General features: G+C 33.0%; 12 protein-coding genes across 22 annotated transcripts; 5 read left to right on the top strand and 7 right to left on the bottom strand.

The window, feature by feature from the left end:
- Positions 1-6,780: 6,780 nt before the first annotated feature.
- On the bottom strand, positions 6,781-9,527 carry LOC100260796 (low-temperature-induced 65 kDa protein). 7 transcript variants are annotated; one of them, XM_002268131.4, is made up of 5 exons: positions 9,376-9,527; positions 9,093-9,275; positions 8,171-8,608; positions 7,224-8,075; positions 6,781-7,115 (listed from the first exon to the last, which is right to left on the bottom strand). In XM_002268131.4, the coding sequence occupies exons 1-5, from the start codon at positions 9,449-9,451 to the stop codon at positions 7,036-7,038; spliced, it is 1,629 nt and encodes a 542-aa protein (XP_002268167.1). In that variant the 5' UTR covers positions 9,452-9,527; the 3' UTR covers positions 6,781-7,035. The 7 variants fall into 7 exon arrangements, with proteins under 7 accessions (XP_002268167.1, XP_010662765.1, XP_059589725.1 ...); XM_010664463.3 differs by having other exon boundaries at positions 6,781-7,112; XM_059733742.1 differs by having other exon boundaries at positions 8,171-8,551.
- Positions 9,528-10,771: 1,244 nt separating this feature from the next.
- LOC104882205 (protein SHORTAGE IN CHIASMATA 1) lies at positions 10,772-25,838 on the top strand. The gene is made up of 13 exons (XM_010664468.3): positions 10,772-11,185; positions 12,371-12,457; positions 12,567-12,638; positions 13,502-15,519; positions 15,913-16,120; positions 17,340-17,825; positions 18,521-20,197; positions 20,279-20,434; positions 20,514-20,591; positions 24,531-24,775; positions 24,860-25,106; positions 25,202-25,411; positions 25,494-25,838. The coding sequence occupies exons 1-8, from the start codon at positions 10,853-10,855 to the stop codon at positions 20,366-20,368; spliced, it is 4,971 nt and encodes a 1,656-aa protein (XP_010662770.1). The 5' UTR covers positions 10,772-10,852; the 3' UTR covers positions 20,369-20,434; positions 20,514-20,591; positions 24,531-24,775; positions 24,860-25,106; positions 25,202-25,411; positions 25,494-25,838.
- On the bottom strand, positions 21,260-27,359 carry LOC100248827 (uncharacterized). 3 transcript variants are annotated; one of them, XM_010664467.3, is made up of 9 exons: positions 26,241-26,438; positions 25,797-25,999; positions 25,394-25,594; positions 25,185-25,307; positions 25,032-25,069; positions 24,823-24,928; positions 22,504-24,720; positions 21,909-22,054; positions 21,260-21,796 (listed from the first exon to the last, which is right to left on the bottom strand). In XM_010664467.3, the coding sequence occupies exons 2-9, from the start codon at positions 25,872-25,874 to the stop codon at positions 21,550-21,552; spliced, it is 3,156 nt and encodes a 1,051-aa protein (XP_010662769.1). In that variant the 5' UTR covers positions 25,875-25,999; positions 26,241-26,438; the 3' UTR covers positions 21,260-21,549. The 3 variants fall into 3 exon arrangements, with proteins under 3 accessions (XP_010662769.1, XP_010662768.1, XP_010662767.1); XM_010664466.3 differs by lacking the exon at positions 26,241-26,438 and adding an exon at positions 26,095-26,234; XM_010664465.3 differs by having other exon boundaries at positions 25,797-27,359.
- A 4,051-nt stretch (positions 27,360-31,410) lies between these two features.
- Positions 31,411-34,566, top strand: LOC100255839 (transmembrane ascorbate ferrireductase 1). The gene is made up of 4 exons (XM_002267816.4): positions 31,411-31,843; positions 33,630-33,678; positions 33,762-33,961; positions 34,041-34,566. The coding sequence occupies exons 1-4, from the start codon at positions 31,700-31,702 to the stop codon at positions 34,338-34,340; spliced, it is 693 nt and encodes a 230-aa protein (XP_002267852.1). The 5' UTR covers positions 31,411-31,699; the 3' UTR covers positions 34,341-34,566.
- Positions 34,567-44,953: 10,387 nt separating this feature from the next.
- On the top strand, positions 44,954-49,596 carry LOC100260907 (remorin-like). Its single transcript, XM_002267573.5, has 5 exons — positions 44,954-45,245; positions 46,677-46,730; positions 46,841-46,928; positions 48,415-48,496; positions 49,128-49,596. Exons 1-5 carry the CDS (start codon positions 45,074-45,076, stop codon positions 49,320-49,322), a joined length of 591 nt encoding a protein of 196 aa, XP_002267609.1. The 5' UTR covers positions 44,954-45,073; the 3' UTR covers positions 49,323-49,596.
- Positions 49,597-49,843: 247 nt separating this feature from the next.
- Positions 49,844-52,579, bottom strand: LOC100253919 (transcription factor MYB17). The gene is made up of 3 exons (XM_002267950.4): positions 51,889-52,579; positions 50,929-51,058; positions 49,844-50,642 (listed from the first exon to the last, which is right to left on the bottom strand). The coding sequence occupies exons 1-3, from the start codon at positions 52,019-52,021 to the stop codon at positions 50,015-50,017; spliced, it is 891 nt and encodes a 296-aa protein (XP_002267986.1). The 5' UTR covers positions 52,022-52,579; the 3' UTR covers positions 49,844-50,014.
- A 7,492-nt stretch (positions 52,580-60,071) lies between these two features.
- LOC100264227 (25.3 kDa vesicle transport protein SEC22-1) lies at positions 60,072-61,670 on the top strand. Of its 2 annotated transcripts, XM_002267861.4 has the most exons (5): positions 60,072-60,413; positions 60,545-60,705; positions 60,893-61,036; positions 61,135-61,202; positions 61,292-61,670. In XM_002267861.4, the coding sequence occupies exons 1-5, from the start codon at positions 60,217-60,219 to the stop codon at positions 61,400-61,402; spliced, it is 681 nt and encodes a 226-aa protein (XP_002267897.1). In that variant the 5' UTR covers positions 60,072-60,216; the 3' UTR covers positions 61,403-61,670. The 2 variants fall into 2 exon arrangements, with proteins under 2 accessions (XP_002267897.1, XP_010662773.1); XM_010664471.3 differs by lacking the exon at positions 61,135-61,202.
- A 320-nt stretch (positions 61,671-61,990) lies between these two features.
- LOC100241951 (transcription factor LAF1) lies at positions 61,991-63,818 on the bottom strand. The gene is made up of 3 exons (XM_002267817.4): positions 63,546-63,818; positions 62,984-63,113; positions 61,991-62,631 (listed from the first exon to the last, which is right to left on the bottom strand). The coding sequence occupies exons 1-3, from the start codon at positions 63,685-63,687 to the stop codon at positions 62,007-62,009; spliced, it is 897 nt and encodes a 298-aa protein (XP_002267853.1). The 5' UTR covers positions 63,688-63,818; the 3' UTR covers positions 61,991-62,006.
- A 9,124-nt stretch (positions 63,819-72,942) lies between these two features.
- On the top strand, positions 72,943-75,034 carry LOC100247084 (pentatricopeptide repeat-containing protein At3g29230). The gene has a single exon (XM_010664472.3). It carries the CDS (start codon positions 73,046-73,048, stop codon positions 74,729-74,731), a length of 1,686 nt encoding a protein of 561 aa, XP_010662774.1. The 5' UTR covers positions 72,943-73,045; the 3' UTR covers positions 74,732-75,034.
- A 639-nt stretch (positions 75,035-75,673) lies between these two features.
- LOC100266110 (pre-mRNA cleavage factor Im 25 kDa subunit 2) lies at positions 75,674-88,715 on the bottom strand. Of its 2 annotated transcripts, none has more exons than XM_002267221.4 (7): positions 88,334-88,715; positions 87,282-87,327; positions 77,599-77,692; positions 77,387-77,460; positions 76,962-77,048; positions 76,728-76,838; positions 75,674-76,145 (listed from the first exon to the last, which is right to left on the bottom strand). In XM_002267221.4, the coding sequence occupies exons 1-7, from the start codon at positions 88,450-88,452 to the stop codon at positions 76,074-76,076; spliced, it is 603 nt and encodes a 200-aa protein (XP_002267257.1). In that variant the 5' UTR covers positions 88,453-88,715; the 3' UTR covers positions 75,674-76,073. The 2 variants fall into 2 exon arrangements, with proteins under 2 accessions (XP_002267257.1, XP_010662775.1); XM_010664473.3 differs by having other exon boundaries at positions 88,021-88,618.
- A 6,674-nt stretch (positions 88,716-95,389) lies between these two features.
- LOC100257557 (WD repeat-containing protein RUP2) lies at positions 95,390-96,832 on the bottom strand. The gene has a single exon (XM_002267673.5). The coding sequence runs from the start codon at positions 96,692-96,694 to the stop codon at positions 95,543-95,545; it is 1,152 nt and encodes a 383-aa protein (XP_002267709.1). The 5' UTR covers positions 96,695-96,832; the 3' UTR covers positions 95,390-95,542.
- Positions 96,833-101,345: 4,513 nt separating this feature from the next.
- On the bottom strand, positions 101,346-102,782 carry LOC100262691 (WD repeat-containing protein RUP2). The gene has a single exon (XM_002267627.4). The coding sequence runs from the start codon at positions 102,695-102,697 to the stop codon at positions 101,549-101,551; it is 1,149 nt and encodes a 382-aa protein (XP_002267663.1). The 5' UTR covers positions 102,698-102,782; the 3' UTR covers positions 101,346-101,548.
- Between the last annotated feature and the right edge of the window lie 14,570 nt (positions 102,783-117,352).

Raw genomic sequence — 117,352 nt, 5'->3', positions numbered from 1 at the left:
GTTATAAAAAAATATACGCAATCCCTATAACCAAAAGTTATGGGGAAAATTATAAAATTACAAATACATGACCAAAAGTTTTGTATATGGTCCCTAATTATTTATTTTTAATTATACGATATAACTAAAAGTTATACCGAACAATATTATAATCAGAAGCTTTAAAGTAAATAAATAAATAAATGTTCATAGCTTGAAGCTATGTACAAATCTACATAATGAAAGTTCATAACTCGAAGCTATGCACAAATCTACCTAATGAATCGTTCATAACCTAAAGATATGTACAAATTATATATAAACAGTTCATAACCTGAAACTATGTACAAATTTAAACATTTTCTTTTTCTGACAAAATAATCATGGTCTGAAGCTATGAAATATATTAACTTTTAATTTCTTTTAATTACATTGTGTAACTAGAAGTTATACATAAATAGTTCATAGTCTGAAGCTATGTACAAATTTAAATATTTTCTTGTTCTGACAAAATAATCATGGCCTGAAACTATGAAAGATATTAACTTTTAATTTCTTTTAATTATATTGTGTAACTAGAAGTTATACATAAATAGTTCATAGCCTGAAGCTATATACAAATTTGAATATTTTCTTGTTTTGAAAAAATAATCATAACTCAAAGTTATGAAAAATATTGGCTTATAATTATCATTTCGTACTCATTTATTTTTCACAATAGGAATTATGGAAAACAATTTTTATTAACAATTGTTTTATAACCAGAAGTTATTCAAAACAAAATTGTCAATGAATCTTGGACCTATGATCAAAGAAGGAAATCAAGCATCCCTGCAGGATCGAGCAAAAACACTAATTTTCCTTCGTCATCATCTCCATGAAGGTTTAACATAAATGAGCTTTTGATGAGAAATCACCAGTCTCGTCCAATTAGATCTGAATCATTCCTTGAAGTGAATGTAATATTGTCTCAAACTCGTGGATGATGACGAGGACGTGGTCGTGGAAGAAATCCTTGATACCATGATTTTTATAGTAATAATTCACCAAATTCTCATAAAAGGAAAGCCTCATTGCACCACCAAAAGTGGAATAATACTGAGGTAAAACAAGAAAATGGGAAGTGTTTACAAGATAAACCTCCTAAGAACCATGAGAATAAGTGTTATAGATGTGGTATGGAGGGGCATTGGTCTCATACCTGTTGTACGCCCAAACATGTGGTCGACCTTTACCAAGCATCAATAAAAGGAAATGAAGTTGAAATGAACTTCATTGATAGTGATGGCCAAGTAGAACTAACCCATTTAGATTTTTTAGATTTCTTTGAGAATCCTAATGGGAAAATTGACCATTTAATTGGTGATGAAAATGTTTGTTATGATTAAACGTTATGTTTTTATTCAGTTCTTTGCAAATAGGTTTATTTTGTTATCATATTTGAACACATTGTTTATTGTTCATCTTTTATAGTTTATTTCATATTTTATTATTTATCATTTAAATTCTTTTCTTTATTTATACTTGAAGATACATGGATCTCTCTTATACCTTGATCCATCACTACAGTTAGTTTGATTATTGAAATACTTCCTAGTTATTTCATGTATAAATTGCTCCACACTTACAAAATCAAATGTGTGAGATACTTACGAAATATATAACTTTAAATTATCTTTTCATATTTGTTTTATTGTGTTATATATGCTCTCATTGCTTTTACACAACTTATTAAGTTAAGTTATCATCGATGACTAATATTTTTCCATTGATTTTAACTTTTTCTCTATGATAATATTTATTCAACTCTATAAAGATGAAGTCTTTGTGACAATGTCTTATGACTTGTTACTTTGATGAAACTCTTGTCTCATTAATTGCACAACATTGATGACAAACAATGTTTATACTATTGTTAGGAATTTGAGGCTAATCCAACTTATGGTAATCACCCTAGAGGAAGGGTGAATTGGGTGATGGTCTCTTTTTCACAAATTTAAACTATGCAAAAATAAGAGACAATTATATGCAAGTATATAATAAACAAAATAAAGACAATTGCATATAATTTGAAAGAGTTAGGGAAAATAGAGTGCAAACACGAGAGTTTATAGTAGTTCGGCACTTCCTTGCCTACGTCCACTCTCCCCAACCTCCTAACCGAGTGAGGGTTCCACTATCTTGAAGCTTCAACCAAGCTTCCAATCTCTTTACAATTGGATTATGGTTCCAATTCACCCTCTTGGACTTTTGGCTCTAAGAACCCTTTACACTTCTTCAAGAGATATCCCTTTCTTGAACAACCTCTCAAGTGATACCCCTCACTTGAGAAAATTCCTCACAAAGATATATAAATAATAATCTCTCAAAATCCTAGTAATAGAACTTTAGGTTTAAAGATACAAAAAAAAACTAGGATTGAATGGTGCACTAAAGATATGCAAGTTTTGGAATAATTGTGCACTAAAAAAATACTCTTCTAAGGCTCAAATATAATCAAGAAAGATTTGGGAAGGTTTTTCTTGTGAAACAATGAAGTTTGGAGTCTTTTTATAGAAGAAAAAAGTCGTACTAGCCGTTGGGAATTCGACCAGTCGAGCTAGGGGTCGATCGGTTGACTAGCCGTTAGGAAAAGTGACCGTTGGGCCTCAATCGGACCTCAACAGGACCTTAATCGGACATCAACCGGTTGAGGTTCAACCTTGACCGGGAAGAGAAGGCCACTAGGAGAGAGAGAAATTTTTTGGCCTCCCTCAATTGCTCCTCGACCGGACGAGCACAACCGATCGACCGGTTGAACCGGTTAAACCGGTTAAACCATTTTTTTTTGCTCAACACTCAACCTTTTTCAACTTAAAACCTTTTAACACAAGTTTGAAAATCATTTAACACAAGGTTTTAGTTGAAAACATGAAATCATCCAATTCTTAAGATATTTAAAACAATATTACTCTTGGATGATTTTGGTGCATAAATAAAGAATGAAATGCATGAAAGTCCTAGTGCACCAGCAACCTTACAAAGAGATCTTAAGAAGCTTTGGTCTTAAAAAACTCTTCTCTTTGAGGTGGTCTTCTTCTTCATGATTTCTCCTTGGTTTGATTTATCTTTGGATTGCCACTTTGGAAGTCGTCTTGCCTAATCACACTTGAAATATGATCATTAGTTCTAAACTTTGTTTTTTATCATTAAAATCAAGATTAACCAAACCTTGGTTTCACAACTATATAAGGTGATAAAAAACTAATTAAAAGCTCCAGAAGAGCTTAGACTATGTCACTAGTAGTATTTGATTCTATGTGAATGACACTTTATATGATGATAGATCTAAAAGAATCTCGCAAGACCAACTTGGTTCCTCGGAGTAAAAGGTCAAATGAATGTATATTACAAAACCAGAAGTTTTTAATTAGTGACTAGTCTACCTATACACTTAAAAAGTAGAATGACGTGTTGTGCAGATTATCATTTTAATGAGACAATTTTCTCGCTGTTAAGGAGAGAAAAGCCATTTCCAAAAGAACGACGTGAAATTATTTGGAATGCATTGACTTTGACTCATCTTGATCCTCATACAAATCAATGTGAACTAGAAGTTCAAAGGATTATTCATTTGCAAAATCTTGCAAATCAATTACAAAATGCATTCATTGATACAAAGAAAGTGACAAAGTCATATATCCCGACTGCAAATACTCCAGCACGGATTGATGTCCCTGTAGGGCATTTAACAAATTAATCTAAGATACACCTAAAGCGTGGTAGACCTGTCGGCTCAAAGGATGTAACTCCCCGGAAGAGGAGAACCCAAGAAAAACTTAGCACTCTAAAAGATGTCATAAAAAATATCTGATCAGTTTAAAATTGATAAATCTATGGCCTTAGAAGAGGCACAAATAATATAAGAAGCCCCTGAAGAGGCACATATATTGAACAAGAAGCTCTTGAAGAGGCACATATTGAATGAGAAGCCCTTGAAGAGGCACAGGTACCTAAAAATTGTGATATCTTAGTAAGTTATGTATACATGAGAGAAAAATGGGATTAAAATAATATTATTTTCACTTTCCAAGTGGCTTCCATAAGAAATTATGAAGATCTTGAACCACGAAATGTGGAAGAATGCTGACATAGAAATGATTGACCAAAAATGGAAAGAAGTTATACAGACAAAGTTAAACTCATTAACAAAATGAGAAGTTTTTGGACCTGTAGTCCAAACACCTGAAGATGTAAAGTCTATTGGGTACAAATGGGTATTTGTACAAAAATGCAATGAGAATAATGAGATCATAAGATATAAAGTGTGATTAGTAACACAAGGTTTCTCGTAGAAACCTGGTATTGACTATGAGGAAACATTTTCTCCCGTCATGGACGCAATCAGATATAATTTCTTAATTAGTTTGGCAGTCTTAGAAGGACTAGATATGCGTCTCATGAATGTTATTACAATATATTTATATGGATTTATGGATAATGATATATATATATATATATATATGAAAATCTCTGAAGGATTTAAATTGTCTGAAACAAATTGTACAAAGCCTCGTAGCATGTACTCAATCAAGTTACAAGCAATCTCGACACATGTGGTATAATTGCCTTAGTGAATACCTGCTAAAAGAAGGGTATATGAATAATCTTATATGCCCATGCATCTTCATTAAGAAATCAGAAATCGGATTTGCAATTATTGCAGTGTATGTTGATGACTTAAAAGAACTCTTGAAGAGCTCACAAGAACAACAAATTACTTGAAAAATGAATTTGAGATGAAAGATCTTGGAAAAACAAAATTTTGTTTCAGTTTGTGATCGAGTGTTTTCCAAATGGAGTTTTAGTACATCAATCAACATATATTAAGAAAGTTTTGAAGCGTTTTTATATGGATAAAACGCATCTTTTAAGTTTTCCAATGGTTATTTGATCACTTGATGTGAAAAATGACTCATTTCGTCCTTGCGAAAAAAGATGAAGAATTACTTGGTCCTAAAGTACCATATCTTAGTTCTATTGGTACACTTATATATCTTGCCAATTGTATACGTCCAAACATTGTTTTTTTTGTTAATTTATTAGCAAGATATAGTTACACTCCAACTCGAAGACATTGGTATGGTATCAAACATATATTGCGTTATCTTTGCGGAACTACTAGTATGAGTCTATTTTACTCAAGAGAATCAAAACAACAATTGTTTGGATATGCAGATGCAGAATATCTTTCAAATCCATATAAAGGTAAGTCACAAACATGATATGTGTTTAATTACAATGGTACTGCTATCTTATAGAGATCTATCAAACAAACAATTGTGGCTACATCATCAAATCATTCAGAAATACTAGCAACTCATGAAGCAAGTCGTGAATGTATACGACTAAGGTCAATGATCCAACATATTCAAGAAACATGTGGACTACCTTCCATCAGAGGCAATGCAACCAAGTTACTTGAAGATAATGTTGCTTGTATTGCACAAATTAAAGGAGGATTCATAAAAGGTAACAGAACTAAGCATATCTCCCTTAAATTCTTCTATACTCATGAGCTTCAAAAGAATTGTGAGATCGATGTTCAACAGATTCAATCATGCAATAATTTAACACATCTATTAACAAAGGCGTTACCTTTGACCACATTGAAAAAGTTAAGGTATGACTTTGTGATACGAAGATTGAGAGATCTATCATTTGAAATGTTGAAGAAATCATAATCATGTTTACATGAGTGGGAGAATGATAATATGGATATACTACACTCTTTTTTCCTTCGTCTAGGTTTTGTCCCAATGGGTTTTACTGACAAGGTTTTTAACGAGGTATTTATAATAATCCAAAAGAATATTGTACTTTTTTTCCTTCACTAAGGTTTTTCCCATAGGGTTTTTCCTAGTAAGGTTTTAATAAGACATATTCTTATGATCATCCAAGGGGGAGTGTTATAAAATATGAGATTATGTACCACTATGGTAACTTGTAGATGATCATCCATAAATATCTTGTGTAACTCCCTATAAAAGGGAGAAACCCCTAATGAATTTTAAGTGAGTTTTTTTTTTGTGCATTCTACTCTCTTTCTATATTCTAATTTCTCTTTCTTGTTTTCTTCTCATTTCACTTTATAATTTTACAACACCTTTTAATAATTTAGAATATTTTATTTTTGACAATTTATAAATACAAACTATGGTTGACTTTATAAAATAATATTAATGGTCTCATCTTTACCAAAAAAAAAATTAAAAATTCTTAATAGCTTTTAAAAAAAAACACATGTTAAAGTCACTATTTACAATCGACTTCAAAAAATCAAATTATTTAGGAAGTGTTATCCAAAAATGATTTTCAAAAATGTTTTATAATATAAACAAAAATTTGTTTGTAAATAAAAATCAATTTTTTTATATTTTTAAACATATTTTAAAAATAGTTTTTATATATAATACTTTATTTTTAATCAATTCTAACAAAATATAAAAATAATAAAAAAACAATTAAAAATATTATCTACAAATCCCCTATCCTACCTACCCCATTTATAGGTATAAATGAATAATAAATTAATTTAATTTCCTTTTTTTGACCTTTTTTTAATGCATATAATTTGAAAGACTTATTTATTACAAAAAAATTATAATATTTCTTTATTTTTAAATTATATTTATCTTGAAATTAATTATTCCCATTCACTTTAATTTTAAATTTTTTTAGGACAACATAAAAATAGGTTTAAACAATGTATAGGATTACGATTTGAAAGCCTTCAAAACCTTTCATAACATTCTTTTAAGCTTATTGAAGGGGCACACTAAACATCCCTTTTGACTTGATTAATAATTACACATACTGTAGTGACAAACCCACAAATTACTCGTCCTCATTACATCTTCTCCTCGTAAAACTCAGATTTTCATGACAGACTACATATTACATCATCCACATGAAGAGTCTACTTATACACATGAATAGTGTCTATTCACTTATTTACCATGAAAAAACAGAGCACACAACATGGACGCTAACACAAGTACTTCATTTCCAATGCGCCTAAGTTCTTTTATCCTTCGCAACGTCATTTCCTTGCCTTTCTCCCCCATTGCCAGAAGTGGAAAAACCTTCATTGCCTGCTAAAACTCCCAAAGAAAGAAGGGAAAAAAAGTCACATCTGCAAGCTGAAAAACTCCCAAAAAAATAATTAAAAAAAAAAAGGAGTAAATAGTGGCATAATCCATTACCAATGGGCTGTGGGCGTGTCTGTGAGTCTCCTCCTTTCCCAAGCCATGAACTAACTGCCCCTCTAAGCTTATCCACCACACCAGACCCAGAGTTCACATTGCTCGAAGAATCAAATTTCACGTCTCCAGAATCAGAGGCTTCCCCTGAAGGCTTATTTTCGGTGCCCAGCCTCCTCGCCACCTCCTCCGACTCTGTCACCTTCCCCATTGGCTTAGACTTAGTCTCAAGCTCAGGCTCTTGCTTCCTCTTCTGCAACGCATCCGAAATAACCTCAGAAAGGGCCCTGTCTTCATCGCTGGGCTTCAACTTCTCAGCCAAATAGGCCTTCATTGAGACTACATTATCTGGTGCTCTGCAGCCCTCCGGTTCAGAACCCTTGTCATGCTCTTTAGGCCCTTCTCTTTCCGAACCAGTGCCTTGCACCTTGGACTTCACTGCACTTCCTGCTTCTGCCACCTTCCCATACACAGGCGAAAGCGTTTCAGTCAATGTGTTTGCAATTTTCTTACCATATTCAGTTACGGAGGAAGTTTTTTTAGCAGTTTGGTCGCCTCCTTCATGCGTTTCCTCTCCTTTGTCGGTCCCTCCATATCCAAGCTTTGAAGCTACAGTGTTCTTTGCAGATATTGCTGCAGTTGAGATCTTTTCGGTGTATGTTTTCTCGTTGGATGGCTTCTCAGCATTGTTGGTATCCTGGGGATCTTCTGTGGTTTTGGTCTCGGCGGGAAGTGGCTCTGGAGAGAACTGGTCATGGCTTCCTGTCCTAGTAGCAAACGGTTGTTCTGGCTTATCCTGTACACTTATTTTGTCAAAAGAACTAATAATGGGAGCGATTACCACTTCTTCACCACCTGTTGATATCGTAATTAAAAAAAAAAAAAATCTCAGAACAAATTGGACGTTTTCTAAAAAGAAACTCCTAGATTCCTAGACACGATGTTCTTACCATCACCAGTTGGATCAGCGACCTTGGTCTGATAGTTGGGAGGATCAACTGCTTCTGGCCTATCCTTCGGCGCGTGAGGATTCTCCTCTAAACCCATTGATGCTCCTAAATTGACTCTAGATTTCTCCGGGTTTCCCTCTTTCGGATGCTCATCAAGCCTTGTAGTTGAATATGGCTCAACAGAAAAGGTTTGGGGTGTGTTATCCGGGGCATAAGGGTGATCCTCCATTGCCGTTGGCCTTCCCAGATTGTCCCCATACTGCCTTGAAGTGTCCTCTTTCCCAGGAGTCTGGCTTGGAAATGGAGTAGTTGTCGCGTCTTTTGGAACAAGAGGGTCCTCTTTCATGGCTGTTGTTCTTTCCAAAGTTGGCCCACTTTGCCCTGCATACAATTCTTCCATTGGGATGGTTCTGCTTTTAATAACAGTTGACTCATATTCTGCATGGATTCGCAGAAAATTCATCAAAAAATTTTCATGTTTGATTGTAATATGAAAAATATAAAAAAAATTAAATATAATTGAAACTAGTTAAAAACTTATATATATTTAAATTATTTAATTTTTGTATTGATGAATCAAAAAAATAAAATGAGTTTGATTTTTTCTTTATATTTTTTTTCCTTTCATTTTCCTTCAAATTTTATAAACCAAACAGCCTTGGTACCATCGACTGTGTAAGAAACTAAAAGGCCTATACCCCTTAACTTATCCCAAAATCATTAGAAAATAGAAAAATAAGAAATTTATTTTACTTGCATGTATCCCATCCATGCTTCCATTCTTGAGATAGGAAACAGGAAAACAACCCAATTTCTTACCATTTGACTTTTTTTCTTTTTATAAATTTTGTAGTGCGTACAAATATAGAAGAAAAATGAAAAACAAAATCAACATCGTAGACTGTTTGGTAAGGAAACATACTCTGTCCACCCTGTTCTTCCGCCATTTCTTCATCCTCATCATCCTCTTCATCAAACTCCTGACCATGTTCATCGTGATGCTGGCCATGGCCATGCTTTGTAATGGTGTCCTTTATCTTCTTGGCCTTGTCCTTCACCTTCTTCAGAACCGACTTCTTCTCATGGTGATCCTCACCTTCCGTCGCTGAGACAGAGAAACTCATATTAGAACAAACTGAGAAAAAGCAAACAATACCATTACTTGCGGTTTCCAACACTACCCTTACAGAAACAGAGTCTCTCACCAGAATGTAGCCCAACGCTGTGGGGGTCTTCCTCGTAATGATGGCCATGAGGATGTCCTGTTTGGGGATAATCCATGGAGGTTTCAGTTTTCACACTAAAAAGAGTGCCTTGTGTTGTGCTTTGCGTTTTGAATGCAGAAAACGGAGAATGTTGACAGGACAAGATAGGGTTGAGAAGGTATATAGGGATAGGGCATGCTTGCATGGGTGTGCCACATCCTCATGCGGTGGCGAGCGCAGAGACGGACACGTATGCGTGCAGGGACACGTATATGGTCGATGACGCCTTGTGTTGTGGCTGATGTCCACGTGGCATGATAGTCGTGGCTGAGCGGTTTTGTAATGAGGCGAAGTGGAGGGGATACGTGTTAACTGCAGTTTGGAAATTTTTTGAACCACTGCGAGGGAACGAACATACACGTGGCATAACCAGCGGTTTTCGCGGAAATCGCTTGAGCCCGATTCAGACAGCGCGGTGACTCTGGTCTGCCATGGTTGACATATATGACAGGCAAGCAATACTCGATGATAATAACACATATATACTATGGGATAAATAAAACAATATGATATATCACTAGATACTAAATATTAAATGATAAATATCACTATGAGAATGATTAAGTCCCATTATAAGCCACAAGATAAGTAAAGAGTATGAGATGAATATGTTCTGAGCCAAACAATCCCCATTGTAAGTCTTTGGACGGTTGGGCCTTTGTAGGATGAGTATAAATAGAATCATATAAAGAAGATGAATTTATTTTTACTAACAATTTATTAATTATTAATTAACTTTTTGTTGAAATTTTAGAAAGTTTGTTTGTTTGTTTGTTTTTTTAATTTATTGTTTATTTCTTAAACTTTTTATTGAATAGAAAAAAAAAATCAAAATATTTAATTTTTTTAATAGTAAAAATAATCTATTCAATTTTTCTTTATTTTTAAATATTTAATAAAATTAAAATATTTAAAAATAAATAATTTAATATATAATACTATTAAGTAGTATTTAATTTTAAATTTAATTTATAATTAAGAAAAAAAAAAACAAACACCTCCTATATTTGAACATGTTTTTAACAAACATTTCTAACATAAAAAAAAAAACATGATCAATAAATTTTGAAAATAATTTTTAAATAATAATTTTTTTTAAAAAAAAAAAAAAAAAAGCGCAAACGTGACAGAAAATCACTGGCAGATGGGGTCCAGATATCATATGGGTGCTGTACTGTCATTGCCATGAGTCCCATGTACCGCTCGCATAGAAGATAGAATCATAGCAATCAGGGTCAAGAGGAGTCAGTCAGGTCGTAGAAAAATATCACTGTATTTGCTTTTCGTCTCCAGAAATTCAAAAAAACCGTGGGACCCTACAACCCCCGCGCACTCTAGCCCATGCGACTCCCTCCGGGTCCTATAAATAGAAACCAATCCAAATCCACCTACTCATTTCCTCCACTGAATACATGCCATGCGAACTCGATTCCTCACCACCAACTATTTCACTCCCTCTGCTTCATCATCATCATCGTCATCCAGAGCCCCAGAAACCCTAACTTTCCTCCACCTCCCAGTTCCGCATCCTCCTCCTCCCACTCTCTGCAACTTTGAAGACATCCTCTGCTCATCCTTCCACTCCGTCCTCTCCTTCTCTCTCGCAATCGACAGGTTGCCGATCGACGCTGCTCTTTCTAGACTTTTTTCGGATGTTCTTCCTCAGATTATTGAGGGCGGAGTCGCAGGTTTCACTTATGATGAGCGGAGGAGTTTCATGGCCGGAGGTGCTGAGATTCGGTCTTTGGAGGTACAATAAAAGGAGTGAGACTCCGTTCAGGTGCTGAGAAACGGAGGAGAGGAAAAGAAACTGAAATATTTTAAATAATATGTGAATTTTATGTTTTATGTCATCGAATAATGTTCTGAAAGTATTATTTTGCCTCTTGCGTTTTAATTAGTTTTCGTCAAATCTGTTAATGCTTACTCTGAGATTTTGGTCAATACTGAAATCAAATGCGACAATGGTGCTCCTTGTGTTTTCTTTGAAAAATGTAGAAAAAGAAGAGAAACAAAAAAAATTGAAACTCGATGGGTTTGATCAAATACAGGTTTCAGTTGCTTCTTTCCTTTTCTTTTTAATCATCCTTCTAAATCTTTAGTTAATTGTGTCTTCATGTTTGACAACATGACTAATTGTATCTTGATATTCAACAACATGACTAAATATGTATCAAAAATTTACTGAAGTATTTGAAATGACAATTTCTCTAGCATTTGGTTTGATATGTTGAAAGATTCTTTAGATAAGAAATGGAGTTTCACTTCTAGAAGCATTGGAATTCAAATTTCTGAGGCAACTATATTTCCTGTTTAGTGCTATATAGTTGTGAACCGGATTTCCATTTTGCTTTTGTTCTTAGACGTAATTTTTTTTTCCTTACGAAATTTCAGTTGATTATGCTAAGATTTGAAAATGGCAAAAAATTATCGATAGGAATTTACAGTTGTGAAAGCATTGGATACAATGCTCAAAGATAAGACTGGAAGGAGCGTTGTTTTCTTTTCCTTCTTTTCTCAGCAATCAAATAGGGGACTACTGATCCCATCTACGTTTCTCTTTCTTCCTGATTCCTGGAAGTCTCTCCTTGAGTATGTATTTGCTAACATTAGCTAAAAGTTTACTGCAATAGGAAATTTCTTGCTAGTGCTTGATCTGATTCTTCAAGGATTGAAGTTCTGCTGGAAAGGGAATTTTTAGATGAAGGATTCTGAACAGCTCTGATTTTGCTCATTGGATTTTCTTTTGCTGTTTTTTGCAATTTCTAGAAAGAAGCTGAGGCCTCTGATGAGGAAAGGGAGGTGGAGAGTCACAGAAAGTTGGGATCCAAAATCCTGGAGATTGAATTTCCAGGAGTGGAATACCTACATTAAATGATAGATTTTTTTCTTTGTTTTATTCTTCATCTTTACAGACCATTCAATGTCATTGCAGGAGGGAAATAAAATCACCATTGATCATGGGGATGAAAACAAGTTTCAAATAGTACAATTTGACACACCAGAGCTAGATATGTTGTTGGTAAAGTTCTTGTTATATTTAAACAAGGATGTGCACACAAACTTCTTCTGTATATTTTTTGAAAAACATGTGCTCTGTGTTATATCTTGTTTGTTATTTCATTGTGCAGGAAAATGCTTGGTTATTTGAAAATGAGGAGATGCAAATTCCCCTTGAAGTTCCAGACATTGAAAATAATCTGGTCAAAATCTAAAAACCCTTTATATTATATAAATTATATGTTACTAAAAGATATATTTAAATCCATTTTTTTTTCAACTGACACATAGCAACAAGAATTTTATTTTCTAATTTTTTTTTTGCTTTGAGAATGGGGGTTAGTCTCAGTTTTAATTTTAGTGTTCCAAAAAGTTGAATTTAGCTGGAAAATAGAACCACATTTAGCAGTTGAGGGAAGCACTTTTGTGGCAGACCCCACTTATAGGCTTTGTGTTTGTTTGTCTGTGCATTTATTGCAATCTGGCTTTAAATTGTCTTCAAAAAGTTGGTAATGAGTTTTTCATAGGACCTTCATGAATCAGAACCATTGAGAAACTCTACTTGTATCCTTCAAGGTAAAATTTTCAGTTATCATTGTGCCATTTATTGCCTTTACATTTTAAATATGGTATGAGAACCAAAGATAAAAAATACCTTCTTATATTTAACAAATCACAGCCAAAACTTCAATTCCTATTATTAGTATTATTATTGTTATTTTGGTTTTGTCCCCCATGATGGCCTTTTTTTGTAAGTATACTACTTGCACAGAAGGCTGGAGATAACTGGATGGATGACAAGAAAATAAAAAATGGGTAATATTTTTATAAGAACTATTGTTCAAGTACTTTCAGGAGTTGCTTTCTTAGCTTTTTTTTTTTTTTTTTTTCCCTTTAAAAAAATGTGTAATTGGATTGTTGTTGCTAGATCCCATGGTCCATTTGTCATATTTTAAAACAATACAGTTCTTACAGGTCTTTTAGTTGCCCTTTTCCTTGTATCCTTATGATCTTAAAAGTTATAAGCTTTTATTGGTTTTATAACAAGCATAGGTCTTTCTTTCAGGATATGCTCAAACCAGGGCTTAAAATGCAATATCCTCATGTAGTTCTAGAATCAGTTTATTCAGTTTATTCAGTTGAAGATATTACTGTGAATTACCCTATGGATCAAAAGACTTATATGTTGGAAGATGCCAGTTCTATTCAGGAGCAAATTCACTGTTGTCATAGCACATTTCCTCTTTTAGAAGTGGATGAGACAAATTTGGGAATTTCAACAACTCTTTCGGTGGATGATGAACTTCTTTTACATTTTGAAAACATTAAATCCCATTGTTGGACTCAAAAAGAAGACGTGATGGTTGATGGCAAGGAGCTTTTGGGTTCTATGGAAATTATGCTAGAATATTTTTCAGGTCATTGTTCATCAAAGCAGTGCCTCAAATATGAGTTGACTAGCCAAAATTTGTTCCTAGAAATGGATATTTTTATGAGCACTTTGGAGAATTCACATTTTGAAGGGAACTCAGAATTTCTTCCCAGGATATCAGATAACTTTTCTTTCTCATCACTAAGCCCAATTCATTTTCAGGAATTCCAGATCCTTGATACGGATTCATCTCAGTTTTTGGAAGTTTTTTCCATGTTACAAACAGACGATGAACCAGGAGCATGTGGACAGTTGTTCATGGAGCATATGAATGTAAAGAATTTTCATGAATTGATTGTTAGTCATGAGCTAGCTCTTGTTGATGACACATTCAAGGCACTTCCTGTACCTGGTTTCACTGATCATGAAAAGATAATGTCAGTCCATGCCATTGTTGAGGAAATACTAGCAGAGCTAAAGTCACAGCCTTTATTGGCATCTGATGGGATATATTTGGATTGGCATCTTTTGGAGGAAGATAAATGCAACTCTGTTATATATTCCACTTATCGGAAGATGTTTGAGGGGATAGATAGTTACAGTATTGATTCAGATCTGAAAACTGTTGATTGTGGGATGCTTGTATTTGATTTTGTCTTCTCAGGTGACACCTCAAATATGGAAGATATAGAAGAAAGCAAGGAATCACTCAACATGCTCTCTGGTGGAAACTCAATGCTTAATGGGCATCTCATTGGAGGCACTTCAAGTAAGTTGTTGGATATTGGACGTCGAAAAGCCGGGGATGAAGAACTATCTTCTCACACTACTGCAGAGAAAGTTTCATCATTATTCAAATCTTTGTATCAGTTCAGTGATCTTGAGTTTTTCTTAAATCCTCAGAAAGCTCCTGGTAGAGCAAATATTGAACCTGCCATCAAGGACATTGATAACAAGGCTGCAATTCCCATGGTTTCATCCAGTGACCAAATTGCAGTATGTGCTTCCACTGAAGTACAATTTCAGAAGTGGGATATTAGGCTTTACCAGGTTAAGTTGTCTGACAATATTGTGGCCATCATTAGTATCTTGCAAAAGAACTATCTAACCATATTGGAGAATAATACAGAGCTGAAAAAGATGCTTGATTTATTTCTAGATGCAGACAGTTATCAATTGCTCAGGCTTCCAAAAGAGAGGTTGATGGACTGCATTAAGAAACTATGTTCACAGCGAAGCCCTTTGGCTCATGGAGATGAAAGCATAATGACATTGGTCACATTGTATGCAATTAAGCAGATGGCTTGGTACTTGTGTTTCTATGGCATCCACACAACTCATCTATATTTAGACAAGTTATATCAAAACCTGGAGTATTTGAAATGTAGATTAAGCTTGCTTCAGTCATTGATTGAAGATGCACATGAGAAGGCTGACAAAGAACTAACTAGATCACACCCCTCACTATCTGTCATCCAGGGAATTTTGCAGTCGAATGCTGCTACAGGAAATTTGAAAGTATTGATTGTGGCTGAGCAAGTTTTCTGGTTGTCTTTGAAGAAGTTGTTGACTTCCATGAGAATATCATTCAATGAGCTACAAAATTTTCACATGCATAATAAGAATCATCCAGATGCCTGTGAGAGTAATGAATTCACAGATGGTAAAATAGATGATCTGTTGCATTCAGATTGCTTAATAGCAAGCCAAGAGTAAGTTCTGGTCTCATATGGTATGCTTTCTCTTGGAATTCTACCAGCAGGAAACGCATATTATCTGCCTAATGCAATTTCTACTCTTTTTCTCTTGACCAAGAAATGCCAATCACAAAACCAAAACCTACATGTACAATTCAAACTCTGTGAAATTACCTGCCAAAACTGGATACAAAATCCTTTTCATAGTGATCATGGATTTAACAGGACACTCAATGACATTCAGTGAGATATAGGGTTTCTTTAGTCTAGAATATCAATTTCTTATATCATTATTCATCAGTTTTACTATCATCACCAAACTGTCCATGGTTGCTTCAGGGGAACATTTTAGGTTCTAGTCATTATAAACCATAAACAAAAATTTCTAACTATTCCTTTATCCTGAAGGCACATATCTGCATCATTTCCATTTAACAAATTCGGCATCATCTTGGAGTATGGAGGTTCTCATGTCTCATCTAGAATATCCACTATTTCGCCAAAGTTAGCTGGTTTGCCTTGTCTTTACCATTTAAAGATGGATCTGGAGGACTTCAGTATTCCCAAAGCACTTTGTGAGGGGTTTGATATGCCTCAGAATGTTGGAAATACAATGGTCAGTTACAGTCTCTTTCCTAAATGTTTAAGTGCAACTGTTCCTGATAGATTACATGCTTGCCTTAGTCGATTGGTTTTAAATTATTAGTAGTTCATCTTTATTCATAATCTTGATGCACAAAATTGGGTGTAATTGTCATCATAACAGACAGATATATAATGCTTTTCTAGTTGAACCCAGATAGATATCCTGGCATCAGCAGCATGTTTCATTTATTTCCTGGTGATAATCATTTTTTCCAAAATTTGGTGGGTTTAATAGGCCTGTCTGTGTGCACCTATCTGTTAAAAAATGGTGAATCCAAAAAAAGAGTTTATTAATGTTCGACAAATTAAATAAAATGAAGAAAATACTAAGTAAACCAGGGAAAGTTTATCGCACTTGGAATTCATTGGTTTTAATGACATGCCTATTGCCTCACATGTGTGCTACCTTGGTAAGGGGAAAAATTAATCAAGTATACACTGATGTAGAATATGTTTGCAAGTACAATGCTTATGCCTTTTCCTATGGCTTAATTTTGATGTGGGAGGGAGTTGTCAGATCATCACTATTCAGTCCTCTCTCCTAATATCCTCCCTTTTCACTGAAGCTACAAATCAAGTTGCCCTTGTAATAATTGTTTTTCTTTTATGTAGCATTACAAAACTATTGTTTAAAACATAGGATTGGAATTTTATTGCAAGTAGAAAACCCTTGCAATTGAATAATAGCATTTAATAACAGTTTATAAGAGATTGAAGAGGGGAAAACTTTCCTTCAGGTATGCCACGTTGGAGGTGGAAGGTCACTGTTTAAGAAACAAGTTGTGTCTTGTGAGCTTCTTACTTCTTACAAGAGAAGCTGAAGAAACTTGCTTCAGGCAGTTTTGTTGCGAGGGGGAAGTGCGACTCTTCCAATAACAAGTTGATGTTTCTCAAGTTTCTTGCTCCTAACAAGAGAAGAAGTTAGCTTGAGACAAGGACTGGCATGACATTTAAATCTAATGGTTTTGTTGAGTATACAAAAAATTACAGATTTATTCTGTTAGGTTCCTAGTGGTTGAAACTATTCTGTAAGCTTGATTTTCTATCTCTTCATTCATGATGGTTCATGGTTGTAAATTAGCTGTCTATATTTATTTCATAGCTTGTCGCTGTTCATTTTTGTTTCCTTATCAGTTTGCAAGCATATTATAGAATCCCTAACTATCATGCTGGCATTTATGATATTCTAGGAAGGTATGATCCAATCCATTGGGGCCCTGCATGGACATATCAATGACCAGAAATCTAAGAATAAAGTAGAAGATCTTGTAGCTGTAAATGAAGTAGATGCTTGTTGTATGCCTCTGCCTGTTTCTCGTGAGCAATCTATTATGGAATTTCTGCATAGTCAGCCAAGCATGCCATCTTTTCCTGGCACAGTCATTGTTGTGAACACTCAAAATTTTGACAAGGAAATGTTGATATCCAGGAGAAGCACTTACCAAAGAATTCTTGCAATGGAGAAAGAAGGAACACAAGTTGTGGAACGTGATTCAAGTCTGCCTGTAGATGTTATAATTAGTGCTGATATTTGCTTAGTGTGGTATGATTGCAGCAACATTGGGAAGAAAACTACTACTCTAGATGAAGCTTCTTCATGCTTGCCTTTGTGTGTTGAGGATATTGCAACAAATGTATTGACATTGCTGAGTTTTACTTTCAGCGGCTGCATTCTGGTAAATGCATGACCTATGCCACCAAAAATGTACTGCTTTACTTTGTGTCTCAAGCAATTATATAGAGAGAACAATGCAATCTTAGAAAAGAAAAAAATCCAAATTCCTTGCATTAGTTATGAGGTTCTTGTGATGCTTTGAATCAACAAGCTCTCAGCTGTGGCAAAAGAATCCTTGCATTTAATCTTGTTGATATGCTGGGGCAAAATATATGTTACCACTGTTAAAATTTTTCGTAATTAGTCAAATATGAATCACAATGCTAAATCTACTGTCTTCTTTATGTATAAGACTACTTCTAGTAATTGATCCAGGACAGTTTTTGGGCACAAACTGAAAATGGTTCAAGAAGTGGGACCTCATGGTTCTAAGTTGCATGCAAAAGGCATTGGCTCTTACTGGCCTTTACTGGTCATGTTTTTCTTTCGTGCAGTCTTCTTGAGTTATAACAGGTTCATTTGGATTTTAAAGTTTGTTAGGATTGACAGTATAGTTGACTATGGGAGAAGAATCCAACTTATACTGAAATCAGTTTTGATTAATTTCATCTGTTTCTGAATACTTGATGATTTGTCAGGTCTTGATAGGAAAGAATTTCTGATTTTGGTGGAAGTATTTAATTTTTTTGCTAGCTTGCAGGAGAGCGGAGACTTATTTTTGAATTTGGTGAGTGATTTTTTTTTTTTCATAATCAGGTTTTTGAGGGAGAAATCAACTTCCTTGCTGCCATAATGGAATCATCAGATGGACTCTATGCTGCTGCGGCCAGTCTGGGAATTGATCTACAGCTCTTCTGTTCCTATTCATCTGAATTGACTGATGAAATCATATTGAGCTCTGTCGGATATGCCACTGAGTTAACTAGATGCCTATATACTAAAATGCCTGAATCAGAAACCCTTGCAGAGTCATTTCTTACTAAATTCCCTTCAATTAATCCTCTCACAGCTCATGCAATACTGTCTTCTGGTGGCATGCTTGTTGAGTTCCTAGAATGGTCACATGAGCGTCGGATCCAAGCAATCCAGAAATATCGTGTTCCTGATGAAAGTGTTACTTTATTAAGTGCTCTATGCAGATATGGAGAGAGGGAGGATTCTAAATCTGGAATTACAGAGTGCTCATCTTCAGTATCTTCCGCTCCTGACTCGGAAAATTTTCACTATAAGATAGAGTCCGAAAGAAAGAAACTGAAGTGCATTGGGAGTCCTTCCAAAAATGATATACACAGGGATGGCTTCTTGAACTTTGAGTCACTAAACCAATTTACAAATTTCACAGATTTTGGTTTAAATACTTCTCAGGTTTCCAAGCAGTATGGAGATTCTTGGATGTCAAATGGTCCAGAGATGTTAGATGGCATAAAACATTCCAGTTCATCTTTGAACAATAAATGGTTTGGCCCAAAACAGGGATTAGAAATGGCTACAATGAAGAATCCTTCCACATTATTCAAGCCGAATGATTCTCAGGTGTTAAAAGGTAGTGAGATGCTATATGAGGTTAAAAAGCCTGGCTTATCCTTGAATGATAAACTGTTGGGTGAAAGACGAGGATCAGATGCAGCTACAAGGGACTGGCATAACAATAATAACCCAGAGGATCTTCACAATGACTTTAAGGGTGAAGTTATTGACCTCAATGATAGTTTCTTAATTGGTGAGGACTTTTCTTCTATTGCTAAGTCTTCAAGGTTTTCACCTTTGGTTCTTGAGCTGGAAGAAGATCCTGCAGCAGGAAAATCAAAAACTTCGAGAAGATTGTCATTTAGCAACAGCAGTCATCCTACATTTCCTACAGCTGCTGAGATAAACTCTAATTCTGATATCTGGACTACTCTTAAAGATCAAAAGCAAAGTTTGGGGAAAGGGATTGTTGAATTTGAAGATACAGAGTTTGGCAAGGGTGACCTGCCTATGAAACACCAAAAACAACTCTTAGAGGGTTCAATGCATAGATCTGCAAAAGATTTCTGTGGGCCATCATTCCAAGAGAAGGACACACATTATAGTGGAACACCACTCTCTAATGCTCTTAATTCAGTTCATCTGCAACAGGGATCACCCTGGACCATAGAATTTCTTAATAGAGTCAGGGAGAAAAGCAAATTGCGTCAGCAGTCCCTTCCTTGTGATAGATCTGGCCCTTGTTTTGAGTACTCTGATAACATATCAAAAGTTTCAAAGAGAAAAAGTCCATCTATTCTTGAATTTTACAAGTACCAAGGGGGCAGCAGCCGCAGCACATCCAAGAAAGTATCAGAACAAAAGGGGCAGAAGAGGCCTTTTCAACCATCTCGCTCATACAAGAAAGGAAATGCTTCAGCCTCCTCATGTCCGACATGGACTCCCATTGATAAGAGAGCCAGACAGGTGTGTGTTAATTAAATTCCCATTTAGTCTTATATGACAATTCTTTTTATACTTGAATTCTTAACACTTAGTCAACTGCAGACTCTATCTTTTGCAACAAATGGAAGTGGAAGACAAACTAAGCTGGTCTGGGGTGATGGAAATGCTCAGTGTCTGAACAAGAGATTTTGAGATCAAAAAAGGGCATGAAGTATTGGTGGAACACATAGAGTTCAGGATCATTGAATGAAGTCACAGGTGGGTTCTAAAGTTTTATACATGAATGGGATCTGATTAAGTGTTGAAAATTGAATTAACTTGGGCTTACTTTATGCAGCTGAGAGAGACATTTGGTAGAGACATGGATTTTATGCAACCTTTATCTCAAGCTTGAATATTTACTTGGGTTTTGTTGGTAAGTTCCAATAGATATGTATCCTATGTTTGGATCCCTAATGCTCTACTTGGACAAAAATATTGTTTGTGGCCAAGCTGCTAACACCTATAAATGGAAGTAATCAAGCTTGAGTTTAATATCTTGATTGGACATTATATTGCACACTCTCTGTTTGCGTGTATGTACATGTGTGTTATGATGTGGTGAAGGTTTACCTTAGTTTTGAGATCCATTCATTGAGAAAGTGTCAAAGATTTAAGGACCAAAAGCTGAGATTTTCATTTGGCATTGATATTATCAGAACTTTATACTGTATCTGTATTTACATTTTTGTTTTAAAGGCAAAACAGATTTCTGAAATCAGATAATCTTTTTGATATCCAACCTACACAATGTTGCCCATGGGCTATGGTTGATGAAGAGATGTAAACATCATTAAGAATGCCCTATAGAGTAAGAAACCATTTTGGAGCTGATTCTCAGTTGAAGGCTTTTGTAAATTTTGAAAGTTTTTCACTTGTGTTTTCAATCCATTTCAAGATTTGGTTTTTCAGCATTTTAAACAATTTGTTACTTGTGCATTTTGACAAAATTCCAAATCTAGTGTTTTGCTTATTTTTTTCAGAGTCTAAAGTTGATATTAAAAGCCAAAACATAAAAACAAGAAAGAAAATACAAGGCTTGCATGAATGGAACACAATATCTTGATAATAAGCATAATACATTTTTCATGTTAAGCTTCATTGGCTTGAGAAACTTGGATCCACTATCTATGGAAGCACATTCAACTTGATTAATTATTTTGCTGCCTCCTAAAGGGGAGATGAAAAACAAAATCACAATGAAAGAATTGATATTATGTACATGCTATATTTTTTTTGGACCAAATCCAATTATTAGGTTACACATGGATCTGCTGCCATGCAAATCCATCTGCTTCACATATGTGTGTTGCTGTTCTTGGCCTGGAGCATTTTTAGCTTTTCTTACCATTCTTGAGGTTCCGTACAGTCATCACAAGCTGTTGCCTTTCACCTTCAACTTCTGCAAATTTGAGACTTATCTCTGAATATCTCTCTCGCATTTCTTTAAGCTCCCCTTCCATGGATTTGTTCCTTTCCTTAAGCAATGCCACTTCAGCTAACAATTCAGTGAGATTGCTCTCATCATTGGTATGGAAAATGGAGACGGTCATCTCTTTCTCTGAGTAAGTTTCTACATTTCTGTGAAAACACAATGAAACAAATAAGTCTAGAGGTGTGGATTAAAATCAAATTTTTGTGAAGGTACAATCAAATGATATAAAGTAGGAACTTGTAATTCATGTAACCTTACCTTTGAACTGATGTTGTGCCCATTTCATTTTGGACTGACAGGCATACCATTGATTTCATCCCGGGATTTAACAAATCTCCCCCTGTATTTTCTCCTTCTTCATGCTGACTAGCAAGCGCTGTAACATTCCCAGCTTCTCTGGCCTCCTGTGACTCAAACACAAAAAATTAGAGAAATTTTTGTTTGCTATTGGAGTCTGGACAGGATTGAAAGGAAATCTTAGAAATGGTTAAATGAAGATCCAGATTGCACCATTTGACCTTAAACTTTAGGGAGTTCTCTTTAGGGTTTAACGTAACAATGACCTATTAGTTATGATAAATTTTTGTGAGTTATACAAATATCCTTATGCTCATCCAAGTATGAAAAGAGGCGTTTTAATCTTGATTTCGACCTTAAAAATATTAAGGTTAGTAGGCTGATGATATATTTAGAGATAATTTCTTTCTATTGATAAATCTGTTAATACATATTGAAAGATTGTTCATAGTTCATCTGTGTGGAGGAATCAAAATAATAGTTTTATCAAGTGCCTGAGAGGCTGGTATATCTATATTAGTTGATGCAAGATGAATATTATCAGTAAGTTACTAACCTTTTGAAATTGTTCTTCACAAATTGTTGTCCTATGATTGAGTTGTTCCATTGTGGTGGCAGTCGCTTGTGTTCCATCTGATAATGTAGCTTGTCCATTGTTATCCTTGCCTGTATTCTCTGTAACAGCAACAACCTCTTCTTTCTTCTCTAGGTCACCCTTCAATTGAAATACTTGTTGCATGAGGTTTTCCTTCTCTAGCACTTCTTGAAACAAGAGGTTTTTCAACTCACTGTACTGAGGTTTAAGGTTGTCTAGTTCTGATTGCAAGCTCCCAATCAATGTCTCATTGTCATCCTTCATACAAGTCATTGTATGTAAATCCTCCTGTACTTTCTCTGCTTCCTTCATCACCGAAGCAAATTTTCTTTCCAATTCTGCTTTTTCTTCATTCTGTCTTTTTATCAGTCTTTCTGTTTCACCAATTGCTGTCTTCATTTGTTCCATCTCATCTCTAAACTTTTCTTTCTCTTCCACCTGTTCTGAGAGGGTTTTCTTCTCACTTGTGATCCTTTCTATCTCAGCTCTGAGCATTTGGATCTCTGCAAAGGAAGCCTCATGTTTTTCTCCCTCCTGTTTTTCTGCATATTCAAGTTGCTTGGGCTTCTTGTCAAGATCCAATGTCATCTTCTCTATTTGTTTTGTTTTCAAATCTACTTCGTTTGACAGCTCTTGCAGTTTTACATCATACTGATCTTTAATTAATCCAATCTCCTCATTGGCTTTCTGGAGCATCTCTTCCAGAATTCTTTTCTGCACACGCAAATCATTAGCTTCTGTCACTGCTTTCATGGCCACCTTCTCATTCTCATCAAACTTAGATGTCATTTCCACAGAAATCCTTCTAAATTCCTCTTGAAGCCTCTCAGCTGATTGAGCATTATTCCACCTTGTCTTTCTCAAGGTCTCCTCTGCTCGGATAGCCCTCTGTTCCTGTTCAATTTTGGCACGTGTCATGGCTTCCAAATCATCTTCAAAACCCTGTGCCTGCTTCTCCAATTCTTTCTCCAAGCTCTTAACCTGCATCTGAAGTTCATTAACAGCATTGGAAGATTCTGAGAGTTTTTGTGCCTGCTTCTTGATTTCTTTCTCTAGTCTCTCCACCTGGGATTCAAGTTCTTTAATGGTAGCCAATGAAGCTGAGAGTTCATTTTGTATCTTCATTAGTTCTTGCTTCTGGTATTGCTCCAAAGTTGAGATATTTTGCTTTTCCTGTTTTAGAACTTCATTGTCCAATGCAAGCTGTGCCATATGCATCTCTAGCTCTTCCCTATCTTTCCTGTGCACCTCTATTTCACCGTGCAGGTCTGTCATCTTTTTCTGTAAGACGCCAACTTCCTTGGCATCGATTTGCTCCTCAACCAGCTCCTCCAGTGCCTCTTGGTCTTCATTCTTGTTCATTTTCAGTTTGGAAATTTTTGCCTCAACATCATCACTTTTCTCTCTGTTTTCTATATCACCGAAAAGCTGAAATATTTCCTTATTCCTTGGTTCCAACATTTCCTCAAGGTCTCTCACAGCAATAATCAACTCAGAGTTTGAGTCTTGTGTCTTCTGCAGTTGTAACCGAAGATTCCTATTTAAATCCTTTTCATAGTCCAGCTCTTTCCTCATTTCTTCCAGAAGGACCCTTGAAGCTTCCCTCTCAAATGTTAACCTGTCTGAGAGTTCTTCATCATTGATACATTTCTTCATGGATTTGAGTTGTTCACATTCTTCTTTAAGTGCATCTCTCTCCTCTTTTAGACCAACATTTTTTCTTGTTAGATCTTGTCCCCTTTTACACTCCTTCGCAATCTGTTTCCGAAGAGACTGCAATTCCAGTTCTGATAATTCTGCTTGCCTCAACAAGTTAAAATTTTCACTTTTGAGTTTTTCAGTAGTACTGTCCGAATCCTCTTTGAAACCTCCTGGAAAGTTGTCTTCTGCACTGTTTGTCGAGTCGATCATGCTGCCATCTGAAGCAGAACCAACAGAAAAATCTGTATTTGATCTCCAATGCATACGATCTTTTCTTGTGGTGGCAGCAATTGTTCCCTCTTGAGGCCTGGAGCTCTGTCTGAGTGGTGATAGAAGGCTGTTTGGATTCCGATGAGTAGTAGCATTCTTCAATCCAAGATCTTGTGCTGTTGGAGTTAATGTAGCATAAGAGCCACAATTTACTCTGAAGTTTTTGTTTTCACCATTCTGAGACGTGATTCTATCAAGGTCCTCATCCTGTGGTGCAATCAAGAATCAGTTCGATGATTGCTTCGTAGGAAAACCAAAACAGGTAAATAGAACTATGGCCGCTTAAGTTTCTAAAATTTGAAACCTTACTTCAGTTAAATTATATTCGTTTCTGTCTGTTTTGCAGTTGACAATTTGGCTCTGGGATCTCCTATGTCGGGATTTAGTTGCTTGACTTCCTTTTTCTTCAACACCTCTGCAGTGCTCTCGCAAAAAAAACACAGGCAAGTTCACATTATTTTGTTATAGAAAGGGAAAAAAGTGAATAGATGGAACCAAACGTCAATGCTAATACTCACCTTTGATTAGCAACTCCTTGCATATTCTGGATTGTGACCTGACTCAATAGTTTCATATACGAAGAATCTCATCAGGTGATTGTGTTGAAATTAATTAATTTTTGAAATTGAAAAATGAGATATTTATTTTCAAGGTATTGAGAGAGAACTGACATGTAAAATTGCACCAGAGTTAAGAGTCTGAAGGGGCAGAGACACAGTCAGCGGTTCAGTAGCCTCTTCATAGTCTGCAAAGTTAATTGAAGCTTCTCCCAGAATACCTGTTTTGGATGATCCCTGCCAGAGGATAAAATTTGGAAACAGCTCAACAGAAATCCAATCAAAAAATGAAGAACAGAGTGAGAAGTTGGGATAATTCTTACAGTTGAAACAATGAAACGGTAAATTTTCTCATGGATTATCCCTGTTTTCTTCTCCTTGATTAACTTCACCGTTTCATAGATTGGATTTTCCCATGTACAGGTTCCTTCCCTGACTGCAGCTTTCTCCAACCTCACAGTTGGCTTCCCAACATCCTCTGGAATCAAAGATATCATCAAGAGATTTCCTCGTGACTCTGGCACCTGAAAATGATGCAAGGTATTCAGGTATAAAACCAGGTGAGTTTGTCTCCATAGATCTTGAATTACTCACTAACATTGTCTACTTTTTCATGAGAATTTCTTAGTGCAATTGTTTGCTGGTTTAAGCTGAACTAGAACAAACCCATTACAAATATAGAAGGAAAAGTGATAATTTGCTTATACTTTATGAAAACACTACTACCTGTGTAGCCTGAAACTGCAATTTGAATACAGCTTTGATCTTGATCTTTTCGCTTCTCCATCTCGCTGACTTAAACATCTCTGCTGCTCAACTTGAACCTTTTCTGTTGTCACAAAATCTGCATCTTAAGTCCCAATCACCTCACTGGAACCTTGGCAAATAATGCCGGAAATTTGGATTTGCTCAATGACAGATTTAGTGTTCTAACAGTTGGAATAAAAACAAAAAACAAAAAAATTTAGTTTCTTCACAACTGTGATGCAGAATAATCCAAAGGCAAGGAAAAGTTCTGTTAAACCTCACTGCTAGGTGTAGAGAAGAAGATGTTGGAGTTTCAATGAGAAGTGATGATGTCTAACTTTAGGTGAAAAAATAAATCGATGAACCATATGCGGCAAGAAAAAAATAAAGAAGCTTCAGTACTAGTTTAATAGAAATCTGTACATTAGGAGGCAAGTACTGCCGAGCTTTAAATTATGCAAGAGACCTCAGTACCCAACATAAATGTAATCTTTACTTCATCGCCCAAAACAGTGCTTTTGTTTTTAGGTCAAAATCCTTGGGTCCTGTGACATGTCCCTCCTTTTCCCTGGAAAGAACGAATTCATCATTGCCTCTTATCCATACTACATAAGTTCATCATGTAGAGAAGTAAGATTAGGTAGTGTGCTTGCACATTATGTATGGAGTATACTTCGGTCTTAAGAGCATAGTTTACAAGATATGCTAACTAATCATTCATTGATAAAGAAACATGCCAGCGGAGATGGAAAAAGGATATGAAAAGTAGTATTGTAAAGGCTGGGTTTTGGTTGGTTGCATTTAATTCATTGGTGTCAGCTGAGTGGGATAGTGGGCCAAGGGGCATGTAACTTCCACAAATTTTCCTAGCTAATTACAGCTTCATCGTGTCCCTTCTGGCAGTGCAATATACACATGGGTATTACTTTCTGTCCATGATTGGGATGCCTTTCTGGCAATCAAAGCACCCAGCAAAAGTGCTCTGTAAATGAGCCCCCTTTCTCCATCCTTTTAACAACCTTGTTCTTTTCTTTTCAATGCCCTCAAAACTTAGCTGATTTCCATATCCCTTGTTTTTTTCTTCTTGGAAAAATGAGGAAGAAGATATATTTTGTGCCATTTAGAATCCTACTTACATTATTAGGTTTCTTTGGGAGTAATTCTAGTTAAAACCATTTTCTTTGAACGCACTTTTGTTAGTAGCATTTTCATTAGAATTGCTTTAAAGAGAATCATTTTATAACGAAATACTTTTGTATGTTCAAAAGTATTTCTAATTTTTCTAAAATCACTCATACACATTACTTCTGTTCGAAGTTGCAATTTCCGAATTACAAGCAACATTTTATAGCAAGTATAAAAATATAGCTCCAAACCATTACTATCACAACTATTGTAACTAATTTTAAGCTGCATTTTCATATTATGAAAAAAATAGAGGGAAAAAAAAAAAAGACAGAAGAGTGATTCCCACGTGACATGGCCCTCTAGAAATCCAACATGGAAAAAAAAGGTCTCAATTCTTATAATAATTTTTCAATTGCATACAAATGCTTATTTATTTGTTACTTATAGCAACTTGGAAGAAGGCTCTCCACTTGATTTTTTGCTCACCAAAGTCCTCAGGGAATCATTTAAAATTATATGACATTGGTTAAAAATGGTGGTTCAAGAAATTGGATTCCAACCACATTTCACAAGCTTGTTAGGTGTCTTCCTTCAAATATACATGTTAATCACGTGCCCTTGTCAGTCGCCACATTGGTGTTCACGTGACTCTATAATGTTTTTCTATCTTTAGGTTCAAAACTAAAAGTCTATAACGACCTCACACTTCTCAGAATTGCAGAGCCTTTGGTTGACTTAAAACTTTTCATCACCTCCCTAGCCCCGAAATCTTTTCATCACCTCACTTGACCCGAAATTTATGGGTGTTTGTTTTTTTGATTGGTTACATAAAACTAAAATATTTGGTTTTTATTATTTAGTTAAAAATAATCTATCGAACATAATTAAAGTGAATATATTAATAATAAGTTTATTTTAATTATATTATATAATATTAATAAATTATTTTTAGTTGAATATAAAAAATCAAATATTTTATTTTTTTTCTATTCAATCAGAAAATAAACACTACCTAACTAATTTGATATTCATGAATGATTTTTAAATTCATTTCTTTTTTATTCTCCATTTTTAAGTATATGATCCCTTTTTCAGAATAAAAAATGGTTGTGAAAATTTTTTTTTCAAAAGAATATTTGGTGGACTCTCGCATTATTTATTCTACAAGTCTGTCTTTATTTTTAAAATTTTTTTAATTATAAAAACAGTACTGAACCTTCCTCTCATTTGTTGCAATTAATCATATGATCTTTGAGATCTGGCTCCAATATCTCTGTAATTAATTCATTATGATCTTCTGCCTCCTTCCAGGCTACTGATGGAGAAATTTTGGACCCACTGCACGGAAATGGGCCATTCATGGACCCTGAATTTGGCCCATTACATTCAGTGTCCCACCTACTGTTGGACGCTTTAATTTGGGACCACAACACAAGCGGCCCATCATCGTTTGCGGCCTGGGTACAAAAGTGAGTGGTTCTGCAATCTCCACATTTACAAGTATCCGGGGTTAAGGCTCATTTGGATAGCTTTTGTTTTTCCTTCACCTATGCCCAAACTCATCATTTTCAAAATAAGCAAAATTTGATTTTTTTTAATTTTCTTAAACTTGAAACAATTTTGCATATAAGCCCAAAAAAACACCTCTGTAGAAAACAATATTTTCCTAATTTTTAATAAAATTATTCAAATTGGTTTTTATTAAAAATAAAAAGAAATTTTGAAAAACAGATCCAAACAGAGCATAAATTTCCTTATCAAATAAAGGTTTAAATTTAGAGTAGGTTGAGTAACAACTATCATCATAAAGAAGACGTACAAAATTCCTCTATGGATACAAAAATAATAATTAATAAGAATGAAAAGCTTTAATTCATCCTCGATTATTTTTTAGAATTTTTGTTCTCATTATTAATTAAATACTTCGGAATTAATTATCATATGCACACATTATTCGTTTTAAGTTTTTTAATATTTATATTTTTTTAAAAACACGTTGGCATATTTTAGAAATACAATTGATTTCATCATCAATATTTTTGAGATTTTTTTCTCTCCTTATCAATTAAATACTTTAGAATCAATTATCATATCCATATATTATTTACCATGCATTCTTTAATATTTTTGTTTTTTAAAACATGTTAACATATTTTTGAAATACAGACTTTTTGCTATTTATTTTTAATTGAAGTGGGATAATACATATTTACATTTAGATGGTGTTTGTTTTTTAGATTTAGTTTTTTTTATTCAATTAAAAATAATCTTTTAATATTAATCGATATAATTAAATTAAATTTATTGATAATAAATTCACTTTAATTATGTTGGTTAATATCAATAATCGATAAAAATTAAAAATGTTAATTTTTTTTATTCAACCAAAAAATCAAATGGAAAAAGGGGGAAACTTATGGTAGAGACATAATTGGAATCTGAGAGACTTACGAGATGGAGCCCCCACCTCAAGTTCATATACTCTGATGGGATTCTTTCTACGATAATCTCCCAACCCCTAAACAACCCCTCCAATTCTGAAAGAAAAGAGAAAGCAGCATTCGAACAATGGTGATAGTCATTATGATATGACTTACAATACTTAAAATTATTATATAAATTTAATAATTCTCAAGATAATAATAAAAAGTAATTTATATAATATTGAAAAATGAGATGAAAGAGACAAAAAGACCTAATGACACAAGATGGGGAAAAATAGGCAATGGAAAGAAACTTATTTGATAAGCTAACAAAGGAAAGCTGATGTTCATCCAACTTTCTATTTGAATGAATCCTAAATCATCTTAGTTTGTTTCCTTCAATAAAAAATTGAAAATTCTAAAAACCCATCTCCAATTAATTCCCTGTATGAGTTTCCTTCTCTTCCAAATCCATTATTTGTAACATAAAGTTGAGAAAACGAAACATAGGATCACATTTAATGTTTTCCTTTTCTATTTTCGCCAACTTTTCCATCTATTCCTAGGTGATGATTGGACCGACCTTTCAATTTCCTAAACATCTCCTTTTTGTTTGACTTTAAATAGAAGAATTCATCAATTTTTAATAGGAAATATTATCTCATTTTAGAAAATGCTTATCCATTAATAATTCACGAATTTTCATGTTTGGGTTTTTTGAGAGACGCTTAAAAGTTCAATTTTCCCAATGTTACTAAACCGATAAATCTTTTTTATGTTTAATTCCTAGAAAATACTAAGAAAAAAAATATATAAAGAAAAATAATTTTTTTATATTTGATTGTTTTATAAAAAATATCAAAGAAAATTAAATATAATTAAAATTAATTAAAAACTTATATATTTTTAAATTATTTAATCTTTATATTGATGAGTTAAAATAAATAAAATGAGTTTGAAGTAATAAAAAAAAATAATTTATCAATTTTTAATTTTTTTTTATTTTTCTTATATTTTTTCTTTGTATTTTTTTTATTATATTTTCCTTCAAATTTTATGAGAACTAATTTAAAGTTAATATAGAATATATATATTTTTTTCATGAATTTTAATAGGAATATATTTTCATATCATTTTTCTTTCCTTTATTCACTAAAAATATTTGAAAACTTTGATTATATTTAAAAAAGATGTATTTTAAAAATAAATAAATATTCTAATTTTGTATAATTTATTTAATTGAAACATACCTTTTTTTCTTATTATTTACACGTGTTAAAATAAAAATTAAAAAAAAACTAAATTATGCTACTTTTATTTTAACTATGGATTCAGTCGAGACAAAATAAGATGATACCCGAGTGAATTTTAGTCCACAGACTCCATAATTTTAAGTTGAAATTTCAACCTCCGGTCAAAAGGTAACATCGAGCTGTGAGAGGGAATGCACGACCCGTCAGTGATTCTAACTTTCTAAGATCAACAACGTGGTATCACACGTGACATCACCCATAACTCTACACCCCCCATTCAATTTCTCTTCATCAACCTCGGAAACGACGTCGTATTATTACCTACTTCGCTCAGTTTTTGCTTCTGATTGAGTCCGAAAATTGCCTGTAAAAATTAATTTTTAAATATAAACCGTTTGGTGTCAGGAAAAGATATGAAAAAAATAATTTTTTCTATTTAATTTAGTACAAAATATAAAAAATCAAATATAATTAAGATTAATTAAAAATTCATATACTTTAAAATTATTCAACTTTTATAATAAAAAACATAAATTTAAAGAAATGTATAGTAATAATAATTTATTAATTCTAAAACTATTTTTTAATTTTTAAAATTTTTTATTTTTTTGTTCTATTTTTTATTTTTTGTATTTTTAAAAAAATTTCAAAAACACATCGGAGAATAAGTGACATGGAAAATAAGATACACATGGAAATTTGGATTTCAACTTATTAATATTATTACTATGTTTAACTTTTAAGTCACCAATTATATTATTTAATTCCTCGTGACTGAATTAAATTAAAGGGAAGCGTAAATTAGGTAGAGGAAGACACGCGAAGCGGGTAGTACCACGTGGCTAAGAAAACCCACCATATCAATCGGCGCCACGTGGCGCAGACCCAGTTGAGATCGGTATCTCAGATCAACGGTCCAGATGGCAAAGAATGGCAAGTCAGGTTAGAAACGCATAAAATATAAATCCAAACCAAAAATCTTGATTTCATTCTCATTAGATCCTCTATCTCCCTCTCCCCCTGCTTCCTACCTTCCTTCCAAAGCTTTCGACAGAAACGATAGGAAAAAAAGAGAGAGATGGCCATCGGAGGAAAGGCAGTGCCCTTAAGCTTTGTGGCACATGCCCTAGCGGTTGCAGGAGCGGTTATGGTGCTGGTCTGGTGCATCTACTTCCTGGGCGGCCTCGCCTGGGAAGCCACCAACAAGGCTCTCATCTTCAACGTAAGACCCTCCTTCCTTCTCTTCCCAATATTCTTACCATATTTGATTTAGGTTTTTCAATGGTTTTCCTGTGCTCTCATGGCTGCTAGCTAGGGCTTTGCTAATATCCTCCGCCTTATAACCTATTTACATCGATTCTTTCGTCCCTTTTTTTCCCTTTCCTTTTCAAAAGCCCCTTCGAGTTGGTCTTTGTAACTTTCTTTATTCCTTTTTGTTTTCACTTTATTTGACGGTGAGGTTGGCACTCATAGCCATTACCAAATAGTAGTTCTAGGAAGGCTATAATCCCAAGTGGGTGGGGTTAAAAACTGATGGATGTTGCCTGGCTTGATCCTTCCGATGCTCCGCCACTAGTCTTTCCACGTCTACCACCACACGTCTCCCACCACCTACCCTTCTCTTTTCCAGACAAATAAATAAAAGAAAAAAAAGTCTTTTTCTTTCTAGGGTTTTGAAAAATTGCCTTGTCTTTTTCGAAATATCATGACCTTTTTCCCTATCCTTTGATATTTGAGGTTACTTAGAAATTAGTCTTAGGAGAATGATTATTGATATTCATCACATGCACCGGTAACATGGCACTTGTAACATGATGTTATGTCCGTACGAGAGAAATTTTAGAATATTGATTTATTTAATTATAATTTTCAAATATTTACTTGAATAATTTATTTTTAAATATTTAAAAAATTTTTTTTAACACTTAAAAAATAGACTAAAAATGTTTTTCTCTTCTAGTTGTAATGTAGGAAATTTTTTTTCTTAATTTAAAAAGAAATGTAGGAAAAATTAGTCAAACTATCTTATCTTATCGTACAAAGGGAGCAAGGAAAATTGTTAGGAAAAAAGCAGGGTGTAGGAAGGACATGTAAGCTTATCTATTTTGGAGTCATCCGAGTTGAATATGTGGTGTGAAATGAGAGGGAGGAGACGTATATTATTGTCTTGATCATTTTTGTTTTCGTCCTCATAAAAATGCCTTTTCCCTTTCATGTCCAAGTTGCTTTTGTCCTTTTATTCGTTTCCATTTGCTTAAAATATTTCACTCTCCATGCATCTAAAATCTTAATCTACTCTTTAGTGAAAATGTCTACAATAAATTCCTATTATTTGAAACAAATTTAAAATATTTTCAAGTGTTTTGAAAAACAATTATAAACATCAAAAATTAAATTATTTATAAAATCTCTTATGCTAAAATCATATTTGGTTGATCGATCGGGTATAAGAAAAAGAATAACATATCATGTTTTATTTATGCTCAATCAAATGTGGGATATGATAATATTAGAATATTTTTAAAATATGTATTTTTTATTTAATGAAATATGATAACATTCATAACTCTGAGGGATAGTTCAGTTGGTTTGGCTTTGAATTTGCTCTTCAATAGTCACCAATTTGAGTCCCTTTAAGGCCATTGGGAGGTTTATCCGATCGTGTGCGTCGGTTATCAAAAAAAAAAAAATGATAACATTCATATTTTATTGTATTCTACCTTGTGCCAAAAACATGGCCTACAAGATTTGGAGTTTTTCAAGTTTATCTATCACCCCCTTTAAAGGGGAGGGCTGGCTACAACCCTTTCGTTTGGGCCAGCTGATCTTATTGGGCTCTTATACCCAAATACATGATTGAGGTCTTATCGTGGTGGGCTTTAATATGCCAAATTGGGCCTTCAATTAGGTTGGATTGGGGTGGATCAAGCCCATTGCATGACAACATTCAAATTCTTTGCTCCCAGGCTATTATGAAAATCTAATTTTTTTTTTTTTTTCTCACACAGCTTCATCCAGTTCTGATGCTAATTGGCTTAGTTATCATAGGAGGCCAAGGTAATCAAACTATATATAATTTCATCAATAAACTGCAAAATCACTACAAAATCTGAACTCAGTTTTTCTTTTTCAAACTGAAGCTATCATGAGTTATAAATCCCTTCCATTGAGAAAAGAGGTGAAGAAGGTCATACATCTCGTCCTCCATGCCATCGCATTGATCCTCGGAATCATCGGTATCTATGCTGCCTTCAAAAACCATAACGAGAGTGGTATCGCCAATCTATACAGCCTCCACTCCTGGCTTGGAATCGTCCTTATCTCACTCTATGGCATTCAGGTACAGCCCCTACCCTACATCACTTCACTTGGTAGCTGATTGTCATCGAGTCTAAGCATTTTTGGTATGTAATTTGCAGTGGATATACGGGTTTTTAGTATTCTTCTACCCAGGAGGCACGCTTGGTCTGAGAAGTGCGTCGTTGCCATGGCACGTACTGTTTGGGCTACTGGTGTATGTGCTGGTAGTTGGTAACGCTGAGCTAGGGTTTTTAGAGAAGCTGACGTTCCTTGAGAGTTCGGGTCTGGCTAAGTATGGGGCAGAGGCCTTGCTGGTGAACTTCACTGCTATTGTTACAATATTGTATGGCGTTTTTGTAGTGATGACTGCTCTTTCTCAGCCGCCGCCGGAAGAGGACTACGGTTACTCGGCTATATAGGGTAGCTGGTGGTCGGAGAAAGTATGATGTACTGGTCTCTATGATTTGTATTTGACAATTTGTAACGTGGGAGTAAGATTTGTGTATGTGATTATTTTTAATGGTAGCAAAAAATGTAGTGATTGGCAGCCCGCTTGGGGAAAACAGACTATGTTTGGTATGAAAGCGACTAAGGGCATGTTTGGAATATTGGACTAGAATGAAAATGAGTATCATTTTCTCATTATTCTAGGTGGATTGTTTTTTTAAAAAATGGTAATAGCACTACTAATAGGACTTAAAAATTGTTGAAATGGAAATGTTTTTTGATTTTTCGCACTAAAAACATTCTCTAAGTCGGTCCATCAAGGCAATTGAGCTGGAAGTGGTGCCTGGGCTTCGTCTTGTCAGTTTGATTGGGCTGACTTTAGATGGGTTTCACCCCGCTTTCCAACTTGACTTAGGTAATATTGGGCTTGGATTGTGGGCCCGTTAACTCTGTCCTGGCTGAAACCATAAGGCCCAATTTGGTTTGTGGGCTCAGGTTCGGATGAGCCTGGCACGGAGTGTTGGTGGGCGGCATAGCTGCGTTGTGAACAAAAAAGCAAGCGCAATGCTAACGGCCCACTAAGATAGTTCAAAAACAAAATGCTCTTAAAGAATACATTAATCGATTGTAATATATATGAGGCCCAAACAACATCCATTTAATACATATCTAAGCTAATAACTTGAGCGTGTTGATTGGATGAGGGAAGTTGGTGAGGTTGGCCACCTTCTACGGTTCCACCCCAAGGTGTATTTAAAGACACAAAATAGCTAGGGTGGGGACCCTCCATGTGTTAGTCTAGGTGTCACTTCCAACCAAGCACTGTTCGGATTCTTTTATCCGGACCAGGACCAATTCATTTGGTCACAGATTGGAAGGGGCCCTTCCCCTACGTAGACAGACAACAAGTAAGATTGGACTCCTCAAACGGACGGAGCCATCCAATTAGCCTTCAAGGCCCACTGCTTTACGTAATCATTCACATCTGGCGTGGGAATGATTGATTAGACCTTAATTAACCCTCATGTCCATGTCAATTAATTACCGCACACAACCCCACACCTCAAGCAAATTGAAGGGATGGGCAATTGCACGGTTAAACATCATAACACATCTTCTGACGACACCTACCAACCGCTTAAAGCTATAATGATTGCCCTGTCACCTGCAAGATAGTCATCATTATAAAGAAGGTCAAAATACTTAATTAGCACTATAATGGCTTTCTCATGAGCACTATAAAAACCCTTTTCAAGTACAAACAAGGCACGCATGCATAAGCTTACTCATTCTCTCATTGAAAAAGTCTAAACTATCTTTGCATAACTTAAGCTTCAGAGATGTGTGCCCGGAATACATGTTCAGACATCTTTGTGTAAGGAAGAAACTCACCCAATCTCCTCATTGCTGGGATGGAGTTCTAAGAGGCACAACATAGGAAGGAAGGTTGTCTATACCCTTTTAATTTAGACGAACCTGACTCTAGTTGACCTTGCATCAACAGCTAGAGCAGAAGAGCAGAAAAGCAAACCATACATGTAAATAAAGACTCCCTATTAGCTAGTATGGCTCCTTTGGGTCAAGAACTCAATTTTCTAGAAAAATGAAATGTGTTTTTGGACCAAACATAACCTAAGGTTTTGTTTGGTTTTGAAAAGTTTTAAGGAAATAAAAAAAAAATGTTAAGCAAATTTTTTTTTTTTTTAATATTTGGTTTCATTATAAAAAAAAATATAAAATAAAATATAATTAAAATTAGTTAGGAATTTATGTACTTTAAAATTATTTAATCTTTATATAATTTTAAAAAATAAGTAAAATAAATTTAAAAAACATATTAAAATAATTTATAAACTTTTAATCTATTTTTTATTTTTCTTTCACTTTTTCTTTTTATTTTATTTTTCTCTTATATTTTTGCTAACCAAACATGGTCTAATGATTTTCCTATTTTATAAAAAATTTAATTACAAATATATTTTATATTATATTATTTTAATGAAAAAATATATAACAAATGTCAAATTTTTTTTTTCTTCTAAAATTTGTAACATTCCACGTGACACGTTGGTCCAGACTCGTACACACAAAACGAAGGATGAATCCAGAATGTAATGGAGGACCCCAATATTTACTCTCTTCCAGGGTTGCACCCTCCTTTCCAACTTGGTATCCAAGACGAAGCAAAAAACAAAGAGGACACCTTGACAGCTGGTAGTGTAGATTCCACAAATTTTCTTTAAATTCGGTGTGGTCCAATGATCACGTCACACAACGCCGCAGAATCTTGTATCTGAAGAAACGAAAAAAATAGCGGCGGTCCACATCCTGCCCTTGTTTCTTTGGCGCTCTCAGAGCGTCCGACAATCCCTACAATTCTTGTCGGCCGAGTTTTATGTAAACTGGGCGATTACAATTCCTGACTCGCCACGTAATTCGACGATTACATGAAGTCATGAGGTAATCAAGCTCAGCCATTTATCCGTTCTTAAACAAAAACGCCGTTACAAAATGTTTAGTATTTTTTTTTCCTTAAAATGCTACTCCAAAGTCAATCTATTTTAATACAAAGAAGTGGATTTTAACAATAAATCAACATGAGCAAGGTGGCATTAGGATGCCTTTATTTTAATACATTTTAATTTTTTTTACAAATAATAAATATTTATAATAAAATACTGATTTTTAAAATTTGTCTTAAAAAAAAACATGTGTTAAAAAATTGCGCTTTCTTAAATTTATTTTTTTTTTATTTTAGTTTTTAGTGATATAAGGAAAATTTTTACTTTTTTTTTCTTTTCATAAAAATTATTATTATTATTTATTTTTAAAATCAAAATATTGGAAGTGTTATTAATTCAAGATTTCTTAAATCCATTTTGATGATAATAAAATAAAGAATTTGGATTTCTATTTTTTTTTCTTAAAATTTTGGAGAGATTTAATTGAATTGTTTCTAAAAATTCTTAAGGAGAAGGTTCATTGCAAAGAAAACGAAAAAAAAAAAAAAAAGAAGTTAAAAGTGCAAGAGAAGACATTTTAAAGATGGGTATAGAATGGGTTTTCTTGTAAGGTTTAGTAAAAGTTTTAATTAATGAGAATAAATATACTTTAAAATTTAATTATTAAAAATTAATTATTTTCAACAAAAAAAGAACCAATTATTTAAAAAGGCCTTTTAAAAAACTCATTATATATTATTGATGAATTTTTATGGAAAAGAAGTTTTGATTCATATAATGTGAAACAAACATATTTTAACACGTATTTTTATTGTTAAAATGAACTTTTCAATTTTAAGTTTTCATTTTGAACCAACTCGAGCCATTAAAAAGCACTTGTATAGTTTTTTTTTTTTTTTTTTTGGTGAAACCAACACAAATAGTCTACTAAATAGTTGACTAGGCAATTGATCAGCCAATCGATTCATCATTGTGGCTTGACTCTCATTTCTAGTGCATTGTTGAGCAAGTGGTTGCCTAGACAATTGATAGAGCATTTTAAGTTTTAATGTTCACAAGTGCAATTAGTATACGACGACTAGTTGGTATAGTTGGTGGAGTGACGATCAATTCATAAAAAAGAAAATGTATCTAATAACTCTATTTAGCAAAAATATCATAAATAAGACTTTTGAACCTTGTTTGTAAATATGGTACTATTTGCAAACCATCCAATCCTCAAGTCTTTAATATATTTCAAGTATAATTACGCTAAAATTTGCAAACTTCAATTTCTATACTTTGAGACGGTTAATATTTCTATTTGTAATAGATTGCAAAGCTAATCTTGTTCTTTCTTCAAACTATATTTATTTCTCGTATTAGAAAGAGTTATTACTTGCTAGTCCAATTATGATATTGTAAAGGTGCATGTTGTTTAGAAGCTAAGTCTATATTGAAAGATTTTTTTTTTTTGGATCTGAAGGATTTTTTATATAGTGGAATAGCTCAAAGATTTGATTAGAACTTGAAGCTATGGACATAGGCAAGCTTGTGTCCATCTAAGTTAAAATGACTTTTTATTGTTACTTACTCTTGCTATTGAGTATTACATCTTACTGTTGTTTTTGCAAGATATTTTATAATTTGAGGAAAACTTTAAAAGTCATGATCACCTAAGCATCCCCTTATATGATTACATTAGGATTAGGTGGACTTCACAATGGTGATTGCGGGGCTTGAAATAAAGGGCTTGAACCTTGACCTCCTCCAAAACAATAACAAAGCTTTACCACTAAGTAAACTTTGATTTTATGTTAGTAGTGCAACAAAAATCTATGACCTTAGTTTATCTTCTCTAAAATATTAATTTTTTATCTATTACTAAGTGTGAGATCACTTAAGGAACTTAGAAGTAGGGTATCTCTTGAGAATGTTCATTGGAACTTTAATGTAAAGGGAATAACTTGGAGACTTTTGTTTTAAGAGTCTTGTTATAGAGGGTCTTTTGAAACTATAACCCAAGTATAAAGAATTTGGAGGTTTTGGATTTAAGTCTTGATTTAGTGGAACTCTTAAGTGGTTAAAATTTAAGGGAAGTGGATGTAGACCATATTGTACCAAACTACTTTAAAAATCTAGTATTTCATATTCTCTTCCCTTCTTTATTTACTTTTATAAGCACATTGTTCTTTTATTATCACTTACTATCATTTATAACTATTGCTTGTATTATGAATTGTAAAATTTGTAAAAAGTGACCATTGCTTGAGTCAACTCCCTTTTCGAAGGTTACCTTAGGATGATTAGCATATAAATCTAACACATCATGTTTGGGCTAGTGCATTAACATCGTTTAATAGCATGCAGTGTTGTGCATAGCCCATGCCACAAGGTGTGGTGTTGTGTCTAACACTTATACCTTGCTACTATGCACAACTTGCTCGTGCTGTTGCACATAGGTTGAAGCTTGTGTCTTCCTCAATGATGTTGTGTTCTTATAAAAAATATCAATAAAAGGTTTAACCTTTCCTCAATTGATGAACCTTTAATGAATATCCTTCTATGTGTGTTTGATATGGTGCTAATAGATCTTTTTTTTTTTTTTGTATATATATATAAGAAAAATAATCCTAATGCTCTTTTATAGAGCTTACAACCGATCTATGAAAAAATAATCTTTCACATGAGCATCAAAGTCTATACTCCATAAAGAGTGTACAACACATCTACTAATATTAAAAATTAAAACCATCCATTCAAGCATTCAAATGTCACATTCATTCAATCCTAAAGGCTATAGGATAGGATAAAATCAGCATAAAACAAAGGTTAGCACACCAAAAATGATTTCTATCCCACCATGCATCCTAGCTTGCTTTGATATCAATTCCTAGTACATAAATTAGAGCATAAACATAATGGAAACATTAAAAATTGCAACCCCTTAAATGAAAGGATTAAAAATCATACCTTTCTTTCTTGGTGAAGGAGAAGAAAACTTTAATGACCAAGTAATCTTTCACTTCAATTCTAATTTTATGAGCACTAGGTTGTGTGGGCAATCAACTTGAGCAAAGGCTAAGAACCAAAGGTAAGGAGAGATTACTAGGTTTGCAAGAGTAGTAGTTGTATTCCACAACCACAAAGCATAAGGGTGTTTTATATGTAACTTAGGGTTAAGGTAAAATTACCACCTTATCCTTAATGAACCTAGTTTGGCCTTAACCCTCATGCTGCATTTTTTACCATATAGTGCATCTTAATTTCTCAATTGCTTATTTGATTAATTATACACAAAATTAGATATCTCAAATGGAGAACTAGAACTCATAAAATACTTAACTCTTATAGAATTAATCGGACATAAATCTATGATTAATTTTCACTCCATTAAAAAAGATGAATTACACTCCAACATCTTATGTAAATTAAATTAAAGCAAATAATTAATAATTACCTTGTCCTTGACCTGAACCTACTACACCGTCACACATACTCGTCATGAGCTTACATTCAGAATTTATTTACAAACTCATTTTATATATATATAATAAGCCAATATCTCTATATCATTTGGAATAAATATTAAATTTCAATTTAATGGAATTGCTATATCCATGGGTTGAGCGGGATCATTAATCTTAGAATTATTCAAGGAAATATGATTATCTCATATGAGATATCATGATGTCTCTATTAAGTGTCCATCTTGTTACATTTTAAATCAAATAATCACCTATATAATACTTTAGGATCTCACTCATGTATAACTCAAAGTAACTACCAACACAAATATACTAACTTGATGATTTCTCAATATCGAGAACACATGGAATAGAGTAGTTAAAAGATAATGCATGTCCAACTGATAGTATCTATGACATGCAACTTCATAGGTTTTATTCAATGTATAACATATGTACATTATCACATCCAATTCAAAGACTCATTTTGATAACTAAGACAAGTCGTCCAATTTTCATAGAAAGTAAAGTTATACATCTTCTACTAGATTGCCCAAATTTATTAACTACTGTAGGTACACTTATTAAGCCATAAAAGATCCCATAATCCATGTCTTTTATATATATCCATATACACCCATATCATGTATAATGTATTTGATTCAATTAAACACAAAATAAATTAAATTAAACAATCAATTTTATTTATTTTGTCTTGAAGAGACCTCTCATTACCTACCCTAACATGTTAGGATAATTTCTTTCATGGATAATACAAAGTTAATACTTTTACCTTAAGATGATAAGAAAACCATAACTCATGACATTTAATGCAAACAAACATTCATAACATAGATACCTACTTAAAGATAAACATTTATACTAATTTGTCACACCACCCAAGTGCAACTAAGAAATAAGAGGCCACGACCTTAAACAATAGTCAAGAAAGACAAAAATATGACCCTAAAAGGTTTTGTTTCGAGAAAACTACAAATATTCAATATTTAAATATATATGTCCATGTCCAAGAGAGTTTTTTAATTCAATCCTACCCCAAAAACTAACCTCTTCCCTTTTCCACATTTAGAATCAATTCTTGACTTCACAGCTAGTCATGCTTATAACTACTTCATTCACTTGTTTTATAACAATCAAACTTATACATGGGTCATAAGACTATCATTAAAGCTTTTATGAAATTAATATTCTCAATATTAGTAAGATTCAACTGGTATAAATGGAAAGGGAGAGCTTGAGTCCAAACAGAGTTGATGCAAAGACGACCACAGATGGAACAAGATATTTAGTTGGGGGGTTGGGGAGAGAAGGGAGGCTGGGGGGCATAACATCAATTGCTTTAGAAGTGGGTCATGGAGGGTTTGTTCATCAAAGTAGGGTAATATCAGCTTGTCACATATGTGGTTGTCAAGTGGCTGTCAAGTAACTTTCATGACCCAACACGACAGCGCATATTTGAAGGCATTCCATGACTGATTGGGATGGAGAAAGTGATCATCATATGCCCCCTACTGCCTCTATCACTTTAAACATTTATTTCTTCCTACCACAAATTTTCATCTATGATAAGGACAAAAACCATTCCGCAATCATTAATTTATTATTGGGATAAATTGTAAAAATTACCATCTACTTTTAGTGCTTTCTTAATTTAGCTTGTAAACATTTTTTTAAGTATAATATCGATCTTAAATTATATCTAAATATTTATATATTTTCATAAATAAAAAAGGATCAAAATAACCCTTATTAACCCATGAAAATTAGTAGGAACCCGAGTTATCCAAGGGCTTGGCTTGGGTTAGGGAATTTTTTTATCTCACCTTCCATTGAAATTGATACGAGTTGAAAATATTAGTAGACGGGTTTGACATAGCTTATCCTCCTAACCTCATTATCCCTTGCAAATTACATCCACAAATGAAAATCTTTTAGATTTCTTCTCCCTCTTGCCTCCTTTGCAAGTAAAGGTCTAAAAATGGACACCCACGTGAGATCTAAAAACTCATAACTAAACAATAGGACAACTTAATTGCCCTTCAAGATATCATATTAAAAAAATCTTTTATTTAGCCTTATGAATTTAATAGTAGAAAAGAAATCAAAACTATGTTGAAATTTTAGAAACAAAATTTGGTTACCGTTTGGATGCATTAAAGTGAAGAATGATAGAGATTTTGGGTGCGTGCAATTATGAGCCACATCAATCTCAACCTCCGTATATATAGCATGAGTTACGTAAAAAGTAAAACAAGTTCGTGAGTAGATTGGATAAGGTATCTATCCGCATATTTGAAAATGCAGAGTACATACCTTTTTCGATATAATGTAAATGCACTTTTTTTTTTTTAATGAGTTGGAGTGATAGAGAGTTGAATGTTAGTGAATGGTACCAACAAAACTATTCTACTATTTATAAAATATTTTATTCATCGCTTGATCGAAATAATACTTCAAGATGATCCATATGGCTTGTCGGTATTGAGGGATAATCTATTTCTTTATTGAAAAATTTTAAATATTATTTTAAAAGAATATTATTAAAAAAAGTTATTTAAAAAATAAATACAAAAGCATGTGATTAGGTTAATTTTTTTTTTAAATATCTTATAATAAAATAAAACTTTATGCTCGGAGTAAGGTCCCCATGGCCCATGTCTTTTGAACTTTTTCAACAATTAATTTGAAAGTGGTCTCCTCGTCAAACAGCCACCAACACATTATAACACCACCTTAAAAAAATAAAAAGTAACATGCTACACATTATACAAATCTTGCCATATCAAAAACCCTCCCAAACTAGTCCTTGTTCTTATAATTTTATCATATTATAAAATTTAATCCATGCTTTTTAGCCTTCATCTAATTTAAATAGGTTCCTAATCAAGAATTAATGCTATGTTTGACTCTAAAAAATTATTAAAAAATAATATAAAAATGATTTTCTAATTCTTAATTTTATGATAAAAATATGAAAAAAAAAATCAAATATAATTAATCTTTATGTGGAAGACTTAAAATAAGTTAAATTGATTATTAATTTTAAATATGCGTTTTATTTTTGTTTTATTTTATTTTTTTAATTTTTTAAGAATCAAACATGATCTAGATATCATTCTTTTTAGAATTTTAAATAAATAATTTTAGATGACAAGTAGAATCTAAGTGATTGAATTATAAAAAAAATAAAAAATATTTTAAAAGTTAATAAAAATAAAAGAAATATTTATTTTATTAAAACATTTTTTTTTTCATAAAAGGAAAATGGAGAAAAAAATTTCAAGCAATCAATCATTTTCTTTTTCTTTAAGGTGAGGTCAGGCATGTATGACTCATAAAAACGATGTGAGAAAAACTTAAAAAAACTGGGAGTGGGGGGGTTTGGAGCGTTGATATGATAAAGACAACGGTAAACTCGCCGATTTTGAGGATCTGAACTGAATTGATTGCGAAATGGAAAATAATCGCCTTTACAGCCTAACCCACAACGACGCCGTCCCCAACAAGATATTACAACAAGGAATCTTATATTATATTTCACCAACATATTTCAAAACAAACAGTAAATGGTTGGTGCTCACATCCCTCCAAATCGGCATCCGATTTATCATATCATATCAGCTTTATCTTTTTCCCATTTTATCCTTAAATTAATGTTTCAACTTTCAATTATTTCAAATTAATTAATTATAGTTCATCTAGTGATTTTAATGCATAAAATAAAATAATATATATTAAAATAAGACTGAAAAACAAACTATTTACGTGAGAATCACGATGCAATTCTACAAAATAAGAAACAGAGCGCTAAAACTAATCCATCATCCATCACCTCGAAATGAATCCATAATTTAATACTCACAAAGATATCATATCTATGATCCCGCAATCTTAATCAAAGAATTATAAAATCAATCTATAAAAACTATTTTCTCGTATCAATAACTTTGAGTGTTTTAATATTAATTTTATTTTTCATTCATCATTTCTTATAAAGCAAACCAGGAAACAAAAAATCACTCTTATCGTAATTTTGATTTTTCTTACGTTGATATTAATTCGTGCTTATTATTACATGCTAAATTGACCTTAATTTGAGTTTAAAGTTATCAAGATGATTAAAAACATTATTTACATTCCAAGTATTAAATGAGAATAATTGGAGCAAAAAATGATGATAATGCCAAAATCATTTTTGATTTTTATACACCAAGGTGTATAAAAGCCTTTGTGCGACAAAATTCCAATGACAACAATGCCATCTATATTAAGTTTGAGGACAAAACTATGAAAAGCCACCTACCTTCAAAATCATTAAAAAAAATCTTTATTATTATTATCAAAAGAGGATGTTGTTTGATTAGAAAAATAAAAATATTTTGGGTTTTATTTTTTTATAAATATTTTAGGAAGAATAAGTCGAAAATTTTTGTTTAGAAAAATTATTTTTATTTGAAAATTAAAAAAAAAAATTGAATAAAATCATGGTAGGGCCGGAGCTAGGACTCTATGCTATCCCTAAAATCCTAAAATGTTATCAACAAGGAATTTAATAATGATAATTGTATACATTCCACATCTCCCTATGCGACACGTGGCACACGACAATTGGGGAGCTATACCTACCATGAATGCCAGGCTTTCCAGCAACAGTATAAGTTACCTGTCTCTTGTCTTTTCCAACCTCACAGACTCTCTCCATTTCTTTTGTTTAGTCTCTGCGCTTGTCTTCTCAGCTTCTGAATTTGGAAAATTCTTGTTGAAATTTGAGACCAAATGTCTGCGGAGGAACCTAAGACCGTCGCAGAATCGGAGACGCCGACGGATCCTCCTCCGCCTGAACCAACCGAAGCTCCCAAGGATGTGACCGAGGAGAAAGCCGTAATTCCGCCAGCTCCTCCTCCGGAAGAGAAGCCTGATGAAACCAAAGCACTCGCCATCGTCGAAAGTATTCTCTTTTTCTCTTCTCTCTTCTTTTTGCCTTTTTTTTTTTCCCAACTTTTTGAAGTTTTTAGCAACTCTGTTTGGTTGGTGAGAAAAGGAAGGAAATTTTTTTGTTCCTATTTTTGCCGTTGCTTTGTTTTTGTCTCCTTTATAAGAGAAAACAGCTTAAATAAGCTAAATAGATGTATAATTTTTAGTTCTTTTCCTGCCTTTTTTTCTCAAGAACCTGACGGAATTACTGGAAAAATTTTGCTTCGGTTTTCTTTTTCTTTTTCGATTTGTTATTATTGAATTATTTGTGTGTTTTGGTTGAGGTTAAGATGAATTTGTGGAAAATTTAAGATTAATTGATTTGGTTGAGTTTGAGTACTGTCTTCTATGCTCTCTGTATAGTAGATCGGTTTCAAAGATTTGGATGTCTTGTATGATATCATATTTGTTTCTTAGTTGGAGTGATTTCCGAATTATTTCCTGCATCAAATTGGAGCTTGATATTTTTATCCTATCAGAGGCCTTCTATATTTGAATTTATTCTTCTTGTTGATACTTCTTCTTAAGGACATCCTTTGTCCTGGATTCAATTTTTCTACATGGTGAATTTACTAATCACAACAACTTTTTGTTTAGGAATCTTATGATGAAGCGTGTCTTCCTTTTGTTTATGTTTCCCCTTTTTATTTTTTTTACTTTATTATTTTATTTCATTGTGTAAAGAGGCATCTTAGCCATCTAAGTTCTTTAGTGGGTGTTTCTTCTTTTGAGGAAAGATTTAGTGGTTGCCACAAAATCAGCTATGGATAGTGCTGCCATTTAAGGTGGTGTATCCATGCTATTCAAGTCAAATATGATTTAATTCTCTGTTTTCTGATGAGTTCTGTTTGTACTTTTCTATGCTGTTTTTGAAATGGAAACTTTTGGTTCTTGTAAAAGACACCGATCAGAAATTATATTTGAAAGGTGTGAATATGTTTTCCTCATGCTCTAGGATCCCATCTCAGTCAAGTACTTTCCAGGACTATTGGGCCCCATTAACTAGAAATGGTTTGAGTCTTGTTGGGATAAAGATAGTTTTTTCTGCTTAAAAAGAGGTTTTCCTCTTGCAATTTCAATCACTTCATGGTACTTACTGATGGTTAGTGAGGATATGATGCTGTTTCCGGCATATCTTTATCAGGGATTAAATAATCCACGGACTGTTGCAAGCTTTGGATCTTATTTGACTGCTCTTTACCTGCCATTTCTGTCTTTAGCAGAATCTCACCAGAAAATTGAATCATTAATTGGTTCACATCACATGCATATTCATCTTCTGTGATCTGCATTAGGTTTCAAAGAAGCATGATATTAGTTTTGTTGCTCATATACTGCCCAATTTTTTAACTTCAACCTAACAAAAACATCTTTAAATTGGACCTTTTTTTTTAATTCAATCCAGAGGTTCCAGAACCCATTGAAGAGAAAGGCTCTGAGGGTGGTTCTGTCAACAGAGGTAATATTGAATTTATCATAAATGATCGTTTTCTTGTTTTAAATTTTCCTTTTATTGCCCACCTTCTGTAGCTTTGATGAATATGAATAATAGTAACTTCCTTTTTTCAGACACTGTGCTTGCACGAGTTGCAACAGAGAAGAGGCTATCACTAATCAGAGCATGGGAAGAAAGTGAAAAGTGTAAAGCAGAGAACAAGTAAGAGCTTTCATGAGTATTAGATATTCCTGCAAACATATGTAGTGTTTCTGTATTACTGAATTCTGTTTCAAGATTGATTTTTCATGAAGGTTATGTTTGGTTCTCATAAAGTACTTAGGAAAGAAAAAAAATATTTAAAAAAATGGTTTTCTTTCCTTCTACTTTTCCTCTCTATTTAGTATTTTCTTTCCTTTACATTTTTCCTCAAATTTTCCGAGAACCATAGGGAAGTAATTATGACAATTTCCTGCATTTCCAATTCTTAATTGTGATCACTTAATCTTTTCATACCTTGTCCTAAAGTACAAAGACCCCTTTCTTTCTTTAACATTTCATGGCTGCATTCAAACATATTTGTAGGAAGAGTTCTCTATATTTCTATGAGATTACTAATGCTTGTTGTTTAATTTCCTTGGCTTGTATCAATTCATTTTACATTTGGATGAAATTTTCTTTTGCATATTTCAACCTTCAAGTCATTATTTCATGGTTGTCCTTTATCAGTTCTTTGCATCATGTTCACATCATATCTGTTGCTTCCAAATGAACCCTGTTACTTGAAGCTGAGAATATGTGAAATCTACTTTGATAGCTGATTGAAAGGATGGTAAGTTATTGCGTCCCTTCAGGACATTATGGGATCCAATTTTTTGCTGCTAATTTGTGTAAATATCTTGGAGCAAACTATTTGTTTTTCTTTCATCATTTATTTTCCCTTTCAGTAGGTTTGCATCATGGAAAAATTTATGCCATAATTGAGAAGTTGTTTAAGAGAAGACAGCATGGCTTGACTAGAATGTTCAAGGAGAAGAAGCTATAAAAATAGAATGTCTTTCTAGTAGACTTGCTCCTTCAACCTATGAAATTAAACTATAAGAGACTGAATGTAGAATAAAGTTATATAAGATAAACTAACAGAGAGTTCTCACTCAGATTTTGCTCCTTTAATGCTTTCCCTACCACAATTTTGGTTCAAATATTGTAGATCCTTTCACAGTGGCAAGTATATTGAAGAAGGATGCATTGTCTGAGCCAACAAAACAATTCAATCAGGAAGTGGGTATTAGATGTAAGGATTAACTTGTAACTTGTACATGCTTTAAACCTGATACTAGCTAGTATATGATAGGCCCAATCATTTTGCCATTCAAACTACATCTATGTATACACGAGTTTTACCTTTCAGTTTGATTTTTATATTCAGAAAACATGGCAACAATCTGTGGGATTTTACAATCTCACTTCTTTGGGATTAAGGCTAACTCTGATTATTGCAGCTTCCCAAAGGTTTCACCATCCATTTATACCATTTGAGAAGCTGAAAGTGTTCCTGTTCAATTCATTGGGTTGATTTTTAGAACTGAAAGTCATTTTTTGAGTCAAATACAAACTTTCCTTTTTAAAATCAATCAATAAGGAAAATGTAGTGAATTTTCTTTCCAATTGTGCATACTGAATTTATCATACTGAAACTATTGAACAGAGCTCAAAAAAAGCTATCTGCCACTGAAGCATGGGAGAACAGCCAAAAAGCATCTGTGGAAGCTGAGCTGAAAAAGATTGAGGTAGGAATTCTTTATTCATTTTGTAGAAGGGAATTTCAGCCCTACATTCATTTTCTTAGAATTCATATTGTTATTTCCATTTTCTGTGAAAACAGGGGAGAAAAAAATAAGTATGACTTAGTCAACGTGACTATTCCTACATTCTGGTTTCCAATACTTTGTTTTCCCTTTCTGAATTAGCAGTTACATGAAACCTAAATCATGCTTCCCCACTTCGATCAACTGTATGTCTTGTGTTTGCTCCAGAATCTGATTCTGGTCTTTATAATGAATCAAGGTAGTAGCAGTAGAGCCATAAGCAGTAAACTTCATTGCGTAAAGATGATAAATGAGTGGCACCTTGATTTGAGTTCAAAGGTTTCATATTCGACAACACTAGTGCAATTAAATTTGCTCTTCATAGACTAAATAAATTATAGACACTAGTGAAATTAAGTTTGCTCTTCATAGACTAACTTTGGGATTAAGGATCTCAGTAATATCGGTTAAGGATGATAAGATATGAAGGGTTGGATAATTGTCTCAGAGTTTCAATATTTATCTCTATAATTAAGAAATCACTTAACAATGAGGATTCTTATTTGTACAAAAAAAAATACTTCGAACTTGTGATCTTATACTTGTATTTCAGGAAAATTTGGAGAGGAAGAAGGCAGAATATGTGGAGAAGATGAAAAACAAGATAGCGATAATCCACAAGGAAGCGGAAGAGAAAAGGGCAATGATTGAAGCCAGACGTGGGGAAGATCTTCTCAAGGCAGAGGAGATGGCTGCAAAATACCGTGCTACTGGAAGTGCTCCAAAGAAGTTACTGGGATGCTTCTGATGCTCAAATTCTCAGGTTCTGATTGAATATCTATTTGTATATTTTCTTTTATGTTTCTCTATTGATTTTTAGATGTGTTGTGTGGTTATTTTCTGGAAATTTGTTGCTCATTATAAATTTATTATGTCTGTGTGCATAGTTGTGTATTTGTGTGTATATACCTTGAGGGCAAAACTAACTTAAATCAACTCTGTGTCTTCCAAGTTATGAAGGTGATTGAAACCTTGGTGTTGGCAATTATTATTATTATTATTGAAAAATTCGTATTAAATTACTTACAAGTTGTATTTGTGTATCATCTCTTGTGGGGAACTGAAAAGAAAGGAAAAAATATGTACAGATCCTCATGTATTCTATTGAAAACATATCATATGTACTATTATAAAACAGTAGGGGATACATCTCTAGCTGTATTTATCTACCCTCCTAAAAACTGTTTCCTCTTTTTTACCCTATGTTTTCTCCTGTTGAGTCATATTTGATTTCTGGGAAGAAGTATAGGATGAAATGAAAAACCAGGAGGACTCCAACCTTTTACCCTAAATTTCCATTTCTTTCCCTTTCTCTTCTTAGCAATCAAACAGACCATTACAGATGAATATGAGGAAACCTGCTTGGCTGAATACAAGTAGGAAAACCAGGAACCAAAATATGCTTGAACTCCACAAAACACATGACCGGACAAATGATGATCATCCAGCAAGTCCTTGTAGGAATCCCATGTCGTTGTCCCCTTGAAAATCTAGCAGCAGTCTGAATGAGATGTCTGAAGAATAACCCAATTCATAAGAGCTTGAGTCGTCTGAACCGGTCATCATGTCTTGTGCATATGCAGTGTGGCTCTTGGGCTCCATGTTTTTTTGTTTACTGGTTATGGTAGTTGATGTAGATGTGCTGGTCCCTGCTGGTCCTCTCTGCATTGTGAGGCTTGAACCTGACCTGAATTTTGTGGACAGTGAGGAAATGGGGCTTTGACATGCTACTCCATATTGTCCATTCTTCTTTCTGAATGAGTCTCCAACTTCAGAATTCCATATCCTGAGGAAGTAATCAGAGTCATTTTTACTCATTGATGCTGGCCTCAGTAGTAACGATTCCATTGACAGCCGAGCTTCTGCCTCAACCCTAGCGCTCTCCCACTGAGCCATGTGCCGGGTTGAAGGGGACTTGGATTGCGCATTGCTTGGCTCCAAAACAGAGGACCACTGGGTCTGCTGGTTTTGGTGGTTGCCCAGGAGGCGCTTCTTTAGATGGGTGTTCCAGAAGTTCTTGATCTCATTGTCCGTTCTACCAGGTATTTTTGAAGCGATTGCAGCCCACCTGAAATATCTTACATTCAGTTCACATATGAAAACAAAAAATGCGGAAGGTCCATATTGACCTCGAAATATAGGAGGATGGGACTGCATCAACAGGGTCCTTTAGAACCAAGAAACAGAGGATAAATATAAATCCAAGAAATGACACTAAGAAAATCGTGAAGAGGCCTATGATCTCCACATTACTGGTCATGATACCTGGAACAAATCTAGTAAAATAGGGATTGAAAAATTCAGCAAATACAAGGGAGAAGCATGAAAAACATAAAAATGAAGACATGCATTACCTGTTACCCAGCATGCTGTGGAGCTGGATGATGGCAGTCTCTTCTTCCGGAGTAAAGGGCCCCCGCTTAATGTCTGGGCGAAGATAGTTCGTCCACCGCAGCCGACAGCTCTTTCCACATCGAAGCAGACCTAAGTTCAAATGGTGGTTCAATCGTTAAAGTTTTCAATCATAAAATCCCAGGCGTCGAACATTTACAAGTTGCCAAGGATCAATCTTTAGAGACCTAACCATTAATCTAGCTTAGGTTTGGTGGCGGTTGGAGTGAAACAACACCACTCTTAAACCTGGGATGACTCACTCAAAACGATGGTCGGAATCCGTAAAAAGGTTCGTCTATCCTCACTGAACACAAGTGGTTGGTTGTGAGAATATTGAAAATCTTGAGAGTCGCATGACACTTGAAACCAACTCAATTTAAGACCAGCAACAAGACGTCGTTTTCCTTGCAGCAAGGTAACCATGCAAGGATGAAACGACGCCATTTTTTTGGCTGCTTTCACCGTATCAGAACCCTTAAAACACGATCTCTGTCCTCACTCCTCACAAACCTTTTTGTTCTTAAGAGTATCAACTTGCTTTTCTTGCTTTTTGAAGCAAAAACTTCGCTTTCGGAAAGCAATAAAAGCAAGTTGAAGATTTGGTCACCGACTACTGAAGTACAAAGAATTAAACAAAGTGTTTGAATGTAAAAAGACAAAGCAAAAACCTTCACTTAACAGCTGAGCTTCACGAAAAAATTCGTTTTGTTTTCTTTTTTCTTTCCTCTATTTTCTCGGCTACTACACAATACTGGGAAAATCGAAAACCTTGCTTAAAACACGAGAAAGAGGTTGAAAACCTTCATTTGGCTGAGCTTCATAAATTTTACATTTTGCCTCCCTTTTCTCACCAACCAAACAGAGCTAGTAAACAACGTGAAAGAAAAAAGAAAGAAAGAAAGAAAGAAAGAAAGAAAAACCTGCGTGCTTGGGGAGAGACCGCCATCTTCCATGACCGTTTTTTTTTATGTAATCAATCAAGATCTCATCTTCCTCGGGAGTCCAAGCTCCTCTCTTCACTCCATGCTTATCGCAGCAAGGTTTTCTTCCCATTTTGCCCTTTCCTCATTCACACGGTCACCATAAACGACCCACCCATGAAGAGCTATAGACCCAGAGAAGAAGAAAAGAGAGAAAGAGAGAGAAGCGTAAGAATTGAGCGGCGAATCGATTAATAAGGCAGATCAGTGGAATACTGGAATATGAAAGATGTAAATGCTTCTGATCTCAAATGTGCACAAGTCGAAGCTATTACTGAAGACCAGGGCTCTGGCTTGCATTTACTTCATCAATTGTACTTTCGAACTGCATGGTTTCAAAGCAGTGATGAACACCAGAGATGGCGAAAGATGAGTCGGTGGAAGTGGAACTAGAACTGGAACGCCTTGTTTCCGTTTGGTTACGGGGACAATACATCTATATATCTATATATGCATAAGCTATAAAATACTTTTGATTAAGCATTTTTCTTTCTGAATTTTCTGGGTTATGGGGAAGCAGACAAGAGGATAAGCATCGATCGTCCTACTACTATGGGATTAAGGAGCGGAACGAGGGTTTCTTTAAGAACAAGTTAGGGTTTTATGAAAAGTGTAGGTGTAGAGATCATGGGTTTATGGGGTCTTCAAGGTCTGTTGCTGCCTCAGATTGACTGCGCTCTGTGAGCAAATACGTAATTAATGAAAGAAGCTTAAATTGTTAGTGTTACAGCAGACTTCACCACAATTTCCAGGTAACCCGGTAGAAGTTAATGGGGTTCCTTCAACCTTTACCGATTATGGTGCATTTTTTTTTCTTTTTTTTCAAATATAAATTTGAATTAAATTGAAAATGGCATTGAGGGTGATTATTGTTTTTATTTTATTTTATTTATTTATTTATTTATTTATATATCATATAAAGTTAAAATAATAAATTATATTCCAACAAATGAGATTATTTACTTTTATTTCTTAATAATTTAGATTTTGTCGTTTTCACTTATTTTGTCCTAATTTAAAAAATAATTATATAAATATAGAATATAATTAAAAATAAAACACTTATTTTTATAATACATTTAAAAAATATAGAAATTTATAACACCGTTTTCAAAAGTCATTTTTCTGTTTTGAGAAACACTTTTCAAACAACATCAAATAAATAACTTAAAGACAATCTTAATTTGTGGATGATCATGAATATGAGAAATCTCTAACATTTATTTTTTTTCATTTATAGGAAGAAAAAACTTAGGATAAAGAATTTGCTCCAAGTCAAAGAGGTTGCTAAGGAATTTTACATGAACATGGAGTCCATTTATTTTCTTATTGGCATCTAATACATGGAGGTAACTTAATTTATAAGCTTGGTCCACTAAACACTTATTAGGCAATGAAAATAGAAAGAGTGGAGTATTGTTTTCCTGCAAGTTATGCTTGTTCTCTACAAGTATTAATAAAAGAGAAAAATTGATGAAAGAGAATTTTTTTTTTTTGTGTATAGTTTATTATAAAAAAAATATGAAAAAAATTATAATTAAAATTAGTAAATAATTTATATATTTTAAAATTATTTACTCTTTATATAAAATAAATAAATAAGATGGATTTTAAGAAATAGGTAAATATATATTTTTTGGAGGAAGTAATTAATCATATTTCAAATTTAATGGCTAAACTTGCAAGTTGGAGCTAATCAATTAATGAAATTTCCAACGTGTTCATCCGAGAACAAGTTACTTATGATCCTCGATTGATTTTCGAAATCTAAAAAACAGTTTTCATCTTATTTCAAGTTATGATCAAGATGAAAGAGTTAAAGGAAAATATTATTTGTAAAAAAAATGTTACAGTAAAGATTGTATTCCCATAATTATTTAATTTTAATAAGAAACGAATTTGTATTTGCAATTATTTTTCCTATTTTTTTACTTCCATTACGGGGCTTTTATGAAATTTGTGCATACAATAAGTATTCCAAAAAGTTTTAGTAACAAGGTATTAGTTATATGAAAAAAAATTAATTATGATTAAAATTAGTAAATAATATATATATATATAAAAGCTATTGAATTTTTAAATAAAAAAGAAAAGAATAAATGTAAATATACTTTTTTTTCTTTTTAATTTCCACTGTATTTTCTTCAAAAATTTCGCCATAAATAGGGAGGAAGTAATTAATAAAATTTCAAATTTAATGCCTCAACATGCAACTAATCAATTAATGAACCTTCCACTTCAGAACTGGACGAGTACTTTTGTATTAAAAAAAAGGCAGTGAATTGAGATAATTATAACTATATAATAATTAATTTTGAAGAAAGAAAAAAAAAGGGGAGAATTAGCCGTTGCGATGAGGTGGGCTGAAATAATTACTCAGAGTGGGCTTAAATAATTATTGAAAAGGGTGATATCTTCTAATAATTCTAGGGGACCACTTTAATAGATTTAAATATTAAAATTACCCTTTAATTAAAACTTTTAAAATTTAAAACATTTAAAACACTTCACATGATTTGTCAATATATGTTGGTATGTGGGCCCCACATTTATTATAATTATTGACGTTCAAATTTTAAATCAAAATTTTGGGTTTAACCCTAACAATTATATATAATTTGTTATTTAAATTTACTATTTAAAACAAAAATATTTTCAAAATATCATTTATTGTTTTTTTTTTTACTTTTTTTATTCTAATTTTTAATTTTATTAAGAAAAAAATAAGTATTATAATTATATAATAAAAAGATGATATATATATATATATATATATATATTTAATTTTAAATTGAAAAATTATGTATTTGTATTAAATTCAAAGAAGATAAAATGTTTAATTTTTTAATTCAAATTATCTAAAAAGAGTAAGAAAATGATGGAGGATATTTAATCATTTTTTATTTTTTATAATAAAATATTTTTTAAAATTTTATATGATTTTTTTTTCCCTTTGCATAGTCTTTTTTTTCTTAATTTTCATATATAATTTTTTTTTCTCAATGTATGAAGTGGATGATGTTAATACATTTAATATGTTGAATATTAATGAAGTATAAAAAGTAATCTTCAATATGATTACTTTTATTATAAAATACAAATATAACAAAAATATGTTATAATTACAATATAAATACACTTACATTACAATATATTATATAATAAAACCTAATTAGGAAAATTTTGAAATTTTTTATAAAAATGATAATTTTGTATGATGATACCATATTTCATAATATACTTATATCATAAATAATTTCTTAAACCAAATGAAATATTAATTTGAATTCACAATACTTGTAGTTTTTTTTTAATATATATACAAAAATTATTAAATAATTTCAATGCACTAGATGAATGTTGTTAATATATTGATACGATGTGTTAATACCAATTGGGTATGAATAAACATTTTTAAAATTATTACTTTTGTAATGAAATATAAGTACGACATAAATATATTATATTTATAATACAAATACACTATCATTACAATATATTATAAGATAATTTAATTTTTTTTGTTTAATTTTTTCACTTGCTATATTATCCGATGAATCATTATGAGTTATTCTATTTAATAGTTGTGCGTTAGTTAATTGAATATTTATATATTATTTAATTGATGCGTGCTCGTAAAAAATAATTAGTCATTCTATTATGGTAACAAATGTTTTAATTGTATGTTTCATATATAAAACGATATAATAACCTTAAGATATGATTTTTATTTATGAGATATTGAAAATTATTTTTTTTTACAAGATTCATTAAAAAATCTCATTTTTTTTTTGAAAAAAAAAATAACAAAATTTTAGATTGTCACTTAATTGTTTAAAAGTGAAAAACAATTTGTTTAGACCTTAGAAATGTACCGTTGATTATTTGTACTTATTATGTATGGGCCGGGTAAAATTTTCCTCTAAAAATCATTGAGACCAGTGACCTTCCTAGTAATTATTTCATCCAACCTACCTATAAAAAAATAAAAAAAATGTTTTGGCGATGAGGTGTCCTATAGATGTGGAGTAGGGTGAAACATGTGTGAAACCAACAGTTAACGTAGTGTTCCTCCCGATTGGGACACAGATATCTCGTCAACGTGACGTCTAACTTAGTATTACGACGACACCAATTTTATTATTCCCAAAAGGTCCTTTTCCTTTTCCTTTTCCTCGTAAATTATATTTTTAAAAATAAAAATTTATTAAAAATTTAAAATATTCTTGATTTATTTGTTATATTTTTAAAAATTAAATAAATAAAAAGATTCAAAATAATTAAAATACATTTTAAAGAGCACCTCGTAAGACTTTCAAAAAAATTATTTTTTATAAATAAAACAATTATCAGACACTCTTAACATTTCTTTGAACTTTTGTTAGAAAATATAATCTATAAATTTTTAATAAAAAAATAGTTTTTTGAAAAAATTAGTTTTTAAATAAAATTTTATTCATAATTATTTTCAAAAAATATTATAAGGCTGAAAATTAGAAATATTTTGGGATGTAGGGATTTAATATAGTGAGATGTGGGGAGACAGTTATTAAGAAGAATTAGTGAATGAGGTTTTAGAAGCATTAAAAGTTTGATGAATTTAAATAGAAATATGTACAAACTAGTAAAAGCACTGTTTCAGATACCATAATAAAATAATAATAGTATTTACTGCACATTTTTAATTAATATCGTACCATCATTCACCTCTGAGCTCTTCTTATTTACTTATTCTGAGTTCCATTTTGTCTTCTTTCTTTCAATTTTCGGTGCCACCCAACCATATTGTACTTCCGCTTTAAGGGTTTGTTTTAAAATAATTTTTAACCCATTTTAATTTTTTAAAATAATTTTTTTATAATAAAATCAAATACAAAAAAATAATTTTTTAAATATTTTTAAAAAATCAAACATAACCTAAATATAATAAATATTATATTTTAATATTATTATTAACCTATATTTTGACTTGACATGAGACTTGTACTTTATAAAAATTTTATTTTTATTTTTAAATGATTATTTATTTATGATATTAATTATAAATTTATTTATTTTAAGTAATTATTTTATTTTTAAATAAAATAAAAGGTGATAAAAAGATGGACTCTAGTTTTTGTATGTTGTTTTGGAATAGAAACGTGGATGGCTATTTCAACTGACAAGATTAAATATTATCATCATAGTTCAAGTATTTTGATTTATTGTAAACTGAAAATATTTTAAAATTTTACTGTCTCATTAACAGGTGGGTCAGTGTTTTTTTTTTTTTTTTTTAACCATTTTTGCGAGTTCAAAAAATTGGTGGGCACAATAGACAAATGGGGGAAGCCCAGTACTTCCTTATTAAATGTCGATATAGGTAAAGCCCAGTTAATGAAAATCAATTTGGCTGTACGCCCATCCTATTAAAAGTCAAGGGGAAGGAATCTCTAGAGAAATGAAGGTTGAATTTGTGGGCCCATAGACATTTTGGGCAAGCCCATTGATTCGTTATTGGGAGATGTACACCGGGAGGAATTGGACCCACATAAGTGGGAAGGCCCATTAGTAGAAATTGGACCCACTTCAACACTGAGCTGGTAATGGGCCATGTAGAAAATTCATTATTGGGAGAAGTACACAGGGAGGAATCGATATGGGCCCATTAATGGAATAAACAACAAAGAGGAGTTTGGAGAATTCTCTTTCATGTGTTATTCACATATTGAAAGATATTAGAATTGAAAGTCTAAGAAGTTAATGCTTCTTCTTTAAATAATAATAAATGAAGTAAATTGAAAAGTCTCGTAACCTCATGTACATCCTTTTTGGAATACTTCATTTATAACACTTTTCCTCAAATGTCAGCCATATTAAAGAGTTAGTTGACAAGGTGAAAGCTTCAACAGGCTAGATAGGATTTTTTGTTTTTTATTTTTATTTTTGTTTGGTATATATATATAATGGCTTCTTGAACTCATCATTTATTACACTTTCACCACTTATTTTCAAGGACGTAACTATAAAAGAACATCTCATATTTTATATATGAAGAATAATTAGCGACACTTAGTATTTTTTAGTGGAATTTGACATATATTTTTTGTATAATAGAGCATATCAATTGATCACATAATAAGTGGATTTAAGATTCTCGAGTGATAGAGGTAATTTTGAGAGGTTGATAGTTTTTGTATATAGTGGATAGTGGGTCATAAATATGAGAAATTGATTAAATTAGATTTAATACATTTTCATCTCAATGTAATGCTAATCGTAAAGTTTAGCTAACATAACCTAGCTATACACCCAAGAAGGGAAGTGAGTTGGGTGTCGGTCAATTCTTGCACAAGATTGAGTAGTGGATAAAATTAGAGCTTAATATCAATTGCTCAGTGCAATAGTTTAAATAAGTTGTGAGTAAGAGAGAGAATTAAACTAAAGAAAGTGCGTACAACAATTTTATAGTGGTTTTATAATTGCCTATGTCCATCCTTTTTAGCTTCTTCTTAAGCTTGAAGGTATTTTCTCTAATCCAAGAGCTCCTCTTAGACTGAAGTTCCTCAATGTAAAGATATGATTTTTCATGAAAAGATTAAGGCCCATCTTTAAGAAAGAGTGGTTCTTTCTTTTTCTTTGATAAAAGAGTAGTTTTGCATTATGTTTGATCTTCCTAACAAACATTTAATTAATGAAATAATCGAATTTAATAATTTGTTTTGTCATTATTAAAATTCGAACCTTACGCTAAAAAAACATATCAATAATTCTTTTTCCCATTTAGGTAGCTTTTGGTTATGAATATTATTCAAATGAGTGTAAGCTATGAATTAATATGAATAGTTTCTTCATGTCTTTATGGCTATAAAAATATGAATTTGCACATCTTGCAAAATGTACCATCCACATATTGGAGGATGCCTTTTATGAGCTTACTAGAGAATTGAAACTCTTCATAAATTAATGCTTCTTTTAATAGAACTAAAGAAGTAAAATGAAAAGGATGTGCAAGGTGTCCATTCTTTAAATGCTCCATTTATAACATGGATGAGTACTTTCCTTTCATGCTACTATTTCCTACCCGCAAGACATCTTAAATATATTTTTCTATAGAAAAAAGTTTTTTTTTTTCTTTTTTATTAAATTATTTTTTTAGAAAGAAAGTCTTCTTTGATAGTATAGAAAAATGTAATTTTTGAAACTAGTTTTAATTAAGCTCCATCAAATGGAAAAGAAAGGAAAAAACATCTCTCCCCATTAAATTCTATCAAAATATGACAAATATAATTAGACCGAAGGGGAGAATATGCACTTGTATATTCTCAATTATACTATTTATGGAAATGAGAAACCAATTTGAAATTTCTTTTAATATTAGTATTCAAATATTAGTGGGAACTAGTTTGGTATTTAATTGGTACTAAGAAATTTTTTTTTTTTTTTGTCTTTTTGAAGAGACTCATGCTCCTTTTGTTGAAGTAATGGTAAATGGTTTGTTCGAGATTTTCTAATAATTTAATTATCTTATTTTCTAGTTTTTCAATTTCATTCATTTTTTTTTATCGTTTGATTATGTTTGATTCCTAAAGAGTATTAAGGAAAGAAAATATTATTAAGAAAAATAATTTTTTTTCTTATCTGATTGTACTATAAAAAATACGAAAAAAAAAATAAATATAATTAAAATTAATTAGAAACTAATCTATTTTTAAATCATTTAATCTTTATATTGAAGAGATATATTGAATAAAATAAATTTAAAATAATATATAAAAATAATTTAATTTATTTTATTTTTTATTTTCTTTCTCTTTTATTTTCCTTCAAAGTAATATAAACATGGAAATGTTGTTCAGTAAGAGGGTGCTTTTCCTTGAAGATAGAATGAATAAAAATATCTTTCATTTTATTGGGCACATGTTTATATATAAATATGCTATTGAATGTATCGAAGAAGCCATTTGACATGTCATTTTCAAAAATCAATTATTTACCTTCCTGAATGATACTTTCGCAGCAGACAAACCTGAACAAGGTAAAAGCAGGAGATGAAGAAAAAGTAAAGGAGAAAGGAAATGGAAGCTCTCTGATCTAGTGCCTTAACTAATTTTGCCACCTTCTTAACAATTTAGGGGTTTTCTTCCCCACCCACGTTCTCTTTTGCACACCCAAGGAATAACTTCATCTCCAAGTTGCCTCACTTTTTCCCTATAAAGGCCTTTCCCTTTCAAACTCTCAACCCACCAAAAACCCTACTTGATTGCCATTGATTTTGTCCATTTTGGAATGGTTAAGCTAACAATAGTTGGAAGGGTAAGCGATGGGCTTCCTCTAGCTCAAGGTCTTAGGTACCAAAATGATGAGGAGAATGAGAATTTCTTATGTTACAAGCAACAAGCAGAGTTCATCCTCAAAGAAATCTCAAGAGGAGCCTTGTCACCTTCAAAGATGACTATCCACATTGATCATTACCATTGTTTCAAGTAACCCTTTTTTTTGTTTATTTTTATTTATTTTTTATACTTTTCCATTACTCTCCAATAGACAGTAATTCAATTTTCTCACTGATTTATGCCTTCAAATCTTTTTTTTCTTTTACTTGTTTGGTATTAAGCTACTTGGTTGAGAATGGACATTGCTTCATCACATTATGCGATTCTTCATATCCAAGAAAACTAGCTTTCCACTATCTGCAAGATTTGCAAAAGGAGTTTGAGAAGTTTGATATTGGCCTCATGGAGAAAATTACAAAACCATACAGCTTTGTTAGATTTGGTAATCTCTAGTAACTATGACATTGATCTCTTGCATTCACTTGTAATGTTTGGCTGCTGAGAAAATGAATTAAACAGATAAAAAAGAGAGAATTCCATATTCCTCTATTGTCCTTCATCTTCATGGCAGCTGAATAAAAATACTTCTGAGATGTTGAATTTTTTGGTGTGGCTGCTTTGGCTTGCAGATGGCATTATTGGGAATATTAGAAAGCAATATATAGATACAAGAACGCAGGCCAATCTGTCAAAGCTAAATGCTAATCGTGGACAAGATCTTGATATCATTGCAAAACACATGTCTGAAATCATACAAAAAGGACCAAAATCAGGTGAGTTCCATCTCCAATACTGGGTATGCTTCTGTTGATTTTGCTTGTTAATTTTCGAGTATGCAAAAAATCTGTAAATTTTTTCGGAAAATGATCAGAAATCTCAGAAAGAATGTCTGTGACTCCACGAACAGTTTCACCAATATGGAGTTCACCATTTCTTAAGGTGCGTATGTATAGGCCTAGAAAATGGACATAAATTTTCTTCTGTCCTTCCCACAATTCTTCAGCTATTTTCTTTTTCTTTTTATGCAGGTCATTGCTTTGAAATGGACAGCCATCACCCTCATTGTAGTTGTTGCTGTTATTCTATTATGGGGCAGCTTAATCCTTACAGAGAACTTCAGTTACGAGTTCATAAAATAGCTGAAACCTTAGGATTTACAACAACAAAAGACGATACAACGATCTGCCATGGGGCTTGTTTGTGAAGAAAGCTTCATTCTCACATTCACATAATCATGATCTGCATGTTCATCTATCAAACAGATTTATCTTGCATTCGAACTTTCTTGTATTTGGTGTGGAGCAGGTAAAGCCTGGACATGGTCATACGGTATTGATATCGAAATTTCAATGGTTTGAATATATCAAGTATAAGGTCAATGCAGCTATATAGAAATTTTAGACCAAAGTTCGCTTCTTTTCTTTTTGAATTGATCATCTTGATATGTAGAAATTAATTCAATGCAGTGGCCTTAATTTCTCTCAAGGAAAATAATATATACAAGTCAATCTAAGGCAAGGAGCAAGTAGGTGAATCAAAATGGATTCTGAGAAAGAAATTACAGAAGAAAAAAGACATTTCTGTTAACTTCTCCAAAGAATCATCAGATCAAAGACAGCAATATTTAGGAAAGCTACTTCGAAGTATAGAACATTGTAAGAAGCATATCATATGGATGCAAGTTTTATTAATCACAGTGATTAGAAGTTATTCTTCCTTGAAGTTGCTTTTAAAAAATGACCATCAGTACATTACATGGCCGTTCATGTTGAAATCACTGCATATTTCATCCCCATACACAAAATCACATATCCCACTTCCCGGAGTCTGGCTCTCGAACTTAAATTGCGGCGAAAACATGTCACTGGACGAATCATTGCTTAGGCCATGGTGCAATTCACCTACATATGACTCCTCGTTCAGTAGGAAACCATGCGTGAAATTGTCTTGAAAGGTTGGATCATGCTGATCAAGAGTATCCTTGGAAATGACTGACTCGCCTGAATTAACAAAGAGCTGGCCGTAAATATGGTCAAGAGAAAGCCACTCTGCGAATAAAATCTTCGGCAAGGGGCTTTCCTGCGTGTCCACTCTAGGACAGTCCAACATCTGTGGAATGGACTGATCAGTATCTGTTGAAGATGATCCTTTCATGTTTTCAAACGATTCGAAACCCGGAAGTTGGATTGATGGCTTTTCTTGTGAAGTTGAAGAATCAATGCTCTGTGAGTTAGAGTTGATGCATTGGGAGTTCATATGAACTTCCATTTCCTGAGCTTTCACCACTTTCTTCTTGAGACATGAATGCCAGTAGTTCTTAATCTCATTATCAGTTCTTCCAGGAAAATTCTGCGCTATCTGAGACCACCTGATCAATGAAAATATTGATAAATTCAATCATTTCAATACAAAATAAGGAACATCCACAACCAAGAATTGAGTTTCTCATGGAGAATAGTTTCTGTCCCTCAACAAAATTTGTGAAAGATATCATCCTCAAAATTAAAACCTACTGGGCCTCTAACCGGGGCCATTAATTCTCTAGCTGGTTGTAATTTAACTATCATATCATTGACTAAAACTTCACCCAAAAATCAACCTTGCCTTTTTTAAATTTCAACTATTGACCCCAGTAGGATGAGTTAATTCTAGAACACTCATGGTTCTCCTACAAGCAGGCACATGATTATACCATGCATCTTTGAGTATTAGTCCCTTACTTGTTGCCTAACAAGCGATGAAGGGCCATGATCGTCTCTTCCTCCTCGATCGTAAACATCCCGCGTTTTAATCCTGGTCTTAAGTAGTTAATCCACCTTAATCTGCAGCTCTTTCCATTCCTTTGCAAACCTGCAATGCACCACAAGGTCAAAGAATCAAGGCATATTAATGCTAGACCAACATGTGATCATATGGTATGTAACATGCAACAATGGCACTAAAAGAACATATGAGTGGCATGATACCCGCCGTTAGATCGATTACTGTGATAAATATCAAAACATTAGGGTTAGTTTGAATGCATTCAAGAAAAGAAAAAGAGCTTCTATGAAAGCTTGGTTAGGATTAAAAAAAAGTGCCCTACTGCTAAGAATTTTCAGGGAAAAACTCAGAAGAAAATTTACATGATTTATGAGTGCATTTTATTCCATAAAGCAGTGGGAAAATTATGCCAAAACATATGATTTTCCAAGAAGCTATGATGCGCAATATCTACAACATAGAGGGTTGTCGGCAATGGAAATATGGGCTGTTCATACGATGGTAGCCCAGTTGACTCACCGGCGTTAACAGGGACGGAGCTCCAGCAGCCAAGGCCATATTTGAGGACATAGTTTCTGAGCCTAGCATCTTCTTCCGGTGACCATAACCCCTTTCGGTGTTTGGGCTTGGTCTTCGACTTCTCCAATGAATTACACCCCATTCAATTCAGAGATATGAGAAGTAACCCTTAAGCTTAATTTGCAGCTTATGAGTTATAAGAATGTAAGAAATTTGACAGAAGGAGAAAAAGAGAGTATGTCTGATGAGGGTATGAAGAGGAGAGCAATGGACAGCCGACCATAAAGGCTATAGATTTAAAGGAAAGGGTAGCTGGGGTCTGAGCCTTGAGAAAAGATTATGAGAGTTGCAAAGGTAATTGACCTTTTTGTTACCTAATTTAAGACGTGGTGCTTAGAGAATTTGGGGTTTTTATAGACCCATTAGGCCATCCATACCAATGGGATTCAGGCAGTCTGTACTAGCAAGAGATTATTCAATGATTAGTTGGATCAGTTATCTACAATATTGGCTCATTGACCACTAATTTTACTATGAATAAAAGTTTTTTTAAATTTTTTTATTAATCATATATTAAAATGTTCTCTTAGAAGACTTTTGTTTGATCAATCACAGAAAAGCTTAAAGGAGAAGATGGAACTGCACAATGTCTCTCTTGGCCATTAATCACTAGACTAACCCTATTTTATACATCTTCATAATATAATATAAGATATCAATTAATTATTCAGTGAAAAATATTAGAAATTTGTTTCCCACTAGACTAAGTAAGTTACATCACAAACCATACAAAATTTACAAATTTCTCTAAATTCTCAACCATATTGGACAGTTCCCTATCTTGTAATTTTAATTGGCATTTTTAAATTTGCTTGTTCGAAAATAAAAAGTATAAGCACGAGATGTGAAGAAAGTCAAATCAAATTTATATATTTTGTCTTTCCTCTCTTTTCTTTGTCGGAAAGCTCTCTTTTCTAATCAAAGGCTCCTTTGAAAAGTCCAGTAAAATTTCAACACCAATCAAAGATGTAGAAAAAAAATCTTACAAGATGTCATTACCAGCCGCACATTTTCTTTGATTTTTCTTTTCCTAATTTCTTATGAACTTTAATTCCTTTATTTTTCTACTCTTTTTTATAACTTATTATAAAATTTTTACTAAATAAAAAAATAAAAATATTTAAGTGATTTTTAATTTTAATTTTTTACTTAATTTTAAATCAAACTTAAAAATAATAGTGTTTAATAATATTAAGTATTAGGTGGTTTGTTTTTATAATTTTTTTTATTTTTATTAATAAATAAAAAGTAAAAAAAAATCAATATATTACTTTTTTTATTTAAGAAAAATTAAATATTTTGGTTTTTTTTAATCAGTGAAATATTTATATTAAGTTATGGAAAAGTAGAAAAACAAATAATTTAAAATTAAAAAACAAATTGATTTGAGTAAAAAGTTAAAAAAAAAACAAATACTTTCTTAAATTTTTTTAAATGAAAAAAATAACATGTATATTTTTTTTTAACTTTTTAATGCTTTAGAAGTAAAATATTGCAAAAACAAATAATTTAATACTTAATGCTATTGAGTATTATTTAGTTTTAAATTCTATTTAGAATTAAGTAAAAAAAAATATTTAGGAAGTGATATAATTTACTATGATTTCATTTTTTATAATTAAGTATCTGATTAATTATAACAAAATAGCCTAGTGATTTCCACTAATCATCATTAACAAATCTAATTAAATATTTTATTTTAATTATCAAATTGTTAATGGAAAATGTAGAAAATCATGATGGGAAAATGCACAACACCACCCAAATTGAATACTTTTCATGTCTTTTTATTTTTTTTTCCAAACTTTATTTGCCAAATATCATTGCTATGATTGAAAAAATCTCTTTATTTTGATTGCAATAAAATGAATTAATGTTTTAATAAAGCCAACAACAACACACAATCATTCATCAATCCTTGATATCTCCACCGCAATAATTCATATAAACAGAAGAATCAATGGATAAGGTAAAAATAAAATAAAATAAAATAAAATTAAAATCCTTGACAGATTGTATTTGTAATTAAAAATTAATAAAAATTATTAAAAAATGTCACGCATGGCTCTTGCAATTAGAATATTAAAAAGCTTTGTAGACTGAATAAACCAATATCATCATGTCAACCCCATTCTCCCATTCGCCAACGGAGAATTATCAAAGCCCATCACTGGCCCCATCTAAAATATTTTTCACATTTTCAAATTAAGAATAAATTAAATAAATCCCACCTGGCCTATTGTTCATACTCCACGTGTCAAAAAGTAGGTTTACATTTGTTAGTCAAACACATGTTTATAGACTTTTAAGTCATGGAAAATTTTTTATGCGTGCACTAAAGTTTGTAATATTTGATTTTTCTAAGTAAGATTCCATCTTAAATTCATTGGGGGTGTGACTAAAATATGGTAAAAGAAGCAACAGACACTTTTCTTTAACTAGAACAAAATTATTATGCCTTCCACAATCAACGCAACCTTTGCCAACCAGGAAAGCTAATGCTAAAGTTATTACTCTAATCAGATTTTAGAAATTAATGGACTAACCAATATAATTATCGATTTTTGACTTTTATTAAAAATATGATTTTTTGAGTGATATTTAATTTTTTTTATTGATTTTTATTTATATTTTAAATAAATTCACATATTTTCAAACTTCAACGTTACGTTGGTTTCAAAAAAGTTGAGATAAAATATAATAAAAAGAAAATAAAGAAGAAAAGTGTAAAGAAAAAAATATATATAAAATAAATTACTTTTAAATGTTATTGAAAACTCATTTCAATCGTTATATAAAAATAAAATAATTTTAAAATACATAAAATTTTAATTATATTTTATTTTAATTTTAATTTTTCATGATAAAATTAAATATCAAAAATTATTTTTCTTTCCTTAAATACTTTTTTGAACTAAATGTAGTCTAAAAAATAAAGAAAAAAATTATAGTTATATGGGTGGATGGTATGAATTTTAGACTAGGAAGGGGGTAGGTTTAAATGTTGAACCCTTCAATGATTTCTATTTTATTTCTTTGCCTTTAGTAGTTACGACTAGTTAAATTGTGAAATGAGTCCAATAAAAACATACCTCTAGATGAAAATGCGTTACACATAGCTTAAATTATGAAAACGTGAACCAACCCTAATTAATTAATACTACCATTTACAATGACTCTCCCAAAAGAATCTCACTTTAAGGAGCATGACTTTTATATTCACATTAGAAATCCAAAAAGCCCAATATTTTGGTGCAACAATCCCTGTCACATTAAAGAAAGAATCAATCAAAGACTTAGACCTTGGGTAAACTATATTATAAGACCATTGCTTATGGTGTCCCTCATTTGATACTTCTTTCTAAGAAGACCTTGATTTGCTCCCCTTCCGGAGTACATGTATCCAATGGTATATATATTATTAACTTACTTTCTGATATGATTAAAGAGATTAGATGCGATAATGACCCAATAATAAATTTTTAGGCCCTAAGCCAGCTGTTCATTAGTATGGTCGGTATTGAAGTGTTGGAAACTTCCATTGGATTTTTAGGTATTGACCGTGGTGATGTTGTTTTAATAAGACAAATGACCTTAAAATTGTCACATAAATGAGTAATTATGATGCACACTTTACGTCATTAGGTAATGTAACACACTAATGGTTGTGCATTTCTTTAAATTATTTAATATAATTCCATATCTCTTAGATGATTGAAGTTCCATTAAATATATATAAGTTTATTTATTTATTTATTTATTATTATTATTATTATTATCTGTTTTTGTATGACTATGTTTGGTTCTTGAAAAATATTAAGATTATGTTTGGTTCTTGAAAAATTTAAGAAAAAATGTAAAGGAGAAAAAATAGAGAGGAAAATGGAAGGAAAGAAAAATTAAAATAGATCTCAAGTCAATAAATTATTTTTAAATGTTTTTTTAAACTTAATTTACTTACTTTCTTCTATTATATAAAGATTAAATAATTTTAAAATATATAAACTTTTAATTAATTTTAATTATATTTGATTTTCTTTTTTATTTTTCATTGTGAAATCAAACATGAGAAAAATATTTTTTTACATTTTTTTTCTTAGTACTTTTTCGGTAACCAAACACAATCCAAAGAAACAAATAGTATTAAGAAAAATGGTTTTTTATGTTTGGTTTTATTATGAAATATATGAAAGAAAATCAAATATAATTAAAATTAATTAAAAAATTATATATTTTAAAATTATTTAACCTTTTTTTAATAGAGGAAAATAAGTAAAATAAATTTGAAAAAATATATAAAAATAATTTATTGATTTTGAATCTAATTTTTTTTTATTTTTCTTTTATTTATTTATTATTATTATTTTCATATTTTCTTTCAAAATTTTCAGAAATCAAACATAGCCCATATGCCTATTTTTTATATAACGAAGGAAAATAAGTGAAATAGACTAAAAAAGAACATATAAAAATAATTTGTTGACTTAATTTTTAAAAAAAAATTATTTTCCATTTGTTCTCTCCATTTTCTTTTAAAATTTGAAGGAACTAATCATAGCCCTTACGAAGGGCAAAGGTGTACATATATCCCTCAAGCCAAAAAGTTTACACTTGTCACATATCTTGATGTCGCTTACCTTATGTCTCTTGCAAGTGACTATGCAACACAAAAATATATAAATAAGATTCTTTGAGTTCAATGAAGTAATGGATGGAATTATTGTATTGAGTTGAAGGACCACCATCTATCAAAACTCTCAATGTCAACCCATGTTTTATAAATCAACAATCAATCATCACAGCACATTGATCGAGACTAATACAAAGTTTTTTATATGGAAAGTGATAGTGTATGCCCTCGTATGATAGTATAAAGTCTAGATTCATCCACGTATATATGTCTTTTCTTGAGCCACAAATAGACATAAACTCTTACGCCATTGCATGAAGAATTAGTTTGCTTGTGCTCTTTGAGTAAATAAACCCACTTCACACTGCATCAAAGCCCTTCTTTTGATTTAAATATGAAGTTTTTTTTTTTTTTGTTTAATTTGAGCTTATGGTCATTTTTCTTGACAACACAATGAAATTTTAATTTTGCATGATGATGAAAATTGAAATGAGAAGAGCTTTTTTGAGTTGGATTTGCTATGTACATATTCCTCTCATATTTTTAATATGTATAAGCTTGATTATGTGGCATGTTAGATAGGATGAGTTTGTTAGATTAAATACTTCTAGATTCCAATTTTCGGGAGCTTTTAGATTCCATTTTTGTGGATCTAGTTGGGGACTCAATCTTTTACCTATATTTGAATTCATTTATATTTTTCCTCCATTCCTATTTTCTCGACACCCAAACATGGTTTGAGGGTAAGAATTCTATGTTATGATTGACTAATCAACTTTCATTCAGATGAAAGATCAATGAAGATGTGAAATATTCACATAAGCATATTGGTGATAAATTTCTGTCAATTATTTGTTTTAAGTTCTAGATCTTTTGATTTCTTTTTCTATACATGCTCTTAATTAATGGTCAATGCTTATTTGATATTATTAATACTTGATCATCTATTCTCGATTTTATTGATATTTGATTGTCCATTCTTATTGAATAAAAGAACAAAGGATTTGAATAATTTAAATATATTTTAAGATATAAAACTAAGTACTGAATTCAAATTTTGCATTCAAATATGTCATTGGATTGAATTTATTCTTAGATTGACTTTGATGCTAAAAGTGGAGATTAATTTTATCATCTCTCAATGATTTTGAAATTTGAATTAATCCCACCTTAGGGATTCTCTAATTCTATAAATCCAATCAAAATATAAGGCTTACTTCAGTGAATATGTCATCCTTTTGAAAAACATGCAAGGCTTCAATTAGAAAATAAACCCAATGTGAATAAAAAAATAATTCTAATAATAATAAAAATATATATTATGGTAAGTCGTTGAAGCCAGTAAAATATAAATAATTTATTTTCTTATATGATTCAACACTAATATTGTGATTGATTTTCAATGAAAAGGACAAAGAGATTGAGAGTGATAACGACCCACTAATAAATTTAATTTTAACCCCCACGCCAGCCGCTCAATTGACCCGTGCTCAAGTGTTACAAACTCCATTAGATATTTAGGTACTGGCCTTGGTGATATCATAACTAATTAAATTTAAGTATATGGTATTTGTTTAATATGTCGAGTCACCTTAGAATTAATTTGTACAAAAATTAATAATTATGACACACCACATACATAATATTCTTTTTTTTTTTTTTTGGAAATGTAATTTTAATTGTTTAATATACCATTAGATGTTATCTGATATTCCACATCGGATAGGAGAGAAAGTTTTTGACATCATATAAATATGAATTTATTTTATTCTTATAGATATATTTTGAAGTCATAGGGAACCTTTTAGATTAAGAGGACCTATACTTAAAAATTGCGCTCCCAAACTTAATAGTTTTGAGTTTCAAATTTCATTTTGTCATTTACCTTATGTATTTTTTCAAAGAAATTGATTCTAAAGATTCTTTGGTTGAATGGAATAAATAATAATGGTATTATAGTTAATTGAAGGACCACCATATATCTAAATATAGGATGTCAACGCATATTTTATAAACTAATAATCAATCATTGCCATACATTAATAAAAGCTAGCTAATGTAAAGTTTCTATATGGAAAGTGATGGTATATGCCTTGTATGATAGTAAAAAATCTAGGTTGATCTACGTATCCATGCTTTGTTACATACATAGAGACATTCTTATATACGTATGAAATATTAATTTATTGTTGTTTTTGTGTTTTGAGGTTGTGTTTGTTTATTCGTCTATTTGAAATTGACTTAAATTTGAATGTTTTTTTAAGTGTTATGTTGTTTCTTTTCATCGATATTGGAAATACTATTAATGTTAAATCTATTTATTTTTACATATCAAAAACATATATAACATTAATTATTTTATCTTCTTATTCCAATTTAAAAATTAATAATTTGAAAAATAATTTTTGTATATTTTCGAATATCCGAAAAAAGAAGAAGAATTTATCGCTATAATAAAAACTTTAGAGTAATTAATTATGTGATTACTAGAAAATTAGTAATTACATTATGGTTAGTTGGTAAAAAAATATTAGAAATTTGCTAAGTTAATACTCAGTTTTTATGTAGTGTATATTAATCATATTCATGAAGTTGTATATGGAAATATGTATTCTATTATTGCGATTAATTTTTAAATTTTTTAATTTTGAAAAGAGTACCAATTATTAACCTTTTATTTTTCAAAATTAATTAAAATTATTGATTTTAGTAGATATTTAGGTGGATATGAATTCTGATTTGGAGTTCTAATTAAAAGGAATTTTATTGAAGTTGATTTTTTTTTTAAAATTTAAAATTTATTATTTTTGACGTTTTTTGTTTTCATTTTCAAATAATTAATTAAAATTTTCAAATCCGATTTTTATTTTTAGTTTCATTTGAATGAAAAGTCAATGATTCTTTTTTCTTTCATCAAGCAAACTTTTGTAACATTCAAATGTAGACCTCACTTACAATGATATATAAACTCTGCTACGACATGATCAATCATAGAGCACCACATGTCTTGATGTATAGGAGTGCATGCTCAAGACTACTACTCTCCCCTTACATGACACATCTTGCGTTTGATCTTCAATGCAAAGGTAGATTCATGCTTTTCCTACATTGCTCTTATGCCATGGTGCTCCAAATATATTTACAGGTTACTCATGCCCATTAAACATGGATGCCTTCCTCATATGGTAGATATATACTAAGGGGATCTTTCCTACTTTACCTGCTAGTAAAGATGAACTACGTGCGCTTGAGAGGATTGACTGTTTCATTCTTGTCGCAGTTGACACAATGCTCTGATATCAATACATCTTCCCAAGTTAGCCTTCCCACCATTGAGCACTTTGGGAACGGTTTAAGGGTCTTGGTTTGACTGTAATTAGAGTTGAAGAATCCCCAAGATAGGATGAGCAAACATCAAATCCGTCTCAGTTGAAACAAGGGGGAGGGGACGCCATTGTGTCTTTATGGCATATGTCATCTTCGAAAGCTTTCATATCATCATCGATCCATTAATGTGGGAGTTACAATTTGGAGTACTACAAAAAGGTTCACCTTCCTTCCAATCCAAAGAAAAACGATTTCTCTTCTCTCTTGGATTCATTACTTGATGCCACTCTCATTTTCTTCTAGTCTCTTTTGCCTCTCACCCTACTCTATTCTCTCCTCAAACTATTAACATTTTTAGGAATGATAATGGAACGAATGTTTCGAGTACTCGTCTCATCTTGCTCCTAATGGGAAGGGTTTGGGGCGCGCTTGGGAGGTTTTTAAAAACCCAGGATTGGTTCAGATATGACTTGTCCTACCTTGTGAGGCATGAATTATATATTATTTTAAATAAAAATTATTTTAATTGATTTCTTTTTCATTTGTCAAAATTTTTAACATAATTAAAATACTACTTTTTATAAAAATAAATTATAAAATATTTATAATTTTTTTATTTATTTATAAATCATATTTATTTTTAACAAAATTTAAAATTTAAAAACGAAAAAAAAAATGAATAAAAATTAAATGAAAAAAGGTAAGACGGGTATAAGAATTTCCTATACTCGTTTCGTCTCATTTATTTATTTATTTTATGAAGATGATAATAAATATAAATAAATGAAATAGGCTTAAGACGGGGTAACTCATTTCAAACCCGTCCTGTTGTCATCCCTATTAACACTACCATCCCACATGGTTGACCTTCTAATCATAAGAACTTTACACAATCAAAATTAAATAATTCGTAAGTCATTTATTAAATTGATTTATTGAAATCATTTTTAACTTTAAATTATGATATTCAACTATTTTACTAAGCATTCTTAATGTTTTCCATAACTTGAATTAAGTTATTAAAATTGATTTATCAATAAAATAAATATTTAGTTCCACAATGTTTGATTCCAACAACGACTAAGATATATATATATACTCTAATGAACATAGAAAAACTTTCTTACCAAATTACTCTCTCATACATAGAGAAACATCATCTCATTCTGAGGAGAGCTGGACCCCTTGTGAAGTTGTATCATTGAATCGCACCAATGTACGGTCGCAATTGGAAACATTGGGCTAAAGCATTGGCCCAGAAGGTCTATTTGGTCGATTTCAAGGTTTAAGGGCCCACTAGAATCAGGCCGGTCCATGCTAGCCTGAGCAGGCCTAGGCCGGCGACCCAACCCATTAGACTGGCCTTGACCAGCCGAACTTGGCATCAAATTTTCAGGGCTCCATCCACTCATACTGGATTATGAGACTTGAGGCAAAATGGTTTGTTAGCTAAGTTCGTTAATCATCTCCTACATGGATATAGATGCTTTGCCCCTTAGAACAAAGAATCCCATATCTGTTGCAGCAATGCACATTCAACCAGTTGAAACAAATCCATGCCTTCATTCTCACAACCTCCCTTCTCCACGACATCCAAATTTCCTCAAAATTTCTCCGCAGAAGCACCGAATTCGGAGCTATGGAGTATCCCAGTCTTGTTTTCTCTCAACTTGGAGGCGTTTTCAATACAGATATCATGATTTGGAATGGTATGATAAGAGGATATGCTTACAATGGTCCCGTCGATAGATGCATCTCAATGTTCGACGAAATGCTTCAAAGAGGACTTAAACCCAATAACTTCACATACCCATATGTGTTGAGCTCATGTTCTGAGATGGGTTGTTTTGGTAGAGGCAGGAAAGTGCATGCCCAGATCATGAAGTCCGGATTTGAGTCGAATTTCATTGTTGCTGATTCATTGTTGAATATGTATATAAAGATGTCAGACTCTTTTGAATTGGGAGGTGTCAGAAATGGGAAATTGAATGATGCTCGTATGATATTCAATGGAATTTGTGTCAAACCAGTTGAATTGTGGAATAGGATGATCTCTAAATATGTTAGTAATGGTGATGTAGAGTCTGCAAGGCAGCTGTTTGACAATATGCCTGAAAGAGATGTCATTTCTTGGAATTCAATGATTTCGGGTTATGCCAGAATTGGGGATGTGGCTAATGCAAGATATTTATTTGAGCAGATGCCGGAGAAGAATGTGGTGACTTGGACTTCGATGATTGGGGCATATAGTGGTTCAGGAGACCTTGAGACTGCAGCATGTCTTTTTGAGAAAATGCCATGCAGGAATGCGGTTTCTTGGAATGCTATGATTTCAAGCTACACCCAGAATGGAAAGTATGAAAAATCGTTGGATCTCTTTGTGAAAATGCAGTTGGAAGGTGTGGATTCAGATGGGTTCACCTTTGTTTCTGTTTTGTCAGCTTGTTCCAACTTAGGTGCTCTGGAGTTTGGGAAGTGGGTACACTCTCTGATAAAAGATTGGTCTCAGTTGGGAGTTATAGTAGGGACTGCCCTCATGGAAATGTATGCTAAATGTGGAGATGTAAATAGAGCTTTTGCGGTCTTTGTCAAACTTGGGAACAAGGATGTTTTTTGCTGGAATGTTATGATCAAATCACTAGCCATCCATGGAAGAACAGAAGATGCAGTAAAACTTTTCTTCTTGATGCAAAAGATAGGATTGAAGCCTAATGGCTACACATTCAGTAGTGCATTATTTGCTTGCAGTCATGGAGGTTTGGTAGAAGTCGGTCGTGAAATCTTTTATGGTATGGAAAGAGATTTTGGGGTTTGTCCAAAGCTTGAGCACTTTGGATGTTTGATTGACTTGCTTAGCAGAAATGGCCGGCTTGAGGAAGCTGAGGCTCTAGTGAGGGAGATGCCCTTTGAGCCAGATATTGCTATTTGGGGAGCTCTGCTTGGAGGTTGTAGAGTGAAGAGTGACTTGAAGTTGGCAGAGGAAGTGGTGGAGAGGGCTGGTGGATTAGAAGCAAATGAATCAGGAGTTTATGTGCTTTTGTCTAATATTTATGCATCTGCAGGTCAATGGCCGGAGGCTTTAAGTGCAAGAGAGAAGATGGAAGAGAAGAAAGTGTGGAAGAAAGCAGGGTGCAGTAGTGTTATTCATGATATTCATATGGATGTCTGATGCTCATAGAGATATGCAACTTGCAGGAAAGATTCAGATGAAAATCATATCATATAAATGCAGTTGTGAATGAAGATTCAGAATTCGTTACAACAATTCAGGTGAAATGTCGATGAAAATGATAATTATTAAAGAAGTCAACCCATTGGTTCGAATAGAAGATCACTTCCTTGTACAAAGTCGATGAAAGTATTGAACTTGTATGATCTCATTGACATTGATTTGTTGAGCTTTTTTATTTTAAACTGGTATGAAATTCCCAACCGTTTGTTTTGCAAACATTCACAGTTTCTTTGCTTTTAACACTTTAAACAAAAATCCAAGCGCGACAATAATGGAACAATGCTTCTTTCCAAACTCTTATCAATCACTTGACAATAGAAAAGGGTTTGAAGTATAGTACCGTATCAGTATATAAAAAAAAACATGACCAATCAGGTGGTATCATGTATATGTTCTGACTTGACAGATCCAAAGAAAGAATTGAGGGAGGACAATGTATGAGCCTTAGTTCAAGGGCAAAATGAGACAAAAGTGCTCTTATAGCCTAACGGTAATCATGTATATTTTGCATAATCCTAGGTCTGGATCAAAACCCATTACTTGAACCCATTGCATTGTACCTCAATGCAATTTTTCTATACCTTAATTCCGTTGTTTGTACCATCATTTTTATCACGCACTTTCAATTGTCAAAACGCAAGGTTTGGTACCTACAGAATTGGTGCCTTAGTTTTTTGGTAAAGAAAATTAGGATGCGAGGAAACCAAGAAATTTTGAGGAAATAGAGGACACTGAGGTCATACAAATTGGATGGTACTATATAATTGCCAGTAACTCCTTTGATTGGATGGAATTGTTGAAATCTATGGCAATTCTAGAAGCAGAGTCGGCAACATCCCACCAAATACTCATTTACACTCTCTGGAATTCAAGAGAAAATGAAGAAAATAAATAGAATCTTGCATAGTATGCTCCCAAAATGTTAAACAGCTTGCCCTGGAATAAAAAGGAAAATGCCCAGTGCACACTGTATATCTCATTTTTTTTTACCCCCAGTCAATTCATCAAATTACATTGGCAGCATTATCTCTGTTGAGAAAATTTTGCGCAGAACTGTGTCAGCAAAATTTCAACCCATCCTCATCCTACCAGAAAAGAAAAAAAGGGGACTCCAAGAAGGACATGAAAAGCAGACCATCTTTGGAAAAAGACCCGACTCATGCATTTTATTTGATAACCAAGGTTGATGAATAGAGCATAAGGTAGTTTACTTCAAAGCTGTGCATGGTGTGACTTCTATACTTGCAAATTCAAAATACTCATCTGAACCATGCAAAAGTCATGCAGCGATCATGTTGAACTGGAACCTAGACAGGTGCAGTGGAATAGTGGATATAACTGGTCCATATCTCTGCCACCAAAAAAGGTAGAATGTTACATGTGTAGATGCAAATATATAATAGAACATTATTAAGATGTTATTCGTCATAAAACTGAAGAAAGATTGGAGGAACAAGATGATATTCTTCATAAAACCAACAAAGGTAATGAAGAGAATGACATGCTCTGGAAACATCTTGAGGTCACAGAGAAAACAATGCAAGCAGAGTTATTGCCTGTGTGATTAAATGTTATATTAGAAAAAGACCATTTAATGCTTACCATGCATCCAACATTTCCCATGTATCGATTAAGGCCAGCCATGTATCAATTAAGATAAATACAGAATATTTGACTTCTAGCTATTGGTCTTTGTTAGACAAACAGCCCACACACAAATCACAGGAAACAAATGCAGGGTGAGGTTCAAACTTATGACCTCCCACTAAACAAAGATTTGATATTGTTTTGGACAACTAATTTTCCTAAAAGCTTAAATTATTGGTATTTAGACCCACAATGTATATCATGTTCTCGAATAATCTTGAAAGCTTTAAGATGATTGACTTCAAATTACTTTAGAGAATAATATAATGAACTATGGTTGCCATACCTGAACATTATCATAGAGTTCAAACAATGGAACAGCAAGAAGTTTCAAATTTTTAGGCACGGCAAAGTACTCTCTTTCAGATAAATGAACAATAAAAAGCTTCTTGCACTCCTGTGTCACCAAGACAAGACAAAAAACGAGAATGAAAACAAAAATTTTAAAACAACCAAAAAATAGAGGGCTCAAGTATAACCCAATAATATAACAGGATTCAGTGCACTGAAAAGGATTTACCTTTGGTTTTGTTATGTGGGGAGGGCAGTATGGGTACATTACAGTTTCAAAATTTGGCCTCCACCAGATAGCCACACATTCACCTATCTGCAAGTTGCAAGAGGATGCCAAAAGTGACAAGAATAAGAATCTAACAAAACAATAATATATTCTAAACACGTTACTCCTTTCATACTCATACAAAGGCTGTCCCAATAGAACTGATATCCCAGGGAGCAGAAGTAGTACTGCTTCTCATAAATCATGAAACAAACATAAATGCAGACAAATTGCAAAGAAGGGCATGGAGAAGGCATAATAGGTTTGGCAGTCACATGTCCCAGCAAATGTAGCATTTTACTGTGTCCCAATTCCCACACCCATCTCTCAGAACAATTTTCTCAAGCCTATGCTCAAATACTCAAAACACAGAGGGAAAAAAATACCTGCCAATCTGGTTGAAGACCAGGTGAATTAGCAGCAAGTTTGCTAGACAGCTTTCTTTTCAAACCCTCAATTTCTGTAGAAGTAAGAAAAAGGGAATCAAACCTAGGACTAGTGTCAAACTCCTCATTGAAGTGCAATTCATTCTGAGAACAAAAAAGAGAATAAATAGTAATAACAATAAGACGGTAAATATGAGAAGAAAACATCATACCATTCTCTCCTGGCTTGAGGCGTCCACCAGGAAGTTTACAGAATGTGTTTCCAATTTGGAGAAGAAGGATGTGGGGATGAGTATGTTCCTGCACCTGCAAGGTCATTCTGTGGATTGATCTCTCAAGAAAGGAAAGATGTAGTCATGTTAAATAATGAATATAACTTAACTACTTAAGTCCATTTCTTGTCTACCCTTGGAAAGCCATGCACCAGAATTTAGATAACTGCAGCATGTCAAGCATAGGGGAACAAGAATAGTCGAAAACATGAACTAATAATGGCAAGTGACAGCCAATGCCAACATTCAAGTATTTTTCAAGCCTTTATATTGACCATGAAATGAAAACGAAAAATTATTTCCATGCCAAGAAAAGCATCATTTACAACAGCTTGTGAATGAATTGGGACTTTATTCTGATAGATGATAGTGCACAAGACACTAACCTCATCCACCATCTAGGTAAATATTGGACCATAATAAGTTCATATTTCAAGGACTGCATTAAATATTTTAGTGAACCGCAGTTCAAAACAAATTTGAAGTTAATTGCGAGTTGACATGCAATAAAGCATGTTTTGGCCAGATCAGAAGCTACCCAACCATAATCTTCCCACTTATAATCAGGTTAAACCATTTAATAGGAAGTCAACCCTACCCAATTGGTTAAAAACACTAACACCAGTATTTAAAATTTCATTATTTTGAGTGGAACAGTCCAGAAGTCCAACTCAAACCTGAAACATAGCTCAAGAATTTATTCGTCCATTTGGGAACTGTTCTTGAAAATAGTTTTATATTCTTTAAAACAGAAAACAATTGTGTAACTTAAAAAAAAAAAAAAAATCATCAAAGATGATTTTTTTGACTGAAAACATGTTCTTGAGAATTTGTTTTGAAAGAAGGTTGTTTTTTAAAACAAACTTGAGGTGTTTCCAGGTGTTTTTTGAAAAACAATTGAAAATATGGAGAATTCTTTGGGAACATTTGCATTGTAAATAAGTGTACAATGCCTTTACAAAGAAATAGTTGAGAAAAAAATGTTTTTCATATTTGAATTTCCAAACATAATATTGTTTCTGAAAATAATTGAGAATTGCTTTTAGTTGTTCCTAAAAACTGTTTTTTGAAAACTATTTCCGAAAACATTGACGAACAGCCCCTACATCATTTTGCTCAACACTCTACCACATAGATTGACCAAAGCCCATTTAGATGGGTTGGCTTAACAAGACTGGGAAGGCTTGCCACCTATAATTGCAGAATTTTGGACACCACTAGAACAAGATGGAATGTCACTTTTAGCAATATTATACACAAAGATAAGTAGGCAAGTAAGCCACAATTAATATTGTCTTCCCTCCAGAATTGAAGGGAAAGATAGTTGAAAGAACCATGGCTCAAAGTGCTTTAGCTCATGATAATGTTGAGTCCTAATGGAAGAATGTCACATCAGCATGACTGTCCATGCACACATACACATTCATTAACATATCTTGTCTACGTAAAGAAAATGAAAGTGCTACACACAAATAAGTAATCCTCATGTTCAGACACAACATTACCAAGTGAAAATTCCCCTTCAAAAATTCCAAGAGAAAATGGATATTAAAAACAAGATGGCCATCCAATCTCATGTGGACATTTTTTCTTCATCATGCAAAGTAATGTAATGCTTTTGACTTAACAGCATTACTTGAATAGTTACAGGAGAAGCAAAGATTGCATGATTTAGAAAATTAGAAGTTTAGAAAAGAGGAGGTAATGACTTCAGAAAATTCACACAGCAATAAATTTTTTCCCCTTGCAAAGATGATTCCATGTTTGAGACACAATCTGTGTGGCCTTTCATTCTAGGCTCACACAATGTTATAGATGAAGGCAATTAACATAAAAAACATAGCTCAATTAAATATCAAATGATAAAAAATGAATATCTAATCAGCACTAGAGTATCCTTAAGCATGACTATATGGACTCTTCTATTGCATGCACAAGAGGATGAAAATGCTATATCTGTCAAGCTATCTGCCTGATCATAGCAAGCACTAGATAGAAGATGAGAAAGGCAATCTGTCTTTCCTACTGATAATTGTTGGGTTCTTATCAAAATGGGAAAGGAAAAAAGAAAAATTAAATTTATCATAAGAATCTAAGAAAAAGAAACTAGAGTAGACGACTGCTTGAAGGGTCATAGACATGAAAGCTGCATGTTCATGGAAGTACTAACTGCCTCCAACCATGAAGCCTGGAGGTAGATGCTGGTTTGGTCTTGAGAAGAAAACTTTTGAGATTAACATAGAAGAGCACAAAGGGAGAGTGTGTGGGAAAATCTGTGAAAGAGGCCCTAAGTCTTCTTCATGGATAAGATTTGGAGGGAAAAGTCTATCTTTGTTGCTAGAAGGGGTTGAGTCATGCTGTGAGCTACAGGAAAGATCTCCTTTCAGGAAGTTTTGGTTGGAAGGAGATAGAGACTATAGTCTGGAACTGCGAAGCAACAAAGCAGGGAGATTCTTGTTTTGCGTTGCAAGAGATGCAGAGAACAAAAGATTCTCCTTGGCTTTTCCAGAAGGAGGTGGGCTCGTTGGAGGCTGGAATCTGCTCGTTAGTAAACTGAAAAGCTTGGGTGTCTCTCCCTTTCAGTGGAAAGGTGCTCTGCCTCAAGCTCTGCCTAACAGAGGTGTGGACAAAGCCTCCATCCCCCTTCGGGTTTGTCCCGCGCCCCGCCATGCCGTCTGGTTAGAAGTTGATAAAGAATCTCTCGTTAGAAATGAGGAAATGCTGGGTAGGTGTCTGATAGGCCTTTGGAAGGGAGACTCAGACCGCCTCCCTGATCTCGTTACCTTCGGGTCGTGGGCGAAAAATTCCTGGCTCCTAGAAGGGAACCTCTGGTTGTCTAACATGAGGGAAAACCTCTTGTTTCTGGAATTTGAGTTCACGAACGAAGCTGAGAGGGTGTTTAATTTAGGGGAGAAATGCTTTAGAGGAAGAAGCTTCCACCTTGAAAAATGGAAGCCTTCAGTGGGCTGCCTTGAGGAAGACAACGGGGATACGCGCCTTGTATGGGTCAAAATTTTAGGTCTCCCTCTGCACCTTTGGGAAAGAAGTCTCTTCAAGAGGTTTGGGGACTCTTGTGGAAGATTTGTGGCTGTGGATGAAAACACAGCCGAGCGTCGGAATCTCAAATGGGCCAGAATCCTCGTCGAAACCAGAGATTGGCATCACCCAAGTTCTCTGCAGGTGGTCACCGGTTCCTCTTGTTTCGCTCTGCAGCTCTGGTGGGAAGAAGAACCCTGCATCTCCTCTGTGCTCTCTTCCCATGGGCCCGGTGCTTGGAAGCGTAAGGATGACGAAGTATCCCACTCACGCGCCGAGGGGAGCGTGGGCTTTCCGCCCTCTTCCTCAACCCCTTCGCAGCCTGAAAAGCTGCCTCCGCAGCCTGAAAAGCTGCCTTCACAGCTTGAAAAGCTGTCTCCGCCGGTTTTGGGGAGTGGCGGCACCTCAGACAAGTCGAAGGCATCTGCCCACTAGGCCCTTGCCTGCGATTTGGATTTAGGCCTTGGTCTGGACGCCTCGGCCCACCCGGACCTGGCCCGTCCCTTTGGGCCTGGGCTGGGGAAGGCCCTTTCCTCAGCCTCTCTGGGAATCACTCATATACCCTTTGGCCTAGCTTCTCCCGGTGACTTAGGGCTGGGAACCCCTAGCTGCTCCCCGCGCCGGAGGAGAGGAACCCCTGCTGAGAGCCCCCAGCTGGAAGTGCCGTCCCATTTGGAAGTAACGTCTGCAAATGACCTCCCCCCCTCTGTCGAAGGCCGCAATCCTCAAGGTATGCTCTTGCCCCCTCCACCCCCCCTTGAGTGGGATGCTTTCTTCTCCTTCTTCTACTCCATTCTTGGTTACGGGATCCGAGAGGGAAAGGGGATGCTCTAGACAGACGGGTCTGACGTCAAGAGAGACTGAAGAGACGCCGATTCCTCTGTCCTTGATGCTTAGAGATGGGTCGACAGTGGTCCTGAGGCCCGACCCCCCAAACTTTGCGGCGAAGCAGAAGGACCAGACAGCTTTCTCCCCGTGCGAAGAAGTATGGTCAGAGGAGGAGATTTCCAATCTCTTTCATTTTAGCAAAGTCTTGGGAATGCCTGTCGAAGGACACGAGGTTGAAATTCTGAATTTACTTGAGAAATTGAAGCTAAGGACAGGAAATAGCACCCTTTGCAAGCGACGAAAGAAGAAAAAATCTTGCACCACCCGTTTCGAAAGAGAGTTAAAAAGGTTGGAATGCTCTGTTAGTTACGGGGAGACTTCAGGGATAGCTAAAAAGTCCGGCCAGAATTCCTGGGATTTGGTTCCAGTTGACTAATGAGAATTAAAATTCTCTGTTGGAATGTTCGTGGGCTTAATGACTCTGAGAAAAGAAAGTTGATCAAGGGCGTGGTAAGGAACCAAAAACCAGATTTGGTTTGCCTTTTGGAGACGAAGGTGAAAGAAATGTCTCAGCAAATGGTCAACAGTGTGGGTATAGGAAGATTTCTTAATTGGGCTTCTATGGATGCTAGGGGTGCGGCAGGAGGTCTCCTGCTCCTCTGGGACAACAGAGTCTTGGAGAACTTGGAGGTAGAAAGCGGGGGGTACTCTATCTCTATCCGTTTCAAAAACTATGTCGATGGTTTCACTTGGATTTTTTTTGGGGTATATGGGCCAGTGATTAGCAGTGAAAAGGAGGATTTTTGGGAGGAACTTAGTGCCATCTGTGGCCTCTGGGAGGACCCCTGGTGCTTAGGAGGGGACTTCAATGCTGTTAGATTCCCAGAGGAAAGAAGGAACTCCCCTAGGCTCACAACTGAAATGAGAAGATTCTCAGAGGTTATAGGGGAATTGGGGCTAAAGGACCTCCCTCTGGCTGGAGGCCCTTTCACTTGGATAGGGGGTTTGAACTCTCAAGCTGCCTCTAGACTGGACCGTTTTCTGTTTTCGGACCAGTGGGAAGACCATTTCTCCGCCATCACCCAAGCTGCTCTCCCTTGTTTGATTTCTGACCATAGTCCTATAGTCCTTCAAGCAGGAGGATTCTCCTCAGGCAAAAGCCCTTTCCGTTTTGAAAATATGTGGCTAAAAATTGATGGTTTCCAAGACCTAGTTCGAAGCTGGTGGAATGGGTATTCTGTTGAAGGTTATAGTAGCCACTGCATTGCCGAGAAGCTTAAAGCGCTCAAGAAGGACTTGAAGAACTGGAACAAGGAGGTGATAGGCAATGTCTCTCTCAATAGAGTAGAAGCCTTCTCTCGCCTGCAGCGATGGGAGACCAGGGAGAATGACAGCCCCCTCACTGCTGGTGAAGTAGAGACTAAAAATCTGGCTCTTGAGGACTATAAGAAATGGGCTCTTTTGGAAGAAACTTCTTGGAGACAGAAGTCAAGAGAAATTTGGCTAAAAGAAGGCGACAAAAACACCAAATACTTCCACAAAATGGCCAATGCTAGGGCAAGGAAGAACTTCCTGTCTAAAATTAGAATAAATGAGGTCACTCTCTCTTCTAGTGATGACTTAAAAGAAGGCGTTTGTAGGGCCTATAAATCCCTCCTCTCAGAACCAGGGGATTGGAGGCCTAAAATCAACGGCCTTAACTTCAAGGAGCTGGGAGAAGGCTCGGCCAGCAGCCTAGAAGTTGAGTTTTCTGAGGAGGAAATCTTTGCAGCCCTAAGCAGCTACTGTGGCGACAAAGCTCCAGGCCCGGACGGCTTTACAATGGCCTTTTGGTTGTTTTGCTGGGATGTTGTTAAATCAGAAATTTTGGAGCTCTTCACAGAGTTTCACCTCCATGGGACCTTCCAGAGAAGTTTGAACTCCACGTTTCTTTTGCTCATTCCCAAAAAGGAAGGGGCTGAAGACCTAAGAGATTTCAAACCAATCAGCCTGGTAGGGAGTGTATACAAATTACTAGCCAAAGTCCTTGCTAATAAGCTGAAATCAGTGATGGGAGAGGTGATTTCTGATTCTCAGCAAGCTTTCGTCCATGGGAGACAGATTCTAGACGCTGTTCTTATTGCCAACGAAGCCCTTGATTCTAGATTAAAAGACAACGCGCCGGGCCTCCTCCTTAAATTGGACATTGAGAAGGCTTTTGACCATGTCAATTGGAACTTTCTCATGGATGTGATGTCTAGAATGGGATTTGGGCACAAATGGATTAATTGGATGAAATGGTGCTGGTCCACGGCCACATTCTCGATCCTCATCAATGGGTGCCCCACGGGCTTCTTCCGTAGTTCTATAGGATTGAGGCAAGGCGACCCTCTCTCCCCCTACCTCTTTCTTTTTGCCATGGAAGCTCTTAGCCAACTGCTGTCACGTGTAAGAAATGAGGGCTTTATTTCTGGCTTCAAAGTGGGAGGAAGAGGTAGAGAGGGGCTAATCATTTCCCATCTCCTGTTCGCCGATGATGCCTTAATCTTCTGCGACGCCGATGCAGTCTAGTTGCAATACCTTAGCTAGACCTTCATGTGGTTTGAGGCGATTTCAGGACTAAAAGTCAATCTGAGCAAGTCTGAGGCCATCCCAATGGGGGAATGTCCCCCCATGGAATCCCTCGTCTCAATTTTGGAATGTAAGATTGGATGTTTACCTACTTCCTACCTGGGTCTTCTCCTTGGAACCCCCTACAAATCCACTAGTGCGTGGGATGCAGTGGAAGAAAGATTCAGGAAAAGATTGTCTATCTGGAAAAGGCAATACCTCTCCATTGGTGGCCGTCTAACCTTATTAAAAAGCACCCTCTCTAGCCTCCCAACCTACTTTCTTTCTCTCTTTGTGATCCCCAAGAGAGTTTGTGCAAGACTTGAAAAAATCCAAAGGGATTTCTTATGGGGTGGGGGCGCTTTAGAAAACAAACCTCACTTGGTGTGTTGGAAGGTTATTTGTGCCGCTAAAAAGGATGGAGGCTTGGGCATCCGCAACCTAGCTATTTTTAATAAGGCCCTTCTTGGTAAGTGGTTGTGGAGATTTGCCAATGAGAACGAGTCCCTTTGGAAGCAAATTATCTCTAGTAAATACGACCTTCAGGATGGGGGATGGTGCTCCAAAGGTGTTAGAGATCGTTATGGGGTGGGTGTTTGGAAGGCCATCAGAAACGGTTGGGAAAACTTTCGATCTCACTCCCGCTTCCTTGTAGGGGATGACACCAGAGTGAAGTTTTGGAAGGACTTGTGGTGTGAAAATCAATCTCTGGAAGAAGCGTTTCCCATCTTATTTAATCTCTCAGTCAACAAAGAAGGCTTGGTTGCTGAGGCCTGGGAGGAAGATGGAGCTGGGGGTAGTTGGGGACCTCGTTTTAACAGACACCTCAATGATTGGGAGGTGGGGGAAGTGGAAAACTTATTAAGCAAGCTTCATCCTTTGACTATTAGAAGAGGTGTGGATGACTCGCTCAGGTGGAAAGCAAATAAGAATGGGACCTTCTCTGTTAAGAGTTTTTATAACTCACTCTCAATGGGCATCAACCACCCCTTCCCAGCTAGTACTATCTGGACGTCTTGGGCTCCAACCAGGGCTAGTTTCTTTGGTTGGGAGGTGGCTTGGAACAGACTACTCACCATTGATCGCCTAAAGAGATTTGGTTGGAACATCCCCAACAGGTGCTTCTTGTGTATAAATGAGGAGGAATCTACTGATCACCTTCTCCTGTTTTGTGAGAAGGCCAGAATGTTATGGTATCTAACCTTCTCCCTTTTTGGGGTGCAATGGGTGATGCACTCCTCTGTAAAAAGGAATCTCCTGGGATGGTATGAATCTTTTGTGGGCAAGAAAAGGGAGAAAGCATGGAAAACTGCCCCCCTTTGCCTAATGTGGACTATTTGGAAAGAAAGGAATAGAAGAGCCTTCAATGATGTGGAAAGAAACGACCAAGATATCAAATCCATTTTTTTGTACACTTTTGTGAATTGGGCTAAGGTGTATATTGAGGATCATACTTTATCGTTGTTTGATTTTGTAAACTGGTTAGCCACCAAGTAAGGGTTAGAACCTTTTGTTTCTTGATCCTTTGTATCTTGGTATACTTCGTGTATACTCTCTTTAGCCTTTTTGGCTTTTAATGAATTTCCTTTATCTATCAAAAAAAAAAAAAAAGAAGATGAGAACATCCTCTTTGGAAATCAAGGCAAAAGAAAAGGATGTTAAGGACAAGATTCCTATACAAGCTAGATAGCTCCAATAAATTCTGAAAAATTGAACATGGTTTTTTACTATCATTTTTAACTTGGTGGAAGCTAAGAGTTGTATTGACTTTCCTCCACAATATGATAATAATAGGAGAGAGTTGATAGAAAACAATGTTAAGTTGGTTTAGCTTATGATGATGCCGAACACTAATGGAGGCAGATCTAATCATCCCTAGGCCATTCATAGAACAAATACATTTGCTAAGGACATGTTCGATAACCAACATAAGTGCTGAAAAGAAAATATTCAAGTAGTTTGACCCAGTTAGTGGGTTAGTACTTAGTAAAACAATGTTTAGCAGTTAGCAAAATGATTAACTTGAAAGGGCCCGGAATATGCAGTTAGGACTAGGGAAGACCCAAACTCAAAAAGAAATATGAAATAAATTCCTTGAAGGGCTTTACATTTTATTATAAAGATAATAAAACCAAATCCCTTCTTCGAAACCAAAATTCCCAGCTGATGACTCCTCTTCCCCTGCCAGCTGACTTTCCCCTCTCTCTCATATACCTAACTGAAAAAGATAGATACCTTAAAACAGACAGAAAAACTTCACAGTTTATAATCCAGATTGTCATCAATTACTATTGATAATCATCTTGAAGATGAATATTTCTACCACTTTTTCTAAAATGGTCAATTTCCAAAACTCCTTTTCCCAAGAATCAAACTCAATAAATTCCTCATGGAAGAATCCCAATCATTTTTGCAACCAAAATACAAAAAATAAAGGGAAAGTACCTTGGTTTCCTAATATGCCATTATTTCAAAGCCAAAGCAACGTTGCTGGAATAAAAAACCAGCAAGTAACATAGCTCTACTTTCTTCTTATTTTTCCCTTTTTCATTCACCAAAGAGAAAGAGCAGTTTATCCCAGCTAAAGAAGAAGAATAAATATCTATAGGATCTCCATATTGCTCTTTCATCATACTAAAGATCTCATTTGTATGCAAGAGGGAACTAATGCCAAAATCAATTTAGAAATTTTGATCCTCAAAAGCAAAACCCATATTGGAGGAAGAAACATTCAAAATGTGTCAATGTCTACATCCAGATTGGCAAGGTTTTTTTTTTTAAATCATTTGTTTTTCAGTTTAGATTTTGTTCGAATCAATGCGCTGTAATTAAATAGTTCTACTATACAGCCCAGTAGCTCATCTAAACTCTATCACTAATTTACTCAATTCTACACCAAAAACCAAGTGCAGTATCATCCTTGATGTCAAAACTTAAATCCAACCATGATACAACAACACATTCCATTTTTTTATACATCATTTTGGCAGAAAAGGCAAGGCAAGGAATGAGGAAAAAATATTTATTGAACACACAACATATATTTACATTATCCCTACCCTGGAAAGAGAGATTTGGGGGGAGGAAATTGACAACACCGTATAAATAAGTAGTCAAAAACTCCACCTGGACAAAGTAAATAGCTTTGACATGAAAACAAATGGACATACCAGTAAAATTGCATCGACAGTTGTCCTCATCCCCTCTTTCATATAACTGTAAGTCAAAATCAAAAGCAACAATCACATTCTACAGAATAGATAGGGAAATCAATAAAAATTTCCATGGCATTGGTTTCAAACTCACATTGTTTGAACCATACAATTCTTTTGTAATGATTCAACCCATTTGGTTGGTGGGGAAATAGTAGGAAAAGGCAATTGAATCTCATAAGTTATATTGTATTGTACTCCAAAAGATAAACAAAGCAGAATCTTTGGCTATGAACAAGGATAGCAACAAGGCTGGTATACCATCTAGGGGAAGGAATCAAAACGTGATTCATCCTATCTGATTGTTTTTTTTTTTTTTTATGTGGGGTAGGATGGAATCAAGGCCATTTATACTCTTCATTCATAAAAGCAAATTGAAGAAGCTGTTAGGATTAAAATCTTTGCTCATAATTAAACTTTTAAAATTTCAAATTTTCAATTTCTTTTCTTTTTCCCACATTAACTAAGCGATCATCAGGGGTGAAAAACAGAAAGTGCTTAAGAAAATCAACAATGCCTAACCATTTCCTGTAAACAAGTACATGACTCTGAATACAAAACCCTACAGGGTTAGCGTGATCCAGGACTTTTGTTTGGACGGACCCACGCCAGAAACAAATAGAAGTTTATGCTCAGTTTGTTGCTGAGGGAAAATTCAGGGTTTATTTCGCAAAGATCAAATCCTAAAAAGATATACCATAACATGCTGATAGCGTCTTACGGTATCCTGCAAAGAAAACGCAACGCCAAAAGAAAGAAAACTTGATCTTCAACCTCCTCCACTTGATCGCTCAGAAAACGCAAGAAAATAGTGGAAAAAACGTAAACACGATAATTTTCCTGAGAAAAATAAACACCTCTGCCCCACTGAATCAAACAAAACTATTTGTCATAATAGAATAATACATGCTTTCCTTTCTTGCATTATGTTTTGTCGGTAGTCAATTTTCTGAGCAAACAAACAGGGAGGCTTTAGATAAAACGCAGAAATTTAGGGAAATAGAGAATACTTGACTCTCATGCGAGCGAGGCGATCGGCAACGGAAGTGTCCTTCTCCATCTTGGGCTCCTTCGTTCCGAAGGTGTAGCTCGACAGAGGGTACGTGTTCACCACCGGCGACGTCAACATCTCTTTCGTTCTCCCTCTCTCGAAATTGCAGCGGCGGGTGGTGGAGGAGAGCGGCGGCGATGACCAAACCTCGCCGGTATGTTTGGTTTCAATTGTGCTTTTCAATTTTTGTTATTGAAGAAATCTTAAAAGGGTTACTGGGATAGGTAACTAAAAAAAAAAAATTGGAAAAATCGCCGCATCCACCGCCCTTTTTCCTCTCCGGGACCTGACCGCATTTGGACATTTTCACCCCTGTTCATCTTCCAAAAACATAAGGGCATGGTTGGAAACATTTTTAAAAAAATATATATATATTTTTTTTAACAAAAGTCCAACGAAATATTCTTTTTTTTATATATTTAGCATATATTAAAATATTTTTGAAAAATAATTTTATCCATGGCTTTTTCAATTGTATAATTATTTTTTAAAACTATTTGAAAATGACTAAAAATAGTTAAAATAAGAACAATTATGTTTTAGGGTTCTAATAACATACAATTGGAGCAAAGGATGTGAAAGATGCATAATTAGTATTTATGGTATATATTAGACCATGAGGGTGCATGTATCGAATCTTCGTAGAGATCTAGATCTTAGCACAATGAAAGTTTTCACTAAGAGGAACCTTTGGTCTAAGTGCTAATAAAATCATACTTTTGAATTTGGATGTTCTCAGATCCTACTATAATTAATATAGGGATCTAAAAAATCTTATAATCTTCCACCCAATGTCTCTTTCTTAGACCTTGGCACTTAAGAAGGTGGAGTTCTTTTTTTTTTTTTTGTGGGGATTTAGGCTAGGGTAATCTCTTCTAGAAGATGGAATGAACATTGTGTTTACCCTTAAATTCCTAAGATGATTTATATGGACTTTCTTGTGAGTTTAAGTAACTTAAACCTATATTGGGTTTGGGTCATTTAATCTAATTCACAGATTTCAATTAATTAATTAGCTCAATCCAAAAAAACAATTCATAAGCTCCGATGTGTCTAACCTTAAGAGGATTTATATGAACTTCCTTGTGGGCTTAAGTGATCCTTAAACTTATTTTGGATTTGAGTCACTTAATTCCAATTAATTAATTAACTCAATAATAATAATATAAAAAAAAAAAGACATTCATAAGCTCTTGTGCAACCTTATGTGTTTACGAAAAATACCTTTTGTTTAACCCAAATATCCTTAAATAATGTGTCACCAAGAAATATGAGTTTGAGCAAGGAGCATTAGGATCCAAAAGAAAATATCGGCTTTTTCATAAACTAATTCTGAAATTGACTCAACATCTTGTTATAGAGAGTCAACTACACTCTAGTATTTTATGATATTAAATCGAAATACAAAGCTCAAGTTTATGACCTACTAATCACTGCATGCAAACTTTTCATGAGTTGGTTTCCATAATCTAATGAGGTATATATAAGTCATCATTCTGTCAAGATTATCTCTATCATTCTTGAGTTTCATATTCTCTTATCATGATCAACTAATACACTAAGAGTATGTGTTAAATTCCACTAAATCAATTACTATAATTATTGATTTCATGATCACAATTTCTTAGGATCGCCCAAGAGAACACTGTCTCAAACCCATGAGATATTATGATACTTATCTTAAAAATACTTGTTGTCACATGTCTTAATCAATAATGACCCAATCTATAGAAAATATATGACCGTCTTAGAGTCTCAACTATAGGTTAGCTACTAAAAACTTAAACATTAACTCAATATTTTCTTAAAGTTGAGAGCTCATGGAATATAGTAGTTTGATGAAATCATGACTACTCAATAGCTAATGTCATAAGTAATCATAGGGTTGTCTAATGTAAAACCATATATATTAGTGTACTCACCATGGTAAACTCATCCCGATAACTAAGATAAGTCATCCCTCTAATTAGGAGACAATGCACTATAGCCTCATATGAATTATATAAGTTCATGAACCGGTTGCAAACATCTTATCAAGTTGCAAGAAACCCATGACTTGAATTTTCTACACAACTCCTAATGCACTCAAGTCATGTACAATGCAAAATATGCAAACCTAAATATTAAAATCAATCATAATGCATAAACAAGGTAGTAAATGGAAACTAAAATCATAACATAGTATTAATGAAATAATTTATTCCTACATCATGTAATGCTTTTAAAAACTTTATTATAACAATTCAAGATTGAGAAGGAAATTGATGGAGACCCAATATTCATCCATGATAGTAGACATTTGAGTGATTTTGATGATGAAGACAAAATAAGGTTGAGTTACAATCAAGTTAATTGTTTTGTAAGTCATGAGTTGAACATGAAGAAGGATGGTGAAGATGATGGGATGAATGAACCCTATTGAGGACGACTAAGTGACCCAAATTGATTTAGGTAAAATCATGTTTAGGAGAGCCATAAAGGATTATTATTATTTTTTTTAAAAAAAACTTACTTTTATAAACTTATCAAAATAATATTCTTTCCAATTGAATTAAAAAGAAAGAGGGGGGGGGGGGGGGGGGGGCGCGAGAGAGAGAGAGAGACTTTTTCCTGTCTTTTTTTTAAAATGTTGAATTACCCTTAATAAAAACATCTTCGATTTGTTTAATAATGAAATTTCATATTTTGAAGACTCTAAGTTCTTTTACAATGAAAATGAAATAGTAAGTTCCAATTTCCATAATGGCTAAGGAGAAACAATTTTGACAACCTTTATTAAAGAAAATGTTGGAAACTTTGAATACTCCTTATTATGATTTTTAACTACATTGGGAGGAGATTTATTTGGTTGAATATCTCGATTAGAAAAATGGGTATGAAAAAAAATTGTGAATGTTTCACTTTTGTCTGCATAAAAATGAAGAATGTCATTAAAATGAGATTATAAGTAAATGTATGTGCACTCATTGAGAAAGCTTGAGGATTCTTTTAGATTCGAAAATGAGGTTAAGGTAATGGTTTTACATTTTTTTCACATATGAAGATTTAGAGAACAAGAAAAATGAGGGAAAATGTTGATGGCAAAATTCCCCTGCTGCGATAGTCGTCACCAGCAACGGAATCTCGATCAACGCGTTACAATGAATCCTCCTTCCTCCTGCAAAAAAGATGCCCAGATGGGTTGTCTGGACATACCCTCCGATGACTAAGTTAGCCTTTTGAAAGCTGTTGAAAAATAGAGTTTTCCTTTGGGAGTCTTGCTCCGTGATTTTCGTCAAGGATGTTTATCCTTTAGCAGGATGTTTATCCTTTGTTGCTTCTCTCTTTCTTTTCTTATCACTTATCGCTTACCTCCCTGAGAGCCTCCTTAGAGTTTATATATGAGTCAGAAAGCATGGCCTTGCTGTGCTAGCGGGTCCCATCGTCATGATTGTGGCTCATATAGTGGCGAAGCAATCATGACGTTTCTAATCCAAGATGGCGGCTATCAGGAGGATATTTAGGCGATGGATGCCGCCTCAATTTATGACTTTAAATATCGGGGATGTGTCAGGAGACCTGATAAGACTTGGAATGTCTTGTCGAATGTATCTTGCATTAAAGATGAGTGACAGTTCAGGAGACTTGGTCGTTAGTATTGTCAGAGTTATCTTTTTTATTGTGGACGGAAATGGATCCGGTGAATTGCGAGTGTTTGACGAGCCAAGCTGTCTGGGAAATCTGAATTGTCGGCTACGGATGTTCTTCGGGTAGGCGCTACCAAAGGATCCAGACATGTCTGTTCGGGGAAGTTGAATCGTCCTCCTCTCCCATCTAGCGGCAGGCGCCAGATGTGAAATATTCGGAGAAGGTGGAACGTCAGCCGGATAGAATTGCGGCTGTGAGACATCCGAGTGGAATAAGCGATTATTTCTGTCCAGGTGTAATGAGCTATGCCACGTGTCGCAAGGGGGACCGTCTACGTGGCCAAGGGAGAGGGAGCCACGTGACACTTTTTAGGGAGGATACCACAGAAAGTATAGGGTTTTGCCCAACACTCTTTTTCAACTTTTTTTTTTTATATATATATTTTAATTTACAATATTTTTTTCTTTAGTTTAAGGATAAGTTTATCCAACTCTTTAATGATTTTTCATTTTTTTTAGGAAATTTTTTTAAGATTTATTTTTATTTAATATATATATATATATATTTAAAATTTTAATTTAACCCTAAAAGTAAATAAGAAATCTCATCCATAAAAGAAATATAAGACATTTTCATATAGGGGAATTTTGGTATTTTGAAAAAAAAAAATGCGAGATTTTTTTTTTTTTAATTCAAAGAGAATCTTATTTTAATGAGTCTATAAAATTAAGGTCCTTTTTTATAACTATTTTCAAAAATAATTTTTTGTTCTACAAAATAAATAAATAAATAAATAAGTTGATAATTAGAAAATTAAAAATAACTTTATATTATTGAAAATAGAAAATAAAATGTTTTTACAAAACATATTTTAATTGTTTTTAATTATTTTCATTTGTTTTTTTAGAACTATTTAAAAAAATAATTATATAAACATGAAAAATAATTAAAAATAAAGCCCTACACATAAAATTTATTTTTAAAACATATTTAAAAATATAAAAAACTTGTTAAAAACATTTCAAATTTCCAAATAGACTTTTGTTTTACAAAACATTAAAGAATAATTTTTAAAAACCGTTCTCAAAAATTGTTTTCGAAATAGTTACTAAACAAGGCCATGGTACTTTCAAACAACATTTTTTAGTTGTTTTTTATTGCTTTAATTTGTTTTCTAAGAGTTTTTTTGAAAAATAATTATATAAATGTGGAAAATGATTAAAAATAAAATATTGTATATAATACTTATTTTTAAAATATATTTAAAAATATAGAAAACAAGTTAAAAATATTTCACATTCCCAAAAAGACATTTGTTTTGCAAAATTGTTTTTGAATACTAATTTTTAAAACAATTACCAAACATGTCCTAAGTTTTTTTAAAAAAAAAATAAAAATAAAATAAATCTTGCATACCCTCGTAAACACCCTTTGATTTAATGGAAGAAATGATCATGAAATATCAAACTAATGCAAAACAAAACTTAAAACAACAATCTATAGTTGGTGTTAGTGACATTTGTAACAACAATATTAATGTGGACCAAATATACCCCAACAAAAAGGAATTGTTAACCAAACTTTTATAAACTTTATATAGAAATAATTATTTAAAAAAAATAATTTTGGATGCATAATACAAAATAAATAGAAGTACTAAAATAATGATCATATTCTTATCTTAATCTGTGATACCAATAACACTTTTGAAATGAGATTGAGTTAGTTTGTGAATTGTATTATCAAGATCTTCAACTCACTACTCTCATATAATAGATGGGTCACTTGTGTGGTATATATTGTTAAAAATAAACTAACAAAAAGATATAAAAATGAGAGTGTGACTTGAGACCTTAACTTATAAAAATTGTACATCTCTTAGTCTTTCCATCAAAGATTACATGAGAATTATACTCATTATTTACACCTATTATGTATAAATTAATGGGTAATGGTGAGTTATTAACTTGAATGCATCTCTATAATTGTATAAGTCATACTTTTCTATTTTCCTCTATTACTCATAAACATAATGTACCAAATAAAGTTGTAACACCACATTCATATAAATTAAATTTTCTAACTCCCTATTTATTATTTGAGTCTTCCATACATAAGACTCTTGGATGCCCAATCAATTGATTCACCTACTTATCAATTGATACCCTTAAATAACATTTACACAAATGTAATTATATATGACCACACATTATAGGAAAAAAGCTAATAGGAATTGCATGATTGATTTTTTTAGAAAATAAAATTTTAAGTCAACATTGAAATCTTCAACTAAGTTGTTACATGTTAAATGTGTTCATAAAGAATGCAAATATCGACTTGGGGCAATCAAGTGGGAAAATTGATGTATTTGAAATAATAAAATATCATGTGACTCACATACAACTCGGAGAGGATATCTCATAATCATGGCCATGCAAGTAGTTGATTTATTAATAAAAACATAAGAGAAATATGCTAGAGAGTTGATTGTCGATAACAACCAAAAAGCATTGTAACTAATACTTGAACAAATATGGGGTTGGGATCAACTATGATAAGACACAAAGTGCAAGAAATTTGTTCTAAGTTCTATTATAGGTTCAACATAGGAGTTCTATATTATTTTACCCATGATTTAATTTTAATATGAAACTAATATTAAATTAAATTACTAATTCAATCAATTATTTAAATTTATTGAAATCATACCAATTAAATAATTCAAATTCAACATATATATATATATATATATATATATATATATATATATAACTTAACTTCAATATAAAAGTAATATTAGAATTAAAATAATAATACGCAATTTAGTGAAATTTGGCCATTGGATCATGCATATAGCCAATGGAAAGGATTCCCAACCGTTGAATCAAGTTATAATTTAAGTCTGGTCGTTGGATAATTAATATTATCGAAAGGTTAAGAAGATACATTTTTATAGGTAAGCATGGGAATCATTATGCATACATAAAGATAATTTTATTAAAACTCATAAATCCTAATGGTCAAAACATGCATTTAAGGTTATTACAAAAGTACCTGTTAAATTAGGATTTCATAATTTTAAGAATTTTTTACTTAATCCAATTAATTTATATAGTATATTTATTCTATTCTTAAATAAGGGAAGTTTTAAACTTTTAAACACATCAAATTCCTAACAAAGGTTGGGCGTTGACCAGACATAAATCGCTGTACCAGTTTCAACTCTCCCATACACTAATATTTCAAAGATCCAATTAACATTTGTTAATAACTTGTTCTCTCTCGTGCAGATATTATTAACTAAATATATAAATTTATGATGATGGAGAAGGTCATGCAAAGTTGGGATATGGTGGTAGGCTTGATTCAACTAGTAGCAGACGCCAAATACCAGAACAGGCAACACCAATACTTGTAAAGTATAATACATCCACAAAGGAAAAACTTTGTTAGCATTCCAACAAAAAAAAAAAATAGAAACCAAAACAAATGGCCCTTTCTTTGTTAGCATTCCTCTTTCACTATAGTATTTCTCCTATCATCAAAATGCTTTTTTCTTCCCCACAATCACCTCCAAAATCCCATCCGACCCACCAGCCACAAGGGTGCACCCATCCTCACCGCCCACTTGCCTCCAACACACACTGCTCACAAAATTCGGGTCACGCCCATCTCGACTCCCGACCCCAAATTCATGCACCCATATGGGCTCACCCCACCTCTTGTCGTACACAAATACATGGTTATTTTCCGACCCGCATCCCAGTAACCCGCCTGTTCTCCACACTGACAACCCCACAAAGCTCCGAGTGTTCATATGCCCCATGTACACCCGAATCATTCGGGCGTCATGCATACTCCAAAGCCTTAAGCAGCCATCCGTCCCTGATGTCACCATCGTATGCTGATCCAGAAACCGCACGTAGGTCACGGTCTTTTGGTGCCCGTCAAATATTAGTACCGGGTCGACCATCTTCCTCACGTCATAGCCATAGGCTCTTCGGTCCGCACACCCGACAGCGATCAATGGACCACCGAAGGGGTTGAACTCCACACAACACACCGCGCTACCACCCCCGCTGGGTCGTACTTTGGCCACATTCTTTATACCCTCGCAACGTGGATCCCACATTTGCATGGTGCCGTCGTCAGAGCCCGACGCGCCAACAAACGGATCCCAATGTGAGTAGTCCACGCTCCAGATTCTGCGTCCACCGTGCTCGTCACGTTCGAAAATGGGGATTTTTTGGTCGAGATCGTACTCGGTGACCACCCCATCGTAGTCACCAGAGCCTAGTACTCGGCCGGCGGAGCCAGGTTTCCACCTTAGGCTACTGAGCTTGGCTGGGGTACATACATAGTAGTCACATGCATCATTATGTTGTAACCATGTAACTTTGCGCTCACCATGGCTATGATTTTCGTCGGACAAGAAGGATTTTATACTATAAACCCTAATTTTCCTAGCGATTCCTCCGGTGACCACGAGGTTATCAGAGGGGTCGAACTCTATGATGCCGATGGTGTCGGTGCTGGCTCCGTCAGAGCTCGAAGAAACAACAGTGGAGAGACTGAATTCCCAGTCGCGTCTAGCTCTTTCTTCTTCGATGTGTTGCTCTCTCTTTTCTTCTTGTATGTTTGGGTTCTCCACTTCTGAGCCTTGAGGATTGAATCGCGTTGAGAAGTTTTTCATTTCCCATTCATAAGAAGTGACGGCGGTGGTGGAATCTTTTGCCTTTTGGACCAATGAAAGGGTGGGGAAGTAATCGAAAAAATTGATATATCAAGTGGATGAGAGGCAAAGGCAATGGTGGACGGCTTTGTACCTCAATTCGAGAACTGAATTATGTGGACAGACGCTGCTTTCAGACTCTGTATTACGTGGTCCAAGGCAAGCCTTTTGTCTCACCACTTATTATTATATTTGTGGGATACATACTACCATGAATTTCTTCACATTCAATGAGATATATAAAAGGGCTTCATTAATGCCCTCTCACCACTTGCTACTCCATTAAAGAGTAAAGGCTCAAGTGATGTAAATGCAATTTTGTGGATTTTTATCAGCCAGCCATGGCTAGAGTACGAGGGTGGTTTCCTTTCTCTCTCTCTTTATCTTTTCTGCTTGCAGATTTGAGATTTTTTTCCCCCTTTTCTGGTTGTGTGTGGGTCTCGGTGGATTTTCACGAATGGCATATTTGGCTGTTTCTATTACGGATTTAGACGTGAATGCAATGGAAAAAAAAATCTTGGGTTTCATGTTAACGATGGCCACAGTTCCTGAAGGATGTGGAAATCTGGAAATTTGTGGCCATCAATTAATAATTTTGCCTTTTGGGTTGTGATATTTTGGGAGATGGTGGTCCATGGGTCCATCCTGGTTGCCAACCTGATAGGCAATACACGTGGAAAAATAATTTTTCATGAACATTAATATATTCCATAACATAATTATTATATAATATTTTTATAAAATTGGATCTTCTTAAAGAGCACATCCAAACAATTACCCAATGTGAAAAAAAAAAATTAAGTATTTTCAATCCACTTAAATTTCAAAGATTTTGTGTTTTAAAGCATCATATGATGCATCAAAGCATCATATAATATAAAATTTTGAAACCTAAAAGGCTTTTTTTTTTTTTTTTTTACCTTGTTAGCGCACATTTATATTGTTGGAAAAGAGGTCTCGAGAGATTATAAAAATATGTCAAATCTGCTCATGAGTTTGTGTTTTCAAAGTAGTAGGTATGGTTTGATGAAAGAGATGGTAAATGCATGCACATGCATGAGAGTCGAGAGTCGGATCATAAAGTGGAGAGACCATCTAATCAAAGAAAACCAACTTGTATTTATGCATTAATTTCCATAATGGTATGTTGGCCCACTTGAAATATGTAGAAGATAATATGATATAAGCAAGTTTGATATATTAATTAGCTTGCATGTAAGAGAAGTAGAAGCTAGAGGTAATTGCAGTGTGATTTTATATTTTAAAAATACCTTATTAGAATAAATAATTTTTTGGTGTTTTTAAGGTTTAATTAAATAAAATATACTTTGTTCATATTTGAGAAAAAAAACATGTCTTTCCAATTTTTTTTTTTTCAAAATATGAATAAGTTATATTAAACCGTGACACTTATACTTAAAATTTATCTTTAAGTATTCCTAAAAATTGCATTTGTCTTTGAAATATTATTATTAATATTTAAGAAGCTTATGAAACCAAAGTTTGATTAATTTTAGTTTTGATGACAATAAAATAAAATTTGAAATTAATAATTTATTTTAAGCGTGTTTAGATAAAGAAGATTTCCAAAGAAGCAATCAAATATAGCATATCAAACTAAAGGGAAATTAAGAAGATTAAAAAGACCTTAAAGAGAAGACCGATTGAGACATGTTCTCTAAGAGCTCTTTATAAGATTGTTGATGCATTAGGATCATGTATTTTATTTTTAGTTTAATACCTAAAATCATCTAAGTATTTAAATTAGTTTTATTTTTTTATTATAAATTAGATGAATAATTGTTCTAAATGAAAACCACATTTATTTGATGTTATTTATAATTTAAAAAGTTTTTAAAATGACAAGGAGTTATCTAGCCGAGTATCCTTAAGGATTTAATGTTAAAGATGTAAAAGTTGCAAAAACTATAAAGTTTATTTTATACCTCTTTGAATTATTTTTATAAAAATTGAGATTGATTGTTTAAAAAATAAAAACCAATGTTTTGACATGCATTTTATCATTAAAAAGGATTTTTAAATCTTAAGTTTTCACATTGAAACAATTTGAATAGTGAAAGGTCATTTGTGCATCATTCACTCTCTCTCTCTCTCTCTTTTCTTTTTTTTTTTTTGGATCAGTGGCTAACCAGTTGGACCAAGCGGTAACCAATTCAGCAAAATTTTTAAGTGGTAGAAGCTTGTTTCAATAAGTTGAGGTGTAACCTCAACTAGTTGATGTACTAGTTGAGCTAGTTGTTTGCCCAATTGAGCTCTTGTGACCTACCGATCACTTTCTATAATTTTTATCACCCAACAATCAATAATCGATTTGATCGATTGATCAACCAGTTGAACATAAACTATGTTTAACGATTAGTTTAAGTTTTGAACTTTTATTTAAAAAGTTCAAAACCTCATGTATCGATTGGGGAAGAGTTCTAAATCATTCCTTGATATTATTTGAGTCTTAAGAGAGTGTTTTTATAATGCACTTGCATTTTATTAGAGTACCATTCAACCCTAGTTTTCTTATGTTTTATTGAGCCAAATTGTAAATTATGAGTTATATTCTTATTAAATATTTTCATTTATACTTTGTGAGGCGGGCTTAAGTATTAGATATCACTTGAAGGAAAAATTTAAGTGTGAGGTATCACATATGTATGAAGAAATGTAAGACATTACTTGGGGAATTCAAAGTGAGGCATCTCTTGAAGAAAATTAAAAGTATCTATTCTAATATAAGTGTAAAACTTGAAGATTTGGGTTGAAAACCTTGTTAATAGAACTCTCACTTAGTTAGGAGTTTGAGAAAAGTGGACATAGGTCAGATTGTGTCGAACCACTTTAAAAATTAGTATTTGTAATTTCTCTTCCCTATTATCTTTATTTTATATGCAACTTATTCTTTTATATATATTTGCTATGTAATTGCATACAATTATTATTTGTATTTTCTAAGTTCAAATTTGTAAAAAGTGACCCTCACCTTATTTCTCCCCCTCTCCCAACCTCTAGAATGATCGCCTTAGATTGATAGAAGTAGAATTCTAACAAAACTCTTTTAAATAAGGTATAATTCTAAGTGATCACAAGTGACCCCAAATATATATATAAATCATTTTTTTTAAATAAAATAAGTTAAAAGCATGTTGAGATGTATTTATCTTTTTTATTTACTAAAGTATAATTGAATTTTATTTTTACAATTATATTTGTTGTACCAATGGAAGCTTTAATGTGAACATATTAATTCATTAAAAATAAAATAAAACAATCCACATAAGATTTTAACATAGTTGGCCTAATCATGTTTATTTCGACAGATGAGAGATAGTTGTTTCACCATACCATAAAAATTATTATAGATGATAGAACTCACGAGCCCCTCATTCCATTAGGTATTCCTATTCTTAGTTATATTTTTATCTACCACATATAGTTTTTATAAGTTCATCTTCATTTCATAACCTTTCTCCTCATGACCTAAAATATTTATAGGGATATTCTTAAAAATTTTAATATTACAATCACATATAAAAATATGAAATATTCTTCATAATATTTTTAATCGAAAGGATTTATATTAATTAGAAATTTAAGATACTTTCCAACAATATTTAAAAAAATAATAATAATCTTTAAACTAAGAATATTTTAGCTTTAAAACACTTGTTTCTCGCATAAGAAGAAAAACCCGAATCTCTCTATTTGTCTAAAATGCAATGAAATCATGGGAAAATATTAGATTCTCAAACATCCTTCAAAGTTGAAATTGTGGTTAATTTTGGAATGTTATTTCCGACACTTAAGAAACTCTTTTTAATGGGGTTTTAATTAAAAGTATCATGACATATTTGTTTATTTTGAACATAAACAAAATTTCTTTCCAACAGTGAGAGAATGAATAATTCAATATATATATATATATATATATATGTTTGATTGAAAACTTGAAATATTTTCATATTTATATAATTATTTTTTAAAACAATATTTAGAAAATAAGTGAAAACAACCAAAAGTTATTCTCAACAAATGGTTTTTGTTTTCAAGAATAAAAATTATTTTCTCTTTTTTAATTGTCAAACATATTTAGTGTTTTTATTTTCTAAAAACAAAAAACTTATTTCCAAAATAATTAACAAAAAAAACCCTAAATACTAAGAATAATAGCATTTTTTTTATTGTCTTTGAGCACAATTAACATACCAACCTTAAATACCTAGAATGATAGCATATATTTTGAAACAGTAAAGGTTGGTTACCATTTTGCTTTTGTTTTCTGACAAATATATTTGAAAAAAAAAATTTAAAAAAAAATGTACCAAACACTCCTTTCATGTAAGCTAGTTTGCTAAAGGCAAAAGGAGATTCTACTGTGCAACAATGCAACCCTATAAATTATGTTCTTATTTCATCGATCATCATCTTACATTTATATTTTTAGTGACCACCATAAAAAAATTATAATTATTAAATTAAAATAATTAAAACTATATTGACTTTTTAACTAGATTCAAGTGTTGTGTCATAGAATAAAGTCAACTAAGAGATATTTTTAGAAAATAATATTCATTTCAAAAACACAATAATAAGCAATTGTCCATTTTTTTTTTTCATAGAAGGAATTACCAACTTCCCAATGTTTTCTTCATTGTATTTTTAAACATGGAACAAGTAGTCATTAGTTAACATCAAAGAAAAAAGACACGAACAACTAAACAAATCATCATCTATTTCTCTCTTCTCCTTTCTTTTTTTAATAGATACTAGTCTTTAATTTCCTGTTTCACTAAATTTGTCCTACCATCAAAATGCCCTCCTCTTCCCCAAAATCACCTGCAGACTCCCATCCGACCCACCAGCCACAAGGGTGCACACATCCTTACCCACTTGCCTCCAACACACGCTGCTCACAAATTTCGGGTCACACCCATCTCTACTCCCTCCCCCGAATTCATGCACCCATATGGGCTCACTCCACCTCTTGTCATACACGAATACATGGTTATTTTCCGACCCGCATCCCAGTAACCCGCCTGTCCTCCATACTGACAACCCAACAAAGTTCCGAGTATTCATATGCCCCATGTACACCCGAATCATTCGGGCATCATGCATACTCCAAAGCCTCAAGCACCCATCCGTCCCTGACGTTACCATCATATGCTCATCCAGGAACCGCACGTAGGTCACCGGTTTTTGGTGTCCGTCGAATATTAGTACCGGGTCGACCATCTTCCTCACGTCATAGCCGTAGGCTCTTCGGTCCGCACACCCGACGGCGACCAATGGACCGCCGAAGGGGTTGAACTCCACACAACACACGGCGCCCCCGCCCGCACTGGGTCGTACTTTCGCTACATTCGTTGTTCCTTCGCAACGTGGATCCCACATTTGTATGGTGCCATCGTCAGACCCCGACGCACCCACAAACGGATTCCAATGTGAGTAGTCCACGCTCCATATTCGACGTCCACCGTGCTCGTCTCGCTCGAAAATGGGGATTTTCCGGTCGAGGTCGTACTCGGTGACCACCCCATCGTAGTCGCCGGAGCCGAGTACTCGGCCGGAGGAGCCCGGTTTCCACCTTAGGCTACTGAGCTTAGCCGGGGTCCATATATAGTAGTCACATGCATTATTGTGTTGTAACAATTTAACGTTGTGCTCACCATGGCTATGATTTTCGCCGGGCAACAAGGATTTTACACTATAAACTCTAATTTTCCGAGCGATTCCTCCAGTGGCCACGAGGTTATCAGAGGGGTCGAACTCTATGACGCCGATGGTGTCAGTGCTGGCTCCGGTGGAGCTCGAGGTAACAACAGTGGAGAGATTGAATTCCCAGTCGCACCTAGCTCTTTCTTCTTCTATGTGTTGTTCTGCCTTTTCTTCTTGTATGTTTGGGTTTTCTACTTCTGGGCTTTGAGGATTGAATTGCGTTGAGAAGTTTTTCATTTCCCATTCATAAGTGATGACAGTGGTGGAATCTCTTGTCTTTCCGACCAATGAAAGACTCTCATTCAACCTTATCTTGCCCGGATAATGGAGAACAATTCAACTTTATACCTTTTTCAGTTTTTTTTTAATTTATATCCATTCCTCTTTCATTCAACAACCCTCAATATTACACCTAATTACAATAATGCCATTTTCCCAATCCCCTAAAATTCATGCATGGAGTAGGGATTGTGGGTGCAATTTCATGCTGCCAAGATGGGCATTTTGGGTATTTTGTAACAAACCTTATAAATAGAAAGTGTTATAAAACTATAATCTAAAATTGATATATTTTAGAGATGGGAAATAAATGAAAAAAAAAATGATATATCAAGTGGATGAGAGGCAAAGGAAATGGTGGATGGTTTTGTGCCTCAATTCCAGAACTGGATGCTGTGGACAGAGGCTCCTTTAAGACTCTGCGTTACGTGGTCCAAGGCAAGCCTTTTGTCTAGTCACTTATTCATCTAGATATGATATAATATATGATAAAAGGGGCCCAATGCCCCCACACCAACTGCTACGTACTCCATTAAAGAGTAAAGGCTCAAGTGAAGTAAATGCAAATTTGTGGATTTTTATCGGCCAGCCATGGGCCCATGGCCAAAGAACAAAGGGTGGTTTCCTTTCTCTCTCACCTTAGCTTTTCGGTTTGCAGATTTCAGATTTTTTTTTGCTTTTGGGTAGGGTGTGGGTCTGTGGATTCTCATGAGTGACACATGACAGTGGAAGGGATTTTGATTATTGATTCAGACATAAATGCAGACAAATCTTGGTTTCCATGCTAACACGGTATCCTCAGTTTCTACGCAAAATTTGCATCAAGGATTTTTGTGTCGATTAATTAAATTTGTTCAGTTTCTGATCCCTTGGGAGATGTTCTCGTCCATCCTGGTTGCTGTACATGTCACAGGATTAATTCAGAACAGGCCTTGGGCCATGTGGCCCAAGTTGCCGCCACATATGCCCGCTTTTCGAAAATTAAAAAATACAGTAATTTAAAAAAATATTTATTAAAGAATAACATGGGTGAAATTATTTTTGAATTTATGATATTTTTTATAATAATAATTCAAAGTTTTTTTTTAAATAAAAAAAACTACAATTTTAAAAATATACAACATTTAATAAATATTTTTTTAAACTTTAATTTTTTATTTTTTATTTTCAAAATCCCCACGCATAATAACATATTTTTTATTTTACACTCTATTTGATTCTTGAAAATACTAAAAAAAGAAAGAAAAAAAATTAAGAAAAGTGATTTTTTTACATTTAATTGTACTATAAAAAATATCATAAAAAAACAAATATAACTAAAATAAGATAGAAATTTATGTTTTTTTATGAAAAATTAAAATAAATAAAATGAGTTTGAAGTAATATATAAAAAATAATTTATTGATTTTAATTTTTTTTTTTTTTACTTTTTTTTTTTTCATTTCATTACATTTTTCCCCAAATTTTTTAAAATCAAACATAGTCTTAAAGTCAATTTGGCTGAGTTTACAATAATTTTTTTCATCAATATAGCATGTAAACATCTATAGTCATTACAGGCTTCTCATTTGAAAAGCTGAAATCTTGATTCTAACCATGTTTATAGAGGTCAAATTGGCAACCTAGAAATTAAGTTTTAAGTCTTCTATAGATTGAAAAGTTAAAATCATGACTTTTAAGATTATGTTTGGTTTCTAGAAAATTTATGAAAAATATTATTCAAAAGAAAATGGAAAGAAAAAAAAATAATTAATAAAAAAAATGTAAATTCAAAATTAATAAATTATTTTTATATATTACTTTAAAAAATCAAACTCATTTAACTTATTTTAACTTTAATATATAAAGATTAAATAATTTAAAAATAAATAATTTTTTTTTAAAAATTAATTATATTTATTTTTTTATAGGACAACCAAATAAATAAAAATTGTTTTTTTTTTAATATTTTTTTCTTTTGATGATACTCTTTTTGAACCAAAAGCCGAATTCCATTACTTAGTTGTATTTATAAAGTGATGAACATTTGAATTGCAAATGAGGGAAAACTACTAGTAATGCTCTTTTTTGAATTCTCCTCTATAAAGTTTCATACTAAAATATGTCACAAACACGTAATGATTAAAATATCGTGATATTTCGATAATATATCGTTGAAATATCAAATTTCAATGGAGTTCAACACGATATATAAAGAAAAATATGAGTACCTTGTTATTTCAGTAAATTATCAGTATTTTTGTCGATTTTTCGCTATATGTTGGGATGATCAACGCAATCAAACCCCGATCAAAAGGTTCTTCATGCATTACGCTAATTGGTGGGGTAAGTTTGCCCTTTATTATATAAGTTGCAGCAAATATATACATATGCTCAAATTCATCATATAAACATAAATTAAAAAAAAAATTTATGGAAAAAATTAATTATAGCTATTTTATAATTAAATGAAAAATTTTCATTTATTTGAATACCAAAAATATAAAAATTATGGTGATAATTTTCTTCATAATGTTTTTAATATCATTAATATATTAATTAAATATTAAAAATTATATATATATAATTTATTTTATATCATTTAATACAATTGAATTAAATGAATTATAATTTTAATATTAAATATATTTTTAAATTAGATTTATTATAATCAAATATCACAATATTGTTATCAAATAATATTTGATATAATTTACTAATAAATGTATAGTTATGAAATTCATATTTTTTTTATCAACGCATATAATATTATTATCAAATATGATAAATTATAATATATATATCAATTTTTGAACAAAACAACTTTAAAATATCTATTATACTTCTAATTTTATTTTTAAGAGTTTTTTCTTATATTTTTATAATTTTTCGATCAATTTTAGATTTACCGATATTTTATGTTAAAATATATATCGATATATGTTTGATATATCCAATATATTAATGGAAGTACGGATATATCCGTAATTACTGATATTTTCATCTTTATCCACATGATGACCTTTAATTTCTCTTTGTATGCCCCTTTTGGACTTTCTTTCTTGTCCCCCATAAGTTTTTCCCTGCATATGAAGTCACCAAGAGCAGAAAAAACTAGAGATCAACATGACATTTTTTGTAGAGGTTGGAAGGCATCGAATTAAGCATATTTATTATTCTTTTCTTTATATAATTCATAATATATTCTTGTTCGGGACCCTGATAATTGCCTTCCAAGGTAGCTTGGAAACATCAATTTAGCTGCCTTCCCTTTTCAGTGCAAACTTGAATACGACTTCACCTTCTTCAAATGTTCCTCGGATAAAACAAAATCATACGATTTTCAGCCCATGCCTTGCCTTTCTATCCTTGGAAACCCAGTTTGTGCTGCTTTTATTCAATCTCTAGTGTCCAATTTTCTTGACCTATCCTCATGTCGCAGGTTTTACAACGTTTCGGTGCCACAGTGAAAATCATTTTTCTCTCAAGTGGTCGCTGTCAATATGTGGAAGCTGCCAAGCTGAAGGAAAAACATATACATGCAGACTGAAGAAGGGTAATAGCAAGGAACCAGGAACCGAATTTATTGCCCGGCCACGAGGCCCAAATGGGGGTATTTTGTGTGTGGGCTCCATTTGTCCGCCCATGAGGCCCAAGTGGGGCATATTTCCTTGTTGATTGGACGGCACGGTCGTTGGAACCAATTTATTGGCCCAATATATGAGCACAAGCACCACCGAGAGGGGCGGTGCATGGGTAGAATTTTAGGGAGGGGAAAAGAAATTAAAAAAATATGATGTTTTTTAGTTGTTTTTATTTATTTATTTTATTTTTTTTAAAAATAATTATATAAATACAAAGAAGAAGAATTAAAAATAAAGCATCGTATGTAAAAGTTATTTTTAAATATAAAAAAACATGTTAAAAATATTTTAGATTCTTACACAAATTTTTTTTTCTTTTTTCTTTTTTTACAAAATTTCAAACAATAATTTTTAAAAATTGTTTTCAAAAACAATTTTTCAAAATTATTTTAGAAAATAATTGCCAAATAGGGCTTAAGTTTTCTTTATTTATGAAAGGTGGTTTTAGATATACAAATACTCCATTTTGGAATGAAACATGAGCTGATAAATTATGCTGATTAAGTTTATAGCTTATGGGAGGGAAAGTAAAATATTGGATGAAATTTATGTTTCATTGGGATGTTCAAAATATGTAGGCTAAAAAAATGTATTAATTTTCTATTTGATTAATATTGATAAAATAATCTCTAAATCTAAAAAAATAACCTTCATATTTTAAATAGAAACTAGAGATATGATTTTTTCAATCAAAGATATGCCTTTCCATTTTCTTAATCACATCCCATATCAAACCACTATTGGGAAAAAATTACAATAAGTATTTATATCCAATAGAAGTTATATTGAATTATTATTTACATGAGAAATATTTTTTAAGGTAATTATTATTTTGTTCCTTTGCCCAAATATTTCTATTTGTTATGAGATCATAATTCAAATTAATACTTGGTGAAAATAATTTTATAGAATTAATGAACTAGCATACTAAAAGACTTTGGAATGGAATTGGAGACCTAAACTTCTTGAATAATTTCTTTTGCTAAGCACACTTGAGTTTTTAGCCTTTATTGCTTTTATGTTGACCTATCAAATCAACTCTTACAATGTTTAACCGATCATCTAATTCTTAATAACTTTTCTAACTTCTTAAGATGCTTCAACTAATATTAGTTAGGATACTTGAATCTTCAATTATCTTCTTACTGTTTATCATTCCCCCAAGCTCATAGGTCTTGGAACAATGTCGAGCTTCATTCTAAAACTGAAAAACTAAGAGTTTGGTGAAGATATTGATAACTTGATTAGAAGACAGAATGTAGTGAATGATGAGATCTTTGTCCAAGACGTTATCCTGAATGAAGTGAAGGTTAAGCTCAATATGTTTCGAATGAGCATGAGAAATTGAGTTGGTAACTAAATGAGCTGCACTCTTATTATCACACCAAACTAGGAGAGAAGCAGATTGAGAAATACAAAGTTCTTTCAGAATGGATTGGACCAGATGATCTTAGCTGTAATAGAGGCTAAGCCATAGTATTCAAATTCGACACTATTTCGAGAGACGACTTGATGTTTGATAGATGACCAAGAGATTAAATTTGGACTAAGGAAGATACAATACCTATTGGTACTCTTGTGATCATCTAGGTAGGAGTCTCAATCAACATTGATATATCTTTGAATATCCAACGAGGGAGATTATTGTATTTGTAAGCCATGAAATGAGGAGTATTCTTTTCATTGCAAGCCAATGAATTGGTGGGTTGGACATGAACTGGCAAGCCTTGTTAACAGGAAAGGTGATATTAGGTCGTGTGATGGTTATGTATTAGAGAATACCAATAGTGTTGCAACACAAGGTTTTATCCATGAGTATTTTGTCATCATGTTGAGATAAGGTTTAACCTTTAGGTGTGTAGGTAGGCTTGGAGTCTAGTATTTTGGTGCGAGTCATGATGTGTTGGATGTATTTGTGTCAATTGAGATGTGATGTAGTGTCAACATGAAGAACCTCCATACCAAGAAAGTAATTCAGATGTCCAAGATCACAAAGTGCAAAATAGGAATTGAGATAGGATATAAATGAGAAAACTTGAGAGAAATTGTTGTTGATTACTAATATATTATCAACATAAATCAGGAGAATCAAAACATCATTAGGAAGATCCAACCCAACCCTTTTCTCGTCATTGAGAATGCTACCTTAAACTTTCAAAATATTTAGGATTATATGATTGACTCCTATCTTCAAATCGAAGGACGGAATGTCCCACGAATGGTTGAAAAATAGATTTAATGAAATCATATGATTAATGGAAGATTCAAATTAAATTTTGATGGTTCAAGGATGGAGAATAAAAGTACTTTAGGATGGGTTATTAGAGACTCTAATGGAACTATAAAAATAGTTACAAGTAGGCATATAGGTAATCCTTCAATAATTATTGCAGAATGTATGACTTTAAGAGATGACATATTAGTTGCCAAAAACAATGAATTTTTAAACCTAGAGATTGAAGATAACTAAAAAATAGTTATAGATTATTATAATAAAAAGAGTAATATTCCTAATTCTATTATATTATTAATGGAGGATATTTGAATATTATCTTAAGACCTAAATATTTACCATTATCATCATATTTATAGGGAAGCAAATAGAATAACAAATTGTTTAACTAAGAAGGCATTTGTAATTTAAAATCAATAATTCGGTGGTTAAATTTTCCTAAAGATGTTACAAAGTTTAGTTTTGAAGATTATTGTGACTCGTCTTTTAATCAAATTTGTAGGTATTTTGCTTTGTAGTCTCATTAATATTATTATTATTATTATTATTATTATTTTAAAAAACATGATGAATAGATATGGAATTGTTAGCCCTAGATGATTGGAAACCCCAATCGAGAAGGGTGTTGCTAAGTTTAGTAAACCATGCATGTGGGACCTGTTTAAGACCATATAATGTTTGTTTAGTTTGCAGACATGAGAAGAAAATTGTTTATTAACAAACCTAAGAGGTTGGCTCATAAACACTTGTTCTTTAAGATCACCATTGAGGAATGCATTCTAAACAACGAGTTGACAAATCAACTATTGAAAAAAAAGAGCAATGGCAAGCACTATGCGAATTGTGGAAGCTTTTACAATTCTTTTGTGATCAAATGAGCTTTGTATCAATCAATAGTCCCATCAGGTTTGTATTTAAGTTTGTAAACCCGTTTATAGTCGATGATATTACTATTAAGAGTAGGGACAAGGTGCAATGTATTGTTGTTCATGAGGGTAGTGAATTCTTTTTCCATGGCAAGTAGCCAATTCAAATCTTTTGCTACTTGTATAAAGGTATGAGGTTCAACAGCTTTGTGAACCATGGGCACCTTCTTCTTGAAAATGTCGTCCTTTGCACGTGTGACCATTGGATGGTGATTTATGGGTTAAGGGTAAGAACTAGCAATGTTAGTTGCGGAATCAACAAAAAGAATTGGAATAATGGTTGATATTGAAGATGTTGGTGAAGGTGAAGGTGAAGGTGAAGGACCATTAGATGAGTAGGTTGTAGTGTGTGGTAAAGCCAATGAACTAGGATGATAGACACGAGTACAAGCAGGATCTTAGTTAGTAGAAACGATGAACCATAGAGTGAGGAAAGGAGGAGATGTGGGTAAAAATGTTGGGGTATAAGAAGACTGAATGGAGGAAGGAGACAACAAAGAGATGGAAGGAACAGTGGAGTGTTGGAATGGAAATACTGTTTCATCAAAGATAACATGTTGAGTTATATACATTTGGTTTGAAATGTGGTCAAAGCACACATACCCTTTGTGAATTGGGCTATAGATAAGGAAGATACTTCTGATTGAACAATATGAGAGTTTGTGTTTATTGTAGGGGTAAATATAAGGATTGTACAAACATCCAAAAAATTTTAAGTGATGATAATTCAGGGTTTTTCCAAAGAGAACTTGGAATAGGGACTAAAGTTGAAGTACCTTAGTGGGCATACAATTGATAAGCAATATGGTTGTATGGAACACATAGCCAAAACTTTAAAGGTAAAGAGGCATTAGCTAAAAGTGTCAGACCAATTTCCCTTTTTCTTTTCTTTTCTTTCTTTTTTCTTTACCATTTTTTATTGGACTAAAAAAGTAAGAATAATTAGTTATGTATGATTGAAATTGATCCTTAAGCTAGACCATATTACCTAATAAATAGATAAAGCATATAATGTTTTACTTTGCACTAAAAAACAAGTGTATCCAAACAAATAATTTAATTTGTGATATAAGACTTGGCCTTTAATTTGTGACTACAATTTTAGAAATTTAAACTTAATTCTTAGTCAACCTTTTCCTACAAAACAAGTGGTTTTACCTTTAGAAATGTCCCATTTGGGTCCGAACATCCAAGACAATATTAATTAATATTGAAAACCAAAGATAGTTGGTTATATAAACTATCTCACAATGCTTGACATTCAAATTTAGCAACTTTACAATCAATCAAAATATGATATCCTATATCGCATAGAGAAATAAGTTTTTTGATATTATATATATATATATATATGAACTTTTCTTAATCATGTAAACATGTTTTAAAGTTGTAAGATTTCAATAAACCTAGAACATATAATGTCTGCATGAGAAGGAATAAGTCATTACACAAAAAATAAAAAAATTAATTAACATATATGATTGTATATATAATCCTAGTTAAAAGCTTCTTTCTAGTTCACAACAGTTTTCTGATGGCAAAAGAATCATGTCCTCAAAAGGCTAGATAAACCTCCCTTTAGTGCTAAGAAAATTTATTTAGTGGTTATTTAAAATGTCATATTTGACCAATACTGATGACGACGACGACGACGATGACGATGATGATGGATATTTTAACCCAAAGAGGAGAAAATAAAGAGATAATTTGTTATAATAATTATTTGTTATTTGAAAATAATGAAAAGCCCATTGGTTTTGGGCCTTGGTGCAGACAAGGTTGTCTTCCAATCGGCTTGTTTCAATTTAAGTTTAAAATTAACTCCATTGAGGCCATAACATTTAATTAGTGGAGCGGTCCAAGCTATTTAGGCCCAACAATAGGCTCGTTAGTGAGCCGCTGGGCCAAGTCCAGTGGGAGGTTCATAGGCAGCTTATGGGAGGGCATGAGCATGATTGGCTTGGGCCATGCTGGGATCATGTGCTATTTGAATTGGGTCAGGCCCGATATGGAGTTTGATGCCAGAAGCCAGCCTTGTACTAGTATCCGACAACAAAGTTAATTCTGGTAGCCCACTAAGGGCTTACTCAAGGCCCACAACAACATTTATGCCGAACCACATAAGCCCAAGTCCACTTAACATGAAATATGCGTATTAAAAATATTAAACTTTATTTGTTTTTGAATAAAATATTAATAATAATAATAATAATAATAATAATAATTATTATTATTATTATTATTATTATTATTTAACAAAAAGATTTAATTATATTTTTTTATGAAGATGTTAATATCCATAGTTTTATAATACATAGTAAAATAGTTTTATTTTTATAAAAAATAATCTATGATTTTTTTTATAATATTAATATTCATATTTGATTAAAAACTATTTATTTTTTACTTTATTTATAAATAAAAAATATTTTTATTTTTAATAAGACTTGAATTAAATTTAATATATTATATAAATTTAACTTACAATTTTTTTTTGTAAAATCAAAATAAAAAATATTTTTAAAAACAACCCATTCAAGCCGGTATTTTTAAATGTTAAAAAAAAAAAATTATTTTTTAATTTAAAAATAATTTTAAAATACAAGGATAAGAAAACATGGTGTGTGTCATTCTTGTTTCCATGAAATAATGGGTGGTTGATGGATCCAGAAATGATAGAAATAATGGTAGTCATTTAAACTTGACTTACTTTCCATGAAAAACAGGTATTCAAGGCTCGAATGGAGAATGTTTTCAAAATATTTATTTAATAATTTTTTTCTTAAATAAAAATTTGTTAAAAACATAAAATATTCTCTAACCTATTTTCTATATTTTCAAATATTTTTAAAAACAACTTTTATTTGTATTACTTCATTTTTTATATTTAAATAATTATTTTTTAAAATATTCCTCAAACAAATCATCGAAAATAGTTGAAAACAATTATTATATATTTTACACCTTATCAATTTCCACCGACAAGCCTTTAAGAAATATTAGAAAAAAGGGTTTGAATGATTCTTTAAGTGATATTAGTTTGTTGTCTTCAATGAAAAAATGGTTGCCATTGCTTTCATAAGACCTAAGAGTAGGAGGGTGTGAACACAAACATTAAAACATTGTGGGGTAGTTGATGTAAAGGCTTATCTAATTCCTTAAGTGGTCCTTATTATTAATCTTCCAAGGAAAAACATGCACAAAGAAGTTTTCCACAAAATTTACAAAAAAACAAAAGGAATAACATCTATGATGTACCAATTAGAAGGACTAAACAATGAAAAGTGAGTTTTTGCAAAATAATTATTGGGGTGAACCATTTGGAAAAGTGTCAAGTAGAAACATTAAATATTATAAGGTAGTTAATGTTTGTAACCAGGATATGATTGAAAAGCTAGACTAATTACTTTGGTAATTTCTTATTTGCCATGGAGAAATGGGCCTAAAAAAAAATTTCAAAAAAAAAATTATGGCCTAGATAATGTCCAAAAATGCCAATTAGAAAAACTAAACACTAGGAATCTATGACCAATAACTTTTTGTCTTTTGTGAGAAAATGGATGCAACTATTTTCAAAAAAATTATTGGGAATTAAGAATCGTCTAGGAAGGTGTCAGCATTGAAAAACATTGTAGGGTTGTTGATGTATCTAACAAAGATTTAAGGGTAGAATGCTTGACCAATTCCTTTAATGGTTTCTTTGTCATGGAAAAATAGGCACTGAAAACCGGATGTTATTGGTTTCAAAAGAATTAATTCGAATAACATAAAAATATATACCGATGGTGACCATCAATGAAGAAATGAGAAAAAAGTTTCGAGCATTTGTTTTAAATGATGGAAAAACGTGTCTTCGACGATCGAAAAGCTAGCTTGAAAGTTGATGTGTCTAACAATAATTGAAGGGTAGAATGCTTGACCAACTCCTTTAATGGTTTCTTTTTTCCATGGAAAAACAAGCACTGAAATATGGATGTTATTGTTTTCAAAAGAATTGATTTTAATGACATAAAAATATACATCAATGGTGATGGTCAATGTAGAAATGAGAAAAAAGTTAAGAGCATTTGTCTAATTAAATGATGGAGAAACGCGTCTTCTACAACCAAAAAGCTAGACATGGAAGTTAATGTATCTAACAAGGATTGAAGAGTAGAATACATGACTAATTCCTTTAATGGTTTCTTTTTGCAATGGAAAACAAGCATTGAAAAATGGATTTTATTGTTTTCAAAAGAATTAATTGGAATGACATAAAAATATATACCGATGGTGATGGTCAATGTAGAAATGAGAAAAAAGTTAAAAGCATTTGTCTTAAGTAATGGAGAAACACGTTTTCAACAACCCAAAAGCTAGCTTGGAACTTGATGTATCTAACAAGGATTGAAGGCTAGAATGCTTGACCAATTCCTTTAATGGTTTCTTTTAGCCATAGAAAAACAAGCACTAAAAAATGGATGTTATTGTTTTCAAAAGAATTAATTGGGCTTGTGATACTTCGACGACCAAAAAGCTAGACTTGGAAGTTGAGGTATCTAACAAGGATTTAAGGGTGGAATGCTTGACCAATTCCTTTAATGGTTTCTTTTTGCCATGGAAAAATAGACACTGAAAATTGGATATTATTGGTTTCAAAATAATTAATTGGAATAATATAAAAATATATACCGACGATGACCATTAATGAAGAAATGAGAAAAAAGTTTAGAGCATTTATTTTGAATGATGGAAAAACACGTCTTCGACGACTGAAAAACTATCTTAGAAGTTGATGTATCTAACAAGGATTGAAGGGTAGAATGTTTGACCAACTCCTTTAATGGTTTCTTTTTGTCCCAGAAAACAAGCACTAAAATATGGATGTTATTGTTTTCAAAAGAATTGATTTTAAGGACAAAAATATATATAAATGGTGACTGTCAATGTATAAATGAAAAAAAAGTTAAGAGAATTTGTCTAATTAAATGATGGAGAAACGCATCTTCGATAACCAAAAAGCTAGACTTGGAAATTGATGTATCTAACAAATATTGAAGGGTAGAATGCTTGACCAATTCCTTTAATGGTTTCTTTTAGCCATAGAAAAACAAACACTAAAAAATGGATGTTATTGTTTTCAAAAGAATTAATTGGGCTTGTGACATAAAAATATATACCAAAGGTGACGGTCAATGTAGAAATGAGAAAAAAGTTGAGAGCATTTGTCTTAAATGATGGAGAAATGCATCTTCGACGACCAAAAAGCTAGACTTGGAAGTTGATATATCTAACAAGGATTGAAGGATAGAATGCTTGACCAATTCCTTTAATGGTTTCTTTTTGCCATGGAAAAATAGACACTGAAAATTGGATATTATTGGTTTCAAAATAATTAATTGGAATAATATAAAAATATATACCGACGATGACCATTAATGAAGAAATGAGAAAAAAGTTTAGAGCATTTATTTTGAATGATGGAAAAACACGTATTCGACGACTGAAAAACTATCTTAGAAGTTGATGTATCTAACAAGGATTGAAGGGTAGAATGTTTGACCAACTCCTTTAATGGTTTCTTTGTCCCAGAAAACAAGCACTAAAATATGGATGTTATTGTTTTCAAAAGAATTGATTTTAAGGACAAAAATATATATAAATGGTGACTATCAATGTAGAAATGAGAAAAAAGTTAAGAGAATTTGTCTAATTAAATGATGGAGAAACGCGTCTTCGATAACCAAAAAGCTAGACTTGGAAATTGATGTATCTAACAAATATTGAAGGGTAGAATGCTTGACCAATTCCTTTAATGGTTTCTTTTAGCCATAGAAAAACAAACACTAAAAAATGGATGTTATTGTTTTCAAAAGAATTAATTGGGCTTGTGACATAAAAATATATACCAAAGGTGACAGTCAATGTAGAAATGAGAAAAAAGTTGAGAGCATTTGTTTTAAATGATGGAGAAATGCATCTTCGACGACCAAAAAGCTAGACTTGGAAGTTGATATATCTAACAAGGATTGAAGGATAGAATGCTTGACCAATTCCTTTAATGGTTTCTTTTTGCCATGGAAAAATAGACACTGAAAATTGGATATTATTGGTTTCAAAATAATTAATTGGAATAATATAAAAATATATACCGACGATGACCATTAATGAAGAAATGAGAAAATAGTTTAGAGCATTTATTTTGAATGATGGAAAAACACGTCTTCGACGACTGAAAAACTATCTTAGAAGTTGATGTATCTAACAAGGATTGAAGGGTAGAATGTTTGACCAACTCCTTTAATGGTTTCTTTTTGTCCCAGAAAACAAGCACTAAAATATGGATGTTATTGTTTTCAAAAGAATTGATTTTAAGGACAAAAATATATATAAATGGTGACTATCAATGTAGAAATGAGAAAAAAGTTAAGAGAATTTGTCTAATTAAATGATGGAGAAACGCGTCTTCGATAACCAAAAAGCTAGACTTGGAAATTGATGTATCTAACAAATATTGAAGGGTAGAATGCTTGACCAATTCCTTTAATGGTTTCTTTTAGCAAAGGAAAAAAAAATTACTAAAAAATGGATGTTATTGTTTTCAAAAGAATTAATTGGGCTTGTGACATAAAAATATATACCAAAGGTGACGGTCAATGTAGAAATGAGAAAAAAGTTGAGAGCATTTGTCTTAAATGATGGAGAAATGCATATTCGACGACCAAAAAGCTAGACTTGGAAGTTGATATATCTAACAAGGATTGAAGGATAGAATGCTTGACCAATTCCTTTAATGGTTTCTTTTTGCCATGGAAAAATAGACACTGAAAATTGGATATTATTGGTTTCAAAATAATTAATTGGAATAATATAAAAATATATAACGACGATGACCATTAATGAAGAAATGAGAAAAAAGTTTAGAGCATTTATTTTGAATGATGGAAAAACACGTCTTCGACGACTGAAAAACTATCTTAGAAGTTGATGTATCTAACAAGGATTGAAGGGTAGAATGCTTGACCAACTCCTTTAATGGTTTCTTTTTGTCCCAGAAAACAAACACTAAAATATGGATGTTATTGTTTTCAAAAGAATTGATGTTAAGGACAAAAATATATATAAATGGTGACTGTTAATGTAGAAATGAGAAAAAAGTTAAGAGAATTTGTCTAATTAAATGATGGAGAAACGCGTCTTCGATAACCAAAAAGCTAGACTTGGAAATTGATGTATCCAACAAATATTGAAGGGTAGAATGCTTGACCAATTCCTTTAATGGTTTCTTTTAGCCATAGAAAAACAAGCACTAAAAAATGGATGTTATTGTTTTCAAAAGAATTAATTGGGCTTGTGACATAAAAATATATACCAAAGGTGACGGTCAATGTAGAAATGAGAAAAAAGTTGAGAGCATTTGTCTTAAATGATGGAGAAATGCATATTCGACGACCAAAAAGCTAGACTTGGAAGTTGATATATCTAACAAGGATTGAAGGATAGAATGCTTGATCAATTCCTTTAATGGTTTCTTTTTTTCTTTTTTGCCATGGAAAAATAGACACCGAAAATTGGATATTATTGGTTTCAAAAGAATTAATTGGAATAATATAAAAATATATACCATCGATGACCATTTATGAAGAAATGAGAAAAAAGTATAGAGTATTTGTTTTAAATGATGGAAAAGCGTGTCTTCGATGACTGAAAAGTTGTCTTGGAAGTTGATGTATCTAACAAGGATTGAAGGGTAGAATGCTTGACCAACTCCTTTAGTGGTTTCTTTTTGCCCTAGAAAAACAAGCATTGAAATATAGATGTTATTATTTTCAAAAGAATTGATTTTAATGAC

Source organism: Vitis vinifera, chromosome 16 (assembly GCF_030704535.1).
Source record: "Vitis vinifera cultivar Pinot Noir 40024 chromosome 16, ASM3070453v1".
Taxonomy (NCBI): domain Eukaryota; kingdom Viridiplantae; phylum Streptophyta; class Magnoliopsida; order Vitales; family Vitaceae; genus Vitis; species Vitis vinifera.
The sequence above is the reverse complement of the archived record's forward strand: the minus strand, read 5'-3'. Positions and strand labels throughout refer to the sequence as shown.

What these genes read in the sequence shown, in the direction of transcription:
- LOC100255839 (XM_002267816.4), top strand. Translation starts at nt 31,700, where the DNA reads ATGGCCATCGGAGGAAAGGCAGTGCCCTTAAGCTTTGTGGCACATGCC. An exon ending in AGTTATCATAGGAGGCCAAG is followed by an intron (nt 33,679 to 33,761) that starts GTAATCAAACTA and finishes TTCAAACTGAAG; the next exon opens with CTATCATGAGTTATAAATCC. An exon ending in TCTCACTCTATGGCATTCAG is followed by an intron (nt 33,962 to 34,040) that starts GTACAGCCCCTA and finishes TGTAATTTGCAG; the next exon opens with TGGATATACGGGTTTTTAGT.
- LOC100266110 (XM_002267221.4), bottom strand. Translation starts at nt 88,452, where the DNA reads ATGTTGACGTCGCCGGTGGTGAACACGTACCCTCTGTCGAGCTACACC. An exon ending in CTGTCGATGCAATTTTACTG is followed by an intron (nt 77,693 to 87,281) that starts GTATGTCCATTT and finishes ATGACCTTGCAG; the next exon opens with GTGCAGGAACATACTCATCC. An exon ending in CCCACATAACAAAACCAAAG is followed by an intron (nt 76,839 to 76,961) that starts GTAAATCCTTTT and finishes TTGGTGACACAG; the next exon opens with GAGTGCAAGAAGCTTTTTAT.
- LOC100247084 (XM_010664472.3), top strand. Translation starts at nt 73,046, where the DNA reads ATGCTTTGCCCCTTAGAACAAAGAATCCCATATCTGTTGCAGCAATGC.
- LOC100260796 (XM_059733739.1), bottom strand. Translation starts at nt 9,451, where the DNA reads ATGGATTATCCCCAAACAGGACATCCTCATGGCCATCATTACGAGGAA. An exon ending in GGAAGAACAGGGTGGACAGA is followed by an intron (nt 8,609 to 9,092) that starts GTATGTTTCCTT and finishes GAATCCATGCAG; the next exon opens with AATATGAGTCAACTGTTATT. An exon ending in CGCTGATCCAACTGGTGATG is followed by an intron (nt 8,076 to 8,170) that starts GTAAGAACATCG and finishes CGATATCAACAG; the next exon opens with GTGGTGAAGAAGTGGTAATC.
- LOC100257557 (XM_002267673.5), bottom strand. Translation starts at nt 96,694, where the DNA reads ATGAAAAACTTCTCAACGCGATTCAATCCTCAAGGCTCAGAAGTGGAG.
- LOC100260907 (XM_002267573.5), top strand. Translation starts at nt 45,074, where the DNA reads ATGTCTGCGGAGGAACCTAAGACCGTCGCAGAATCGGAGACGCCGACG. An exon ending in AGCACTCGCCATCGTCGAAA is followed by an intron (nt 45,246 to 46,676) that starts GTATTCTCTTTT and finishes AATTCAATCCAG; the next exon opens with AGGTTCCAGAACCCATTGAA. An exon ending in CTGAGCTGAAAAAGATTGAG is followed by an intron (nt 48,497 to 49,127) that starts GTAGGAATTCTT and finishes CTTGTATTTCAG; the next exon opens with GAAAATTTGGAGAGGAAGAA.
- LOC100248827 (XM_010664465.3), bottom strand. Translation starts at nt 25,874, where the DNA reads ATGTTTAAGTCAGCGAGATGGAGAAGCGAAAAGATCAAGATCAAAGCT. An exon ending in CAAGGAGTTGCTAATCAAAG is followed by an intron (nt 24,929 to 25,031) that starts GTGAGTATTAGC and finishes AGAGCACTGCAG; the next exon opens with AGGTGTTGAAGAAAAAGGAA. An exon ending in GTGAAGAACAATTTCAAAAG is followed by an intron (nt 22,055 to 22,503) that starts GTTAGTAACTTA and finishes TTTGAGTCACAG; the next exon opens with GAGGCCAGAGAAGCTGGGAA.
- LOC100241951 (XM_002267817.4), bottom strand. Translation starts at nt 63,687, where the DNA reads ATGGGGTGTAATTCATTGGAGAAGTCGAAGACCAAGCCCAAACACCGA. An exon ending in CTCCGTCCCTGTTAACGCCG is followed by an intron (nt 63,114 to 63,545) that starts GTGAGTCAACTG and finishes GGTGCATTGCAG; the next exon opens with GTTTGCAAAGGAATGGAAAG. An exon ending in CATCGCTTGTTAGGCAACAA is followed by an intron (nt 62,632 to 62,983) that starts GTAAGGGACTAA and finishes TTCATTGATCAG; the next exon opens with GTGGTCTCAGATAGCGCAGA.
- LOC100253919 (XM_002267950.4), bottom strand. Translation starts at nt 52,021, where the DNA reads ATGGGAAGAAAACCTTGCTGCGATAAGCATGGAGTGAAGAGAGGAGCT. An exon ending in GTCTCTCCCCAAGCACGCAG is followed by an intron (nt 51,059 to 51,888) that starts GTTTTTCTTTCT and finishes ATTTGAACTTAG; the next exon opens with GTCTGCTTCGATGTGGAAAG. An exon ending in CACAGCATGCTGGGTAACAG is followed by an intron (nt 50,643 to 50,928) that starts GTAATGCATGTC and finishes AAGATATTTCAG; the next exon opens with GTGGGCTGCAATCGCTTCAA.
- LOC104882205 (XM_010664468.3), top strand. Translation starts at nt 10,853, where the DNA reads ATGCGAACTCGATTCCTCACCACCAACTATTTCACTCCCTCTGCTTCA. An exon ending in CAGAGCTAGATATGTTGTTG is followed by an intron (nt 12,458 to 12,566) that starts GTAAAGTTCTTG and finishes TTCATTGTGCAG; the next exon opens with GAAAATGCTTGGTTATTTGA. An exon ending in TGCTTAATAGCAAGCCAAGA is followed by an intron (nt 15,520 to 15,912) that starts GTAAGTTCTGGT and finishes TTTATCCTGAAG; the next exon opens with GCACATATCTGCATCATTTC.
- LOC100264227 (XM_002267861.4), top strand. Translation starts at nt 60,217, where the DNA reads ATGGTTAAGCTAACAATAGTTGGAAGGGTAAGCGATGGGCTTCCTCTA. An exon ending in ACAAAAAGGACCAAAATCAG is followed by an intron (nt 61,037 to 61,134) that starts GTGAGTTCCATC and finishes GAAAATGATCAG; the next exon opens with AAATCTCAGAAAGAATGTCT. An exon ending in GGAGTTCACCATTTCTTAAG is followed by an intron (nt 61,203 to 61,291) that starts GTGCGTATGTAT and finishes CTTTTTATGCAG; the next exon opens with GTCATTGCTTTGAAATGGAC.
- LOC100262691 (XM_002267627.4), bottom strand. Translation starts at nt 102,697, where the DNA reads ATGAAAAACTTCTCAACGCAATTCAATCCTCAAAGCCCAGAAGTAGAA.